Source organism: Sphaerodactylus townsendi, linkage group LG07, assembly GCF_021028975.2.
Source record: "Sphaerodactylus townsendi isolate TG3544 linkage group LG07, MPM_Stown_v2.3, whole genome shotgun sequence".
NCBI lineage: Eukaryota > Metazoa > Chordata > Lepidosauria > Squamata > Sphaerodactylidae > Sphaerodactylus > Sphaerodactylus townsendi.
The window spans coordinates 111130098-111272514 of NC_059431.1; the positions used below are offsets into that span (position 1 = coordinate 111130098).

Here is a 142417-nt window from a genome sequence, read left to right on the forward strand (position 1 = left end):
GGGGGGGGGTGGGGGGGGGGGGGGGTGGGGGGGGGGGGGGGTGGGGGGGGGGGGGGGTGGGGGGGGGGGGGGGTGGGGGGGGGGGGGGGTGGGGGGGGGGGGGGGTGGGGGGGGGGGGGGGTGGGGGGGGGGGGGGGTGGGGGGGGGGGGGGGTGGGGGGGGGGGGGGGTGGGGGGGGGGGGGGGTGGGGGGGGGGGGGGGTGGGGGGGGGGGGGGGTGGGGGGGGGGGGGGGTGGGGGGGGGGGGGGGTGGGGGGGGGGGGGGGTGGGGGGGGGGGGGGGTGGGGGGGGGGGGGGGTGGGGGGGGGGGGGGGTGGGGGGGGGGGGGGGTGGGGGGGGGGGGGGGTGGGGGGGGGGGGGGGTGGGGGGGGGGGGGGGTGGGGGGGGGGGGGGGTGGGGGGGGGGGGGGGTGGGGGGGGGGGGGGGTGGGGGGGGGGGGGGGTGGGGGGGGGGGGGGGTGGGGGGGGGGGGGGGTGGGGGGGGGGGGGGGTGGGGGGGGGGGGGGGTGGGGGGGGGGGGGGGTGGGGGGGGGGGGGGGTGGGGGGGGGGGGGGGTGGGGGGGGGGGGGGGTGGGGGGGGGGGGGGGTGGGGGGGGGGGGGGGTGGGGGGGGGGGGGGGTGGGGGGGGGGGGGGGTGGGGGGGGGGGGGGGTGGGGGGGGGGGGGGGTGGGGGGGGGGGGGGGTGGGGGGGGGGGGGGGTGGGGGGGGGGGGGGGTGGGGGGGGGGGGGGGTGGGGGGGGGGGGGGGTGGGGGGGGGGGGGGGTGGGGGGGGGGGGGGGTGGGGGGGGGGGGGGGTGGGGGGGGGGGGGGGTGGGGGGGGGGGGGGGTGGGGGGGGGGGGGGGTGGGGGGGGGGGGGGGTGGGGGGGGGGGGGGGTGGGGGGGGGGGGGGGTGGGGGGGGGGGGGGGTGGGGGGGGGGGGGGGTGGGGGGGGGGGGGGGTGGGGGGGGGGGGGGGTGGGGGGGGGGGGGGGTGGGGGGGGGGGGGGGTGGGGGGGGGGGGGGGTGGGGGGGGGGGGGGGTGGGGGGGGGGGGGGGTGGGGGGGGGGGGGGGTGGGGGGGGGGGGGGGTGGGGGGGGGGGGGGGTGGGGGGGGGGGGGGGTGGGGGGGGGGGGGGGTGGGGGGGGGGGGGGGTGGGGGGGGGGGGGGGTGGGGGGGGGGGGGGGTGGGGGGGGGGGGGGGTGGGGGGGGGGGGGGGTGGGGGGGGGGGGGGGTGGGGGGGGGGGGGGGTGGGGGGGGGGGGGGGTGGGGGGGGGGGGGGGTGGGGGGGGGGGGGGGTGGGGGGGGGGGGGGGTGGGGGGGGGGGGGGGTGGGGGGGGGGGGGGGTGGGGGGGGGGGGGGGTGGGGGGGGGGGGGGGTGGGGGGGGGGGGGGGTGGGGGGGGGGGGGGGTGGGGGGGGGGGGGGGTGGGGGGGGGGGGGGGTGGGGGGGGGGGGGGGTGGGGGGGGGGGGGGGTGGGGGGGGGGGGGGGTGGGGGGGGGGGGGGGTGGGGGGGGGGGGGGGTGGGGGGGGGGGGGGGTGGGGGGGGGGGGGGGTGGGGGGGGGGGGGGGTGGGGGGGGGGGGGGGTGGGGGGGGGGGGGGGTGGGGGGGGGGGGGGGTGGGGGGGGGGGGGGGTGGGGGGGGGGGGGGGTGGGGGGGGGGGGGGGTGGGGGGGGGGGGGGGTGGGGGGGGGGGGGGGTGGGGGGGGGGGGGGGTGGGGGGGGGGGGGGGTGGGGGGGGGGGGGGGTGGGGGGGGGGGGGGGTGGGGGGGGGGGGGGGTGGGGGGGGGGGGGGGTGGGGGGGGGGGGGGGTGGGGGGGGGGGGGGGTGGGGGGGGGGGGGGGTGGGGGGGGGGGGGGGTGGGGGGGGGGGGGGGTGGGGGGGGGGGGGGGTGGGGGGGGGGGGGGGTGGGGGGGGGGGGGGGTGGGGGGGGGGGGGGGTGGGGGGGGGGGGGGGTGGGGGGGGGGGGGGGTGGGGGGGGGGGGGGGTGGGGGGGGGGGGGGGTGGGGGGGGGGGGGGGTGGGGGGGGGGGGGGGTGGGGGGGGGGGGGGGTGGGGGGGGGGGGGGGTGGGGGGGGGGGGGGGTGGGGGGGGGGGGGGGTGGGGGGGGGGGGGGGTGGGGGGGGGGGGGGGTGGGGGGGGGGGGGGGTGGGGGGGGGGGGGGGTGGGGGGGGGGGGGGGTGGGGGGGGGGGGGGGTGGGGGGGGGGGGGGGTGGGGGGGGGGGGGGGTGGGGGGGGGGGGGGGTGGGGGGGGGGGGGGGTGGGGGGGGGGGGGGGTGGGGGGGGGGGGGGGTGGGGGGGGGGGGGGGTGGGGGGGGGGGGGGGTGGGGGGGGGGGGGGGTGGGGGGGGGGGGGGGTGGGGGGGGGGGGGGGTGGGGGGGGGGGGGGGTGGGGGGGGGGGGGGGTGGGGGGGGGGGGGGGTGGGGGGGGGGGGGGGTGGGGGGGGGGGGGGGTGGGGGGGGGGGGGGGTGGGGGGGGGGGGGGGTGGGGGGGGGGGGGGGTGGGGGGGGGGGGGGGTGGGGGGGGGGGGGGGTGGGGGGGGGGGGGGGTGGGGGGGGGGGGGGGTGGGGGGGGGGGGGGGTGGGGGGGGGGGGGGGTGGGGGGGGGGGGGGGTGGGGGGGGGGGGGGGTGGGGGGGGGGGGGGGTGGGGGGGGGGGGGGGTGGGGGGGGGGGGGGGTGGGGGGGGGGGGGGGTGGGGGGGGGGGGGGGTGGGGGGGGGGGGGGGTGGGGGGGGGGGGGGGTGGGGGGGGGGGGGGGTGGGGGGGGGGGGGGGTGGGGGGGGGGGGGGGTGGGGGGGGGGGGGGGTGGGGGGGGGGGGGGGTGGGGGGGGGGGGGGGTGGGGGGGGGGGGGGGTGGGGGGGGGGGGGGGTGGGGGGGGGGGGGGGTGGGGGGGGGGGGGGGTGGGGGGGGGGGGGGGTGGGGGGGGGGGGGGGTGGGGGGGGGGGGGGGTGGGGGGGGGGGGGGGTGGGGGGGGGGGGGGGTGGGGGGGGGGGGGGGTGGGGGGGGGGGGGGGTGGGGGGGGGGGGGGGTGGGGGGGGGGGGGGGTGGGGGGGGGGGGGGGTGGGGGGGGGGGGGGGTGGGGGGGGGGGGGGGTGGGGGGGGGGGGGGGTGGGGGGGGGGGGGGGTGGGGGGGGGGGGGGGTGGGGGGGGGGGGGGGTGGGGGGGGGGGGGGGTGGGGGGGGGGGGGGGTGGGGGGGGGGGGGGGTGGGGGGGGGGGGGGGTGGGGGGGGGGGGGGGTGGGGGGGGGGGGGGGTGGGGGGGGGGGGGGGTGGGGGGGGGGGGGGGTGGGGGGGGGGGGGGGTGGGGGGGGGGGGGGGTGGGGGGGGGGGGGGGTGGGGGGGGGGGGGGGTGGGGGGGGGGGGGGGTGGGGGGGGGGGGGGGTGGGGGGGGGGGGGGGTGGGGGGGGGGGGGGGTGGGGGGGGGGGGGGGTGGGGGGGGGGGGGGGTGGGGGGGGGGGGGGGTGGGGGGGGGGGGGGGTGGGGGGGGGGGGGGGTGGGGGGGGGGGGGGGTGGGGGGGGGGGGGGGTGGGGGGGGGGGGGGGTGGGGGGGGGGGGGGGTGGGGGGGGGGGGGGGTGGGGGGGGGGGGGGGTGGGGGGGGGGGGGGGTGGGGGGGGGGGGGGGTGGGGGGGGGGGGGGGTGGGGGGGGGGGGGGGTGGGGGGGGGGGGGGGTGGGGGGGGGGGGGGGTGGGGGGGGGGGGGGGTGGGGGGGGGGGGGGGTGGGGGGGGGGGGGGGTGGGGGGGGGGGGGGGTGGGGGGGGGGGGGGGTGGGGGGGGGGGGGGGTGGGGGGGGGGGGGGGTGGGGGGGGGGGGGGGTGGGGGGGGGGGGGGGTGGGGGGGGGGGGGGGTGGGGGGGGGGGGGGGTGGGGGGGGGGGGGGGTGGGGGGGGGGGGGGGTGGGGGGGGGGGGGGGTGGGGGGGGGGGGGGGTGGGGGGGGGGGGGGGTGGGGGGGGGGGGGGGTGGGGGGGGGGGGGGGTGGGGGGGGGGGGGGGTGGGGGGGGGGGGGGGTGGGGGGGGGGGGGGGTGGGGGGGGGGGGGGGTGGGGGGGGGGGGGGGTGGGGGGGGGGGGGGGTGGGGGGGGGGGGGGGTGGGGGGGGGGGGGGGTGGGGGGGGGGGGGGGTGGGGGGGGGGGGGGGTGGGGGGGGGGGGGGGTGGGGGGGGGGGGGGGTGGGGGGGGGGGGGGGTGGGGGGGGGGGGGGGTGGGGGGGGGGGGGGGTGGGGGGGGGGGGGGGTGGGGGGGGGGGGGGGTGGGGGGGGGGGGGGGTGGGGGGGGGGGGGGGTGGGGGGGGGGGGGGGTGGGGGGGGGGGGGGGTGGGGGGGGGGGGGGGTGGGGGGGGGGGGGGGTGGGGGGGGGGGGGGGTGGGGGGGGGGGGGGGTGGGGGGGGGGGGGGGTGGGGGGGGGGGGGGGTGGGGGGGGGGGGGGGTGGGGGGGGGGGGGGGTGGGGGGGGGGGGGGGTGGGGGGGGGGGGGGGTGGGGGGGGGGGGGGGTGGGGGGGGGGGGGGGTGGGGGGGGGGGGGGGTGGGGGGGGGGGGGGGTGGGGGGGGGGGGGGGTGGGGGGGGGGGGGGGTGGGGGGGGGGGGGGGTGGGGGGGGGGGGGGGTGGGGGGGGGGGGGGGTGGGGGGGGGGGGGGGTGGGGGGGGGGGGGGGTGGGGGGGGGGGGGGGTGGGGGGGGGGGGGGGTGGGGGGGGGGGGGGGTGGGGGGGGGGGGGGGTGGGGGGGGGGGGGGGTGGGGGGGGGGGGGGGTGGGGGGGGGGGGGGGTGGGGGGGGGGGGGGGTGGGGGGGGGGGGGGGTGGGGGGGGGGGGGGGTGGGGGGGGGGGGGGGTGGGGGGGGGGGGGGGTGGGGGGGGGGGGGGGTGGGGGGGGGGGGGGGTGGGGGGGGGGGGGGGTGGGGGGGGGGGGGGGTGGGGGGGGGGGGGGGTGGGGGGGGGGGGGGGTGGGGGGGGGGGGGGGTGGGGGGGGGGGGGGGTGGGGGGGGGGGGGGGTGGGGGGGGGGGGGGGTGGGGGGGGGGGGGGGTGGGGGGGGGGGGGGGTGGGGGGGGGGGGGGGTGGGGGGGGGGGGGGGTGGGGGGGGGGGGGGGTGGGGGGGGGGGGGGGTGGGGGGGGGGGGGGGTGGGGGGGGGGGGGGGTGGGGGGGGGGGGGGGTGGGGGGGGGGGGGGGTGGGGGGGGGGGGGGGTGGGGGGGGGGGGGGGTGGGGGGGGGGGGGGGTGGGGGGGGGGGGGGGTGGGGGGGGGGGGGGGTGGGGGGGGGGGGGGGTGGGGGGGGGGGGGGGTGGGGGGGGGGGGGGGTGGGGGGGGGGGGGGGTGGGGGGGGGGGGGGGTGGGGGGGGGGGGGGGTGGGGGGGGGGGGGGGTGGGGGGGGGGGGGGGTGGGGGGGGGGGGGGGTGGGGGGGGGGGGGGGTGGGGGGGGGGGGGGGTGGGGGGGGGGGGGGGTGGGGGGGGGGGGGGGTGGGGGGGGGGGGGGGTGGGGGGGGGGGGGGGTGGGGGGGGGGGGGGGTGGGGGGGGGGGGGGGTGGGGGGGGGGGGGGGTGGGGGGGGGGGGGGGTGGGGGGGGGGGGGGGTGGGGGGGGGGGGGGGTGGGGGGGGGGGGGGGTGGGGGGGGGGGGGGGTGGGGGGGGGGGGGGGTGGGGGGGGGGGGGGGTGGGGGGGGGGGGGGGTGGGGGGGGGGGGGGGTGGGGGGGGGGGGGGGTGGGGGGGGGGGGGGGTGGGGGGGGGGGGGGGTGGGGGGGGGGGGGGGTGGGGGGGGGGGGGGGTGGGGGGGGGGGGGGGTGGGGGGGGGGGGGGGTGGGGGGGGGGGGGGGTGGGGGGGGGGGGGGGTGGGGGGGGGGGGGGGTGGGGGGGGGGGGGGGTGGGGGGGGGGGGGGGTGGGGGGGGGGGGGGGTGGGGGGGGGGGGGGGTGGGGGGGGGGGGGGGTGGGGGGGGGGGGGGGTGGGGGGGGGGGGGGGTGGGGGGGGGGGGGGGTGGGGGGGGGGGGGGGTGGGGGGGGGGGGGGGTGGGGGGGGGGGGGGGTGGGGGGGGGGGGGGGTGGGGGGGGGGGGGGGTGGGGGGGGGGGGGGGTGGGGGGGGGGGGGGGTGGGGGGGGGGGGGGGTGGGGGGGGGGGGGGGTGGGGGGGGGGGGGGGTGGGGGGGGGGGGGGGTGGGGGGGGGGGGGGGTGGGGGGGGGGGGGGGTGGGGGGGGGGGGGGGTGGGGGGGGGGGGGGGTGGGGGGGGGGGGGGGTGGGGGGGGGGGGGGGTGGGGGGGGGGGGGGGTGGGGGGGGGGGGGGGTGGGGGGGGGGGGGGGTGGGGGGGGGGGGGGGTGGGGGGGGGGGGGGGTGGGGGGGGGGGGGGGTGGGGGGGGGGGGGGGTGGGGGGGGGGGGGGGTGGGGGGGGGGGGGGGTGGGGGGGGGGGGGGGTGGGGGGGGGGGGGGGTGGGGGGGGGGGGGGGTGGGGGGGGGGGGGGGTGGGGGGGGGGGGGGGTGGGGGGGGGGGGGGGTGGGGGGGGGGGGGGGTGGGGGGGGGGGGGGGTGGGGGGGGGGGGGGGTGGGGGGGGGGGGGGGTGGGGGGGGGGGGGGGTGGGGGGGGGGGGGGGTGGGGGGGGGGGGGGGTGGGGGGGGGGGGGGGTGGGGGGGGGGGGGGGTGGGGGGGGGGGGGGGTGGGGGGGGGGGGGGGTGGGGGGGGGGGGGGGTGGGGGGGGGGGGGGGTGGGGGGGGGGGGGGGTGGGGGGGGGGGGGGGTGGGGGGGGGGGGGGGTGGGGGGGGGGGGGGGTGGGGGGGGGGGGGGGTGGGGGGGGGGGGGGGTGGGGGGGGGGGGGGGTGGGGGGGGGGGGGGGTGGGGGGGGGGGGGGGTGGGGGGGGGGGGGGGTGGGGGGGGGGGGGGGTGGGGGGGGGGGGGGGTGGGGGGGGGGGGGGGTGGGGGGGGGGGGGGGTGGGGGGGGGGGGGGGTGGGGGGGGGGGGGGGTGGGGGGGGGGGGGGGTGGGGGGGGGGGGGGGTGGGGGGGGGGGGGGGTGGGGGGGGGGGGGGGTGGGGGGGGGGGGGGGTGGGGGGGGGGGGGGGTGGGGGGGGGGGGGGGTGGGGGGGGGGGGGGGTGGGGGGGGGGGGGGGTGGGGGGGGGGGGGGGTGGGGGGGGGGGGGGGTGGGGGGGGGGGGGGGTGGGGGGGGGGGGGGGTGGGGGGGGGGGGGGGTGGGGGGGGGGGGGGGTGGGGGGGGGGGGGGGTGGGGGGGGGGGGGGGTGGGGGGGGGGGGGGGTGGGGGGGGGGGGGGGTGGGGGGGGGGGGGGGTGGGGGGGGGGGGGGGTGGGGGGGGGGGGGGGTGGGGGGGGGGGGGGGTGGGGGGGGGGGGGGGTGGGGGGGGGGGGGGGTGGGGGGGGGGGGGGGTGGGGGGGGGGGGGGGTGGGGGGGGGGGGGGGTGGGGGGGGGGGGGGGTGGGGGGGGGGGGGGGTGGGGGGGGGGGGGGGTGGGGGGGGGGGGGGGTGGGGGGGGGGGGGGGTGGGGGGGGGGGGGGGTGGGGGGGGGGGGGGGTGGGGGGGGGGGGGGGTGGGGGGGGGGGGGGGTGGGGGGGGGGGGGGGTGGGGGGGGGGGGGGGTGGGGGGGGGGGGGGGTGGGGGGGGGGGGGGGTGGGGGGGGGGGGGGGTGGGGGGGGGGGGGGGTGGGGGGGGGGGGGGGTGGGGGGGGGGGGGGGTGGGGGGGGGGGGGGGTGGGGGGGGGGGGGGGTGGGGGGGGGGGGGGGTGGGGGGGGGGGGGGGTGGGGGGGGGGGGGGGTGGGGGGGGGGGGGGGTGGGGGGGGGGGGGGGTGGGGGGGGGGGGGGGTGGGGGGGGGGGGGGGTGGGGGGGGGGGGGGGTGGGGGGGGGGGGGGGTGGGGGGGGGGGGGGGTGGGGGGGGGGGGGGGTGGGGGGGGGGGGGGGTGGGGGGGGGGGGGGGTGGGGGGGGGGGGGGGTGGGGGGGGGGGGGGGTGGGGGGGGGGGGGGGTGGGGGGGGGGGGGGGTGGGGGGGGGGGGGGGTGGGGGGGGGGGGGGGTGGGGGGGGGGGGGGGTGGGGGGGGGGGGGGGTGGGGGGGGGGGGGGGTGGGGGGGGGGGGGGGTGGGGGGGGGGGGGGGTGGGGGGGGGGGGGGGTGGGGGGGGGGGGGGGTGGGGGGGGGGGGGGGTGGGGGGGGGGGGGGGTGGGGGGGGGGGGGGGTGGGGGGGGGGGGGGGTGGGGGGGGGGGGGGGTGGGGGGGGGGGGGGGTGGGGGGGGGGGGGGGTGGGGGGGGGGGGGGGTGGGGGGGGGGGGGGGTGGGGGGGGGGGGGGGTGGGGGGGGGGGGGGGTGGGGGGGGGGGGGGGTGGGGGGGGGGGGGGGTGGGGGGGGGGGGGGGTGGGGGGGGGGGGGGGTGGGGGGGGGGGGGGGTGGGGGGGGGGGGGGGTGGGGGGGGGGGGGGGTGGGGGGGGGGGGGGGTGGGGGGGGGGGGGGGTGGGGGGGGGGGGGGGTGGGGGGGGGGGGGGGTGGGGGGGGGGGGGGGTGGGGGGGGGGGGGGGTGGGGGGGGGGGGGGGTGGGGGGGGGGGGGGGTGGGGGGGGGGGGGGGTGGGGGGGGGGGGGGGTGGGGGGGGGGGGGGGTGGGGGGGGGGGGGGGTGGGGGGGGGGGGGGGTGGGGGGGGGGGGGGGTGGGGGGGGGGGGGGGTGGGGGGGGGGGGGGGTGGGGGGGGGGGGGGGTGGGGGGGGGGGGGGGTGGGGGGGGGGGGGGGTGGGGGGGGGGGGGGGTGGGGGGGGGGGGGGGTGGGGGGGGGGGGGGGTGGGGGGGGGGGGGGGTGGGGGGGGGGGGGGGTGGGGGGGGGGGGGGGTGGGGGGGGGGGGGGGTGGGGGGGGGGGGGGGTGGGGGGGGGGGGGGGTGGGGGGGGGGGGGGGTGGGGGGGGGGGGGGGTGGGGGGGGGGGGGGGTGGGGGGGGGGGGGGGTGGGGGGGGGGGGGGGTGGGGGGGGGGGGGGGTGGGGGGGGGGGGGGGTGGGGGGGGGGGGGGGTGGGGGGGGGGGGGGGTGGGGGGGGGGGGGGGTGGGGGGGGGGGGGGGTGGGGGGGGGGGGGGGTGGGGGGGGGGGGGGGTGGGGGGGGGGGGGGGTGGGGGGGGGGGGGGGTGGGGGGGGGGGGGGGTGGGGGGGGGGGGGGGTGGGGGGGGGGGGGGGTGGGGGGGGGGGGGGGTGGGGGGGGGGGGGGGTGGGGGGGGGGGGGGGTGGGGGGGGGGGGGGGTGGGGGGGGGGGGGGGTGGGGGGGGGGGGGGGTGGGGGGGGGGGGGGGTGGGGGGGGGGGGGGGTGGGGGGGGGGGGGGGTGGGGGGGGGGGGGGGTGGGGGGGGGGGGGGGTGGGGGGGGGGGGGGGTGGGGGGGGGGGGGGGTGGGGGGGGGGGGGGGTGGGGGGGGGGGGGGGTGGGGGGGGGGGGGGGTGGGGGGGGGGGGGGGTGGGGGGGGGGGGGGGTGGGGGGGGGGGGGGGTGGGGGGGGGGGGGGGTGGGGGGGGGGGGGGGTGGGGGGGGGGGGGGGTGGGGGGGGGGGGGGGTGGGGGGGGGGGGGGGTGGGGGGGGGGGGGGGTGGGGGGGGGGGGGGGTGGGGGGGGGGGGGGGTGGGGGGGGGGGGGGGTGGGGGGGGGGGGGGGTGGGGGGGGGGGGGGGTGGGGGGGGGGGGGGGTGGGGGGGGGGGGGGGTGGGGGGGGGGGGGGGTGGGGGGGGGGGGGGGTGGGGGGGGGGGGGGGTGGGGGGGGGGGGGGGTGGGGGGGGGGGGGGGTGGGGGGGGGGGGGGGTGGGGGGGGGGGGGGGTGGGGGGGGGGGGGGGTGGGGGGGGGGGGGGGTGGGGGGGGGGGGGGGTGGGGGGGGGGGGGGGTGGGGGGGGGGGGGGGTGGGGGGGGGGGGGGGTGGGGGGGGGGGGGGGTGGGGGGGGGGGGGGGTGGGGGGGGGGGGGGGTGGGGGGGGGGGGGGGTGGGGGGGGGGGGGGGTGGGGGGGGGGGGGGGTGGGGGGGGGGGGGGGTGGGGGGGGGGGGGGGTGGGGGGGGGGGGGGGTGGGGGGGGGGGGGGGTGGGGGGGGGGGGGGGTGGGGGGGGGGGGGGGTGGGGGGGGGGGGGGGTGGGGGGGGGGGGGGGTGGGGGGGGGGGGGGGTGGGGGGGGGGGGGGGTGGGGGGGGGGGGGGGTGGGGGGGGGGGGGGGTGGGGGGGGGGGGGGGTGGGGGGGGGGGGGGGTGGGGGGGGGGGGGGGTGGGGGGGGGGGGGGGTGGGGGGGGGGGGGGGTGGGGGGGGGGGGGGGTGGGGGGGGGGGGGGGTGGGGGGGGGGGGGGGTGGGGGGGGGGGGGGGTGGGGGGGGGGGGGGGTGGGGGGGGGGGGGGGTGGGGGGGGGGGGGGGTGGGGGGGGGGGGGGGTGGGGGGGGGGGGGGGTGGGGGGGGGGGGGGGTGGGGGGGGGGGGGGGTGGGGGGGGGGGGGGGTGGGGGGGGGGGGGGGTGGGGGGGGGGGGGGGTGGGGGGGGGGGGGGGTGGGGGGGGGGGGGGGTGGGGGGGGGGGGGGGTGGGGGGGGGGGGGGGTGGGGGGGGGGGGGGGTGGGGGGGGGGGGGGGTGGGGGGGGGGGGGGGTGGGGGGGGGGGGGGGTGGGGGGGGGGGGGGGTGGGGGGGGGGGGGGGTGGGGGGGGGGGGGGGTGGGGGGGGGGGGGGGTGGGGGGGGGGGGGGGTGGGGGGGGGGGGGGGTGGGGGGGGGGGGGGGTGGGGGGGGGGGGGGGTGGGGGGGGGGGGGGGTGGGGGGGGGGGGGGGTGGGGGGGGGGGGGGGTGGGGGGGGGGGGGGGTGGGGGGGGGGGGGGGTGGGGGGGGGGGGGGGTGGGGGGGGGGGGGGGTGGGGGGGGGGGGGGGTGGGGGGGGGGGGGGGTGGGGGGGGGGGGGGGTGGGGGGGGGGGGGGGTGGGGGGGGGGGGGGGTGGGGGGGGGGGGGGGTGGGGGGGGGGGGGGGTGGGGGGGGGGGGGGGTGGGGGGGGGGGGGGGTGGGGGGGGGGGGGGGTGGGGGGGGGGGGGGGTGGGGGGGGGGGGGGGTGGGGGGGGGGGGGGGTGGGGGGGGGGGGGGGTGGGGGGGGGGGGGGGTGGGGGGGGGGGGGGGTGGGGGGGGGGGGGGGTGGGGGGGGGGGGGGGTGGGGGGGGGGGGGGGTGGGGGGGGGGGGGGGTGGGGGGGGGGGGGGGTGGGGGGGGGGGGGGGTGGGGGGGGGGGGGGGTGGGGGGGGGGGGGGGTGGGGGGGGGGGGGGGTGGGGGGGGGGGGGGGTGGGGGGGGGGGGGGGTGGGGGGGGGGGGGGGTGGGGGGGGGGGGGGGTGGGGGGGGGGGGGGGTGGGGGGGGGGGGGGGTGGGGGGGGGGGGGGGTGGGGGGGGGGGGGGGTGGGGGGGGGGGGGGGTGGGGGGGGGGGGGGGTGGGGGGGGGGGGGGGTGGGGGGGGGGGGGGGTGGGGGGGGGGGGGGGTGGGGGGGGGGGGGGGTGGGGGGGGGGGGGGGTGGGGGGGGGGGGGGGTGGGGGGGGGGGGGGGTGGGGGGGGGGGGGGGTGGGGGGGGGGGGGGGTGGGGGGGGGGGGGGGTGGGGGGGGGGGGGGGTGGGGGGGGGGGGGGGTGGGGGGGGGGGGGGGTGGGGGGGGGGGGGGGTGGGGGGGGGGGGGGGTGGGGGGGGGGGGGGGTGGGGGGGGGGGGGGGTGGGGGGGGGGGGGGGTGGGGGGGGGGGGGGGTGGGGGGGGGGGGGGGTGGGGGGGGGGGGGGGTGGGGGGGGGGGGGGGTGGGGGGGGGGGGGGGTGGGGGGGGGGGGGGGTGGGGGGGGGGGGGGGTGGGGGGGGGGGGGGGTGGGGGGGGGGGGGGGTGGGGGGGGGGGGGGGTGGGGGGGGGGGGGGGTGGGGGGGGGGGGGGGTGGGGGGGGGGGGGGGTGGGGGGGGGGGGGGGTGGGGGGGGGGGGGGGTGGGGGGGGGGGGGGGTGGGGGGGGGGGGGGGTGGGGGGGGGGGGGGGTGGGGGGGGGGGGGGGTGGGGGGGGGGGGGGGTGGGGGGGGGGGGGGGTGGGGGGGGGGGGGGGTGGGGGGGGGGGGGGGTGGGGGGGGGGGGGGGTGGGGGGGGGGGGGGGTGGGGGGGGGGGGGGGTGGGGGGGGGGGGGGGTGGGGGGGGGGGGGGGTGGGGGGGGGGGGGGGTGGGGGGGGGGGGGGGTGGGGGGGGGGGGGGGTGGGGGGGGGGGGGGGTGGGGGGGGGGGGGGGTGGGGGGGGGGGGGGGTGGGGGGGGGGGGGGGTGGGGGGGGGGGGGGGTGGGGGGGGGGGGGGGTGGGGGGGGGGGGGGGTGGGGGGGGGGGGGGGTGGGGGGGGGGGGGGGTGGGGGGGGGGGGGGGTGGGGGGGGGGGGGGGTGGGGGGGGGGGGGGGTGGGGGGGGGGGGGGGTGGGGGGGGGGGGGGGTGGGGGGGGGGGGGGGTGGGGGGGGGGGGGGGTGGGGGGGGGGGGGGGTGGGGGGGGGGGGGGGTGGGGGGGGGGGGGGGTGGGGGGGGGGGGGGGTGGGGGGGGGGGGGGGTGGGGGGGGGGGGGGGTGGGGGGGGGGGGGGGTGGGGGGGGGGGGGGGTGGGGGGGGGGGGGGGTGGGGGGGGGGGGGGGTGGGGGGGGGGGGGGGTGGGGGGGGGGGGGGGTGGGGGGGGGGGGGGGTGGGGGGGGGGGGGGGTGGGGGGGGGGGGGGGTGGGGGGGGGGGGGGGTGGGGGGGGGGGGGGGTGGGGGGGGGGGGGGGTGGGGGGGGGGGGGGGTGGGGGGGGGGGGGGGTGGGGGGGGGGGGGGGTGGGGGGGGGGGGGGGTGGGGGGGGGGGGGGGTGGGGGGGGGGGGGGGTGGGGGGGCTGATGGGAATTGTAGTTCCTGAACATCTGGAGAGCCGCAGGTTCCCTACCCCTGGTCTACCCGAATGTGCTCCCTGTGAATGCTTTTGGCATCTGTGGCTCTAAGTCACAGGTGTCAAACTCGCGGCCCTCCAGATGTTCATGAACTGCAATTCCCATCAGCCCTTGCCAGTATAGCCAATGCTTATGTTGGGAGGGACTGATGGGAATTGTAGTTCATGAACATCTGGAGGGCTGCGAGTTTGACACCACTGCTCTAAGTGCTTAATGAGAAATTTAGATTTTTTTTTCAGAAGCACCTAATAATTGATGGCTTCGGTTGTCATTCAAGCAATCATCCTTGGGCATTCTTTCCTATAAAAACAGTTCACCCTGCAAACGGTGGTCACATCAGCACTCAGAGGAGGGTTAAGCCGAATTAAATATTTTAAATACTTCAGTAATTTCAATGGATAGAGCCCTGGTCATATGCTGGAGGCAGAGGTTAATTTGTTTGTAACAAGAGTTCATCAGAGGCGTTGTGAAAAACAGGAAAGCAACCGCAGCTGACAAAAACCTTGGCTCTGTTTTTGTTTATAATTGGCTACTTTGCTTTCCGAAGCAAGTTTTTGAATGATTCCAAACTGTTTCAGCTGTAAGATAAATATTCTCCACTTAATTTGTTTCCCAATCTGAAGTCAGTCTCTCTCTCTCTCTCTCTCTCTTTCCTTATTCTGTGTGTACTAATGACAGTCTTTTCCCTTTCTACCAGTATACCTGTAAATTACTGTCTAACAAGGTTACTTCTGAGGTACTTTTCACACACTTCTCTTTGCTTAGTTTGTTTATTTTGCATGGGGATTTCAAATGCATGCTGCTGCAGTTTGCTTTTCATTGCTGCTTTGCGTAACCGTCGGAGCGGTGGTTGAAAGACAGAGGTTCAGTTTGAATCTGCACCCAGCTAGCCCTGGAGTACTCTTGACTAGGCAGCGTATCTGGGAAAAAAAGGGCAAAATTGCAGGTTCCGAGAATGCCTCAGGATTGGCTCCTGAAACTGCAGCTTTCCAGGGTTTCGGGCGGAGGTGTTTTACATCGTATCTACTACCTGATCATTTTAACTGACGATGCCAAGGACTGGACCTGGGATTTACTGCACGCAAATCTCTTCTACAGAGCCATAGCCCCCAGTCCTTTCTTCGCAGTAATGGCTCTCTAGGACTCTGATAGAAGTTGTATACTTCCCAATCATTTTTAAGTGCCGCTGCTGAGGATTGAATCTGGAACCTTCCACATGCAAAACAGATGCTGTACCACAGACCCATGGCCTTCCTTCTCACACCCCAATGGATACATTTGTGTTTCTGAGCTGAGAATTGGATTCTACTTTGACGAGGCAAAAAGAACATTCCATGTAAGGGCCAAACTACAAAAGATGGCGGCCATGAGTCCACCGATGACATTTGAGAAGCATTTGTAGTCGTGTCCTCCGCTCTGCGGAGGCGAATCTACTGGTGGTCCCCGGCCCCTCCATGATGCAGCTGGCCTACACACAGGCCAGGGCGTTTACTGACCTGGCCCCTGCCTGGTGGAACGCTCTTCCCCCAGCAGTTAGGGCCCTGCGGGACCTTGAAGAGTTCCACAGGGCCTGCAAAACTGTGTTGTTCCACCGGGCTTTGGGGGGGGCGCTGAGCCCGCCCCTTGTGTTGTCCTGCGCACTGGCTATCTATTGGACCTCCCCTCCCAGGGTTTGATCACTGGGGCTGGGTGCCAGACGTCTTCTACTATTAATTAATTATTTATTGAAGGCTGCTGCTATAGTTTTATAGTTTTAAGGTTTTGTATAATTTAATTGGGGCTATTCGATTTGTTTTATTGTATTCCTATTTATTGTACACCGCCCTGAGCCCTCTGGGGGTAGGGCGGTTTATCAAATCGAATAAATAAATAAATAAAACTAAATAAAAATTGCCACGAGACCCTGGTCCTAATAGGACACACAGTACATCAGTCCCAAGAGATGTTGTCTCTCACTTCCCCCATGTCTTTTCAGGTGAAGAAGATAGGGAGGTGAAAACAAAAGTTACCAATGCTTCTAAAATGGTGTCCAATAGACCCATGGCCGATATCATGTGGCCCTAAGGTTATTTGTACAGCTAGGCAACATATTTGATTTTATGACCATTGATGACAATCTAAACCTAAGCATAAGTGAACTGCACGCTTGATTCTGGACTGCCGCGACAGTCTAAAATAAGGTTTTCAAAACTATCAGCAGGAATAACTTTTCAGTTCTGAAACAGAAATGTCCCATTACTGATAGGTGTGCTTTCTAAAATTTATTTTTGTTAGCTTCATTTCCCCCCTGCTTTGTGGTGCCACCTGTTTACATTGTAATTAACGCCTAAAGAACTTTTTTTTTACAATTAACTTTTCATAACAAGAGAAAACCATGGAATATAGGGGAACATTGTGATGTTTAACATTCCAATAATCATGCCCAATTTTCAGGAAATTGACTGTCCTCTCTGGAGTTTGTTAGCTTCATCATTTCAGCCATTTTCCAGATTGTAAGAATAAATCCACAAGGGTACAGTTTGTTTGCTCTTCCAGTTAGCTGCTGTAGCCATCTTGGGCCAATCACACACTCCCATCCCAAGTTACCTCACAGGTTGTTGCAAGGATAAAACAAGCAGAAGGGAACAACGTAAGCCACTTTCGATCCCCATTGAAGAGAAAGGTGGAACATAAATGAAATGGCTACATCAATGTCTGACCAAGCCCACAGTGGATTTTCAATTAAGATGGCAGCACAGTGCTCAAATTCCCCCTTTAAGCACAAAAATTGCTCCAGGATCTTCTGGGGGTTTCCTTGTTGAGTTTTTAACCGACATGCAGTCTTTCTCTCCAACGGCGTAATCTAGTCTCGCAGCTAGAAAACTTTACTGCCCTAAAGATTTCTTCAGGAGCGGCAGGAGCACATTTTGCTGATTGTTCCTTGCCACTGATGGCCCATAAATCCCTGGAATCTTGTCCTGGGAAATCAGTGGACCTTGAGGAAATATTGCAAGTCATATCAAAATTCCACTGATGGGATCCTTTGGAATTTCTTTAGTGTCTCATCTGAGGCAGAATATCTAAATTTGCATTGGATTTTTTATTTGGAAGAAAGTTTGGCAGTGGTGCTAAATCATGCCTCGTTTCCCTTAATGCATTTTCAGCTGGTTTTTTTTTTTTTAAAAAAGGAAGTGATTAGGATGAATATTTTATTATGGCTCCTTCCGCACATGCAGAATAATGCACTTTCAAACTGCTTTCAGTGCTCTTTGAAGCTGTGCGGAATAGCAAAATCCACTTGCAAACAGTTGTGAAAGTGGTTTGAAAACGCATTATTCTGCATGTGCGGAAGGGGCCTGTGTTCCTAGGAGAGAGGGGTATTTCAGGCTAATGTGGAAGGGAAGAGGCAGGAAAATCAACTCCATGGACAGAAGTTCTGCAGCCAAAGAAAAGTATTTTCTGTATCTAGCCCACTATGTTTTTATATCAGAACAGCAATTCTTATAGTGCCTTGAAGTGCTTAAAGCATGGTGTAGTAGTTAAGAGCGGTGGACTCTAATCTGGAGAACCAGGGTTGGTTCTCTACTCCTCCACACAAGTAGAGGACCCTGATCTGGTGAACCATGTTTGTTTCCCCACTTCTGCCTGCTAGGTGACCTTGGGCTAGTCACAGTTCTGTCAGAACTCTCAGCCCCACCACCCTCAAAGGGTATCCGTTGTGGGGATGGAAAAGGAAGGAGTCTGTAACCTGCTTTGAGACTTCATACAGTTGAAAAAAATGGGGTATAAATCTAAACACTACTTCTTCCTCAAGAATTCTCTCAATGGCTCATTCCGCACATGCAAAATAATGCACTTTCAAACTGCTTTCAGTGCTCTTTGAAGCTATGCGGAATAGCAAAACCCACTTGCAAACAGTTGTGAAAGTGGTTTGAAAACGCATTATTTTGCGTATGCGGAAGGGGCAATGTCTCTGAAAAGGAGCTCAGTGTTGTTCTCCCCCTATTGCAGATGAGAGTTAGGGAGAGAGAAATCAGTGGCGTGTCAAATACACCCTGCAAATTTGTGGCTGAGTGAAGGCTTGAACAAGAGACTTTCCAACTTCTAATGCAATATGGTACCAAGTCTCAACCAAACAGTGTACATATGGAGAATTCTTTGCCTGCTTCCTTACTTGATTTTTTTTTTTGGGGGGGGGGGGGGGGCCAAATCTTGGGTTTTTGGTTGTAAAGCAAAAGTGTGAGCATTAAAAAATTACTGGAAAGCCATTATGATCCTGTCAAGCATTTCCAAAGGGTAAAAGGCACAAGGCTTAGAATGAACCTGTGGAAGACAAGAAAAGCCTTCTGTGATCTCAGGGTGAGACTTCTCGTTCTCCTCAGATGAAACATGTCCTTGTGTCAGAAGGCCATAGCAACTGGCTGGGTCCATCTGGCTGGCACTGCTTGTGTTTTGTGTTTTGTGTTTTTTTTGCACTAAGATTACATTTTCATCAAGATCCTGCTGTGTTTTTCCAGTGCATGTGTTGGCTTTTTCACAGACATGATTAAATTCACAGCTTGGAAGTTTAAAAATTATTACTGCTTTGCTAACTTATTCAAATGAATTTTTGACTAGAGCTGTACTATGTCCCCTCAGTGAGTAAGAAATGCAGAATGAGGAAAGGTAGGTAAGGTTTTTTTTTTTTTTGGTCAACTGACCACCTCTTTACAGAGTTTCAAACTACACAGGCTCTTCATTTATTTATTTTTATTTATTTATTTATTTATTTATTGGTTTTTTATACCGCCCTATCCCTAAGGGGCTCTGGGCAGTTTACAACATAAAATCTAATATGCTATTAACGAGGAGCAAACAATAAAAACAATTTACATAGGCTCCAACAATTTAAATTACTAAAATAAGTGATAAAATCCCATTTAAAACAGCGGTAATATAGTAAAAGTAGAAGGTGCCCAATAAACCTAATATCAAACCCTTCCCTCAGAACAGAATATCAAACCCTTCCCTCAGAACAGAATATCAAACCCTTCCCTCAGAACAGTTTGGCTACATTGTCCGTCTGTTTGTATTGGGGAACAGGCCACCAAACTAATTATTTTCTCTCTCTCTCTCTCTCTTTGTTTCTTTCAGGTTCTTGAAGCTACCAGGGTCAATCGCCGGAAGAGTGCCCTGGCCCTGCGCTGGGAGGCTGGCATTTATGCTAACCGGGAAGAAAATGAGTAGTATTCTTGGCAAATAATGCAAGCGCTTTTTTTATTACTATTATTACTATTATTGCAAAGACCAAGAAACCAAATAGAAGAACTAAGTTTTAATTTTTCTGAAAAAAGCTACATCATTTTAATCTGATATTTATTGCAAATGCACCAGTCTCTGTGATCCATGTTCAAACAGGCGCACGATCCATTTTGTGGGTGTGCGTGCGTGCGAGCGAGCGAGTGTGTGTTTACATATATACGCACAAACACACAGGACAGTTAAACAAAGAAAAGCATCTTCTATTCTCCCCCACCCACCCCTCAAAAAACTCCGAGGCAGCCAGCTGAACTTTGAAGTCAGAGCCATGGCTCTGATAAGAAATAGCAGCACTCAACAGCAATTTCAGAGCGGACAAAATGAGCACGTTATTGCTTCCTTTAACTATCTTCACAGCTTTGCATTGGGAATAGGAAGAGTTTGGCCTGTATAGGATCGTACCAGAAGATGACAACTCATGAGGAAAAACAAACCATTGTTCAAGCTTTATCTAGATCCATCTGTGGCTCATCATTCCATACGTGGCTTTAAAAAGAGGGCTGTTACTCTGATATATTCTTGATAGCCATAATAAATTCAAGATAATTTTGTTTTTAATGTTAACCTCTAGCAGCAAGGTTTTTCTTTTAAAAAATCTCTTGCTTTGAATTAATTGACTTCTTAAGAAATAAAAGAAAGATAAAGAGGGGGCTGTTAATTTTCCAAATGTGAGTGTACAATCCATATGTTAGCCATAAAACACACTGTAATAGTATTTTTGCTGTTTTGAACAGGTGTTTATTGTGGGGGAGGACTGGGCAAACAAAGCTTTCTGTTAATTTATCACCGGTGGTTTTAGTTGCAAATTTCCCCGCACTTCATTTCATAATTGATGTGCTTAACCTCTTCGATAATCTAGAAGAGAGACACAGCGGAATGCCAAAGCAGAACGTCACAATTTTAACCACCTGTGCACTTTTGGTTATCAGGTTAATCTCTTGTTTCTCAGCACACGTTTGCATTATCATCTATTTGTATTTAATGGGCACTTGGTGGTTGCACCAAGTAGAAATGGGCAGTGGTAGTTGCAATAATGTGAGAAAGGACACACAATGAGATTTATAAAGAGCAGCAAAGCCGAGTCAGAAAGAAACAGGGGAGAATGAGAAACGTTTAAATATTTTTTGATGTGGCCATTGTTGACCCTCCGATCAGATTGTGTCGCAGAGAAAGTCTGAAAGAAGAGTAGATATATCTTTTAGCTATATTTATGCTACATCTCGGTATTAGAGTGTAAGAAGTATGTTTTAACAAAAAATGAAAAAGTTGAGAGAGACAGTGATGGACTAAGAGGAGAGAAGAACCAAAGGATTATTTCTGCTGCTCAGCCACTGTTTCCAGTTGTAGAAGAAAACCCGGAGGATCCTTTGGACAGCGTGTAAGCTGGGAATTCATGGCAAAGAATGATCTATATGTGTGTATTTGCTTGTGTGCACGCGAAGTTGCATTTATAACGGAAAGATAAAGAGACGAGGGTGTACAGATTATTTTCTCCAAAGCTGTTTGCTGGCTGCAGGGGTATAAACATTTTTTTTAAAGAAAAGGAATATAAAAAGGCACTAAACTGATGCAGTATTCATAATAACAGAGCTGATGTGAAATGGTATTTGCATGAGTTAACGTTTTCAAAAGTATCAAACAGTTTTATAATCTGACATTTAGCAAGAAAAGCGGTATTTATTCTTGAGGTTTGTATTCTGGCACGGTAGTAGAATCTACCTACTGGTTTAGTCTTTTATTTGTCTGGGCGATACAGTAGAATATTTAATGATCAACATCCATAATTTATGGACCGGAATTGACACACTTTGAAGATCTGCAAAAAAAAAAGTGATATGTGTATATTTTAAAAAATCAACATTACTTTTGACTTTTTTTAAGGGAATCAAAAACTAGGGATCACCCCACCCCATTCATAAATTTCTGTGTTACCTATTACAGCAGGAATCTAGTATACTGGTATTTTAATTAAACAAGTAAGGGACTTGCAATCTGGAAAAGATCTTATTTTCCTCATAGTAAATACCAACATTCAACATGAATACACAGCCTTGGAGAGGATGCTCTCTGTTGTACACAGAATAATTGGACATAAGGAGGCCATTTGCATGGATAACGTATATATGAAGTTTTTCCTAATAGCTGAGCAGACAGAACTGTGCATTCAGAGGGGGGTGGCCACAGGAAAGTCCCATTTGTGTGCACGGGTTTCTTGTTGCTGTTCTCGCAGGATTGCAGCCCAGGCACTTTGCAAATTTTGTAACCAGGGAAAAATACAAACTATTGTGACTAGAATCTATTTTGCATATAAGAGCTTTATATTTGTGGTTTTCACGCTGTTCTGGTTGAAATTGTTTGTAAGAACAGAGCAGTACAATCCAGCCAAAAATATTGACTTATGAATTGTTGACCTATTAATTTCAATAGACGCCTATGTTAAATCTTGCCTGTGAAAATAAGTGGGATTGAGAATCGCTTGATTTTTTTTTCTGTGATCGTGTCGTATGCTGAGCAAATACCACATAGGAAAGAATAACTGCTTCAAGAGCAGAAGACAAAAAAGCACATCCATAGAGAGACAGAGAGATGAGGATGATAGGGAAAGCTGTTAAACTGTTCACAGTGAAGAACTTCTGTCACGAACTCCTGAAGGCCCACTGACACTTGTCTACATTTTCTGAGCCTTTAGCCTAAATTGCCTGGACAATCAAGATTTTTTGTCCTCCTGGGGGCTATTTTCTTCAAAGCAAGCTGAAAATTCTCAGGATTAAGATGAAGCAGTTGGGATTGTTCGCTGTGCATGGACTATGTTCTCTGACAGATCTTAAGTATGAGGAAGGCAGTTCCTTTTTATACTACATGTTACTCTTACTGAAAAATAGTGGTTTTATAAGGGGGAAAATAAAACCAGTGACTATCGATTTACTTGGAATTGGATTTTGTCCCCCTGTGACTAGATTGTAATCCAACTCAACGTGAAGAAGGCATTCCCATTTCTAAATATGAAAATAAAAAGACACCAAAAATCAAATTTTGTTTGTCAGATCATCTCATTCTGGGTTACCAATCCTCCCCCAAGTCCCCAGCAGCAACAATGAGATAATTCTCTGGCACCTTGCGATGACTTTTCAAGGTGGGATTAGAAGCTTAATTTATCATGCCTTTCCTCCTTAAAATAGATGTGTGAACGGCCATCAACGGGCAGTTTCTTTCAGAAATTATGGGATCTTGACTACTGTTGTTCAGCAGTACTTGGCTTAGTGCAGCGGTGGCAAACCTTTGGAACTCCAGATGTTATGGACTACAATTCCCATCAGCCCCGGCCAGCATGGCCAATGGCCGTAACATCTGGAGTTCCAAAGGTTCACCACCACGGGCTTAGTGTGTTGATAATTCAGCAGTTGATTTCCATGTCCCCATTACCATGGCTTAAATGTTTATAAATAAATATATGCCAATGATCACAAATTATTGCAGAATTAGCTTTATTTCTCCTCCATGCATACAAAGAGATGAGAATATATCTTGCAGAAAATTCTGGTTTAATTAAATTGTACATTGTCATAGTTAAGCGTTATAATTTGTGACTGTATCCAGGGTTCTTTGGTTCTTTTCGGGTTGGGGTTTATTTTTAATTGCAGAATAGGACAGTGAAGCTGTTACTGCTTTTAACAGTGCTCATTCGGGCGCCATTTTGCTTTCCATCCCCAAAGATTCCAAGGAGAAAACCACAACAGTCATTTCCACCATCTCTATACATTACCAACCAAATGCGGTCATGAAACCCACAGCTTACTGTATGTTTTAACCACTTCATTGTTGTACCATGCTTCTGTTTTATAGTGACTGTGAGACATACAAGTATATAATTATTTTCTCATTAAAGTGAAATGTGTCTTGTGTTTCTTACCTGAAAAACAGGGTGCGATGAAGCTTTAGGATGGTCAATACAATATTATTCTGGGGATAATTAGGAAAGGAATTGAGAATAAAACTGCAAAGATTGTCATGCCCTTATATAAAGCCGTGGTGCGACCGCACTTGGAGTACTGTGTCCAGTTCTAGTCGCCACATCTCAAAAAGGATGTCGAAGAGATAGAAAAAGTGCAGAGAAGGGCAACGAGGATGATTGAGGGACTGGAGCACCTTCCCTATGAGGAGAGGCTGCAGCGTTTGGGACTCTTTAGTTTGGAGAGGAGACATCTGAGGGGGGATATGATTGAAGTCTATAAAATTATGCATGGGGTAGAAAATGTTGACAGGGAGAAATTTTTCTCTCTTACAATACTAGAACCAGGGGGCATTCATTGAAAATGCTGGGGGGGAAGAATTAGGACTAATAAAAGGAAACACTTCTTCACGCAACGTGTGATTGGTGTTTGGAATATGCTGCCACAGGAGGTGGTGATGGCCACTAACCTGGATAGCTTTAAAAGGGGCTTGGACAGATTTATGGAGGAGAAGTCGATTTATGGCTACCAATCTTGATCCTCTTTGATCTGAGATTGCAAATGCCTTAACAGTCCAGGTGCTCGGGAGCAACAGCCGCAGAAGGCCATTGCTTTCACATCCTGCAGGTGAGCTCCCAAAGGCACCTGGTGGGCCACTGCGAGTAGCAGAGAGCTGGACTAGATGGACTCTGGTCTGATCCAGCTGGCTTGTTCTTGTGTTCTTATGTCAAAGACCAAGCCAGCATACCATGACATGGGGCAGCTGCTGGGGTCCAGGGTTTCTTTTTTGTTTGTTTGTTTAAATAAATTTTATTTTCATATAATACAAGAGCAACATGGAAAGTAATACACATGACCGGTTTTAGTCTTCCATAATAAACAAGGAAAGAAAAAGAAAAAAGAGGGGAAAAAGATTTCAATATTGTCCGTCTTATTACTATCTTTCGTAACTTAGTCACATAATTTTCAAAAAAGGTTCTGCTAACTGTCAGAATCTAATTAGGTTTCTTTAAAGGAGGAAATTTCATTATTAATTCTAAGCATCAAAATTCCTTGTATTTAACAATCCGGTCAGAAGAAAAGAAGGGAGAAAAAGGGACTAAAAATAGAGTCAGGTAAAGCTACTAGATAGGAAGTAAAAGGTTGTTAAAAGAGATTTTGGTGCTCCTTGACTGAGTACCATCTATAGTATTAAATCATGTCTAGATGTGAGTGCCCACATTGCAACCCATAACTCTGACTGTTTTATCGCAAAGTGCCAACTGGTCCTTTATAACCCGAATACTGAGGTTTTAGTTGATAAATTAAACGGTTGACATAATCAAATGCATGCGTTATCTTACTACTTGCTTTTTCGTGAGTCCGTGGCTTTGCTTTGAAGCAATCGTACAACTCTTCCAACGGGTGAATCACAACCCTAGGAGGGTTTACTCAGAAGCAAGCCCCATTGCCAGCAACCGAGCTTACTCCCAGGTAAAGGATCACGCTTTAGTTCTTCGCATGAAAATCAGTGGGGTTTAATAGTGCTTAACGGGGTTACCTACACTGCTTCCCCAAAACTAGGTCTTAGGTTTAATGCGGCCCAGGCCAGCCTAGATGTGGGGGGGGGGGGCTCTGTTTGCGCGTGCCCACAGAGAGGGCTCTGAGTGCCACCTCTGGCACCCGTGCCATAGGTTCGCCACCACTGATCTATAGTATTAAATCATGTCTAGATGTATGAGCTTCCTCCTGGCACCCCGGACTGCTTTTGCAGTCTGGTCCTTTATAACAAGATTTTATGATAAATTAAAACAAAACATATACCAACTAGTTCTATCCTATACTAGCACATAAAACTTACTCATAAATTATAAGTTCCCAACTAATTCCTTGGTAACAACAAAAATCTATCCAATACATTGCGCTAGCAGCTTACAAATAAAATTAATAGTCCACCAGGTATGGGGTCCAGGGTTCTGGCAGGGCCCACTGCTTCAGAGCCCCCCAATCACATGACGCCAGGGAAGAAATTGTGGTATTCCTGGTCGGCACAATAGTAGTGTACTTGTCTGCACACATCACCCAGCACCATCAAGGAAATGACATTAATAGGCAAGAGAAGAAAGGAAGGACTGACAGGTGGGGATGTGCATAGGCTGTGAGAAAAGCAGAAGAGGGGATCCTGATGGTGGTTTGAGGGGTAGGCTTGACCAGGTTCATGTAGTAATTTTATTCATGAGGCCTTGCCAAATTTCAATTAAGGTGTTTTGTTTGGAAGAAAAGTATGTTTGAGTAACTTAAGGCTCATTCCGCACATGCAGAATAATGCACTTTCAAACTGCTTTCAGTGCTCTTTGAAGCTGTGCGGAATGGCAAAATCCACTTGCAAACAGTTGTGACAGTGGTTTGAAAACGCATTATTTTGCGTGTGCGGAAGGGGCCTAACAGAGAGAGCCTGTATTTTATTACTGGATCTCTTTTGGGTTTGTGTAAAAGTCCATGTCCAAGTGCAGACACTAAAACCCTTATTATTCAGTGGGGCTTTTCCTGTGAACCCAAACCTACCATGAAGGGGTCACGCTGTATGGGCAAAGAATTCTGACCCCCAAAGACAGAATTCGGCTCTGCCTGAGCTTGGCCTTGAATAGAATTTTGAATGGTGTGGGGTCTCATTTAAAAAGCCTTTTCTGCTAGTTTTCGGGATACCGCGAGTAGATATAAACTTGTAGTAGATACATAAGAACTAGCCTGGTGGATCAGACCAGAGTCCATCTGGTCCAGCACTCTGCTACTCGCAGTGGCCCACCAGGTGCCTTTGGGAGCTCACATGCAGGAGGTGAAAGCAATGGCCTGCTGCTGCTGCTCCCGAGCACCTGGTCTGCTAAGGCATTTGCAATCTCAGATCAAGGAGGATCAAGATTGGTAGCCATAAATCAACTTCTCCTCCATAAATCTGTCCAAGCCCCTTTTAAAGCTATCCAGGTTAGTGGCCATCACCACCTCCTGTGGCAGCAGATTCCAAACACCAATCACACGTTGCGTGAAGAAGTGTTTCCTTTTATTAGTCCTAATTCTTCCCCCCCAGCATTTTCCATGAATGCCCCCTGGTTCTAGTATTGTGAGAAAGAGAGAAAAATTCCTCTCTGTCAACATTTTCTACCCCATGCATAATTTTATAGACTTCAATCATATCCCCCCTCATACGTCTCCTCTCCAAACTAAAGAGTCCCAAACCCTGCAGCCTCTCATAAGGAAGGTATTCCAATCCTTCAATCATCTTTGTTGCCCTTCACTGCACTTTTTCTATCTCCTCAATATCCTTTTTGAGATGTGGTGACCAGAACTGAACAAAGTACTCCAAGTGCGGTCGCACCACGGCTTTATATAAGGGCATGACAATCCTTGCAGTTTTATTCTCAATTCCTTTCCTAATGATCCCCAGCATAGAGTTTGCCTTTTTCACAGCTGCCATGCATTGAGTTGACATTCCCGTGGAACTATCAACTAAGACGCCCAAATCCCTTTCCTGGTCTGTGACTGACAGCACTGACCCTTGTAGTGTGTATGTGAAGTTTGGATTTTTTGTTCCTATGTACATCACTTTGCATTTTGCTACATTGAATTGCATTTGCCATTTCTTAGCCCACTCATCTATTTTATCAAGGTCCGCTTGGAGCTCTTCGCAATCCTTTGTGGTTCTCACCACCCTAGATAATTTGGTATCATCTGCAAACTTGGCCATCACGCTACCCACCCCTACTTATAATACAGACTTGCCTCCTCTGTGCAATGGCTGAATCAAAGCTATCGAGAGGATTTGTATGCTGCAATACTGCCACCTTGTGCACCATTTAAGTAATTCTGAACTTTATTTCTGATCAACGGTTTCTATTAATGCCCTCCATCAAGATCTTGGCAATTCCAAAAATGGCAGGGTACAAAAATAACAGTACTGTAAAATGCTTGCTAAAATGCTGTGATAGTTAATTAATCCAATTTTCCTATAGACGGAAACACAAAGAATCTGCTGCTGCGTCTGTTCTCCCTGCCATCTTGTCCTATCTATAATTAATTCTGTCCCATCAAACATGATTTAACTAATCAGATGCTTCCAACAGGTGAATACGTTATAAGGTTATCAACTCTGGATTGGGAAATTTGGAGGTGGAATCTGAGAAGAACAGAATTTGAGGAGGTGATGGAGCAGCAGTGGCATAGGAGGTTATGAGCTCACGTATCTAATCTGGAGGAACCGAATTTGATTCCCAGCTCTGCCGCCTGAGCTGTGGAGGCTTATCTGGGGAATTCAGATTAACCTGTACACTCCCACACACGCCAGCTGGGTGACCTTCGGCTACTCACAGCTTCTCGGAGCTCTCTCAGCCCCACCTACCTCACAGGGTGTTTGTTGTGAGGGGGGGAGGGCAAGGAGGTTGTAAGCCCCTTTGAGTCTCCTGCAGGAGAGAAAGGGGGGATATAAATCCAAACTCTTCTTCTTCTTCTTCTATAACATTATGGACTCCACCTTCCAATGTTGCCATTTCTCCTGGGGAACTGATCCGGAGATGAGTTGTAATTTTGGGAGAGTTGCAGGCCCCACCAGGTGGTTAGCAGCCCCAGGTTACAACCGTGTTGGCCATCTTCCAATGAACTCATCACCTGTGCTGCAAAAAGCTCTCTTTATTAATTTGAACAGGAATACATAGCATGCTTCTGAGTTGTTTAGTTAAAAGGAGTTTATCCTGAGTCAAATACCTCAATGTGGGTTTATTTTCATGGGAAAGGAATCCTAATAATCTATCAGTAGTAATCCTTTTCCTCTTGATATTTTTCCAGAAGAAGCAAGAGCTTCATCCTCCTTTTTAAAAAACTGTTATAACAATGAATACCAAAAAAACCCCCCAAAAAGGTACGTATAAAGCAAGACTGAGGAGTTTAAGAAGAGCAAGAACTTTGAATTATTTATTTGGTCATCTTTCTTGCTGACCTTCCTGAATAGGTCAAGACATCCTGTTCCTGTTTCAGAAGCAAGCATTTATTGGCATAGACAGCAGTACAACAATAATAAAAACAGATTAAAAAGCATATACAATACAGGATATACATGTTAGGATGAAGGAAATCTACTGGCATTTAGTAATTTCCAGGAGAAAGTCTGCCACTATCATACAGAGAGGAGGATCAGGGTTGTCCAACAAGTAGTGTAATCTAATTAAATCGGGGAGATGGGGTAAATGTAAAGGAGTGAGATTCACATACTTGGATCTGATTTCCTTGAATCTGAGACAGTGAAGTAATTGGTGGGCCAGAGATTCAACTGAGCCATCGTTACATGGGCACAATCTTTTAGCCTTTTCTTGCTTATTAAATCTGCCATGTAACAAGGCAGAAGGCATAACATTAAACCTGGCGTAGACATCCTGTACCTGTTTCAGAAGCAAGCCTTTATTGGCATAGACAGCAGTACAACAATAATAAAAACAGATTAAAAAGCATATACAATACAGGATATACATGTTAGGATGAAGGAAATCTACTGGCATTTGTGGCTGGGAGAAGATCTGCCACTATCATACAGAGAGAGGAGGATCAGGGTTGTGGTAGTGTAATCCTAGTGTCCCGGGGAGATGGGGTAAATGTAAAGGAGTGAGATTCACATACTTGGATCTGATTTCCTTGAATCTGAGACAGTGAAGTAATTGGTGGGCCAGAGATTCAACTGAGCCATCGTTACATGGGCACAATCTTTTAGCCTTTTTTTGCTTATTAAATCTGCCATGTAACAAGGCAGAAGGCATAACATTAAACCTGGCGAGCATTATGGATATTCCTGTTTCAAAATCAGAGCGCCTACCTGCCCCAAAGCACCTTAGCAAAACTACAGAAACAACAGCCCTGCTAACACTTAATCCCAATAATATTTTGACATATGCCAGCCAAATTCTAAGGACACCAAATATGCTTGATGAAATCTCACTAGTATTTGGCTCTAATGCACTGCTTAATTCCTTCCTGAACATTGTGACCAGTCTGACCAAAATAATCAAAACAGTCAAAACTGCAGTATAAGCATTGCAAAATAGGGAAAGCTTTGCAACTGTACACTATTTGCATAATTTGTCGAAAGCACAGAAGTCTCCCTAAACCTGTTAAGCCTGTTTAAGCTTTGTCCCCATTAATTGAATTTGTATGTGTATACAGGTCAAGGCCAGTACTTCTGCCTCTAGAGACCTTTTCTCCCTAAGAAACAGGAAGAGAGCATTTGGGGAAGGAAGTCCTGAAATCTGTTGTCAGCAGAATACCAAATATTCAGAACAGCTCTGGAGAATATTCAAATGAACAATTTTCACTCCTCCAGTTTCCTTGCCCCAGTAACTGGGTAGCAGCCGCCCCCACACACCACTGGAGCTCTTCCATTAAAAAAAAATAGCAACTGGATATCTTTATAACATTACAACAATATGTGCACCAGGTTCTCTGAATCCTCCGCTTGCTGGCTTTCATTGCAGGGGCAAGCTTTTCCCCTTGTATCTCCACAACAGAAGGGGCTAGCTTCTTCTGTGGGTGTAACGACCCAACAAGTCACAGCTGACACCTGGCAGGAGACTAACAGAGGTGGTTTGTCATTTCTTGGGGCTGTAGAACAACCCTGTCATTCCTTGGTGGTCTCCACCCAAGAACTAGCCAGGACTGACTAACCCTGCACAACTTCTGAGATCTGACATGACTCGGGCACTGCCAGCCTGCTGCTGCTGCGGTGCCCATTCAAGCCAGCCCCACCCCTGAGCCCCGCCTCTGAGCAGGGGGGGCGCAGGGGGCACCCAGAGGACATGTTGTCCCTGGGTGCCATTTCTCCCCGAGGTCACAAGCCATGAACTTGGCCAGTGGTCCCCAACTTTTTAAAGCCTGTGGGCACCTTTGGATTTTTGACACAGGGTATTAGGCCAACCACGAAACGGTTGCCAGTGGGCAGAACCAACCCCGAAACGTCACGGAGTGAGGTTGTCACTATACTACACTCTTCAACATTTCAGGCAATCAGTGTGAATAAAAGTGTGAATAAGAATGCCTTTTAATATGTCCACTTTTTGCTCCTGACAAAAAAACTAGCAAACACACGCACAAACACAGAGCTTAGATCAGTGGTGGCGAACCTATGGCACGCATGCCAGAGGTGGCACTCAGAGCCCTCTTTGTGGGCACGCATGCTGTCACACTAGTTTGGCCACTCGACAGTGGCATAGCGCCAAGGGAGTGAGGGGTATACAATGACACTGGGCAACGCCCCTATGGGTCATGGCAAGGGCATTCCAGGAGTGTAACGGGGGTGTTTTAGAGTGTTCCAGGGACATTCCAGAGAAGGACGGGGGCCTGGCAGGGGCACAGGGCGCACACGTGCCCCGGACAGAGTTTCCCCTTGCTCCATCCCCGGCACTCGGTCTCTAAAAGGTTCGCCATCACTGGCTTAGATGTAACAGCCAGCAACAATTGTCCTCCCAACCTGCCCTCCTGGCTTCTTTTCCCATTGTGATATATTAAAAGAAGAGGAGGAGTTGGGTTTTGTACCCTGCTTTTCTCTACTTTGAGGAGCCTCAAAGCGACTTGCCATTGCCTTTTCTTCCTTTCCCCCCAACAGACACTTTGTTAGGTAGGTGGGGCTGTGAAAGTTTGGAGCAGTGATGGCAAACCTTTTAGAGACCGAGTGCCTAGATTGCAACCCAAAACCCACTTATTTATCGCAAAGTGCCAACACGGTAATTTAACCTGAATACTGAGGTTTTAGTTTAGAAAAAATGGTTGGCTCCGGGGGGCGCGTTACTCTGGAGTAAGCTTGGTGAAGCAACCGTGCAACGCTTTGAACGGGTGACTCACAACCCTACGAGGGTTTACTCAGAAGCAAGCCCCATTGCCAGCAACCAAGCTTATTCCCAGAAGAAGGAGGAGGAGGAGTTTGGATTTATATCCCCCCTTTCTCTCCTGCAGGAGACTCAAAGGGGCTTACAACTTCCTTATTGCCTTCCCCCTCTGCTCACAAACACCCTGTGAGGGAACAGGTGGGGCTGAGAGAGCTCCGAGGAGGCTGTGACTAGCCCACGGTCACCCAGCTGGCATGTGTGGAGTGTACAGGCTAATCTAGAATTCACCAGAGCTAAGCCTCCACAGCTCAGGAGAGGCAGAGCTGGGAATCAAACTATTCCTTCCAGATCAGAGTGCACCTGCTCTTAACCTCCCATGCCACTGCTCCCAGAAGAAGGAGGAGGAGGAGCTTGATTTATATCCCCCCCCCTCTCCTGCAGGAGACTCAAAGGGGCTTACAACTTCCTTGCCCTTCCCCCCTCACAACAAACACCCTGTGAGGTAGGTGGGGCTGAGAGAGCTCCGAGAGGCTGTGACTAGCCCACGGTCACCCAGCTGGCATGTGTGGGAGTGTACAGGCTAATCTGAATTCCCCAGATAAGCCTCCACAGCTCAGGAGGCAGAGCTGGGAATCAAACCCGGTTCCTCCAGATCAGAGTGCACCTGCTCTTAACCTCCCATGCCACTGCTGCTCCCAGGTAAAAGATCGTGCCCAGGCCAGCCTAGATGTGTGTGGGGGGGTGATTTTACACCCCTCCACATGATGGACTCTGTGCTCGCGTGCCCACAGAGAGGGCTCTGAGTGCCACCTCTGGAACCCGTGCCATAGGTTCGCCAACGCTGGTTTGGAGAGAACTATGACTGGTCCAAGGCCACCCAGCAGGCTTCTTGCAATGGAGTGGGAAATCAAACCCAGTTCGGAGCCCTCCGGGGATCGGGCGGTATAAAAGCCGAAATAATAAATAAATAAATAAATAAAATATTGGAGATTACCATCTGGAGAAACAGTGTGGTGTAGTGGTTAGACATTCAGACTGGAATCTGGGAGACCCCGGTTCCAGTTCTGATGCAGCCGATGGAGGCTTGCTGGATGACCTCGGACCAGTCACTCATTCAACTTAACCTGCCCCCAAGGACTCTTGTGAGAATAAAACAGAAGGGAGAAGACCACTGTAAACTGCGTTGGGTCCACACCAAGGAGAAAAGCAAGGTATAAATGAAGCGAGTCGAAATAGCTTTCCAGACGTTACCTCCCTTGTCTGCGTACCTTCCACTCATCTATTTGGTATGTAACCACAGCTCATCATATCACAACTGGCTTATGGATACACACAAACAGGGCTGGGCCTCTGTAATCATAGGCTTTTGACGTAGTTGCAGAGCCAACTATTAGTTAGTTGTGCAAGAACCCAACTGGAAAAAGTAGTTCCAGAGACAACTTCATCGTTACGTATTTTCAAGTGTTTTTCCACTTTGCTACGGAAGGATGAGTCAAGAAAGAAGCCATCTTAAAGGAAATTTCCAGTTGATTCCAGTTAAGCTCACTGTTCTCTGATTCTCTGCGCATGTCAGCCACACATACCTCACACACACAGTGGCAGTTATTTCTCAAGGTCATCTACTCAGACCTGTTACTTAGCTCACACAGTTCAGTTGTGAATCTGGTATGTGAGGGAGAACTCACTTTCACCCTGGAAAGTTCCATGAATACCGCCCAGTGATTGGTTGAAGAGATCAGGAGGTTATAACCAGCATTTAAAAAATAGAGAGAGAGAAGAGTCCTTTACCCTCTCTTCTTTGCTGCCAAGAAGATACTTATATTATCCTCTGGAATTCTTAGCTTTAAGAACCAACTATGCGGTGTTAGTACTCCAGTAAGCTAGTTGGTTAGTTTTGTTATTCTGTGTATTTCACTGCCACTGAACTGTCATGCCTAGAGACATCCTCACCGTTTTCTTTATTTAAGCCTCAGTTGTACCTTTAGATAGAATGGGCTTAATTGTTTTTGTACAGTATTCTGAGGGAGGGAACCTTAGTTAGACCCTGTCCGAAGAAGAAGAAGAAGAAGAAGAAGAAGAAGAAGAAGAAGAAGAAGAAGAAGAAGAAGAAGAAGAAGAAGAAGAAGAAGAAGAAGAAGAGTTGGATTTATATCCCCCCTTTCTCTCCTGTAAGGACACTCAAAGGGGCTTACAAACTCCTTTCCCTTCCCCCCTCACAACGAACAGCCTGCGAGGTAGGTGGGGCTGAGAGAACTCAGAAGAGCTGAGACTAGCACAAGTTCACCCAGCTGCACAGGCTAATCTGAATTCCCCAGATAAGCCTCCACAGGTCAGGTGGCAGAGTGGGGAATCAAACCCGGTTCCTCCAGATTAGAGTACACCTGCTCTTAACCACTATGCCACTGCTGCTCCTTGGCCCAGTGTCCAGCTGAGCCTGTGTCCAGCACCACCCAGGAAGGAAGGAAGGAAGGAAGGAAGGAAGGAAGGAAGGAAGGAAGGAAGGAAGGAAGGAAGGAAGGAAGGAAGGAAGGAAGGAAGGAAGGAAGGAAGGAAGGAAGGATGCAGCAACAATACAGATTTTGCAATGCATAGAGCTCTCTGTATTATTCATGCTCTCACAAACGCCTCTCACCTTAACTATGGGTCAAAACAGGTGTCGATTTGTAGTTTATGCTGTACATATAACTGCTTGACAAGGCCAGCCGTCTGCCACGTATTTGCATGAGATATCAAGGTGATAAAATTTGACTAATTGACAAGATGGTCCAGATTTGCCTTGTTCAAATACTTATGTATATGCTGCATTATGAATGCAGACACACCCTGTTCACATGTTACAGTGACCATATGAATGTATTTTTGTTGAGCATGAGCTAATGCACAACTGAAACCAGGGACGAGGACCTGGATAAATGTGGCGTTTAAATCACACATTAAGCTCTACATGTGCTGAGTGCAAACTGAGACGCGTGTATTTTAAAGGAACACACAGATTTCATGCGCAGTCACTAAGCTTGTGAGCAGGGCTGGAAATAATGTTTTAAGAACAGCGGCGGCTAGTTTACAAGTATCTTGCCACACTCAATGTAAACGTTTTAATCCAGGACAGTGTTTCAGGTTTGTTACATGAGACACTGTATTACAAAGTGTGATGTCATCAAGACTTTTTGCTCCCTTCTGTAATCCCTGGAGTAAGTTTGCAGTTTTAAAAACAGTTTCTTTTCTATTATGAATAAGGTGATGAATGGACGAAACAGGTAAACACACAGGCTCAGTTGTTATTTTGACAGAGCTCATGTTTGATTCGCTGCCTCTCTGTCATTTCTGTCGCACAGTTCAGCGGCCACTAGTTGCTGAGGGACCTCTAGCAAACTTTTTTTGGTTCACAGCGGGTTCGTGCTCAGTTACTTCGGAAACGGCTCTCTGTATTCAACACTCTGCCCCTCCCGCCTTTTTTTTCCTCACACACAAATTATATCTGTTCTGTCTCCAGCAGCAGCTGCGTAGGAGGTTAAGAGCTCGTGTATCTAATCTGGAGGAACCGAGTTTGATTCCCAGCTCTGTCGCCTGAGCTGTGGAGGCTTATCTGGGGAATTCAGATTAGCCTGTACACTCCCACACACGCCAGCTGGGTGACCTTGGGCTAGTCACAGCTTCTCGGAGCTCTCTCAGCCCCACCTACCTCACAGGGTGTTTGTTGTGAGGGGGGGAAGGGCAAGGAGATTGTAAGCCCCTTTGAGTCTCCTGCAGGAGAGAAAGGGGGGATATAAATCCAAACTCCAAAACACCACGGTCTGGTACACTTGTACGCTGAGATGACCATTATGAGTACCTGAGCTTTATATGCAAACAACTGTAGATAGCAGTAGAACGGGAGTGAACACTTGGGGCCCATATGTGCTCAAGAAGGGTGGCTTGCCATTTAATAGTGAAAACAAAACCACAATGCTATGTCCACAAACTGTGTGTGGGTGTGTTGCCTCTGTCCCCATGTTCAGGGACATTTCCTAAATGGGGGTGGAACTTATACAGTACACCTCGACAGCCAGCGTGGTGGTGTGGTTAAGAGCAGGTGCACTCTAAACTGGAGAACTGGAGAATTTATCTGGTGAACTAGATTAGCTTGTGCACTCCCACACATGCCAGCTGGGTGATCTTGGGCTAGTCACAGTTCTTTAGAGCTCTCTCAGCCCCACCTACCTCACAGGGTGTTTGTTGTGAGGGGGGAAGGGCAAGGAGGTTGTAAGCCCCTTTGAGTCTCCTGCAGGAGAGAAAGGGGGGATATAAATCCAAACTCTTCTTCTTCTTCTTCTTCTTCTCCAAGGGACTGCTATTTCCTTATTTTCCTTGACCTCTTCTCCTCATATGCAGACATGAGTTGCAAACAATGCACTGCAACCTCAGAATTGCCCAAGCCCACCCACTCTGGCTGATTCTTTTCTGCTCTGGTTCAATCTTGTACCAGGCAGCGTTGTCTCACCCACACAACCCAGGGCAGGCCCCCCAGGGGAACCTCTCCGGACTTGGTGCATAACTAACTGGGGGAAAACTGACCAGACTACTTTCAATTCCTAAAAAAATGAGGTTGGGAAATTCCCCCATCAAGGCCACGTGACTTCTGAAAGGCAAACCAGGAAGAGCAATAACACCTAGGTGTGGCTTCAGGCACAGACAGAAAAGCAGCCTTCGAAGGCGAAGGAGACAGAGAGGTTTCAGCGAATGGCCCTTCCACTTGTTCAAAGGAAGCAAAGCAGACTTTGCTTGTGCATTGAATGAAGCCAGTCTAGATTTTATGACTGAAATAAACAAAGCCTGGCCTTAACCAACAGCCTCCCTTCCTGGCCTGACCAAGCGGCTGAACAAACGCCAGCTCCTCGCTAGCAAGGTTGGAAACGATGGAGGTGAGAACCTGGATAGAGCCCGTGGTTGCTGCGGCCCAGCTTGCTAGTTCTTTCTACGACACCGGGCTGTTGCTGGTCGCGAAGAACTACTACAACCACACTGCCGCTGCCTCTGAAACCAACAGCGAAAACGCCCAACAGAAAGCCATCTCCAACTTCTACATCATCTACAACCTCCTCCAAGGCCTGACCCCGCTGCTGTCGGCTTACGCTCTGGCTCGGCTGGGCGATGAGAAGAACAGGAAGATCTCCATTTGCGTGCCCCTCCTTGGCTATTTACTCTCCCGGACCCTTCTGCTCCTGGTGATCCTGGTGCCGTGGCCGATCGAAGTGATGTTCGGGGCCACCGTCTTGCATGGTCTGAGCGGAGGGTTCACCACCTACTGGGCCAGCGTCATGGCTGTGGGATCTCAGCACTCCTCAGAGAGCAGGAGATCGCTGCGTCTCATCATTATTGAGCTCATCTATGGCTTAGCTGGCTTCCTGGGGAGCGTAGCATCTGGGCACCTCTTTGTCACTTTCCACCTTGGGTACCAGCAGGGCACAGTGCTGGTTTCTTCCAGCATTGCCTTATATGCTTTTTGTCTTTTCTACAGTCTATTTGTCCTGAAAGTCCCCAAGCCCGCTGGTTCTTGCCCACCTGCTTCCAGGGACATCGACCACCCCAACAGCAAGCTGGCTGATGACGAAGGAGATTTGGCCTTCCAAAAAACTGAGCATCAGCACACTCTGGTACCTTCCAAGCTCATCGTCGCCATGCTGTTTGTAGGGGCCATCATGTACGACTTAGCGGTGGCCGGAGCCATCGATGTGTTGCCGCTCTTTTTGCTCAAAGAGCCCCTCAGCTGGGGACCAGAATATATTGGCTATTCCTATGCTGCTGGCTACGTGATCTTTATCACCAGCTTCCTGGGCGTCTTTGTGTTCTCCAAGTTTTTAAGGGACACCTCAATGATCATGATCGGGATCGTGTCCTTTGCTGCTGGCATCTTCATCATGGCCTTCGTGCGGTGGACGTACCTGTTTTACATTGGTAAGTCAGAGCTCTCGTCCTCCTCTCACTCCATAAGCGTTTGTTTATAGCCTGCCTGTCCTGATCTTCCATTGGAAAACTGAGGACGTCTTACGATGGGTTCAGGGGTGGGATCCAAAAATTTTAGTAACAGGTTCCCTCGCCAGCCACCCCCCCCCCTCAGCAAAGGGGGCAGAGGCATACCTAGGCAAACCTGACCCCTGGGCAAACCCTGAGTTGGATGCCCCCCCCAATGGGCAGCAACCCCACCACAACCCAAAAAATTTTTTTTGCACCAGGTCATTTCTAAATCATCATCACATTATAGAAAATGCCCCAACTCACAAATCTGAACACAGCAATGGTGAAACACACAGGTTCTTTGATAGAGGCTGGTGAGATAAAAGGCACGAAAGGCTGAGAATCCATGAATTGCAGTACCTGGAAGGGATTAACCCAGTCCAGGGAGTTACATTATTAGTCGCAATTGCTATACGGAACCTTCGTGTTCAAAGGCAGTATGCCTCTTGGGGAGGCAAGGGCATGGCGATGGAAAAGTGGACCCAATTAGTAACCCCCTCTCGGCACACACAAATAATTAGTAACCCACTCTCGGGAACTGGTGAGAACCTGTGGGTTCCCACCTCTGGATGGGTTCCTGAGCATTTGGGGTGCTTAGCTTCACAAGCCCTCTAAAACCAGGGACATGCATCCTCTCGTCAAGATGACATAAAGCAAGCTAAGATTCTGCCCTGACGTGGATAGCTAAGGATAGCCCGATCCCGTCAGACCTCAGAAGGTAAGCAGGGTCAGCCATGATTAGTATTTGAAATTGCAGGGTCATTATGCAGAGGCAGTTAATGACAAACCACCTCTGGACATCTCTCAAAGAGCGTGCTCCACTCAATTCTTTGCCTTTCGAGCCAAACCCGTTTCCTTCCAGTCACACCAAACTGTGCGCCTACTCAGCCATTCTCTGCTACACCAGGAAAAGACTATTAATAACCTTTCCAAAAGTGGTGCTTAATACCTAAAGGAACTTTCTTTTTATACCTATGCTTACTTAACCTGCATTGATCCCATTTTATTGCTCAACTGTTTGACTGCAATCAATGGACTATTGTTCCCTGAATAGAAAGGTGTCTCAGTTAGGGGTAATTTAGCAGCAGTAGGCAAGTTTGCAAAAATTGCAGATGGCAAATGACAGTGTAATTTCATTTACAAAGAATGTTTCTGTTTAAAAATGCAGCATCAGGGATGAAACTACTCAGCTTAAAAAACAAGCAGCACTTTGATCCAAGACGTTGTCAAATGCCAGCAGTGGCATAGTGGTTAAGAGCAGGTGTACTCTAATCTGGAGGAACTGGGTTTGAATCCCCGCTCTGCCGCTTGAGCTGTGGAGGCTTATCTGGGGAATTCAGATTAGCCTGTGCACTCCCACACACGCCAGCTGGGTGACCTTGGGCTAGTCACAGTTCTCCTGAGCTCTCTCAGCCCTTCCTACCTTCCCTCGGGGTGTTTCTTGTGAGGGGGGAAGGGCAAGGAGATTGTAAGCCCCTTTGAGTCTCCTGCAGGAGAGAAAGGGGGTTATAAATCCAACTCTTCTTCTTCTTCACACATGCAAAGGGATTCTAGCTACAGGTTGGGGAATACCTGAATATTGGGGGGGATGGAGGGGGGATTGTGGGGGGGATGGAGCCTGGGGAGGGTGGGTTTGAGGAGGGGAGGAGCTTCAGCAGGGAATAATGCCACAGAGTCCACCTTCCACAGCAGCCATCTTCTGCAGGTGACTTGATCTCTGTTACCTGCAGATCAGTTGTAATTCCAGGAGATCTCCAGCCAACACCTGGAAGTTGGCAACTCTACATGGGCATCATTTGACACCTTTTCAACATAAGGGATAGTTAGCATGTAACAAACAACCATTACAGAGAATCCACCATGCGCAAGGCCACCATCTCATCAGAGGCGACCCTAAATATGTGTTTTTAATGGGTGTCCATCAAGGAATTCTTTATATTATTTGCTTCATTTATACTTTGCCATTGTTGGCAATCCAAAGTGGCTTACCTCACTCTCCTCTCATTCATTTTATCCTCATGGGAACCCTCTGACAGTGTGATTGACACAAAGTCCCCCAGCAAACTCACATGATAGAATAGGGATTTTCCTGTAGGACTGATGGATAGCATGTATTGGGTGAGGACAAAGACCCCTAACCTGGATAGTCCAGGCTAGCCTTATCTTATCAGACCTCAGAAGCTAAGCAGGGTCAATACTAGCAAGTATTTGGATGAGAGCTCTCCAAGGAATACCAGGTCATGTCAGAGGAGGGCAATGGTAGACCACCTCTGAATGTATCTGGCCTTGAAACCCCCACTAGTGGTTGCTGGTACATCTGGCCAGTTGCACATCACGCTGGTCCTCAAGGAACAGCACCTGCCCTGGCACTGAGGTCACGGGGAGGCTCTCATTGTGGCACCCACCCCTGCCAAAATACAGGGGCAGGGGCACATGGTAAGAAGATCTGAGCAAGCCCTCCAAAGTTCAAGGTCCAGAGATAAGAAGCAAGGCAAGCTCAGGGGGCCAAGAGTCAAAGAAAGTTGTCCAAAGTAGGGGTGAGCACAATCTTTTTTTTGTTAAATTTCAAGATCAGGTTTTAAAAACTCAGAATTTTTCGGTAAAGCCAAAAAAGCTGATACCCATTGGCTTTACAGTTTTACCCTTTTTTTGGTTTTTAAAAACCCAAACCTGAAATTTACTGGTTTTCCCTGCCACGGCTTCTCAAGTCCACATGGAGAAACCATGGCTGGGAGAGCCCAACTGGGAGTTCTCTTCCTCCTCTGCCACTTCTCAGGTCCATGAGAACTTGTGAAGCAGTGGTGATGGGGAGAACTGAATGCTCAACTTGGCCACACCGAGCTGAGTATTCAGTTCTCCCCCACCCCCCATGACCCCCACCAGGTTTCCCAAGACCACAAGCTGGCAAGGGTAGAGAAGCATTTGAACTGAATGCTGAAGAGTAGCATTCATTTCCAGGTCTCCTCTGCTCCGCCACTGTTTAGTGGACTTGGGAAACCCTGGCAAGGGAGGGAGCTGCTCCAAGAACGGAAAAAGCCAAATCTTATTTGGCTTATTCGGCAACAGGCTTATTCGGCTCTGCCGAATAACCTGACGGTTTCTTTCAGTAAAACAAAAACCTGAAAAAAGCCCTTATAACCGAATCACCGCCCCTAGTCAAAAGTGCAGGAGCCAGAGGTGAAAAAAAATAAGGCAAGGCAGGCAGGGTGAAGTTCTAAGACTCCATTTCCACATGACAACGTCTTTGCGATTGCCAGGGAACAAAACAAGAATTGGTATCAACACATAAAATAGGAGTTTTAACCTCCCAGACCTACACTGGCTCTTTATTGTTTGCAACACCAACAACACAAGACAAGGGAGCTTCAGACTGTCCCACCCACTGTTCTGGGGTCTGCACATCACCATATGATGCTGTCTTTGGCCCCTTCCGCAGCTGCAGAATAATGCACTTTCAATTCACTTCCACAATGGTTTGAGAGTGGATTTTGCTATTCCGCACCGTAAAATCCAGCCACAAAGTGCGTTGAAAGTGGATTGAAAGTGTATTATTCTGCATGTGCGGAAGGGGTCATTGGCTTCATTCTGAAACTTGCATATAGCCACATGACTAGTTTGTTGTTTGTTTACTCAACTTAAGGTAGTTTATACAAGGAAAAGAACCGGCAACCAAGGCTTCGTATGGGTCTTCACTTGCCGACAAGATCTCCATACAGAGAAGGAAGACTGAAAGCTAGGGTTACCAGGCTGTGCTTGAGGAGCAGGTGGGGGGTACAGGTGTCATCTACACCAGACTCCACTTCTCAGAAAAATTAGATGTCTCATTGCTCCAGGAATTGGCAACTTCATTGTTTCTAGGACAGGGGTCTGCAACCTGCTGCTCTCCAGATGTTCATGGACTGCAAATCCCACCAACCCCTGCCAGCATGGCCACTTGGCCATGCTGGCAGGGGCTGATGGGAATTGTAGTCCATGAACATCTGGAGAGCCACAGGTTGCAGACCCCTGTTCTAGGAGTTCCTAGAGGTAGTGACATCACTTGCATTTTTCCAGGAAGTGACCTCACATTGCAAATGCAGCATTTGCAGCATTTGCAATGCAGCAAAGGGTGCCAACAGAGCCTCTTTACGTAGCTACATCTGCACCATGGAACCATATGAAACATTTTTCGGCAGGAGGTGCAATACCTACAAATCAGCGTTTAGTAATTAATGCCATCTTGATGTTACGGGTGTGAAGGAGAAGCAGACAGCAGGAGCAGCATATAACTTATCCAAGAGGACTATGAGTTGCCCAGAGCAACCAGAGCCAAATGCCAACAACAATCAGTGCCAGCTTACCTGTGTAACTCAGTACCTGTGTTACCTGTGTAACTCAACTCAGTACTGTAGAGACTGCTCCACTTGGTTTGTTCGTGGGCCATTGAGAGTCAGCATGATGTAGTGGTTAAGAGCATAGACTCTAATCTGGAGAACCAGGTATGATTCCCCACTCCATGAGCAGCAGTGGCGTAGTAGTTAAGAGCAGGTGCATTCTAAGCTGGAGTAACCAGGTTTGATTCCCCACTCTGCCACTTGAGCTGTGGAGGCTTATCTGGGGAATTCAGATTAGCCTGTGCACTCCCACACACGCCAGCTGGGTGACCTTGGGCTAGTCACAGCTTTTTGGAGCTCTCTCAGCCCCACCTATCTCACAGGGTGTTTGTTGTGAGGGGGGAAGGGCAAGGAGGTTGTCAGCCCCTTTGAGTCTACCTACAGGAGAGAAAGGGGGAATATAAATCCAAACTCTTCTTCTTCTCCTCCACATGAGTAGCAGACTCTTACCTGGTGAATTGGATTTGTTTCCCTGCTCCTACGCATAAAGCCTGCTAGGTGACCTTGGGCTAGTCATAGTTCTCTCAGAACTCTCTCAGCCTCGTGTACCTCACAAGGTGTCTGTTCTAGGGAGAGGAAGGGAAAGTGTTTGTAAGCCACTTTAGGACTCCTTACTGTTGAGAAAAGTGGGGTATAAATCCAATTTCATTTGAAATTCCCAGTCTGCCCCTCAGTAAGAGCCACTTGTCTGAAGTCTCCCAAGTTCCCAGCAGTATCAAGATTTGATGTGGGGGCCTCAAATATATAGCTTACGCTTTCAGTCACACATTACAGTGGACGGTTGGTGAATAGAATCTGTTATCCTTTGTTGCAGCTCGAGGAGTTATGCTGTTTGCCCTCATCCCATTGCCAACCATCAGATCTGCGTTATCCAAACATGTAGAAGGTTCCTCTTATGGTAAGTAAGTGGCTGTTTTTAAGGGTATCAACAGGGAGATTTACTAAAACTCCTTACCGCCAAAGGCTATGCATATGCAACGGGAATTGTGTTGACTCTATAGACCATATTTTACTTTATTGTCCATTTTACACAGGACCCAGAGTCATATACTTGTCACCTCTGCTACTCAAAAAAGAGTATGCATCTGACTTGCAAAAGATTACCTTTCTGTTGGACAGCCCCAGTAGTGATGCAAACGATGCAGTCACCAAATTTTTGGATTTGTATATAAAACAGCGCTTTAGGAGCAAATCCTGAACATCAGCCTTCTCTACCTGTACATTTATTTTAGTTTCCCTCTACTTGGTTAAGTGGATCTGTGTATATAATGTTGTTATGCCAATAAAGGTTCTTTGTTGTTAAAAAAAAAAGGAGAGAGAGAGAGAGAGAGAGAGAGAGAGAGAGAGAGAGAGAGGAGTTCAGAATGAGTCCTTTTTTGTAGACTCCTTTCTATCCTTTCAGTCTGTGGAACCCTACAACAAGCAACACAAGAGACGGTTTGGCTAATTTTGGTTTAATTCCTGACTTACTTGTACAGATGCTCCAAAGAGTAAACCTCCTAGACCTGGTTCATACAATCACCACTCTCTGGCATGAGTTTTGATGTCATTATTATTCTTTGCATAAGCCTTTCCACACCACCTTTCAACTCCTTCCCCCCTCCAAAAGAAGTCTACAAAATATGATAGAATTAAACTGCTGCTAATAATTCAATCTACAGTATAACGCAACGGTGACGAACCTATGGCAAGGGTGCCAGAGGTGGCACTCAGAGCCCTTTCTGTGGGCACGCGTGCACAGAGTTCATCATGTGTGGGGGGGTGGAAAATTCCCCCCCCCACACACACCCAGGCTGGCCTGGGCATGACCTGGGAGTAAGCTCGGTTGCTGGCAATGGGGCTTGCTTCTGAGTAAACTCTCCTAGGGTCATGATTCACCCATTTGAAGCGTTGCATGGTTGCTTCACCAAGCTTACTCCCGAGTAACGTGCGCCTCGGAACCAACTGTTTTTTCTAAACTAAAACCTCAATATTCAGGTTAAATTGCCGTGTTGGCTCTTTGCAATAAATAAGTGGGTTTTGGGTTGCAATTTGGGCACTCAGTCTCGAAAAGGTTCGCCATCACTGGTATAATGAATGCATTGTCCTTATGTGGTTTCTTTTTGTTGTGTTAATTTCGTTCAGTATAACATTCATAGATGGAGATACACTTATAATTTCAAGAGGTCTGTATTGTGGTTCACATTCATTAAATTTACATATATTAAACACCACATTAGTTCCTAGTAGCAGACCGTTGTTCTAGTGGTGCACTTTTGTTTGCTATAGCAAACAATCAAAGCAGAAATCATCCTTTTTTCAAGGGCACATAATATGAACCTCACTGCTTCCCCATACAATATCAGCAGCCTGATTTTACAATTAGCATTTCTGTCTTAAAGTTACAGGTGATTCTGTTGCTTTTATGATAAGCTTTCAGCTCCTGAGCTGTGATACTTCTTCGCCATGCTCATCAGGTGAAATGCAGCAAGGGCTTTCCAGTACTTTTTTGTTAACTGTGCTAATTACAGTAATGAAATATATGGACCTCAGTGACTCCCCCAAGTTTACAGTTTACAGAATGACTAAACCCAAAACAAGATAAGTAATTGCTTCAGCGCTAATTGCATAAATTTGTTGGAAATTTTAGTAGACACTACTATTTTTGTGCGGCAGTAAATCCAGAATTCCTCCCAGCTCTACGTAACGGAGGCAATAAAATCTCAAATATTTATAGGAGCACTTTCCACAATTCAAAATAGGGCCGAGAGAAGAGGCCACCTGATTATCTAGAGCAGCGATGGCGAACCTATGGCATGGGTGCCAGGGGTGGCACTCGGAGCCCTCTCTGTGGGCACGCGCACACAGAGTTCGTCATGTGGGGGGCGGAAAGTCCCCCCCACACACACACACATCTAGGCTGGCCTGGGCCAATGAGCACGATGTGCGCGCACCACAGCGAGCAGGGAGGACTCGGCTGGCGGACCTGGTGCCTGTGCTCTGGGTGGCTGCTGCCTGAGGGGGGGCATGCAGAGGGGGCAGAAATGCTACAGAGGGCCAGAGCAGTGTGCACGGGACTTGCTGGAGGCTAGAGCGGGCTGGCCCCTGCTCAAGCTTGTGGGGCAGAGGAAGAGGAAGCCAACCGGTTTTTTCTAAACTAAAACATCAGCATTCAGGTTAAATTGTCGGGTTGGCACTTTGTGATAAATAAGTGGGGTTTGGGTTGCAATTTGGGCACTCGGTCTCAACCAGGTTCGCCATCACTGATCTAGAGGCTCTTTTGCTTGCTTTTAACAAGCACTCAGTCTCTTCCTATGACCCTTGGTCATTTCAACCAATCAGAGCTTAAGGCAATAAGTGGTTAATGGTAGTTCTAAGGTTTGTTTTACAATATTTTCCCCTCCTTTCTTGTTTCTAGGAAAAGTGTTTGTTCTACTGCAGCTGGCACTCGTGGTGACGGGAGTTGTGACATCAACCGTCTTTAATAAAATCTATCAAAGCACATTGGACTGGTTTGGTGGGTTCAGCTTCCTCTTGTCCAGTGGCATAAGCTGCTTAAGCCTCATCCCTATCAGGTAAGCAAGAATAAGGGGAAACTATTACTCTGAGATTCTAGTCCTGTACATTGGAGAGACACATGAACTGAGCCTTCACGGGCAGGAAACTTTGGCCAGACTGCCACCTGAAACCCAACAAGCTATTCCTAACCCCTATCAAGCACATTTGCCCAAAGATGGGCAGAGCACATGCATGTGCACAAGAAGAAGAGTTGGATTTATATCCCCCCCTTTCTCTCCTGTAAGGAGACTCAAAGGGGCTAACAAACTCCTTACCCTTCCCCTCTCACAAGAAACACCCTGTGAGGTAGGTGTGGCTGAGAGAGCTCCAAAGAACTGAGACTAGCCCAAGATCACCCAGCTGGCATGTGTGGGAGTGCACAAGCTGATCTAGTTCACCAGCTAAGCCTCCACAGCTCAAGTTCTCCAGTTCTCCAGATGACAGTGCACCTGCTCTTAACCACAACACCATGCTGGCTGTCGAGGTGTACTGTATAAGTTCCACCCCCATTTAGGAAGTGTCCCTGAACATGGGGACAGAGGCAACACACCCACACACAGTTTGTGGACATAGCACTGTGGTTTTGTTTTCACTATCAAATGGCAAGCCACCCTCCTTGAGCACATGTGGGCCCCAAGTGTTCACTCCCATTCTACTGCTATCTACTGCTATCTCCCATTCTATATGCTATCTGCATATAGGGCTCAGGTACTTGAAATGGTCGTCTCTCAGTGTACACGTGTACCTATCCACCAGACCCTACGACTACTTCTTGCCAAACGCCCACAAGAGAGGAAGTTATTATTAATCCAGCACACTGTGAACTCCCAGACAGCTGGATTGGGCCACTTTCAGCCCTTAATGCCATAAGACAGTTAAGAGTACAGTGGAACCTCGGTTTTCATTGGCAATCCGTCCGAAAAGAATCGATGAAAACCGAAACCAATGAAAACTGAGGCAAAATTTTCCACAGGAATCAATGTAAATCCAATTAATCTGTTCTAGGCACTCCAAAAAACATACCAAAAACACATTTTTGGTGAATAAACATAGTGTTTAATGCAGAAAACAGTAACAAGCAATAACACTAGGACCAGCTTCAGAGCCAGTGGACCAATGTCGCACCAGAAAGCTGTCCAAAGAGGTCTGTTTCTGACGCCTCTTTAAGATTTGTCTGAAATGGGGCAAGACATCGTCATTAAACAAGTTGCAGACACGGCTTGCAGCAGCTTTGTTCGGGTGATTTTTCTCCCCAAACCCCTGCACCTTACTGCAAATCAATGAAAACCGAGACAAATTTTTCACTGAAAAATATCGATGAAAACCGAAGGCAATGAAAACCGAAGGCAATGAAAACCGAGGTTCCATTGTTTATCATGGATTCCCCAAGATATTAAGTGCATCAGTAAACCTTGGCACAGCAAAGGTTTTGGATGCCTCCACGTACATCTCTGTAGGTTCCACAAAATGACAACAGTTATTCAGTATTATAATTCAAGTTGCTTGCATTCACACCATCCTTTGGCCTTTATTAGGACTGTCCTTGGAGATTGGCTGTTCTGGAGATTTTGGCCTACAACCCTGGAGCTCACAAATCAAATTATTTGCCCATGTGCTTTCATTTCATGTATTAGACTTTTAGTCTGCCCTTTCCAGCAAGCAAGCTCAGGGCAGCTTATGATAACAACCTGCATGTTAAAAACAATAATCACAATATAAAATCCCAGGGGCTTAATGCCTAGCAAAGCAACCAAGGAGACCAATTAACAATTAATTGATACAACCAGGCACGGGCTTATTTACAAGTCTGCTTTGGTACTCTCTTAAAATGTTAATCTAAACATAGATTACGAGATGATGAGAGATTTTCCAAACCTTAAAAAGTAGACTTCTAGAACAGGAATATCATATCCTGTTGGGGCAAGCAAATAAATCATGCTCACCCCTCTCTATCGGAATAATACCGGAGCAGGGGCACATAGCCAAATATCTTGAATTATTAACTGAACCCCAACAGAGATGGATTATCACAAGGGCCAGATCCAATACCTTCCCATCAGCCATTACAAGGGTCGTTACTTATCCATCCCTCTCCAGGATCGGGTTTGTCCACTCTGTAAAAATCAAGTGGAGACTCTTGCTCACATTATTCTTGACTGTCCGAGATATGTGGGCATTAGGAATTTCTCTCCCAGGCTGGCCCTAGACAAATCTGAAAGTGACTCTGACTGTTCTGTTGTGGAGCTTCTGTTAAACAACACAGATGTCATGCTCTTGGAAAAAGTAGCAAAATTTCTTTTACAAGTGACAGAACTTTCTAAGTAATGTATACTGCTATATACAGTCTTCCTGTTTGCGCTTTGAATGTACTCTTGATTTGTATTTCAAAAATGTCTGGCAATGCTTTAGAACCTATTTTTAAATGCCAAATAAAGGTGGTGGTTGTTGTTGAATAAAAACATAGATTACAGTGTAGCTTTGGGGTTGGAGTTGGGGATCAGTAGGCCAAGAGGCAGCCAACGTTTAACCTTCACGGGTTTCTGAGACATCAGCTCCTCATATTGCTACTTCTGCAGATACAATTTTGCCGTCCAACAATTGCATACTGGTCAGTCTCAGTTAAGGAACATGTTCATTTAAAAATAAGGTGTTTGTCTGCTTTGCCTTTCAAGTTCAAATTCATTCTATGTTCTTTCTTTTTTTTCCCCCCCTTACCCTTGGCAGCATCATAGCATACAAGCAACGCACCTCATCCGGTTCACTTGAGATTTTAACTGACTGAGCACAAACGCATGTGGATTTCCTTCAGAAATGGACATTTGGGCCAGAACCTGTTCCAAGGTTGGGTAGCCCAGAGGACCTACTGCTTAAGAAAATTCACTTTTGGACTTCCAGTTAGTTGAATTAGATGTCAAATTCAATCTCGGTGCTTTCATGTGTGTCATGGTGGATGGAATAAAGTTTATACTGAGGAGAATTGGGTGTTGTTTGCTCAGGACAGCCTTGCTGAGGCGTTTTATCCATCAGTTCATTCCCTCACTTCCTTCTCAGTGCCCCCAAAGCAGATATGTGGCACAAAGGAAAGATATTGCTAAAGGAAGGGCCTTGCCCTCCTCTTTTGCATAGAACTAGTTGTTACTAATTCATGGGTTACAGTACTTTGGTTTCGAACCATTGGTTGGGACAGTCAGTCAGACCACAGCTTCATGCGACTGAGTTCTTCGAATATTCAGTAAGCAGAATCTACAACCAAGAAGGGAATACAAACACCAGTGGACAAGAAGATTTCCAAATCGGCCTGGTAGTAGTGACAGCAACATGCAATAGAACTGCACCCATATCTGAACATATTCTTATGAAAGTTGTACCACTTTAAAATAATCAGGTAGTCTTCAGTCACAAATAAGCAAACCGGTATCACAAGCTCTGACAACGCATTTGAATTGTGCTGTGTTCTGCAACGAAACAAGACTGGATCTTGAAAGTCACAGAATATGCAGAGATGGCAAGGCTGACCGCGGTTGTTAGAGACAAGAACACAGACAATTTTCCGAAAGACTGGAAATCCTTTGCGGACTACTAACTGAAAACATATTCAAACAGAGAAACAGCGGCAGGATTCGAGACTGAAATGAACAGAGCACATTGGATTAAGACAACTTTATAAGAAAGACTACAAGTGAAAAAATGTAGATATTAATTGTAAGTACAGAGTCAGAATTATGCTTGGATCCTTAGTGAGGTAGCTGGAAGTCACCATATATGTGCGTAGGGTTCGTGTATGTATGTTCCCACCCCCCTTTTCTACCCTTTAGCATTGCTATTGTGGGGGGAGGGAAACTAGATCGGGTTTCTTCTTTGTCTTTCTGTATATGTGTTGTTCAGATGTGTGCAATAAATAAAAATTCTCAAGAAGAATTGTGCCATATTCTCTCTGGGTCTTACAGCGGAACACAGCAATGTTAGTATTTATAAGGTTGCACCCATCTCCACCAAGTCCGCCTTCTGGACTTGGATGCCCTCCTACATGGTGCCTTTACTCAGTGAGTAGTACCACTACCCAAAAAGCCCTAGTGCACAAGAGTCAGTCCGCTCGCTCTCCCCTTTGATTGTATTTACAGCCCTGGATACAACAACTGATGGTACAAAGAATTTATACCCCATAAGTAGTGAAGTGCTCCAAGCTGCTTTTACTGTGGCTACCATACTTCTGAGTAGCAATATTGGGACAGTAATGGGGTATAAGAAGCCTGGTGGTTAAGCCTCCATCTTTTAGAGTGCAAGGAAAGGATCAGAATGTGCATGGAGTGGTTTTAGCCAGGGCAATTGGCGCACATCGTGTAGCAAACACAGCTGGATTGGCATCTGAGTGTACACTTGACCGTCTTAACATGAACCTGAAGCCACCAGTTCAGCCCTCTCTCGGACTGGCTATTGCAATTATTAGAATATGCGGCATATGACAAATTATCCAATATAATTAATAATAATACTATGGACAAATTTCTAGAAATATGGCAACCTTTAATGAAGTTTCTACAATTGAAGGAAGAATATAAGAGGTTATATAAATATTCGCAATGTTGACTTGATGAAAATAAGACTGGAAGAAATTGTATAAAGGAAATAATATTATTCAATGTAATGTACATAGAATTAATGAATAAGAGCTTAAGAATTAAGGAAAATATTAATAACAATAACGGGAAAGCTAAGTGGAGGTCTTTTCTTGGTCTTCTCTTCTATCTTCTTTAATCAAACTTTCTTCTTTCATCTCCTTCTGCTTCTATGCCGCTATGTCTGATTCTTAATATACAGTTAGTAACTCTCAATTTGTATCTTTTCCCCCTCTTTTTCACTTTTCTCTTTTACTCTAGCAATCATGATATTGGATTAGTATTATACATGGTTTCTGCATTATATGGTATATATGAAAGATAACCTAAAAGCAATCGTAAATGTACAGTGAATAATGTGGAAAATTGGATTGTGAATTTTAATTAGGTGAAATAAATACAAACTATTTTCAAAAATAAAAAAAATCCACCAGCCCTCTTTCATTTGACTTGTACAGACACACATTTAAATCTCTCTCCTATAAATCAATCCAGACCTGGATAGCCCAGATAAGCCCAATCTCGTCAGGCTTGGAGGCCAAGCAGCATTGTCCATGGTTAGCATTTGGTTGGGAGACCACCAGGCCTGCTGTACAGAGGACAGCAATGGCAAACCACCTCTGAACATCTCTTGCCATGAAAACCCTATAGAGGTAAATTTCGTTGTGCGTGCACAATGACAATAAAATGCTTATGCTTATAAGTTGGTTGTGACTTGATGGCACTTTCTACCACCAGTAGGCTATCAAAGTCTTTGAGAGAAATTGCCCTCTTCTGCAGCTCAGTAGACTTGCTTGACATTTTCAGTAAGCTTTTTGAAAGTGTTCCCCAAGGTCTAAAACTTGGTCTGTACTTAAAAACTTGGTCTCCAAGATCTGTACTTAAAGGTCTGTAAAAAAGGTCTCCAAGGTCTGTACTTAAAAACATGAGAAAGGGCCTGCTGGATCAGACCAGAGTCTATCTAGTCCAGCACTCTGCTACTCGCAGTGGCCCACCAGGTGCCTTTGGGAGCTCACGTGCAGGATGTGAAAGCAATGGCCTGCTGCTGCTGCTGCTGCTGCTGCTCCTGAGCACCTGGTCTGCTAAGGCATTTGCAATCTCAGATCAAGGAGGATCAAGATTGGTAGCCATAGATCCTCCATAAATCTGTCCAAGCCCCTTTGAAAACTATCCAGCTTAGTGGCCATCACCACCTCCTGTGGCAACATGTTCCAAACACCAATCACACGTTGCGTGAAGAAATGTTTCCTTTTATTAGTCCTAACTCTTCCCCCCAGCATTTTCAATGTATGTACTTAAGGCATCATACAGGATAAAAGAATAGTTAGACAACATGGCAATTGGTAAAGAAATGTAATACATTTATTGGTCCATTCCTTTTAGTAAATGAGAAAAGAAACAGTATTCAAAAATGTACACATGTAAGTTTAATCAAGCATTACAAATTAGTTCCCCCATTCAAAAAGTTTCAATTACATAATTAACACAATACTTTTATATACACACACGCATATATGAAAAGGTGAGCACACCATTACTAGCACCTGGCTAGACACTTGGGGCACAATCCACTGGGAAATTCTCCCGCACAAGCCCCACTGTGCTCATTCTTTTCAAGGGGACCTGTGCTGAACTTCCCGGTTAGTTGTGGCCTTACATTCCAAGCGTTTATACCGGTTTAAAATGCTCAATTTCCAAGGTGTATTCAACCATATATCCCTGGATGTGAACAGAGAACCAACATGTACAGTATCTACTACCTGGAAATTCATAGCTTTAATTTTGGCGACAAATTCTTTTATTGTAAATATAGTACCTTTCAGCTTGTTGGGACGTTCTGTGTACAGCCATCATTTTAATCTTTTCATCATTGTTAGCTAAGAATTTTATTTTTTTTCACTATTACAATATTGTGGCTTTGAGTTTGACTTCTAAGACGGGAATGAAAGACCAAACAATAAAGTTCACTAAATAGATTTCACAAGCTCAGAAGTCGTGTTGTTTTGTTGAAACAGGTACTACCAAAACTCTATGGTTTTTCTCAGATACATTAAGTCAGTTCCTTGCATAGAGTTTTCTAGCCATTGAAAGGCAGAATAGATTCCACAGCAGACGTGGGCTGTCTGCGCATCTGTCAAAGAATTCTTGAATGGCAGGAGGCCAAGTCACTCTACCGAGCAAGATTTTGTACACTGGTGTCTATAACACTAACTACGATGAAGAATCAAGGGAAGATGCACATTTTCAGAAGTTTGTGGAAGGTACATGCAAGAGAGTAAAGATTTTCACCATCAGACCGCCACAGATTGTGCACCAGCGTACAAACAGAGGCCTAAAATGTTGGATCTGCTCACCACTGTAGAGTGATACTCAATGGCTGCCCAATGGATTCTCTCAGGCTACGGTTACTACCGAAGGCTTTTCTCAAGTCAAAAATACATTTGAGAGAAAACCTGAAGGAGGGGGCCGACTTCAGCCATGCATTAATTGAACTGGAAAGATCTCTGCAGCATTGCTGAGTGGCTGGGGGAGGGGGTATCAATGTTCTGCTCATCTCCTCAGAAGCAGCCACGCTCTAGAACAGCTGTTCCTCAGTGTTGTGCCCACAGGTGTGCTACCTGGCACCCACTCCTTTGTTGTCCCGAACTTCTCTTTCTCAAAGCTAAAACACAAATCCTGGCTTTCCTTCACCTCACTGACGCAAAAGGTACCTCAGAAAAAGCCATGGGGGCATCCTTTTTGTGCTTGTATGTGGTAGGTGCTGGGTGCCACATTTTGTGGTTGGTCGTGCCTTTTCCATAGCAGCCATTCTGTGATGTGGCCCACCAACTTCCTCAAAATCCCCAGGCTCAAGAGTCTAAGGAAAGTGCTTAGCTTGATGCTGCCCTGATGGGGAAAGTGAGACACTCCCTTATCTTCAGTGGTGGGATTCAAATAATTTAACAACCGGTTCCGGTGGCGGGATTCAAATAATTTAACTGGTTGTTTACAAGCACCATTTTAACAACCAGTTCTGCTGGTGAGAACCTGCTGGATCCCACCACTTATCTTGCATAGCAGAATTCCCATTTCTCAACTGCCATACAGAAGTTAGCCAGCTAGCAGCATGCCTTCTCTTTCTCTCCTGAGACAGAACCAGAACTCAAACCCGGAACTTTTAATTTCCCTTTTTCAGCCAGCCTCTCAATTACACTGCTGTACCTATTCTGTAAGTCACTTGGAATGCTGGGTTCACAAGAGACACTTAAACCACCCTCTTCCTGGCTGCTTTCTTTGCAAATGCAACTCAACTGTGGCATCCACACAAGAGTTTTCTGTGCTCAGCCACAACTTTCCCAACATTTTTCCTTGCCATACCACTGGAGTGACTTGATTTTCAGTGATTTTCAGAGAGCCAGCATGGTGTGCTGGTTAAGAGCAGGTGCGCTCTAATCTGGAGAACCAGGTTTGATTCCCCGCTCTGCCACTTGAGCAGTGGAGGCTTATCTGGTGAACCAGATTAGCTTGTGCACTCCAACACGTACCAGCTGGGTGACCTTGGGCTAGTCACAGTTCTTTGGAGCTCTCTCAGCCTCACCCACCTCACAGGGTGTTTGTTGGGGGAGGGGGAAAAGAAAGATTGTAAGCCCCTTTGAGTCTCCTTACAGGAGAGAAAGGGAGGATATAAATCCAAACTTCTCTTCTACTACTTCTTTGTTGCTATAGTGCAGTGGTGGCAAACCTTTGGCACTCCAGATGTTATGGACTACAATTCCCATCAGCCTCTTCCAGCATGTCCAATTGGCCATGCTTGGCAGGGGCTGATGGGAATTGTAGTCCATAACATCTGGAGTGCCAAAGGTTCGCCATCACTGCTACAGTGCACTGGGAACAACTGATTTTCCAGAAAACAGAAACAAAAATCCCTCCAATGATGCAATGAGGAAAACGACGGCCACAAGGGACTGACAGTAGGAAAATACTGCCATTGTGGGTGGGACCTTTGAAAAGGCACACCTTCCCATTCAGATGGTGCACTGGAGCTCTTAAGACTGCCTTCCTTCCTGAAGAGATCATAGTAAAAGAGGTTTGTGCCAAAGTTGGGGAAAACCTAAAACATGGAAGATTAGAAGGCAACAAATGTGTCAATATACTCTGAAAGTAAAATAACCAGAATAATGACCCAATACACCTTTGTTTATTTTTGGACATCCCCTGTAAGTTGAGTGGGAAACTTAAATGCCACCAACTTAAGAGTAGACGTTAAGAGCAAAATGGGTTATTCAAAGCATGCTCTGTAGCTAAAACTTGGAAAGGAGGTGGAATGTAGATCAACATCAATATGATGTTCACGTAAACACTTATACTACAAAGTATCAGGGAGAAAAAAAACTAAACATTTTCATCTTTGTAACTATATGTAAAAGCCCCCATTTTACATCTGTCAAAAAATATTTGGTAAAAGAAACAACAGTTTTAATCTGGCCCTGTTTAGAAATGATTGACTTTTTAAAAAGAGCTTCAAAGTAAGAAAAACTTGGTCAAAATAAGAAAGGAAAATGTATTTGGACAGTAACCTCGCCAGTCTCGCTTGTTGGAACGAAAGCACCGTAGCTACCCTATTAAGCATGTGTTCATTCATTGTGTTCATTCATTGTGAATGAAACTTATTCCCTCTGGCTCAAGCTTAGCACACCAATTTTGGAAATATCTTGGGGCATCTAAAAAATTCTTGGGTGCTGTGTGGTTTCCGGGCTGTCTGGCCGTGTTCTAGCAGCATTCTCTCCTGACGTTTCTCCTGCATCTGTGGCTGGCACCTTCAGAGGATCTGATAGTAGGAATGGAAAGCAAGTGGAGTATATATACTGTGAGATCCTCTGAAGATGCCAGCCACAGATGCAGGCGAAACGTCAGGAGAGAATGCTGCTAGAACACGGCCATACAGCCCGCAAACCACAGCACCCAAGTGATTCAGGCCGTGAAAGCCTTTGACAATACATTAAAAAATTCTTCCTCAAACTATCAAAGTTCTGGGTTTTCCGGGCTGTGTGGCCAATGGTCTGGTAGATCTTGTTCCTAATGTTTCGCCTGCATCTGTGGCTGGTGAAGATGCCAGCCACAGATGCAGGTGAAATGTTAGGAACAAGATCTACCAGACCATGGCCGCACAGCCCAGAAAACCCACAACTATTTGAATCCGGCTGTGAAAGTCTTCGACAATATATCAACGTTCCATGCAGCACCAGCCTACATCTCTTGTTTCCTGTCAGAGTACCACCAATCATTGCAATTGATGCACAATTGGATACTTTGATCCTACACATTGTGACACAAGCTCAGGGTTATTTCTGGATGCTTTAACCACCAGCCGCTGCATCAAACTTCTTTGCTTGATCAGTCATCAAATGAGAAAATGTGGTTATGTTCCAGACTGTAGAAACCCTTCTGAATTATTTGTTGCTAGGAAAAATGTCTTCACTAAAACATATTTCTGGAAAAGAACCTCAAGTCCATGAAGGCGTCACACAGAACAGATGATGGACGCCATGATGTAAGAACATACAGAACTTCTTTGGGGATTACATGAGAATTGCTCACGCGAAAAGTTAAAGCTAATTCTTAACGACCAAAACACACGTGTAGCCATGGAGCCACTAAGTCCAACTTTTCTGTCTTCCCACATCCAAGTCTCAAGAGAGCTAGCATTTACACAGTGCTTCAAATATTCCGGAACGCTTCAAATATACAATGGCTTTGATCCATCCCACTGTTTCCATGGACAGAAGGTTTCCGACCTAGAGAGTATGACTTTTATATCTTCCCCCTCCTGAGGACCCATGTAAGGGGGAACCATTTGGGGCTGCAGTAGGAGGGAGAAGCTGAGAAAAATCATCCCCTCGAGACATAAGTCTTTCCATCCATGGATTTGTTCATCTGGATCCAAGCCATTACACCCCAGGAATCATTACAAATCACCCTATAAGGCAAATCAGTATCTTCATCCATTTCACACTCCCCAATTCTGTCACGTAGGAACGACAGAAGTTGTTAGCTAGAAGCTACCTAGTGAATTCATCTGTGAGGTAAAGGATGAACTGAACATACCCAATGCTTAGCCTGGATATCAAGTCCCGAAAACACAATTAATATAAATCGTTCAAACAGTGAAATAACTTGGAAGAAGGACAAATTAAGATAGATGGGTGCTGGGGAAAATGTCTACAGCTGGTCATTCCTCCAAAGTATTTATTCTATTAAGAGGGAGGAGAAAGGAGAAATGAAAGTATATGAGGTCAAAAGGACTAAAACTATGTAGTTCCTCCCATCCCTATAAAATAACTGGTCTGCAATAATAAATAAAATGGGACCTCAGTGACATTGGAAAAGCTAAACCTGGCCTAATGATTGAGGGTTTGAGAAACCCTCCAAGTTCATTGAGACTTGCTTCTACAGTGTTCTTAACACAGCAATTGTAGAAATCACTAAGTTTCGAATCCCTTTGGGAGATGTGTAACTTAAACCCAATGGGAGCGATTACTGTCACCCAAGGCACCATATTCATCACAAACAGAATTTCCACTTCATAAAATGAAGTCTTAAGTTTACACTTGAGCAGATGAGGACTGGAAAAAAACCACCATTGCTCCAAATCCCAACAGACAAAAAAGATATTACTGATTAATTGAGACTCCCCACCCCCATCCCATTGTGAGTTCTCACCAAAAGTGCCTGTAATGGGCGCCATCTTGGGGCCAACCAAAATATTACATAGACAAAACGAAGAGCTTATCAAAGAAAAATTGCCGCTTGTAGCCGACTAGTTTGAGTGGAGACAGGAAGGGGATCTACTTAACTTCCTCCCTCCTTCCAGTTCCCATTTTACTGCTTTCCCCAATCTGCTTTTTTTTTAAATCCTGTATTTTATCTCACATATGGGAATCTGGAAGGGCAGAGAGTGGATTTAAGTAAAGAAACAGTCCCCATCCACATATATAACTGGTCAGTTTTTAAAAAACCCATTGTGAGATGGTTCATGTATCTTCTGAGTAATCTTTAAGTTAGTCTTGAGACATTTCCTCTTCTTGCACACACAGATGTGAATGCTTCATCTATATATGTGCCTCTACAATCAAGTATACCTTTCTCTTTATTTGGACTCACGTGCCAATTGAAACCAGCTACAAATTGTGTGACTGGTATTTCTTCACGTGGCGATGCCATTATTTACATCCCTGCCCACTCCACCCACCAACTCTTTTAGGAATACAGTGATAAAGATGGGCTTCTATGAAGTCATGAGCAGGTGACCTTCCTGACGAATCCACATTTTGTCTCAAGAGCTGACAGTTAAAAGTGGATTAGGACACACACAAAAATATCAGGCCCGCCAAACTTCTTTTCAAATGTGTGTGTTAAACATTTGGGAGGGTGGCATAAGAAATACTAGAAAGGATCAGAAGGGGAGAGGAAATCATGGGATATATGTATGCTATTGTATAAAAATAAAATGAAAGGATGAGAGGGGGTGACCGCCATGTTTATATCTGATCTCTGAACCGTCTAAACACTCTTGCCAAAACAATGAACGGAAGTGAGCACTTAAAAGAAGTGGGGGTGATGGAAGATAAACAGACAATTGCACGAATAGGGTGGTACAGTTGTGGTGTGACAGTTCAGCACAATATTAGTTTCGAGCATCAGGCATACACATCGACATAAAAGGCAATTTCTGCAGGATCTCCTTGGCTTCGTGATTGTGAGAAAAGATAAGCAAAGCAGATGTTCTGGATCTGCCGTCTGTCTGGCAAGTTTTCTTCCTTAAGCTAACAATGGGACATTAAAGACCATGAAAGAAACATCGCTGCGGTAGTGCTTGCAATGTTCAGCCCAAAAAATGTTAGCTTGAGCATTTTGTCCCTTCTGCTATCACTACTAACATGTCATATGAAACATGACGGCAGCGTACATGTAAACCGGATTGGTCCTCTCTCCTCCTCCACACACTGAACTCTCCCCTCACCTATGTCAATTTTTACAGCTACGTTTGAAGTGAAATTGTGTTACATGTTTAACAAGATTTGGGCCCCACAAGAGGAGCTTTATCGAAAGACAAAAATGCCAGCAGACCTAGAGGGAGGAAAACAATCAAGCTGGATTTTTAAAAACCTTCTGTATTCTTTGGATAATCATCTGACATCTTCCCCTTCTTTCAGCTCCCCAAAATGGCTAGCAATGCTGTGGAAAATGGATTACCTGAAGGTCAAACTACAGAGGTTTCTTCATGAACATGTGGCTAAGTTTCTAGTACATTCTATCAGGCTATTTAATTCCTTCCCCCAGTCTTGCTCAGCCAATCAAAAAAACACAAGATGATCCAAAAACTGTATAGAATCCAGCAGTTACCTTCACTATTCATAATCGCACATGAAAAAGTTTTAACAAAGGGTTTTGAAGGGGAGGAAAACTATTTCTCTTGCACAATCAACCGCTCCTCAACTCGGCTAGAAAGAAAAAGGGAGGGCAATAAAGATGTATTGGCACCTTGCATTTAAGAGGTTTTTATTATTATTTTAGTGTTCCACTGAGCAGCTTCATTCAATATAAACTGGTCCAAGAGAAGAATAAATCCCTGTGTAGCCATCTGCCCATCAGCCAAGGAAGGGATCACCTCATAGGCCAACTCAGGTGGTTTGATAAAAAGGTGGGCAAAAACGTGGACCTGAAAGCTACCACAAGTTAGTCTGTCCCAAGATTCAGCACAGGCAACGATTCATCTGGAAGTTGGGAAGGGGAAGAGAAAAATCACACAAAATCGTGCAAAGGTGTGTCTCCAGTGGTACTGTGCACTTGGTCAGAGGTCCATCGTGTGCGGGGGAGGGGGGGAGAGAAGGGCGGCTTCTTATTTGGTCTCAGGTTTCTCTTGCAAGAGTGGTATAATAGATTCCCACGCCGTAAGGCACTAGCGGGACAAAAAGAAAGGAAAAAAAGCAGGTCAAATAAATCCAACAATCAATACTTCAGTCACTCGAAAAGGCTTCCAGGACTTGCTCTCCTTTAGCTCTAGGTATCACCTACATTGGTAATAAGGGGGCTCAATATCTGCACCAGATAACCGTGCCCAGGCTCCTTAGAGCAATGATGTTGGCCCGTTGCAATGCCCTTCCATCAGCCGTATCAGCAGGGAGATTTACTAAAGCCCCTTACCGCCAAAGGCTATGCATATGCAACGGGAATTGTGTTGACTCTATAGACCATATTTTACTTTATTGTCCACTTTACACAGGACCCAGAGTCAAATACTTGTCACCTCTGCTACTCAAAAAAGAGTATGCATCTGACTTGCAAAAGATTACCTTTCTGTTGGACAGCCCCAGTAGTGATGCAAACGATGCAGTCACCAAATTTTTGGATTTGTATATAAAACAGCGCTTTAGGAGCAAATCCTGAACATCAGCCTTCTCTACCTGTACATTTATTTTAGTTTCCCTCTACTTGGTTAAGTGGATCTGTGTATATAATGTTGTTATGCCAATAAAGGTTCTTTGTTGTTGTTACTTCAGTCTTTCTCTGCCCCAGCTGGCACTCAGTGAACCCCGAGTGTTAACGTGCTCTCTCAGCCAACAAAGAAATACCTGTGTTCACAATAGGGCAGCTGTAAGTATCTTCTCTGTCATCACAAACGTGCAGGGTAAGTTCTGCAAGCCCAAAATGTTTTGTGTGAACAGGTGCAGCCTGGGCATCTTGGGCAATGCCGCTGCATTTTTAGGACTACACCTGCCACAAGGGCACTTTTATTAAATAAGGACAAGGCAAAGTTTGCCCCAAAATGTGCAGTACTGCAGTCGCACCCCGGGCAAAAAAGTATCAGCAAGGTAGAAGCTACTTGTATGGATGGATATTTATACACACGTATAGGCCTCGAACAGAGAAGCAGCTGTCAAATTACCAACTGCCAAATTACCGGTACGTAAATCTCATATGTGCAGGGCAGAGGCATACCTAGGCAAACTGGAGCCCTGGGCAAAACCTGAGTTTGATTTCCCCCTCCCCCCTTGGGCGGCCACCCTCCCCCACCGTGACCAAACAATGATTTTTTCCACCAGGTCGTTTCAAAGTCAGCATCACATTATAGAACATGCCCCAACTCACAAATCTGAACACAGCAATGGGCCATGCCACACAGCAGGCCAAAAACAGAAAAACACTGAAAATACAAACTCTCCCACAAACGAACCTGCAATTTTGTCGCCCACCACAAGGTGGGGCCCTGGGCAGCTGCCCACTTTGCCCAATGGGAGGAACGCCTCTGGTGCAGGGTTTCCTGCACCCCAGCAGGAACCATGAGGGCATGCCAGCAATGCATCAAAAGGAGCTGGTTACATTTTAAAACAAGATGCTAGACTACCTAAAACTCTGTACCTTTTCGGTCCTGGCCTCTACCTGGTGAAACAAGCTCCCGCCGGAGATCAGGGCCCTGCAGAATTTAAATGAGTTCCACAGAGCCCGCAAGATGGAGCTGTTTTGCCAGGCTTTTCCATCTGGCCAGCTGGGCCCTGTTACATCTAAGCCTCCTGTGGGTCAGTGTAGGGAAGTCGCCATCTTTGCTACTGAGTTTTACTGTTCTGAATTGTTGGTTATGATTTAATTGCTTTAAACTGTATTTATTTTGAGTGTTTATTGATTGTACGCCGCCCTGAGCCCTTTCCGGGAATGGGCGGCCTAGAAATCCAAAAATAAATAAGTAACAAATCTGATGAGACGGTGAATTCTGGCTTGTTGATTCCTTAAATTATTTTACTCGTTAAGATGATGTTAGCAGTTTGCAAAACTGGTACACTTTGGGAAAAGGGTGAGTCTGAAAACACATCTAAGGTCTGAAAACACATCTAAGGTACTGATCCATCTTTCATCCAAAAAAGAATTAGATCAATGAACCAGCCTGCTCAACACTGCCTCTATGGCGTCCCATGAGGGACCAACTACGCATTCTCTTGTGGAGGCCCTGCTCAGTAAACACATTTTCAGATTGTTACATCAGTATTTCTGGGTAGCCTGAAACTGCACAAAACCAGTCCTCAACAGTCACCAAATGCTTTGCCTACCACCTCAACTGAGCAGCTTTCAGACCACATAAGTAGAAGCAGTGCAGAAAAAGGTAACTGGGTTACGCTACATATTAATGCAGCAATTCTGAAGTGCTCCATTTCACTTTGGGGGTGGGAACTGAAAGGGTTTGTTACCCCAGTCAATAACAAGTCTCAAGAACGGCTCAAGAGCTTTATTAGAATTGTGTCAGCCCAATGGCCAGATAGCTGAAACTGGGGTTTGGCTCTCTGGCCCCTGGTATATACCTGGAGGTTACAGTTTGACTCAACCCAGTATCCCCTCACCCTCGGATACAGTGGTACCTCGGTGTTCGCCGGTAATCCATCCAGCAATGGTTGGTGAACATCAAAAACGGCGAACACCGAGGTACGCTATTTGTGCACGTGCAAACACTGTTTGTGCACGTGCAACGCCATTTGCATTGGCGCAGCACCATTTGTGTTCACGCAACGCCATTTGAGTAGCCTCGGAAGTCGGCGGAAACCGAGGCTACCAACGACGCCCGAGTGCGGAAGACAGTGGCCGGCAATTGGTGAACACCGAAATCGGCAATTACTGAAGGCACCGATTACCAAGATACCACTGTATCAGCATGTGAAAGGACAGTGAGAAAGAGACATTGTTTTTGGGACAGGAAGTTACTCCCTCAATAAGGCAGATAAGGAAAAACAGCTTAAGCACTATTGCTAGTTACTTGCGAGCAAAGGAAAGAGGCCCCATGGACTTGAGTGATGATAATAGCTGGGCCATCTACATCCAGGCTGCCTACATGCGAACTGCCAAGCCAAGTATGGCACAGTAGTGGAGCGCTTGATTGGTGTGCAGAAGACCCCTCGTTCAATCACTCCAGTTAAAGGGATCAAGTCGCGGTGTGATCTGAAACATCTCCACCAGCACCCCTGGAAAGATACTGCCAGTCGAAGGAGACAATATCGTCCTTGGTTTGACTCAGTCTAAAGCAGCTTTAAAATGTAGAAAGCCTTTACTGGCATAGACAACAGTACAACAATAGTAAAAAACTGATTAAAAAACATATTAGTAATTTCCAGGAGAAAGTCTGCCACTATCATACAGAGAGAAGGATCAGGATTGTCCAGCAAGTAGTGTAATGTAAATAAATCGGGGAGACCGGGTAAATGTAAAGGAGTATGATTCACATACTTGGATCTGATTTCCTTGAATCTGAAACAGTGTAATAATTGGTGGGCCCGAGATTCAACTGAGCCATCATTACATGGGCACAATCTTTTAGCCTTTTCTTGCTTGTTAAATCTGCCGTGTAGCAAGGTAGAAGGCATAACATTAAACCTGGCGAGCATTATGGCTCTCCTTTGAGCAGGGTTTATTAAGCAATACAGGTAGTGTGCCAAGTGGTCCTGTTGTCTAAAGCAGCTTGATGTCATCATGGTCAAACTAAACTGAGTTATGATACAGGAGCTTCAGTTATCCCGTGAACGATTCTCAACTATGGTCTTACCTTCTCATAATATTGGATGTTTTTATCTGCCATCCCCATCAGTAGCTGCCTGAAGTCTTGACGTTTGTTGTTTTGCCATCTTTCCATATCAGCCTTCAAGTCCGCATTGAAGCATTCTACTCGGTCCTGGCACTTTTCAACATCTGTGGGCACCTGAAGAGAGAGAGAATCTGTTAGCATGGCTGGGCAAAAAACAACCACCCCAGCCTGTCTTCTGCAACGAAGACCAACCAGAAGTCACCGCTTCACTCCAAGTCTCAACTAATTCCATTAAAAAGAGATTGCTGCCTTGGAGTGGGACGACCACAAATTTTGACCTGTGATGGTTCCTCATCTGTCCAAACACACAAATCGCCCATCTGAGTGAGGTGGGTGGTGGCAGTGGCGCAACTGCACCGCCCTGCCGCTCCCAGGGAGGCTTCTCGGTGGCGTGGCGAGGCTTACAAAACAAAACAGCCGTCAAGAAGCCTCTTTGGAGCTGGATAGACTTATGCAGACCAAAAAGATCGCGTAAGTCCGAATCCCCCGCCAACAGCATTAATGGGTGAATGGCTGGGAAGAATCCAACTAATGTCGGCTCCTCCCCCGGCCACGCCCCCAGAGCAAGGGGAGGCACAGCACCCTGAGCCACTTCCTGGAGCCAGGGGAGACCAGCAGCAGCCACACACCAGCAGTGTCACCCCTCCGCCAAGGTAATCCCTCAATTACTTCAACATGTGTGACCCACCCCTTGTCAAGCTGTTGCCCCCTTCTCTGCCATCAAAGAATCTTAAGTTCCCCAACAGCACACTGGCTACACTATTGTTTGGGCTGGCTAAGGGTCACTGGGATTCCAGTGGCGGGGTGCTTGATTGAACCTGACTTGCTAACTTGGATGAACTGGATGAGGACCAAAAAACTGAGGCTGAATCCAGATAAGATGGAGGTGGGTAGCGGGTCCCCAAGTCCAGGAGATCAGAGGGCACCCAGTGCTGGATGGAGCGGCATTGCCCCTGAAGGATCGAGTGCGAGATCTGGGGGTGCTCTTGGTTTCTGCCCAGTCCCTGGAATTACAGGTGGCAACGGTGGCCTGGAGTACCTATCAGCAGCTCCAGCTGTTTTCCAGCTTCACCGTTATCTGGACAGAAGGGACCTGGCCACAGCACTGCATGCCCTGGTAACCTCCCATCTTGATTACTGCAATGCGCTTTACAAGGAGCTTCCCTTGAAGATGGTTCAAAAGCTGGAGCTGGTGCAAAATGGGTCAACCTGGCTGGCTGCATATAACACCTGCCTTGAAATAACTGCACTGGCTCCCCATTCACTATTGGGCCCAATTCAAGGTATTGACAATCATATTTAAAGCCCTAAATGGCTTGGGTCCCACCTATCTAAAGGAGCGCCTACATAATATGAGCCGGCTGGTGCACTGAGGTCAAGTGGGGAGGCCCACCTGGTGATCCCTTCTGCTGCCGAGTTTGGATTTATATCCCCCCTTTCTCTCCTGCAGGAGACTCAAAGGGGATTACAATCTCCTTGCCCTTCCCCTCTCACAACAAACACCCTGTGAGGTGGGTGGGATTGAGAGAGGCCCCAAGCTGTGGAACAGCCTCCCTGCAGAAATTCGCCAGCCCCGACACTTAGGGGTTTCAGCGCCTGGTTATACCTTCCCCTTTACCCAGGCCTTCAATGTGTGACCCCCACAGGGTCCCCCGCATCGATGGCAGCTGAGAGGGAGGGGGAGGGTGGGGTGGGAATTTTTAATGATGATGTAATTGACTGTTTTTAAAGGATGTTTTACAGTGGGCTTTAATGTTAATGTTTTATGTTTTTAAGATCGTATCTTTTAACGGGGCTTTCAACTCCATTATGTTAGCCATCCTGGAACTTCGGTGGGCGGCGGGGCACAAATGGAATAAACAAACAAACAAAGCTTGGTTTGCCACTAACTTTTCAGTCTAACCTACTTCACAGGATTGTTGTAAGGATAAAATTGAATCATGCATCTAACATCATGTTGAATCCTTTAGATACTGGAAGTGACCAGTACAGAATTTAAGCCACAGTGTCCTTTTTAATTTACCAAAGGAAAACCAAAGCAAAAAACCAAGAGAATTCTATTTCTATTGCGTTCAAGCAAGTGGCAGTAGTTAAAGAGCCGTACACATTAATCTTTAAAATTAATAGCCGTGATAATATCTCAGTTTGAAGTTAATGAAGACTTAAAGCTTTTTCACTTCAGTGGCTTGATGGACAAGCATCCACAATTAAATATTCATTCAAGCACAACCACTGAGGTAACTACTCTTGAGAAAGTGAGTCAAGAGACACCGCTAATGAGACCCAAATGACTCAGTTCCTTTAGTGAATGTGGAATCTTAGAAGCAGATTAAGAAGAAGAAGAGTTTGGATTTATATCCCCCCTTTCTCTCCTGTAGGAGACTCAAAGGGGCTTACAATCTCCTTGCCCTTCCCCTCTCACAACAAACACCCTGTGAGGTAGGTGGGGCTCAGAGAGCTCCAAAAAGCTGTGACTAGCCCGAGGTCACCCAGCTGGCGTGTGTGGGAGTGCACAGGCTAATCTGAATTCCCCAGATAAGCCTCCACAGCTCAAGCGGCAGAGCGGGGAATCAAACCCGGTTCTTCCAGATTAGAATGCAGCTGCTCTTAACCGCTGCGCCACTGCTCCTCCTTATTGTAAGCTGAGAATCTAAGTAGCAGATAACTTCCTTACCATTCCCCACCCTTCCCTGGGCCAGTACTAACTTCTCAGCATTTGAACATGTATTTGTGTCGACACACACTTGCATACTAATCTGGCTCATGGGACAGTACAAAAGTGAAAATGCTAATGAGTCGTTACTAAGCCCTGGCCCAAAAGTCAAATTTCCCCGAAGCCCTCTAACACCACCCATATGGCGTTAAGTCATCCCTAGATTATGGACAGTTCCCCAGGATTTGCACTATATCTTTCCTATGGTGATGAAGCCTGGAACACTGACTGGCCCAGTTGTTATGATGTCACGAATTGCTCAGATGACCCCCGAACAAAAGCAGTTTGCAGCCAGCTTCCACACAAGAAGCGGAACATTGCCCCGATGCCTTAAGATTTCAGTTTCTAGAAGTGAATGACCAAAAAGAATGAGAAGCAAAAATGAGGGGAATCTGAGGGGCTGAACGAAGGGTGCAGAACAGGCAACCAACCAAGAAAAGGGAGCCTAAAGGAAGTGATGATTTGAAACTTAAGGGCAGGCAGGGGAGCCTGAGAGATGAGATAAGAAGGAACCGAGGCTCTAAAGCAGGGGTCTGCAACCTGCGGCTCTCCAGATGTTCATGGACTACAAATCCCATCAGCCCCTGCCAGTCCATGAACATCTGGAGAGCCGCAGGTTGCAGACCTCTGCTCTAAAGCAAGATCCCAGTGCATACAATGAAGAAGGGAAATGTGCTATCTGGTGGAGCGAGAAGTGTTAAGGAGGCAAGTTTAGAGAGGCCCATAACTCATGGAACACTCAGCTCAGGCCTTTTAGCTGCCCAGTGGGGCTGAAGCGTGGTCTCCTTGCGGTTCTCTGTTTACACGCGAGGAGGCAGCCGAGTCCTCCCTGAACTAGTCTCAAGCGTCTGTTTCCTGGTTCTCTTAACTCCACCCCACTTAAAGGCAGAGATCTGATAAAACTCAGAAGTCCCAATACAATAGAGCTGATATTCTCCCTGCCTTCCCCTCCATTTTCTCTCTCTCTGCAGCTGCAGCTGCTGTGGCTAAGGGAGAGAGGCTTATTTTTTAAAAGAGGCTTGTCTAGAAAAAAAGCTTTTAAAAGCCCTCCCAATCATTAGGGATGACAGATGCAGAGGAGGAGGTAGACTGGACCCAGAAAGAGACCCTGCTTGTGCTCTTCTTTGCAAAAACCAAACTCTGTTATATCGATACTTTGATATGTCAATGTGAGCATTTAGAGAAGGAAGGAGCCGACAGAACGGAGGGAGGGGCAAGGGAGAAGGCATGGATGGCAGTGCGAAGAGTGGGAAGAGGGGAGCTAGGCAGGCTGGCGGCGGGTAGAGGAAAGAGGTCCAGGGCAAAACTGTGCTCACTGGAAAATCTCCCCCCTCTGGTGGTAAGGCAAAATTAAATTTCTGCTAGACGTGGTTTCGTTTGCTGTGGCGAGACTAGAAAGTGAAAGTGGGGCTTGAGAAAATACATCTGTACAAGAAATCTTGCTGTGACAGACATTTGCCCCCATTGCGCAGCAGGTGCCTTGCGCATAATCGGCCAGGGTGTGGCGAAAGGAAAGCTCCATTTGAGAATGGAAATTTTACAGTGCTACAGACATTCGCTTGGAAAGAACTCTGAGCAACTGTGTACCGTGCCCATGTGTGCAGACTTTGAATTCAGGCTGCAATCCAAAAGAAACATACTTGGGAGGACCCCCCCGCCCCAAATCGGCTGGCTTCAAACTGTATTCACAGTTCCTAAGAGGCTGATGTCATGATCCTACAGATGTCTGCTTGCGAATAAGCGTCACCTTTCAAGCTACTGCTAATTGACGAATGGAAGGAAAGCTTTAAAATTCCTGATGCGCTGACAAAGTAGTCATTGCTTTGTTAGATCCCACCAGATCTAATCCAATATTCTGTTGTCAACAGTGAAAAGCCAAATACTTCTGGAAAGCAGTCTTCATCACCTGAAATTTATCCCCAAACATCTGGAATTCAGATGTGGACCGCTTCTGTACAATATAAGAGTTGCCTCGAGTCTAATACAACAGCTGTAAGTCATTGAAGTAAAATGGAAATACATCCTTCCCTTCGTCCCATGACTCGATCTGTTTGGTTCTGCCTTCCATGAATGAAAGATTCTGCCATGCGCGAAAGAGCGTGTTTTAATTAGAGCAGCAGTGGCGTAGGAGGTTAAGAGCTCGTGTATCTAATCTGGAGGAACCGGGTTTGATTCCCAGCTCTGCCGCCTGAGCCATGGAGGCTTATCTGGGGAATTCAGATTAGCCTGTACACTCCCACACACGCCAGCTGGGTGACCTTGGGCTAGTCACAGCTTCTCGGAGCTCTCTCAGCCCCACCTACCTCACAGGGTGTTTGTTGTGAGGGGGGAAGGGCAAGGAGATTGTAAGCCCCTTTGAGTCTCCTGCAGGAGAGAAAGGGGGGATATAAATCCAAGCTCTTCTTCTTCTTAATCCAATCCGGTGATGGAAGTGGTCTAAATCCTTCTTTTTAAAGCCACCCAAACTCAGCAACCCCATAACTTGTGATAGAATAATCTAAAAATACAAATTACACATCTGTTCAATATTGGGGGCCCCTACATTTTGTAATGAGAAATTAACTTTGAAACATAGCTAGCTATTGGTTGTGGTGCGTTTTCCAGGCTGTGTGGCTGTGGTCTGGTGGATCTTGTTCCTAACATTTCGCCTGCATCTATGGCTGGCATCTTCAGAGGTGTATCACAGAGGGAAGTCTGTCACACACTGTGTCCAGTGAGAATGAGAATGTTTCAGTCCTGTGAGAATGGGAATGTTTTACTGGACTGTGTCCAGTGAGAATGAGAATCCAGTACGAATGGGAAGCCTTCGACAATACATGGCTAGCTATGTCACTTATCACCCAAGGATGGATTTTTCCTGGCATTAGAGAACTTCCATAAGAAACAGAAGACATTTAATGTATTGTCGAAGGCTTTCACAGCCAGATTCAACTGGTTCTGGTGGGTTCTCCGGACTGTGTGCATAACAAGTTCCACCCAAACACTTACTGATTGGTTCCCCACCCTGGAACATGGACAATATATACCCAAAACATTTCTTTCTCTCTGGACACAGTGTGTAACAGACTTCCCTCTGTGATACACCTCTGAAGATGCCAGCCACAGATGCAGGCGAAATGTTAGGAACAAGATCCACCAGACCACGGCCACACAGCCCAGAAAACCCAACAGAACCAGAAGACATTTAGTTCGGGTTTTGTTTTCCAGAAGACAGGTTTTTTAAAAAATTATTATTACAAAACAATTACCTTGGGTCGGTCTTCCCTTTTCAGAGCAACTGCTTCTAGTTTGGCTTCGTATTCTGCTTGAACCTGATCTCTTTTCTTCAAGACATTCTAAAAGGGAAAAGAAATAAATATGCTGTAATTAAAGGAAAGGCTAAGAGTCACATTTATTCAAGGCCTTTTCACTAAGTTATAAACTAGTTGCAATGTTTGTTTCATTTAGTTGTGTGTTTATCACTGCTTATATAGCCGTGTGTTTGAGATCAAGTTGAAATCAGTGCCAATGGGGAGGGGGAGAACTAGAACAGGAAAAAAGACAGAGGTTTCTTCTTAAATGGAGTTCTTGTGTTCAAGCAATCAATTTTGTAAAAGGCTTGGGTAATAAGATTTGACAGGTACAACAGCAAGTTGCTCAACAACTTGGAATGCCTTTCTTCACACTCTCATGAACGGTCCCTCGTCCAGCCAAAAGATTCTATCAAATAAAGAAATGTATGGGGGAGGAATAGAAGCTAAACTAAAATATGCTAGGATTTCAAAAAATATTTCAAAAAAATACTCAGATATGCACCAGGAAAGCAACCAACCACAGATTAATGTATAATAAACAGTAAATCAATAATAAAAACAATCAATCACTTAGCACTCAAAGGTCAGATGAGCATCTCGGGCGGTATATAAATTAAAGTACCAATACAAGGAGGGAACTTAATACACAGAATACCAAGAAAAAGGTTCTATTTCTCATTGCTGAAAGCAGACAGAGATCCCAACTCCTCTTAACAATTGTACAGATTCTTTCCAGAGAAGGCAGGACTTTATGAAATGCTATCAAAATGGACTCAGGAGACAACTATCTTTCCTTTATCTTCTGAACAGTCAACTTCAAGTATCGTGGAACGTGATCAGCACAGAGCGGCTCAACATATCAATCTCATAACCTATGGACTATCAAGGTCAACTTGAGACCATCCATGAAGGTTTCATCTACTAATAGAAACCGTGTCCCTACAGTACACAACTGATCGATATCTAGCACGCTGTGCCTATAATACACAATTGATCAGTATCTGCGACCTAGAATTTGAGCAGAAGTGTATAAGTTAGTGTAGAGTAATTCCATTTGTGAAAAGTAATTCCCCAGTAGGCACTCCAGAAAGCTTGAACAGGAGAAATGTTCTCCCATTTCTGAGAGATTCCTACATCCTCCGTCCAGTTCGAGCTTGAAGAGTGGGCCCTGGCCACAAGCTGCAAGTCCACTGCTAGGCAAAAGGCCTTTTTTCCTCAATGATGCGGCTGGCCTCCACGTGGGCCAGGACCTTTACAGCTCTGGCCCCGGCCTGGTGGAACACCCTTCCTCCAGCTGTCCGGGCCCTGTGGGATCTTGATGAGTTTTGCAGGGCCTGTAAGACTGTGTTGTTCCACAGGGCCTTTGGAGTGCCCAGCCGCTGATGGTGATGCCCCTCTTTGCTCCCTGTGCTGTTTTACATCAGGGTAACCCTCATATTGAGGGGCCCGCTGTTCTCCCTCTTTGGGGAAGGTTTTAAATGTGGGTTTTCTGGACGCCTCTTATTTAATTATTTAACTGTATTAACCGCTGTTTACATGGAGTTTTAGTGAGTTTTATTGATTAGTAGTAGTTCTTTTATCTGATGCTGTATGGATTTTATGTTGTACACCGCCCAGAGCCCTTCGGGGATGGGGTGGTATAAAAATCCAAGAAATAAACAAATAAATAAATAAATATCAGGCTGGCCTCCACGTGGGCCAGGACCTTTACAGCTCTGGCCCCGGCCTGGTGGAACACCCTTCCTCCAGCTGTCCGGGCCCTGTGGGATCTTGATGAGTTTTGCAGGGCCTGTAAGACTGTGTTGTTCCACAGGGCCTTTGGAGTGCCCAGCCGCTGATGGTGATGCCCCTCTTTGCTCCCTGTGCTGTTTTACATCAGGGTAACCCTCATATTGAGGGGCCCGCTGTTCTCCCTCTTTGGGGAAGGTTTTAAATGTGGGTTTTCTGGACGCCTCTTATTTAATTATTTAACTGTATTAACCGCTGTTTACATGGAGTTTTAGTGAGTTTTATTGATTAGTAGTAGTTCTTTTATCTGATGCTGTATGGATTTTATGTTGTACACCGCCCAGAGCCCTTCGGGGATGGGGTGGTATAAAAATCCAAGAAATAAACAAATAAATAAATAAATATCAGGAAGCTCTTCTGTCAGCAACCAATGCACACAACTGTTCTTCATGGCCCCAGCCTCCAGGTTAGAGTATCCACAGATGAGACCACGTTGAGAATTGGATATTGATTTACTTACTGATACAAAGACACCATTTTAAAGACCCAGCCTTACAAAAGATTCTAACAAGAGCATGATCCAGCTAATCTGAAGACATCGTGTCCAGCTCCACAATACAACAAATTCATTAGATTCTGCTATCCTTTGAGAAACCAACAACGCTATAAACCAAGAATTCATTTTAAGTAAGGCACAATAGTATTAACAACCTCACTTCAACACAACTTCTAAATTATAGGATTCCGGCACTACGCAAGTCAAGCAAAGTACTGGCATGTGCTATTCTATTCAACACTACCGATCGAAAACAGATGCTCCAACTCAAAAGCATAAATACAGCTTTCAGCAGTGGCGTAGGAGGTTAAGAGCTCGTGTATCTAATCTGGAGGAACCGGGTTTGATTCCCAGCTCTGCCTCCTGAGCTGTGGAGGCTTATCTGGGGAATTCAGATTAGCCTGTACACTTCCACACACGCCAGTTGGGTGACCTTGGGCAAGTCACAGCTTCTCGGAGCTCTCTCAGCCCCACCTACCTCACAGGGTGTTTGTTGTGAGGGGGGAAGGGCAAGGAGATAGTCAGCCCCTTTGAGTCTCCTACAGGAGAGAAAGGGGGGATATAAATCCAAACTCTTCTTCAAAACTTTTCTAGGGGATCACTACGGAAATACTTTGTCAACAATGCATTGCGTTTATGGTGCCTCAGAAGTTAGACCATACTGTACCAGACACTGGAGCAAACCCTACCATTTCGTTTCACATAACTGATTTCAAGGTAATTGCTCAAAGAGATGCGTTTATCATCGAAGGATTTCAGCTGGCTACAAAGATTATATTTTGCTGCCAGCTTAAAAACAGCACTTTATAATTTGGTCTAAAAGACACCCGTGCACCACAGTCGCTTTGTGGCATTTTGACTGTAGCTATTAGATCTTAAGGGCCTGCTGATTCAAGTTTTACAGGTATTTCTACTTGGGTACAAGAACGTCAGCAGTTTGCAAACAAGCAGCCCTTGACTAATAAAATGGTCCACAGAATACTGAAGTACATTAAGAGAGGCCAATTATTAACGGAGAAGTTACACTAGAAAGAACACACTGGAAGTCCGGAACAAGTCAAAGACTTTTCCACAGAAGATGGAGGCAAGAGTCTCGGTTATCGCTGTTTTAAGAAGGAGGAGGAGGAGGAGGAGGAGGAGGAGTTTGGATTTATATCCCCCTTTCTCTCCTGCAGGAGACTCAAAGGGGCTTACAATCTCCTTGCCCTTCCCCCCTCACAACAAACACCCTGTGAGGTAGGTGGGCTGAGAGAGCTCCGAGAAGCTGTGACTAGCCCAAGGTCACCCAGCTGGCAGGTGTTGGAGTGCACAGGCTAATCTGAATTCCCCAGATAAGCCTCCACAGCTCAGGCGGCAGAGCTGGGACTCAAACCCGGTTCCTCCAGATTAGATACACGAGCCCTGCACGGCATGGGGGCCACCTATTAGAGTATCCCCTCTAATGGCGTCTGCTTGGGGAATCCACCAAAATGGTGGAGGGATGGGAGCGGGGAGTGAACGCCTGGGTTCTGGCCACTAATCCAGATTAGCAGTATTTTGGCGGCGAGTTCTATATATCCATGGGAACTCGCCCCCGAAATGCTCGACCCGTTTTAATTTGCCCATACAGAATCAGCCCAAAAGGCACAAAACAGGAAGGAGGAGGAGGAAAGGAGGAGGAAAAATTAACCATAAAAATGACTATATTTATTTTGCTGGGGACAATGTTTTGAGCTTAAAGGGTGAGAACCGAGAGCCTTGGAAAGAGGGCTTGTGACCCACACACATACACCCCAAACCTTTCTATGGACTACAAGACAGAATTGAAATGAAGATTATATCCCACTTATTGCATACAAAGTGTCAAAGACAATAAAACACCACCAAGATTGAGAACTTGATAAAAAAGCCACACATAAAATTCTTTTAAGATTGTGCTCTGTGTGTGTGCGTGCGTGCGTGCGTGCGTGCGTGAGTGCGTGCGTGCGTGGTGTGCCCATCTGAAAACCATTTAACATACTTTAGGCCTCACATGAAAAATGCATATAAATATTTACAGCTTACTCCATCTGCCTAATATCAAAAAGCTCTGCTAGGGGGCTTGAACTAATTGCAAGCAATATATTCTGCCTCTTCTCAATGGTTCCTTTTCCATTTCCTGAAACAGTGCATAACAGGCATACTGGTCTTTCCACAACTTATATATAACGGGTAAATTACAGCAGCTAGATTTCAGTTGAGAAGCATTTCAAAAGCTCATGCCCTGAAATTATTGTTTGGTCTCTTAGGTTCTACTCAACTGAAATTCAACTGCTCTACTGCCGATCAAGACAGCTACAGCTATCTTCTGGTAAACTAGAAGAGAAGTGCGAGGCCCTCAAACAGGCAGAACTCTCAACAGTGAAGACCAATTAAAGTTAAAAACTAGTTTCAAGACTGTTAAATAGATTAAATGCAAGAGGATGCACAACAGTTTACAAAGATACTTACCTCCACTGCTAACTTTCTACCTAAAAATGACATGTCATTAAATTTGACGGCTACAGGTACCAGTCAGCTTTAGGGCACTGATGCAAAGGGTACAGACTTGGTCTTTGGGTTCCTATGATAACCTACTCACAGATATTTAGAAGATTAGGATTGTAAAATGCTTTATATGCTGAACACAGCAGAGTTCCCATACACTTGCAAGCCTAGCCATATAGCAAGAAGGCCTTCGAACAGGCACCTTGGAAATTTTTGACACACGGCAGCGGGTGCGGCCACAAAATGGCTTCCAAAGGAGCAAACACAACCACAAAATGTCAGTGAGTGAGTTTATGCATAACTCTAATAGAGACTCTACAACACTTGAAGTAAACGCTCACTTTAACATGATACATGATACTTTAAAATGAGCATTGTTTAAAAGTAATTTCTTCTTTACTCTCCACTTACCTTCCATCACATAATGTAGATACTTGTGCTGCAGTGGCCCAAGCAATGTTTTAACCTGCACTTCAAATCAGATCTCCAACAGCCAATCACGGTCCATCCCAGGTAAAAAAAATCCAGCCCCATTTGAAAAACACTTGGCAAACCCAGGCAAGGTACCAGCTGGCACCATGTTGGATATACCATCTAGATTTTTTTTTAAGGTGCAATTCTCAGAAAACTTCCCTCTATATTCTGAATCACTTTTGGAAAGGCAACTCCTTTTCCTTCTAGATAGCACTTGCTGGCAACGGTTAAGGCTACCCACTTACCAGAGCAGTGCTAAGAGATTGCACCATAGATGTTATCTGACCTGTATGACTCACAGAGGCAAGGGACACACAGTTTTTATAGCACCTAAGTAAACATTGCATTCAACTCTTTCAAAATTATTAGGAATCAAATAAGTAAAGGGGTTCAAGGGGAGATTAGAAATCCCCTGTCAACGTCTGCTTCCCCAACTTGAAGAAGAAGAAGAAGAGTTTGGGTTTACACCCCACCTTTCTCTCCTGAAAGGAGATTCAAGGTGGCTTACAAGCTCCTTTCCTTTCCTCTCCCCACAACAGACACCTTGTGAGGCAGGTGGGGTTGAGAGAGTTCTGAAGAAGTGTGACTAGCGGCTAGCCCAAGGTCACCCAGCAGGAATGTAGGAGTGCGGAAACACATCTGGTTTACCAGATAAGCCTCTGGCACTCAGGTGGGGGGAGTGGGGAATCAAACCTGGTTCTCCAGATTAGAATCCACCTGTTCTTGACCACTATGCCACGCTGGCTCTAGAAAGTGATCCAGAATACAGAAGGACCTATTGCCAGGCATGCACACATTGAATGGGGGATTAAACCAATCCCCAAACCATTCAAACACCAGCAGAGCTTTAAAATGAACCCTAAGAGTGCACACTTCGTCACACAAAAAAATACACCTTACCTTCATGGACTCTGCGTAAAGAATGTACTCTCTGAGAACAGGTAGGAAATCCTCTGTCATATCTTCACTCAGTTCCTCAAGAGCCGTACAGCAGTTCCCAATGCAGGCGGACACCCCCTCCAGAGGTTCGGACAGTTCTCTTTCTAACCCACTCCAGGTTGAGTAAACAGGTCCATACTCCCGAAGTTCCACCAGATATTCTGCAAGAGAGCCATCCATGAGAGCAGCCCCAGTCCAGTTCCAGTTTCCGGGTTTTGAGAGTGCACCAGAAGAGCGTCAGGTGAGACAGTTCTTATGCTTGACAAAATCCTACATCGAGTCATTTATGTGTTTAATTGAGTGTTATATTTTAACTGTCTTGTTTAACTGTTTAAAAGGATTCATGCTTTTATGATTGTTGCCACGTGTACCCAGACTGGGCGGAAAGGTGGCATAAAAGGGTTTTTAATAAAGAAAAAAAATGAATGAACTCATAATATAGAAGAAGAAGAAGACTTTGGATTTATATCCCCCCTTTCTCTCTTGTAGGAGACTCAAAGGGGCTTACAATCTCCTTGCCCTTCCCCCCTCACAACAAACACCCTGTGAGGTGGGTGGGGCTGAGAGAGCTCCGAGAAGCTGTGACTAGCCCAAGGTCACCCAGCTGGCGTGTGTGGAAGTGTACAGGCTAATCTGAATTCCCCAGATAAGCCTCCACAGCTCAGGTGGCAGAGCTGGGAATCAAACCCGGTTCCTCCAGATTAGATACATGAGCTCTTAACCTCCTAAGCCACTGCTGCTCCTAGGCCGTCGAGAGTGAGCAGCTATGGCATACTTTTGGCCAGTTCGCAACACAATAAACTCACCACAAAGGGAATTCCCTCAGAAGGATTTACCCCGCCCCCCAAAAAACCCTTCAGTATTCAGTGTTCAGTATTCCAGTATTCCAAAGAAAAGCAAAGAATAGATTACAGAGGGAATAGATTCCAGAGTCTTTAGTGGGTTTCAGCAAAGAGACTTGCAGGACCCCTAGAAAGAGGAACAAATTTGTATTGTTGAACGCTTTCATGGTTGAACATTGAACGTTGTGGATGACAGCACTAGGCATTCTCTCCTGACGCTTCAGATCCTCTGAAGATGCCAGCCACAGATGCAGGCTTAAATGTCAGGGAGAGAATGCTGCTAGAACACGGCCATACAGCCCGGAAACCACACAGCAACCCAGGAACAATCTTGATCCTCCTTGATCTCAGATTGCAAATGCCTTAGCAGACCAGGTGCTCAGGAGCAGCAGCAGCAGCAGAAGGCCATTGCTTTCACATCCTGCACATGAGCTCCCAAAGGCACCTCGTGGGCCACTGTGAGTAGCAGAGTGCTGGACTAGATGGACTCTGGTCTGATCCAGCAGGCTAGTTCTTATGTTCTTAACTTTATTTTGACAACTTTGCAGCTGTCAGAAGCTTTTGTGACATAATGCCCTCTTTGGGCATACACTGCAATAAATCTTGAATGTGTTCTAAGGTTCTGTGTGCTTTACAGGAACAGAATATTTGCAGGAGGCTGGGTATAGCCAACTCTTTCCCCTAAAGTGTCTAAGGAACACAGACAAAGTTTGGCTTTACTACAGATGACAATTTACACACCAAAGTGTCGGGGGTTTGTTCTCTTCCTTATGCTCTTTCCCATTTGAAGTTCAAAGCAAACCTCTCAAAGTGATAGAGAATACTGGCAAACTAGAGGGGAAGAACTTGAAGCCAGCAAACGGCAAGGGAACCTTCCACAAACACCGATACTCTAGCACAGGGGTGTCAAACTTGCGGCCCTCCAGATGTTCATGAACTACAATTCCCATCAGTCCCTCCCAACAAGAGCTTTGGCTATACTGGCAAGGGCTGATGGGAATTGTAGTTCATGAACATCTGGAGGGCCGCGAGTTTGACACCTGTGCTCTAGCAAGCAGCTCAGAGTTTTTAAACCACGTCCAGAAGTCACATTTAGAAGGGAAACATATGAGCATTACTCACCCACTTCTTCCTTAATGATCCGCTGTGCTATTCTATCAATGGTCCCCAGCTTCATAGAAAAGGTATCTAAATAGTCTCCGATGGCGGCAAACTCCAACGGCCGACTTCTTAGTTTATAGCTTCCTGTGACGTATTTCACCGATTCGCCCATCTTGGAAAGCAGAGCCATCCCTTGCTTTTTGTAAGCGTTAAGATCCTGATGATGACAAAGCCGTTAATTAGGTTTTTTTGCTAGTTGCAAGTTAAATTTATCTGGAGAAAAAAAATCTTTTATCAGTCATCCTGAAGCAACTGCTGAAAGTTCGTCATCAGTCAGATAAAGCGATGTAGATGTTTGGCTGTTGTATCGCTATGACTTCAAAATGAAAAAGAGATCCTGTTTCAAGTTCAAAACACCTTCCTGCCATTTGAAGAAGACCCAGAATTCTGAAGCATTGCTTCAATTAAAGTTGCTTCTCATAATGTGTTGGTTGATTCCAGAATAACCTTCTTGTTCACTGCATTAAGAACATAAGAACTAGCCTGCTGGATCAGACCAGAGTCCATCTAGTCCAGCACTCTGCTACTCGCAGTGGCCCACCAGGTGCCTTTGGGAGCTCACATGCAGGATGTGAAAGCAATGGCTTTCTGCTGCTGCTCCTGAGCACCTGGTCTGCTAAGGCATTTGCAATCTGAGATCAAGGAGGATCAAGATTGGTAGCCATAGATCGACTTCTCCTCCATAAATCTGTCCAAGCCCTTTGTAAAGCTATCCAGGTTAGAGGCCATCACCCCCTCCTGTGGCAGCATATTCCAAACACCAGTCACACATTGTGTGAAGAAGTGTTTCCTTTTATTAGTCCTAATTCTTCCCCCCAGCATTTTCAATGAATGCCCCCTGGTTCTAGTATTGTGAGAAAGAGAGAAAAATTCCTCTCTGTCAACATGTCATGTCATTCTACAGTAAATTTGTACTTGAGGGGCCACAGTGCTACAGCTATACCTCTCAAAGATAATGGCTTGGAAGGTAACAATACTCCTTGTGGCTTTCACTGCCCCTGCGAATGCAGAGGCATTTGCTCGGCAATGGGCACCTCTACACAATAGTTCCCCCTGTATTTTCCTTGCTCCAGACTTTTACAACTGCCGTTTCCTCTAACACATTTTCCCTTACACAATCGAAAGCTTTTTTAAAAAAGTGATTGACAGGTTGATATAGTACAACACTATTATTATTATTATCATCATCATCATCATTATTTAAACTTATAGGCCGCCTCATCCCCGAAGGGCTTGAGGCGGCTCACAGTATGGCTGTTCTCCAGGACAGCAAATCAAAACAACATCAAACTTAAACCCATTAAAACTTAAGCAGCAGTTACTCAACAAATATAGATTAAAACAACAGAAGTTTTTAACAAAAGTTGTTTAAAACAGGCACCTGATCGAAAGGCCAAAAAGAAAGGGAGGGAGTAGGCAGGGCCCGTGATGGAATCAAGGAATCAGGCCCAACCAAGATGACAAAAGAAGGAGAACAGGCAGCCTCAGTTTCAGTTTCAGTGGGGGGGAGTAGAACCGCGGCCAGCCCCTCCGAAAGCCCGGTGGAATAGCTCCGTCTTACAGGCCCTGCGGAACTCACCAAGGTCCCGCAGGGTCCAGACAGTTGGAGGTAGAGCATTCCACCAGGCATCTACTGATCTACTGCCACAACCTACAGGTTTCCAACTTAAAAAAAAACACCTTTGGCTTTTTTTCATTTGGGGCTATGAGGGAAAATTTTTATTTAGTTAGTTCGATTTGTACACCGCTCTCTCTGCAAGGGCTCAGAGCGGCTCATAGCAATAAACACGTAAAATCTGCTAAAACAAACAAGTAAATAATTAAAACAGAAAAACAGTTATAATAATTAAAATCCAATCTGATCTAATTAAAAAATATTTAAATTAAAATCGAGTAAAAGCTAATTTCAGATCAGAGCTAAAATAAGACTGGCAACAGATGCCGTTTAGAGCAGATAGGGAATTAAGACTTGGGCAAGCAACAAATGCAATTAAGAATGGAATTACAATTTTGATTTCAGTTTCTCATTTTCGGCCTCAACCCAAAGAATTGCATCAAATCCCACAGGGCCTTGATGTTAGGTGGCAGAGCGTTCCACCAGGTGGGAGTCAGGGCTGAAAAAGTCATGGTTGAGGCCAGTTTGAGAGTAGTAGGACCAGGGACCACCAGGAGATTCGCAATTGCTGACCTCAAGTTTGCTTGGGAGAAGGAGGAGGAGGAGGAGGAGGAGGAGGAGGAGGAGGAGGAGGAGGAGGAGGAGGAGGACGAGGACGAGGACAAGGACAAGGACAAGGAGGAGGAGAAGGAGGAGAAGGAGAAGGAGGAGGAGGAGGAAGAAGGAGGAGGAGGAGGAGGAGGAGGAGGAAGGAGAAGGAGGAGGAGAAGGAGGAGGGGGGAGGAGGAGAAGAAGGAGAAGAGTTGGATTTATATCCCCCCTTTCTGTCCTGTAGGAGATTCAAAGGAGCTTACAAACTCCTTTCCCTTCCCCCCTCACAACAAACACCCTGTGAGGTAGGTGGGGTTGAGAGAGCTCCAAAAAGCTGTGACTAGCCCAAGGTCACTCAGTTGACATGTGTTGGGAGTGCACAGGCTAATCTGAATTCCCCAAATAAGCCTCCACAGCTCAGGCGGCAGAGCGGGGAATCAAACCCGGTTCCTCCAGAATAGAGTACACCTGCTCTTAGCCACTACGCCACTGCTGCTCCTACCCCATTAGATGGGGTAATGAGGTGTTGAGGATTGATAACTATTATTATATGAAGATTGATAATTATTACTTAACAAACACTGGCAAATAACAGTTGCATTTTTAATTAGTTTTGTTTATCTAGCAAGATAGATCACTTTTAAACTCTACAGACCATCTCTTCAGTGATTCTCTCATCATTTATTTTATCTACTTCATTTATTCCCCCATTTTTCTCCTCATTGGGGACCCCACGCTGCTTACATTTTCTGCGCTCCTCTGTTCTATTCTCACAACAACCCTTTGAGGTATGCTAGGCTGAGTGTGTATGACTGTCCCAAAGTCACCCAGCAAGCTTCCATGGTAGAGTAAGTATTCAAAACCCGGGTCTCTTAATCAAGCAACCTATCCACTATACCAGTGGTGACGAACCTTTGGCACTCCAGATGTTACGGACTACAATTCCCATCAGCCCCTGCCAGCATGGCCAACTGGCCATGCTGACAGGGGCTGATGGGAATTGTAGTCCATAACATCTGGAGTGCCAAAGGTTCGCCACCACGGCACTATACTAGTTGATTCTGAACACATTTATTTTAAAAAAGCATTGACCTGTCCATGCTTAAATAGGTCATTTGAAAAAGCTGTGTCGATGCAGCCGTACTTACTTTGGCAGTAAGAAACACATGAAAATGTTCATTGAAAGAGAGCACCGGATGATCAGCAATCCTTTTCAAAAATTTATCTAAGGCTTTCCTCCGTGTTTCAACAAATTCTTCTGAAAAGCGGTCAACGACTCCTTTAACCACAAACTTCTCTGGAAGGGGCTGGAGGGAAGGAGAGGGAGAGAGAACATTCGAATGTGCATCTTTTAAGTGGAGTACAGATCAACAGCCACTCTTACATCAGATCCAAAATGGCTGCCAGTGCCAGATTTACCTATAGGCAGACGCATAGTGGCAATGGGGACATCTGGGGTCGATTCCGCACTTGCGTTATCGGCCTAAGTTCGAGCTGCATTCGACCTAAGTGCTCCACACAACCACTGGGATCGATGTGGTTTTGTACCAGCTTCGCCCCATGTAATGGTCAAATTTCCGACTCCAGTTGGGAACTACTACTTTTTCAGGGAACCACGCTCGAACTCAGCTCCATTCCAGTAAAGTGCTGAATCTCTGGTGCCAGGAGTCCCCCATTCAGCCAATCACAGCTGAGTGTTTCGGGCATGCGTACAGCTGGCCAATCAAAAAAACACCACCTTCGTCCCTCCATTCCTGTGGCAGTTTTTTTTTATAAAGTGTGTGGGGATAGACGGAACATGGCCGTAGAACAGTAGCCAATCGAAACGGAGCGGCGAAGAGGCACAGGATGATTCCGCCCTCCAAGTTGGGATCAAGCTGGTTGCAGTGGGGAACAACAATGGCTTCGACCTAGGTTAGTACCCTTCTCATGGAACTGGATCAAACCTATTTTACTCATGTGCGGAATCGCCCTGGGAGGGCTTGTTCCGGGCACCGCCATTGCCGTCATGTGTCAGGGGCGGGACAAGGGGCGTGCGGGCAGCCCATGCCCCAGCCGCAGTTCCCCCTCCCTTTGTCACTGTCTGTAGGGTTGGCAAGATGAAGCTTAGGGCCTTCGGGGGGGGGGGGGGGGGGCTCCAGCCAAGGTGTATAATATTCTCAACACTGCCATAGGTCTTTCTTTCATCATGCACCGTAATCGCTAAAAAAAACCTTCAGTAATTTTCCTTCAGTCATCTCTACTTTTGTTTAAAACACTCTTCCATCTGCCTCTAGTCATGAGAGTGGGGGATCGGGAGGGGCCTCACAAATGGAATAGGCCAGACCCCTCTTCATCTAAATCCAGCAGTGTCGGCTGCACTGGAGGATGGATTGTATGACATTATGCCCCGCTGAGATCCCACCTCTCCCCAAACCACTCTCTCCTCGGACTCTACGCCCCAAATCATTAAGCCTTTCCCAACCCAGTGCCAGCAACCCTACCCCTTCTGAACAGTTCCCAATCTGCAAATCTGTTTATAATACGAATTTACACTACAAAGACTCTGCAAACATGAATTATGGCAACTTTCAGGATGGCTCATTTTTAGTCCGTGGTTAACATTGTCTTTTGATTCAACCCAAAGGGCAGTTTTTACCCCTAAAGCCCCAAGTGACCGGCGTATCTAAGGAACTGCCTTCTCCCCACAGGAATTCCCCACCACTTTGGTCTCTGAGGCCTTTCTCTGCAGAAATCAGCCAAGCGTCTACTGCAGACAGAACTGTTTCTGTGGTGGTGTGAAGACTACAGATCTCTCTAGGCATGCACTTTTTAAGCAGAACAGTGAGTGTTCGATAATTGGAGACCATGACTTACTACCTACGGGAATGAGATGAGTTGGCTGAGACTCCTCAAGTTTATTTCTCAGCCAATCAAAATCCTGGTATCTTCTGCGCATGGAATACTCTGGCAAATCAAATTCTGCTCGCGTGGTCTAGGAACACAGAGAAAGAGAAGAGCAAAAGAAAAATTATTCAGGGTTAAGACATCTCGGTTTTTGAATTACATTGCATGGACCGTCTTGTTTGCTTGCTCATAGACATGTTACAAGCTGAAGAATCCTGATCGTTACTGCACAGAGGATTATCGGCTGCCCTCTCCCCTCCTTGGAAGAACTCTATAATTCCCGAAGCCTAAAGAAAGCCCAAAATATTCCGAGAGACCCGTCTCATCCAGCACTTGAAATGTTACCATCCGACAGATGATACAGGTCTATCAAAACTAGGACAAAGAGGCTTAGAGACAGCTTCAACTCTAGAGCTGTGGCTATGCTGAACTCCGCGGCTTCATGTTGATGTGTTTGGGGCTGTGTAGGGATGGGTGGAGGAAGGGGAAAGTGAGGATGGGGTCTGAGTCTGAATTTGTGTGCATCGAGGAATGCTGCTGTAAATTTCATTGTGCGTGCACAATGACAATAAAATGCTTATGCTTATAACCTGGGAACTGTTTCAATATTGTAACTGGGAAAGCATTTGATTAAATTCTGCTTTCAATTCTTTCACTGGAACATTTTCCTTGAGAAGGAGAAAAGGGAAAGAACACAAAGCTATGCCGGAGATATGTTTATATATTCTAACAATTGAGCTATCATTCTGGACAGGTTTAAAGGAAATGTTGACTGACCAATACTTAAGCTGCTTCCATGAAGAGGTTTCCTTCTCCCTTGACTTCTAAACTGTAAAATTAAAAGCAGATAGGAGCTTCCACATGACAGCCTGCACTATCTTTCCCAAATTTAATTTTCTCAATTGTTTTGAGGAAGAAGGGAGGGAACACAGTCCAAATAAGTTGCATGGAAGAAATGGTATACACCAGTGATGGCGAACCTTTTTGAGACCGAGTGCCCAAAATGCAACTGAAACCCCACTTAATTATCGCAAAGTGCCAACCTGGCAATTTAACCTGAATGCTGAGGTTTAGTTTAGAAAAAAACGGTTGGCTCCCTCTTCCTCCGCCCCACCTGCTTGAGAAGGGACCAGCCTGCTCTAGCCTCCAGCAAGTCCCGTGCACACTGCTCTGTGCCTCTCTAGCATCTTTGCCTCCTTTGCCCCCCACCCCCCCACCCCAGGCAGCAGCCATCCGGAGCGCAGGCACCAGGCCCACCAGCCGAGTTCTCCCTGCTCACCGCGGTGCGCACACGTCGGGCTCAGTGGCCCAGGCCAGCCTAAATATGTGTGTGTGGGGGGAGGTGATTTTCCACTCCTCACATGACAAACTCTGTGCGTGTGCCCACAGAGAAGGCTCCGAGTGCCACCTCTGGCACCCGTGCCATAGGTTCGCCATCATTGGTATACACTTTCCTACTGCAAATGCCCCACCACCCATATCAACAATATTATCAGCCTCCTGCAGTTGTCATTTTCACCAGTTTTTTAAAAAGGTAATTGCTATTGTGCTACAGTGATATATTGATATTTACATATCTCTGTTTCAAATTTCAGATTCTCTGGATTCTGAATTTTCATGGGGGGATTCCACGTTTTTGTGGCAGACATATAAGGGGAAAGGTGGAGGCAGTTTTGTGCTGATTGCTGCAAAGGAACTGGGAAGCTGGAATATGACTGAACATATGTCAACACCAGTGGTGGGATCCAAAAATTTTAGTAACAGGTTCCCATGGTAGTGGGATTCAAACAGTGGCGTAGTGCCAATGGGGCTGGGCAGGGAACAACGGGGGCGTGGCCGGGCATTCCAGGGGCGGGGCATTAATAATTTCTCTGTTACTGTAAAAAACTCTTACTGTGAAAAAAAGTTCCTAATTTCCAGCTGGTATCTTTCTGTCCACATAGCAAGTCCTATTGACTACTTCCAACAGAAACAACTACTTCTCCTCTAATTGACTGCCTGGCAAATACTTAATACTTTCAAATACTTAATTTTGTTTCTAGAAATCAAAAGAAGGATACTTTCCTTAAACAAGGAACTTTACCATATTTCTAAAACATGTTTTTAAAACAGCCCAACAGGGAGAATTATCCCGTTTTCTACCTTCGCTAACCAGCCACGTAGAAACCAACAGGACTTTATGATTTTGGGACCGAATGGAATTTCTAACGGAAAAGCAGACCCAATTAGTAACCCCCTCTCGGCACACACAGATAATTAGTAACCCACTCTCGGGAACTGGTGAGAACCTGCTGGATCCCACCTCTGGTCAACGCTGAGCTGTAAAGAGTCTCCCCGGCAGCCATGACGACAACGCACCCAAGAGCCAATGTGGATTCAACGCAGACCACGAATGAAAGAGGAGAGTTGCAGGGAGGGGGAGAGAAAACTACACAGCCATGTGTGGAAGCCATATTGCCAGCACTCACATTTCTATATTCACAGTCACAACGAAGGCAACCTGAAGAATCTTTGTCATGTGAAAGTAACTTTAGAAAATGTCTGTACTGGATCTTGAGCCCTGCTATGACATCTGGCACATTCCAACCTCCTTTTCACCACAATCTTAGCATAAGAATTTTGCTAAACTGACCGCCATTGTCTTACTTGGTGCTTGTCAAGGAGGGGGCGGGGCGGGGGGGGGTTGAAAACAGCAACTTTCCACTTTGGAATACCATTACACTAACCACAATCCTACAGCAACTGTTAGAGGAAAACAGGCAAGTATGCATTGCTATATTTATTTTCTGCTCCAAGATCCTTAAAGCAGGGTAGTTATGTATGATTCCTCCATTTTATCCTCAGGGCAATCTTTTAAGGTAGGCTAAAAAAACGACCAACAAAAGCTAAATAGCAGTCTGAACCCATGTCTCTATTGTCCTAGTCCAGCCCTACCGCCACAAACACATCGGCTATTATGCTCTTCTGTGCAAAAGCATCAGAGACAGAAAGCCTTCTTTGAACACCCTACTTAAGAACATAAGAACAAGCCTGCTGGATCAGACCAGAGTCCATCTAGTCCAGCACTCTGCTACTCGCAGTGGCCCACCAGGTGCCTTTGGGAGCTCACATGCAGGATGTGAAAGCAATGGCCTTCTGCGGCTGTTGCTCCCGAGCACCTGGACTGTTAAGGCATCTGCCATCTCAGATCAAAGAGGATCAAGATTGGGAGCCATAAATCGACTTCTCCTCCATTAATCTGTCCAAGCCCTTTTTAAAGCTATCCAGGTTCGTGGCCATCACCACCCCCTGTGGCAGCATATTCCAAACACCAATTACACGTTGCGTGAAGAAGTGTTTCCTTTTATTAGTCCTAATTCTTCCCCCCAGCATTTTCAATGAATGCCCTCTGGTTCTAGTATTGTGAGAAAGAGAGAAAAATATCTCTCTGTCAACATTTTCTACCCCATGCGTAATTTTATAGACTTCAATCATATCCCCCCTCAGATGTCTCCTCTCCAAACTAAAGAGTCCCAAACGCTGCAGCCTCTCCTCATAAGGAAGGTGCTCCAGTCCCTCAATCATCCTCGTTGCCGTTCTCTGCACTTTTTCTATCCCTTCGATATCCTTCAATATTCAATATACTTCAACACAAAAACACTGGTCAACAGATGGGGGAAAGACCTGTGCCTTGCCATCCATGGCTTCCCAGGTACTAGCCAATAAAGGCACTTCCATACCCATTTTAACACAGAAGAGGTTAAAGAACAGCAGCACAACCTGAGGGACACGTCTATATTCCCGCATGGACAATCAGTGGGCCACCTCCTCTTTAGAGGATACAGCAGTGTGCTAAGTGTGCTAAGCACATCAGCAAAATGAAGCATAGCCAAAAATGTTGAGCAACTGCAGTACAAAGTTCCCGGAAATACGCTGGTGCCCAGAACAGTGGAGTTTCCTGAATCAAGATGTGCTGAAAGCCTGCAGCATGTGAACATCCGAGGTAGAATCTTACCCCAAAACACAAGTGTTCTACAAAATTCAGAACACTGTAGATATATCAAAAGGTATAAAACTGGCCTGTCAGAAACCCACAGAATCCTGGGAAGTGTGAGGGAAAACTAGTAATCTAATTCTTAAACTTAAACAGGATTCTTTGCAAGATGGTATAACAATATGAGTCATATAACTCCTTTTCTGGAGCAACAAGAACACTGGCTTAAGTTGTGTAGGGTATATACCAACTGCATAGAACTGTTAACACAAGGACGAACAAACTTCACATAGAAGTACTCACACCTTTATTAATGCCACTAAAGTGCATTTATGTGATTTAACAGATGATATTTGTATGCACCTAGGAGGCAACCCCTATTCCACCAGAATGTGAATTTCACAATACGGCAAAAGAAAAAGAGCAAAGAACCACCTGTTTGAACACATCTTTCAGTCAGGCACCTAGGTTACAACCACTAGAGACATTCATGAAATACAAAGTTTAATAATGCTGCCAAAAAGACACAATACTACTTGTTTGGAATTCATACTCCACAAAGCAAAACTGCTTTGGTGGCAATATTTAGGAAAGTGACCAGAGGAGAAATCACTTGGCTTATAATATTAACTGGGCATTTGAACACTGAAGACAGGGGGCAAAGAAAAATACTCCTGCATGACAGAATGCCTGCAGATGGGCTTCCAGGATTCAAAAGTTATTTGATTCATGGACAGGCAGATTGTATGGTACGAAAGCCAGGGGCCTTGAGAATAGGTGGCTTTTAGACACTACGTTATCCAACAAACCCCATGGACCGATTCACATGCACATTACTAGACAGCTGGATTCTCAACCCATGCTCTGTATGAATGCAAGACCCCTACTTCTAGTTTGGAATTCACAGGGAAGCTAAAATAAGAAAGCCCTCGGCTTAAAACAAGGAGGCACAGAAAATAGGTTGCAAATGAGTACCTTGGTCGTGACCCTGTACGTGATGTAAGTTTCCATAGTGCAGACATGCTTTTTTGGATCATCAACAGTGACGAAGAGGTCTCTCATTTCCCCATCCAAGTCATCGTCCAATTGCAATCTGTTGAGGAGAGAGGAGGAGGAAGCTGGGCTAGACGTGTCTACAGGAGTACCGTTGGGCAAACTGAGATCCTGGGGAACAGAAACCAGCAGAGGGGAAACGGTTAGTGAATTTGAAAAGCACAGTCACACAACTTGATTAGATGGGAGATAAAGAAACGTTGGATCTCCTGAACCCATATCCAGTGGTGGGATCCAAAAATTTTAGTAACAGGTTCCCATGGTGATGAGAAACTGTGGCGTAGCGCCAATGGGGATGGATGGGGCACGATGGGGGCGTGGCCAGGCATTCCGGAGGCGGGGCATTCCTGGGCGGGGCTGTGGCAAGGACGCGGCCGCTGCGCCGGTCCTTGGGCGGAAAACGAATGCACGCAGGTGCAGGCTGCCAGACATGCCGGTGCACCTCCTGCTAGACTGCTTCAAGTTCTGCGCACTACTGCTAAGGAGCGGAGGAGGGGCGTAACCAAGGCAAAAATCACGTGGCAAAATCACCAATTAGTAACCCCCTCTCAGCACACACAAATAATTAGTAACCTACTCTCGGGAACCTGTGAGAACCTGCTGGATCCCACCTCTGTCCATATCTCTAGGCTAGCAATGATACCCGACAATCAATTATGCAGCATATCCAAATGTATATTTTAAATAAAAAGACATTAAGCTTAATCCTTTTGACAGCCTTTTAAGGGGAGGTCAGTATTGTTCCAATAGGTGGGAGGCCGAGAAAGGAAAGGCTGAGATCACTGGTCTAGCTACAGGGTAGGATATAAGAAGCCGAACACTAACAAAGTTTCATCAGAGCAACACAGCAAAATTCTTGACACAGAAAGATTCGAGCTTCAAAACAGCCGACAGGGAATAAATATGCAGGGGTGTTAGGGAGGAGGATTCTCTAACCTAGCCGAGAAATCCCAGTTTGCATAGTGCAGGATTTTTCTTTTTCATGGAGGAACACTGAATTGCGAGAACCCTAACAGAAGCTTAAAATGGCATATTCCACAAGCAGATTTATTGAAATTGTTGAAAGAACAACTCCCAAGATGGATGGGCCACTCTGCTACCTCTCGGCCATTTATTCAGCTAGACATCAAAGATGCTTAGGGATTCCATGAAGGAAGTACACCAGACTACAACTCACTGAATTATCCATAGGCAGCAAAGCAGTAGCCAACCGTTCAAGCTTCTAGCTGCCGTGGGAGAGTTGTTCAAACACGCAAAATTTTCCAGACCCTGATGAGTTTGTCTGACCCTGTTAGATTTTGTACCAGCTCATTGAAAATGCTGGGGGGAAGAATTAGGACTAATAAAAAGAAACACTTCTTCACACAACGTGTGATTGGTGTTTGGAATATGCTGCCACAGGAGGTGGTGATGGCCACTAACCTGGATAGCTTTAAAAGGGGCTTGGACAGATTTATGGAGGAGAAGTCGATCTATGGCTACCAATCTTGATCCTCCTTGATCTCAGATTGCAAATGCCTTAGCAGACCAGGTGCTCAGGAGCAGCAGCAGCAGCAGCAGAAGGCCATTGCTTTCACCTCCTGCATGTGAGCTCCCAAAGGCACCTGGTGGGCCACTGCGAGTAGCAGAGTGCTGGACTAGATGGACTCTGGTCTGATCCAACAAGCTCGTTCTTATGTTCTTATGTTCTTACTCCGCCAGGGTCACAGCCTAGTTTAAGCAAATCCCAGTCTCTGTTCAGAAGTACTTGATTCCCTGACCTTGAGCCAAAATATAAGTGCACCAATAACTCTTAAACCAGTTTTAGTGGATAGGAAATTGTTCCAAAACCATTCTGAGACAGAGAGCCTCCAGGACAAATAGAAATCAGCTACTGCACTGTCATTAAATGTTGTGCGAGAGTGTTTCTACACGGTTGCCTAGTCAAGCATTCTTTTATTACCCTTTGCTGCAGGTTAGGAAGTGAATGTATACAGGCAATTCCTTCTCTGAAGCCACAGATGTGTTCAGAAGGGCTACAGCAAGTTAAAAAATCTCTTGCTTCAGCAGCCATTCATTAGTGCTTCATCCAGCCGTAAGCACAGCAATCGGGAGGGAAAGCAAAGAGAATCCTCAAGTTCGCAGGGTATTAAAAGATTTCTTATTTGTGCAGCAGCCTCCTTAGCAACCACCCAACAGCCCAGCACAGTTACGCAGCAACTGCATTTTAAATCATGTCGACACGGCTTTCTAACACAAACATACCGCAAGGCAAATCTTCAGACCGAGATACGCAGGCCCTGGAATGAAACAGGAAAGTGACCAAAGCTAGCTAAGCACTTGGTGCAATAACTCTGACCAGGTTCAGACGAGGCTGGCTGACAAGAGAAACCACACTTTCTCTCGGGACACAAAATTGGCCTCCGCTGAAAGACAGACCACAAGAGAAACTCTGAGTAGGAGAGAAGTCTGTCCTCAATGTATTTATAGCCTACAGTTGCACTCTTGATTCCATCCCTATTAAGTTTTTGCCATGAACCATTCCACATTCAGCCGTCCTGGGAGGAAGCTATAACCTGAATTTGTGGGGTCTGCCCCATTTTAGGTGGGGGAATTAGAAGGGAAAGACCTTACACTGCAAGAGACAGGGAAACTGGGATCTGTTCCACCTTTGTTTTATGAGGGTTTCCCTTTAGAAAACCGCAGGAAACCAGAATTTAAGCAAAGTTGAACGATTTTATTAAAGAACAAAAATGATAAAAACTACGCATGCTGTTTGACAAAACACACAGGCACAAATAAATACAGAGTTTAAGGAGCCTAGGATATAGACCGAAGAATCAATGGAAATAACAGAGGTTGTTGCAGGGAGAGTGATATTTACCAGTTCCAGAATAAAGGTCTTGGGAGGCAAGAGGTCGGATGCAGAGGGAGGTGGGGATGGCCACTAACCTGGATAGCTTTAAGAAGGGCTTGGACAGATTTATGGAGGAGAAGTCGATCTATGGCTGCCAATCTTGATCCTCCTTGATCTCAGATTGCAAATGCCTTAGCAGACCAGGTGCTCAGGAGCAACAGCAGCAGCAGAAGGCCATTGCTTTCACATCCTGCATGTGAGCTCCCAAAGGCACCTGGTGGGCCACTGCGAGTAGCAGAGTGCTGGACTAGATGGACTCTGGTCTGATCCAGCTGGCTTGTACTTATGTTCTTAGGGAGAGGGGCGACGTTGGGCACAGTGGAACTGAACTAAAGGCATTCGGGGACCAAAGGGCCAGGGGTTCTTGTCTGGGAGACCTAGTCATGAGGAAATGTGGCCCTCTGGCAATGCTAAGAAAGGCAATCTTCCTGGACACAACAAAGTTCTGTTCTCAGGAGAGAACTATACTGTGGAAAATGGCTTGAATGAGTCAGAGCTAGGGAGAGTCCAGTTCCTGATTAAGTTTTAGGCAGGGATGATGAATGTACAACTCAGGGCATTTCAATTCAAAGTAAGGTTTGATGGTCCTCCAGTAGAAGGACAGGAAAAATTATGATTGGATTGGCTAGGGAAGAAAGGACTCAGGAAAGCTGATGGTATTGAGCCATACCCTTTATGAACTAGAGCACCAGAGGTGCAACTTTTGTCATCCAGATTGCAATGGCAGAGGTTTCAGGAAAGGTGTTGTTCACTGCCAAGCATACTTGACATACGGAACAGGATGGCTCCACCCCGTTCTGTATGATGCTTGGCAGTGAACAACATCTTTCCTGAAGCCTCTGCCACTGCAATCTGGGTAACAAAAGTTGCACCTCTAGTGCTCTAGTTCACAAAGAGCATGCCTCGATACAATCGGCTTTTTGTTATATCCTAAATTAAGATTTGGCATCCATCTTAGTCTGAATCGTTTATGACACTAATGGAGATGTGACAGGTAGGGAATATCTCAGAAACTGGCTCTCTGTCTTGCCACGGGCTTGCGTGCCAACAATGCAGCCCGGATAAAGAGATGCTGCCATTATTTTGAACCGGTATTAAAATCTTGACTGCTTTGAAGCCAGCGGACCAAATATCAAGACTGACAGACCGATCAAGTTTTTCACTGCGTGCATTTAAAGAAAATATTTCTAACACTGAAATTTGGAACTACCTTTTGAAACCCACCAGGTCAACGATGCAGAACATGGATTTAAATTCAACTTGAAGATCCTATATTTCAATAAATGAATATTACACATTTTTCCATACTAAGGGGCTTTCCCCACTGACAGAGTTGAACTGGTTTCTACCTAGGTTTGCCTCAGTGAATCCCCACTGCCCCCGAGCTCAACATTATTTTGTCTCAGTTCCCCCCCACCTCAGAACTGCGACATCCTTGCTCCCGTTTCCCACCATAACACAAGCGCCAATCACGATCGAGGAGTGAAACAGGCACCAAGATGATCCCACCACTTAGCTCCTCGTCTCCAGGGGGCTAACCCAGTTGCATGTTCTGAATCAATTCTCCACTGAAGGGAACTGAGTCGACCTTAGCTCCCTTCTGTAGTGGGGAAAGCCTCTAAGTTTATTATATGTCCATTTGCAACTCTGGGGAAGGGATAAGAACATAAGAACAAGCCAGCTGGATCAGACCAGAGTCCATCTAGTCCAGCTCTCTAATTAGTGCTTCCAATAACAAGCACCGGCCCACCAGGTGATCCTTGGTGTGAGCTCACAGTGGCAGGAGGAAAGCAATGGCCTAATCTGAGGAACTGTTGATTCCCGAGCTCTGCCTGGTCTGTGGAGGGTTGCATTTGGGGAATCTCAGATCAAAGAGGTTCAAGATTGGTAGCCATTATTTTGTCTCAGTTCCCCCCCCACCTCAGAATCAGGGTGTTCCTTGGATGAAAAAGGGGGAACCCAGGCAAGGGAGATTGTAAGTCCCTTTGAGTCTTCTACAGGAGAGAAAGGGGAATATAAATCCAAACTCTTCTTCTTCTCCTTAAGAAGCTTACGCGCAATGTTACTAAACATTCAGCGCATTACTTAGCATCTTGTATGGCCCATTCCAACACTGTTCACCAGAAACAGCAGGAGAAAAGCACACACTGCATCTTCATTGGCCAAGTCGATCAGTCTCCGCTGCAGTGACCATTGCAGGGGAACCATACTCTTGGCCATATTCCAAGACGGATAGCTAATTTTATACCTTAGAATAGGGATTCCCCAACCTTTCTGTGCACCCCTTTGGAATTCTGACAGAAAATAGTGGGCATAATCACAAAATGGCGGCCGTGGGATACAGACCAACCTCAAGATGTCACAGAATTAGGTTATCCATAACTGATAGTAACTCTTCGGCATTTTAGGCAGACTCTGTTTAACAGGATGCCTCTATAAATGAACATATCATTGCAAAGTGAAATCTTTGTGCTGTGGGGCAACTGCTGCTGAAGCGACTTTTTAAAAATATGCACAACCAATCAAATTTCCAGAGGTCTGTCTGAAGCCCTGCTGAGCAAAACCTCCAAAGGGCCCACGCGTTTTCTAAAAGCACTTGGTGGGTGCCATAGTGTGGACCGCTGCCTGGTCATCTCTAGAGAAATTTGTTTTAAATTTTAATATGAAAGACTCGGTGCTGAAAGACAGCAACTTACACAAATCCTGACTTCACTGTGTGAAGTCATGTGTAGTTCTCACCTCTCACTAGCAGTAACCAAAGACAAAGAACAGGGAAACACATTTTACAATACTTGTATACTACTTTTCCTTGCTAAGCATTTCACAGTAAAACATACAGATGAGGTGCACCTTTTGACTGTAAAATGCAACACACACACTTAAACTATATTGCTTTTCTTCCCCACTTCCATGCCTAATATCAGATTGGGAGAGGACAGTAGGAGAAGGAAGAAAACATTGTCTTCTGTGCCACAGAAGGAGAGGCATGGAGCTTGAGCGGCCATGAATCTTTGGAAGTGGCCATGTATTTACTATAATGCACATTTCTAGCATTAGAGATAGTCAAGATACTTGTGGCATGGCCAAAGGAGTACGGGCAGCGCAGCAGCCTTGCACCGGTCCACAAAGGATGCAGAATTTGAAGTTTATGAGATTAAAGAACTTTCCTGGTTTGTAAAAAAAAAAAGTAATTCAAGAAGTATTGGATAGAAGTACATATGAAAATGCAAAAAAAACATTTAAACTAAAATTTCCTTTTATTGCTAAAATTATGCTATTAGGCATTTTGTCTGAAAATCTTTCAAGGAAGCTTAATGAACTAAGTTGGCACTTATTAACAGTTGCAAAGGTAACAGTTGGATCCCGTTGGAAAACTGAAAAAGATCTTAACACAGAACTCTGGGAAGATAGTTGGAGAATATGCTACAATGGCCAAATTGACAAATTTTGTAAACAGACAGTCAAAACAGAAGTCTGATGAGAAACTGGAACTGTATTTCTTATACGAAGCTGAATTGATTATATAAGAATAACAATAATATTAAGAATATTAATTTGTTCTTAAGATATAAATAACTGCTTACTAGATACTTGTTATATCGGAACTAAAGGTTAGACAGTAACAAATTTTAAAACTATGTAATGTTCTTTCTAAATGATATTACTGTTGTCATTCTACGATCTAATGTGTTAGAGCTAATATATACATATAAGCCCCTTCCGCACATGGAGAATAATGCACTTTCAATCCACTTACTAGGGTTTGATTCCCAGCTCTGCCTCCAGAGCTGTGAAGACTTATCTGGGGAATTCAGAATTCCCATCATCTCACACCTACGCCAGCACCTTGGGCTAATCCCACAGGGGATGATGGGAACTGTCTCAGTCCATAACATCTGAGGGTCAGTTTGTTGTGACACCTGTGTGTTAGAGCTAATATATGAACATATAAGCCCTTTCCTGTGATATGAGGAATATAAATGCAAACTCTTCAACTAATCTTCAATTGTTTGAAAGTGGATTTTGCTATTCCGCACAGTGAAATCTAGCTTTGAAAGTGGATTAAAAGTGCATTATTCTGCCAGTGTGGAAGGGGTCATAGTTTATGAGTAACTGAATTTTCTTTTTCCTCTTTCTATATTTTCTTATCCGTTTTTAAACCATATTTGAGAAAATTAATTAAAATATTATAAAAAAGAACCCTGCTGATTTTGTGCAACTCCTCTGAGAGTTAGCAAGGAAAGGGCAACTACTACTAACCAACTGCTGAAGATGCAAAAATCTTATGTTAAATTAGCACATTCTCTGCGTTCACAAGCCTACTACCTCGGAGCAAGCATTCTCCAATGCAGGCCTCTCCGCAGCCTATGAATCTTGCTTAAAAGGACCTCTCTAGGATCCCTGTTGAGTTCAGGTGCTTCTCAAGTAGCAAATGGCAGAAATATCTGATGGCACAGGAAGGGACGTGGAGGGAAAGATGGTGCTTTGAGCTTATCTTTGCAAGCACACAAAAATGCAAGATAATCTACTAAAAGGAACATAATGTTTACAGAAAATAACACAAAACTGTATTTATCGTTACTACATGTAGTATTTTGGGAGTATTTGGGAGTATTTGGGGAGTAAACAGACTAGAAAGCATCAAAACAGACGCTCTCTCTCTATATTCTCTCTCTTTTTAAATAAGAGATCATTTCTGTAGGGGTGTCGCCATGGCAAGGATCGGGTTAGGGCAGACCTTAGTACGATATCGCCCGGGACCACGGCCCGGCCGGATGACCCTGACTGGCTCCATATGACAGACTCACGGCCCTGCCTAAGAGGGACCTGTTTAGAACCGCTGCTGCTCATTCTTACGCTTAACCCTCCCTTTCCCTCACCCTTGCCATTAATTGGGTAGCCGAAATGCTCATGTGAGAAAGGCCACTCAGGGTCTTGTAGTTCGATGTCCCTCTTAGGAAAGCCCCACAGAAGCCGGTTGCCTTGGTTGCCGGCTTCTGCGGGGCTTTCAAAAGTGCCTCTCAAAGCCGCCTCCCTGCCTTGTTAGCAGCAGGCAGAGTTCCCGCAGAAGCCGGGCAACCAAGGCAACCGACTTTCAAGTGGGCTTTCAAAGCACCAGTCGACATGAAAAGTAGGTCAAGGGACTTAAGTCTCCCCACTTGCTTGATTGTCACAGTGGACAACTATGCAGGTATATTAAGCCTGTGATTCTTTGTGCCAAATAGTGTCGTATGCAGAACTGTTGCCACTGATTCCAAGTTGATCTGTGCACCTGTCTGTCACTTATCAGCCCCTATTATGCAGAACTGAGTTCAGCCTTTTGGCCCAGCCCTCCACAATATTTTCTGTTTCTTATGCGGCCCCATGGAAAAAATAATTGCCCACCCCTGGGTTAAGGGATACCTACTACACTTTGATTGCAGCTTCGCCATTCAGATCACCCACCCGCACCCCATTTTTGTTATGTTCACGTGTAACCCACCTGATAAAAAAAACCAAATGCTGATACTTTACTTCCAAAGGCCTTCCTATTTGGTCACTGGAAGGCAGCCAATCCTACTTGCAGTGGGCGAGTCTGAAGTCTACGAGGTCATCAACTTGATAGTACAGACATGCTCAGTCTATATTCTTTGAAATGCAAAGTGAGATTTTTGTTATGCTGATATGATAACTAGAGGACTTGCCATTTGTGCCTTTATAAATCTTTATAAATCTTCGTTTCAACTTTGGTAACAACACCATCAACCAGATAATGTGATTCCGCGTTCTTCTCTGTGCTTTTGGAACGTTCAGTCCCTCTGTTATCTAGAAATTCCACTCAACACCAAGTACTTGCATCACAACATTTTTGGGATATGACGGTACAAAATTCACACACTCACCAATGTGTCAGTTGCTTTCCACCATCTGTTACACTAAAAACATGAACTGTTTGGCTCAATACCTTTCCTGGCATAGAGACGTGAACAGTTGATTATATACCCTGTATGCCAAGGAAACTCAGGGGGTTAGAGTCATAAAAACAGGAAAAAGAGTTGCTTACTGGTTGTTGGTGTTGTTTTCTAAACAGTAAAATGGAGAAGGGGAGAACCCACTGAGGGGAAAGTGGGGCACAAATGAAGTAAAATTAAGAATACTATTTTTAGGAAGAACCAATAGCCGAATAAAACAGGAGTAGCCCGCATGTTTTTGTTGGTCAATGTTACCCTCTCTGCTTCCCTCGTTGAAAAGGATGCATCTATTGCCGTGGTGGCGAACCTTTGGCACTCCAGATGTTATGGACTACAATTCCCATCAGCCCCTGCCAGCATGGCCAATTGGTCCAGAACATCTGGGGTGCCAAAGGTTCGCCACCACTGATTGCATCAACTGTGATTTCTGCATTTGAACGTCAGAAGAAATCAGAGATAAATAAATGAGGTACATACTGGGGCTACAAATCTCAGTGTATCATCCAAACAGCTCTCTCTTGAGTGGCAGGCATTTAGAAACTACCCTAAAGCTGAATAAAGCCATGCATAAGCTATTTGATTATGGATGCAAGTACTGACTCCTATCTTGTTCTCCACCTCTTAATTTTAGCTCCCTTTCAAATAACCCTCTTTACGCAAGTTGTCATTCATGTGAGCTTTGCCTTCTTCCTCACTTGCTCATATGCAGGATTTAGAAGAAAGTCGACAGTCCTCAAATTATATAACTTATCCCTGAGGCTAACACACTGATCCATGTTGCCCATTCTCACAAGTAAGCATGAGGGCTGTTTTCAGGAGAGAAAAAAAGTAGTGTTGTCATTAACACCTTCCATTAGCCCAAAGAAAACTGCTTTGCAGTCTTAAATCCTTGGGTCACCCCCAAAAAATAAGCCTGCAATGACTCCCTGTATTCCCTGAATATAGAACATAAATTGCCAATTTCATGTCTGTTTGTGTGTGCCATACAGTCACAGCTGACTTAGAAGAAGAGAGTTTGGATTTATATCCCCCCTTTCTCTCCTGCAAGAGACTCAAAGGGGCTTACAATCTCCTTGCCCTTCCCCGCTCACAACAAACACCCTATGAGGTAGGTGGGGCTGAGAGAGCTCCGAGAAGCTGTGACTAGCCCAAGGTCACCCAGCTGGTGTGTGGGGGAGTGCACAGGCTAATCTGAATTCCCCAGATAAGCCTCCACAGCTCAGGCGGCAGAGCTGGGAATCAAACCCGGTTCCTCGAGATTAGATACATGAGCTCTTAACCTCCTACGCCACTGCTGCTTACAACAACCTCGCAGGGTTTGCAAGATGAGAGACAGTCAGAGGTGGTTTGCCATTCATTGCCTGCCTCTACGTTGCCTAGAATATTATATTTTCTCAGATAGCTAGAAAGCCATTCGTCACAATATGCAATTTCTTTCACTGGACCTACTTCTATATTAGCATGCATCCTTGGGTATTGTAAAGCTAGTATATAAGAGTCTGGGCATTTTCTGCTTCCAGTATATGCTGACACACAAAATATTTCAGGTTCACTCTGACTGAAAATATGGGTAGATTTTCCACACACACACACACACAGTGAAGGGACTTGGTATTAACACACAAGACTCCTAATTCCAAAGCCTTCCACCTTTTCCTGCGCAGAGAGACACCTCCTGCCTCTGATTGTCAAGAGGGCAGGTCACATGGCCCCATCAGAGTGCTGTTCAGTTCCTATGAAGTTCTTCCCTTGCATTAGGCGACTACACTTGTTCTTCTGGCTGCACTTCCAAACCTCACTTGCTGGTGCAGCCCATCACAGCATCGTCTCTGGAAGACTCTCAAAAAAGCCCACAAGGCCACACCTGACAACTGTGTCATGGCCATTTGAAGAAGAAGAGTTTGGATTTATACCTCACCTTTCCCTCCTGTAAGGAGACTCAAGATGGCTTAAAAGCTCCTTTCCCTTCCTCTCCCTACAACAGACACCTTGTGAGGCAGGTGGGGCTGAGAGAATTCCGAAGAACTGTGACTAGCCCAAGGTCACCCAGCAGGAATGTAGGAGGGCAGAAACACATCTGGTTCACCAGAGAAGCCTGAGTGGCAGAGGAGTGGGGAATCAAACCCAAATCTCCAGATTAGAATCCACCTGCTCTTAACCACGACACCATGCTGGCTCTTTTGGAAGCTGGTAAATTCATTTTGGTCTGCTATTGCAATGACAAGTAAAAGGCTTAAATTGGAACCGGGTTTGATTCCCAGCTCTGCCGCCTGAGCTGTGGAGGCTTATCTGGGGAATTCAGATTAGCCTGTGCACTCTCACACACACCAGCTGGGTGACCAGAATGATCAAGGTCAAAGAAACCTGCTGGCTCTCCAGATGTTCAGGAATCTAGCAATTCCCTCATCAGCCCCTACCAGCATGGCCAATTAGCCATGCTGAGACAGGAAAACTGATGGGAATTGTAGTTCCCTGAACATCTGGAGAGCAGCAGGTTCCTAAATTCCCTGGCTAGTCACAGCTTCTCCGGAGCTCCTCTTAGCCCCACCTACCTCACAGGGTGTTTGTTGTGAGGGGAAGGGGCAAGGAGGATTATCAGCCTTTGAGTCTCCTGCAGGAGAGAAAGGGGGATATAAATCAAACTCTTCAAACTCTACTTTAAAATGAAAGCTAGAATCAAATTCACTGGCTGGCTTGCAGCTTCTGGCATCTGGAAGATTCCATACCACCCTGGAAAATCCCTTCTAAACACAAGGTTGCACATGAACAGCATATTCAAGAGTTCTCTCTCTGCCTTCTACCCCACAACAAACCACGAAGCTAGAGCCACAGCCAACATAAAAGCAGCCCTATCAGACCAAATTACCAGTGCAATTCCTAGGTGGGAGGGAAAGGAGGCCCTTCCGAGGGGATGAAGTAGGTATAAAAGTTCAAAGAGAAAATGTACAAAATAAAATAAAATAAAATAAATATTTACCGCTTCCCTCCCCAAAGGGACTCATGGCTGCTTGCAACAGAAGAAATACAATTTAAGCACATTCATAAATTATCTCGGATTGGGCTTGAATGCAAAGAGCCACTCACACAAAAGCTGTAAGCTATACAGCTCCTGCCTTTTGTCATTCCTCAGATTTATATATAGAAACAGAAAGGAAAAACAAAAGCACAACTCAGAGAGTTGGCAGCAGCATTCCCCCCATTTTTACCACCAAAATCAATTGCCGGGAGCAACTCTGCATTGCACTGTAACAGTATCCTGGGTCTCCTGTTTCCAGATGTGGGCAACCACAGGGAAACCCAAACCTATAGGAACAGCTTACATGGACAACAATGCCTCTCATGATCCCTCCTTACTGCATCTAGCTATTAGGGCTAAGAGGCAACAGTCATTGATAAACCTGCTCCATGTAAGTACAGTGGAAGCTCAGTTTTCGTTGGTAATCTGTCCGAAAAGAATCAATGAAAACCGAACCCGATGAAAACCAGGGAAAACTTTTCCATAGGAATCCCATGTAAATCCAATTAATCCATTCTAGGCACTCCAAAAGGCATACCAAAAACACATTTCTGGTGAATAAACATAGTGTTTAATGCAGAAAACAGTAACAAACAATAACAGTAACAAACAATAACACTTTCCTTTCACAGCCAATGGATCAATGTCGCACCAGAAAGCTGTTCAAAGAGGTCAGTTTCTGGCGCTTACTCTTTAAAGATTTGTCTGAAATGGGGCAAGACATTTGTCATTAAACTAAAGTTACAGACACAGGCCTGCAAGCAGTTTTGTCCGAGGTGATTTTTCTCCTGAAACCCCCTGCACCTTTTACTGCAAATCGGTAAAAGCAAGAGTCAATTGGGTAAAGAAAACCGAGACAAAATTTTCACTGAAAAAATCGATGAAAACCAAAACCGATAAAAACCGAAGGCAATTAAAACCGAGGTTCCACTGTATCTCAGTGCTGTTTTTACTACTGCCCATAATGTATTTCATAAGTCAACTGTTCAAGATTACACTATCACAAACTGCTGATCCACGTTCTAGCAGCCTAAGAGGGGTAAAAAAAACATGTTGTCCTTAAAAACAATTAAAAAGCATACTCTGTTGCATTCCGTGGGGATTCTAATCCAATTATGTGAGGATTTAAATGCAAAGTTTAACATGCCTCAGCTGGGGGGGAGGATGTGTGTGAAGCCAATTAACATTTAACGCGCTAAATGGGGTGCATAATGCCACCATGAAAATTAAGCCTGCGTGGTTCTAATAAAGCTACAAAACAATTTTGACTATTCGCGAAGGAAAATGTTTGTCTTACAAAGTATACACAAGCTCTGGGTTCTTGGTAGAGCAAAAGCCAGCTTCGAGCCATCAATATTTGGGACAAGGGCGTTTTTTTAGATCTACGTGCAAACAGCAGTTCTGGACGAGGATACCATGCGGGCTTAGTGATGGAGAAAGGAAAGTCTGTATTCTGATTAAATTGACAATGGAAAAGAGTGGTAACAGCCATCAGGAATATCTCCATATGATCTGAGCTAGATTGGAGTCCAGTAGCACCTTTCGATTTGTGAGGCATGAGCTTTCAAGTCTCAAAGCTCCCTCTGATAGATATGAACTATGGCTTTCAAAGACTCACATCCTGATATGACCAGATTTGAATCATATGGGATGCAGAATCTTGTTCTTCTACAGCAGAACAACATGGCTACTCCCAGAAACTATCCACAGAATTTGATCCACAGTAAGTGTTGCTCTGTCTAGAAGAAGAAGAAGAGTTTGGATTTATATCCCCCCTTTCTCTCCTGCAGGAGACTCAAAGGGGCTTACAATCTCCTTGCCCTTCCCCCCTCACAACAAACACCCTGTGAGGTAGGTGGGGCTGAGAGAGCTCTAAAGAACTGTGACTAGCCCAAGGTCACCCAGCTGGCGTGTGTGGGAGTGCACAGGCTAATCTGAATTTGAATAAGCCTCCACTGCTTGGAGCAGCAGAGCTAGAGAATCAAACCAGTTCCTCCCAGATTAGATACATGGAGCTCTTAACCTCTCGCCTGCTGCTCAGTAGGGTTAGTAAAGGGCTGAACAAGCAGTTTCTCTTAAGGCATAGGTGTCAAACTCGCGGCTCTCCAGGTGTTATGGACTGGTTATCATCCCCTGCCAGCATCATGCACAGCGGGGATGATAAGTGTCCTATCAAATTCCGGCCCTGGGGAACAACAAAACCAGATTTATAAAAAGTCAATACAAGCCTCACTTTCCACATTTCCTACATTCATACTCATCTTCAACTATATATTGGGGATGTGAGGATACCAAAAGAGGGTCTGAAGACCATAAACAATTAAGCCAACACACTGGATGCATCAATTACTCTACATCTGAACATATGAAATGGGCTGGTACAGTATCAGACCATAGATCCATCGAGGCTGGTACTGACTACTCCAGACCTGGGCATTGCCTCTGACCCTTGGGCACATCCGGATAACCCTGACCGACCCACTGCCGTGCTGGGGAAGCGCCTTTAAGAAAGCCGCAGAGGCGGTTGCCTTGGCTGCCCATTTCTCGCGGAGACTCGCCTGGCCCGACCCTCCCATATAACCTGAGCTTGCTTATGCGGCCCCATGGAAAAAATAATTGCCCACCCCTGGACTACTCAGATAGCAGAAGCTCTCTGGGATCTCCAAAAGAAGTCCCTCTGATCACCTGATGTTTTTAAATGGAGATGCCAGGGATCGAACCTGCAGCTTTAAGCCTGTCAAGCGGATGCTCTTCCACTGAGTCGCAGCCCACATCTTCTCTCTGCCAGGATACAGGAAGTAACATTAACCTGCAAAAAGCAGGCAGGAGCAAAGGGGAGGCAGGTTGATACGGAAAAATCGACATAACCCAGAAAGCACCATCACAGTACGACTGGGAATGATGAAAGGGAATGATGGGATGCCATATTATCTAGGTTATTTGCTTGCAAGGAGGCTCCCTATCCATCATTCTGGGCAGACATCCAAGAAAAGAGGCACGGTTCAGATTCAAGAGCAACTCACAGATTGTCACTCGGCAAACAAGACTTCAAGGTGTTTTGATACCGTCACAGAAACTGCGACTCTTAACAGCAACCTATAGCTTGTCCTTATACCAAAACAGAGAATCGGAATTAGCTAATTAGGCTGTGCACAAGACAAGGAGATGGGTAAGGAAGAAAAATTGTGTATACAAGTTTGAAGGGAGGTTCACTCTTGCAGCAGGCAAAACACAGCTTGCTGTTGCCAAGTGAACTATGCCACAGAGGCCTCGCTGCTGCATAGGGTTCCTCTTCCATCCAAAAGAAAAATAATGTGCCCCGAGAGCAAAAAAAAAAGCAGATATATACTAACTAGTCCTGCCAGATGCTAACTGCACTTATTAAACATGACCTCACACCCCCAATTTGTGGCTGGATTTAGACTTTCAGTAGTTGCACTCTGGATCTGAAACCACACACAAGAGGGAAGGAAACCATCATTGGCAAAACCTTTTTCACTGGATGTCTCTTTAAAGTGTTTTAAACTGAGTGGTGGCTATTTTTATTGGAAAGTTTAGACATCACAATTCTTGCCCCGTTCCAACAGGTATTTCCTGGATATTACATTTGTCATCCATTTCTTTAGCAACCCTGAGTCCAGGAAAGGCAGGGTACAATTCTGTTGAACCATCAGCCAGCTAGTTCCCCATCCTTCCAGGTCATTTCAGCAACAGTGGGACACCAAATGAAATCAAGTCTGAAGAAATCTCCCTTCCCCACTATGATCACATTCTGAAGTTGTCTCAGTAGATAACACAATTCCTGCGAAGGAGGAAATCAGACAATCTTGCAAACATGAAATATGGCGTCTGATGAAAAGAGAGGTTGTCAATATTTTAAAAATTAAATCATGGAAATACTAGAAAAATTAAACTGTGGAAATTGCATGAATTTTGTATCTTGCCCAGTAAAATTTTTGTTTTGAAAGATAGTGAAAGAAGAAGAAGAAGTAGAAGAAGAATAAGTAGAAGAAGAAGAAGAAGAGTTTGGATTTATATCCCCCCTTTCTCTCCTGTAGGAGACTCAAAGGGGCTTACAATCTCCTTGCCCTTCCCCCCCTCACAACAAACACCCTGTGAGGTGGGTGGGGCTGGGAGAGCTCCAAAGAACTGTGACCAGCCCAAGGTCACCCTGCTGGCATGTGTGGGAGTGCGCAGGCTAATCTGAATTCCCCAGATGAGCCTCCACAGCTCAGACGGCAGAGCGGGGAATCAAACCCGGTTCCTCCAGATTAGATACACAAGCTCTTAACCTCCTACGCCAGTAGTAGTAGTAGTAGTAGTAGTGGTAGTAGTGGTGGTAGTAGTGGTAGTGGTGGTAGTGGTGGTAGTGGTGGTAGTAGTAGTAGTAGTGGTAGTAGTAGTAGTAGTAGTAGTAGTAGAAGAAGAAGAAGAAGAAGAAGAAGAAGAAGAAGAAGAAGAAGAAGAAGAAGTAGAAGTAGAAGTAGAAGTAGAAGAAGAAGAAGAAGAAGTAGGAGGAGGAGGAGGAGGAGGAGTTTGGATTTATATTCCCCCCCCCCCTTTCTCTCCTGCAGAAGACTAAGATATCCCTGGTGGTTTAAAGCATATAGATTTGTCTCTGGACTGAATTCAGCAACAGTTAATCAACCTAATACTCTTCAGCCAATATCAATATGGAGAACATACTGTTAAACATTGAAGGGATAAGGAATAATTCAGCTTGATAAAGGATAAGGAGCAGTCCAAATTAACCCCGAAGTGAAGAAGGAGCACTTTCCCCATCGACCAAGCCAGGTGAGGCTTTGCATCTGCTCTTATAAGGATCAACTGTGCTCTGTAAGGAGGTTATGAGAAAATCTTTCAGCTGCTCATCAACATGCCTAGTGAATAAGGAGATAAGACTGGCTGGCCTGATTTTAAGAGAAAAAGGAAGGGATGGGGTTTCAGAAGGCAGCTGAATTGAATTGGCAGGAACAATTATTCTCTTGCATATAATGGCTCTGTAAAAATGTCCCACCGGGATCCTGCACATAAGGGAGTCTACACTTAAGAAATGCCCTTCCTCTTTCAGCGCTCTGAAGGCGATCTTGAAATACAAAAGGACAAGGCAAACCACCAAAGCAAAAAGATTGCACAAACAGCACTTTCACCTGCTCTCGCTGGAACTGGAAAACTCATGCTGCGGTTGCAAGGAAATTCCTATAGTCTGTCTCAGAAAAAGCTGTTAGTAGGGTTGTATATTACTCTGCCACAAAACTCAACATGCCGGACTTTCTTTGCTATAGAATGCTCTGCCTGGGTCCTAGTGCCCACCTAGCCCCACTCCCCCCCCCCCAATCCCTTTGACAGTTTGAAAGTAAAAATACAATTTTGCATAAATGCTCTTGTATCGAAGTACCAAGTTCAACAATGCACAAGATAATGGTTTCGACAAAGGCAGAGTGTAAGAATGAATAATTCTTATATTTGTTCGGCACTATATTCTAATGTGGACACATGCAATTTTCTCAACCAATGCACCTCAACTGGCTGTCCTACCGCGTTTCCCCGAAAATAAGACAGTGTCTTATATTAATTTTTGCTCCCAAAGATGCGCTATGTTTTATTTTCAGGGGATGTCTTATTTTTCTGTGTTCTGTTCGTCGGGCATGCTTCCAAACAAAAACTTTGCTACGTCTTACTTTCGGGGGATGCCTTATATTTCGCATTTCAGCAAAACCTCTACTACGTCTTATTTTCAGGGGGCGTCTTATATTCGGGGAAACAGGGTAGCATCTTTTTCTGAGACAGAAGTGATTGCGCCTTGAGCAGTTTCTCATGGAACTGACTCGGCCAAAAGACACTGTCCTGGATCCCAGGAAGTGTTGAGGGCTTGTTGAAAGGTCTAACTGTTGTACCAGGTTAACCAACCAACATTGAGAGTGTGTGCGCCACCCGGTCCCCCAACACATACAAGACAACTCTACCACACAGCAGTGGCCACTGTACTAGCATTTTACGTGGCTGCTTAACATTGATTATAAGGTCCGTGACTTTATTTTTTCTGGGCCTTAAAACCCACTTATCAAGAAAACCCCACGGTGGGGAAAATAAACTAGACAAAGAACTACCGGTACCAACAGTTCACAACCTTTATTTCCAATCGGCAAATCATTAACCAGCTGGAAATGCATCCACTGGAGCCAGAAATAGCCGTTAACTGGAAAAAACCAGGTGGCTTACTGCTCTTCCTTAGCAACAGCTCAAATCTTGAGACTCTAGAAACACCACAATCAGAGTCTAATTTGGGGGGAAGAAAATTTAGATGAGGGATGCAACTGAATTGTGAAGACCCAATGTACACAGGTGGTACCTTTGGCAGGCTACAGTTTTGCTACCTGTCTCTGGTTTCAGTGATCTAGAAGTCTCCTCTTCAGTTCAGGTGCATAAGAATTCAGATTTCCACACTCCTGCTACAAAAGCAAAAAAAAAAAATTGGAGAATAGGGGGAGCGTTCCAGCCAGGGATTGTGTGGCGGGAAGTTGTGATCAAGAAACACAGGAAGCCTGACAGTTTTTTTTTTCATAGACTGGCAAGAACAGGATGGAAGAACACACTGTGCAAAGTATAGGCGCACAACACGTCACTGGATAACCGATGGGTATTGTTCACACATTGCTTTGAGAATAGGATTCTTCAGACAGCAGTGACCTCAGCAAGACACAGGGACGGCAAGATCTTCGAGGCTGCTACGCCGCCAAATTCCGCAGCAGTACTGAGTTGCTGTTAGCAAGGGCTTACATGCTTAGGAAGCATTTAAGTCCACATGTCGACCAAGAGAAGCCTGGCTGTAGAGACATGTCGAAGAGTTCTGGAGAAACCATCCAGAAAAGCAAGACAGCTTCTGAAATCTCAAGACCCCACACTCACTGAATACAAAGCTACCTGCTTCAGTTCCAGGCAGAAGCCACGGGATACAAAAAGGACACAGAAACACCAAGGCGACAAGGTATGTTTCCACAAGGATGCCTCACTGCCCCGGAACTCCTGAACAAGACCAAGCATAGCATCTTAATCCAGACACGGAGCCTAGAAGAATGCCTACATAAACCTTTTGGTGACTAGAAGGCCTAGATCAGTGATGGCGAACTTAAGGCACGGCTGCCAGAGGTGGCACTCGGAGCCCTCTCTCTGGGCACGCACACATGGAGTTCGTCATGTGGGGGGCAGAAAATCACACACACACACACACACACCTCGGCTGGCCTGGGCCACTGAGCACGACATGCGTGCACCGTGGTGAGCAGGGAGGACTCGGCTGGAGGGCCTGGTGCCTGTGCTCCAGGTGGCTGCTGCCCGAGGGGGGTGGGGGAGCGCAGAAGAGGCAGAGATGCTAGAGAGGCAGAGAGCAGTGTGTGTGGGACTTGCTGGAGGCTAGAGCAGGCTGGCCCCTGCTCGAGCGGGTGGGGCGGAGGAAGAGGGAGCCAACCATTTTTTTCTAAACTAAAACCTCAGCATTCAGGTTCAATTGCCGTGTTGGCACTTTGCGATAAATAAGTGGGGTTTGGGTTGCAATTTGGGCACTCGGTCTCAAAAAGGTTCGCCATCACTGGCCTAGATAAACCTTCTCAAATAGTCCACAAGCTACTCCACTGGACGGTTTCCAAACAACCAACATTTATGTCAGTTGTTTTCTTGGAAAACCACCAAGACTTTTACACTTTTTTTTTTAGAAACAACCAAAACTTTTGGGATGACTTTTAGACTTCAAACTTTTTTTGAGTGCAGCCCTGGAACCTGTGAATATAGCAAGCCACACAACATGTGCAAATAACCACAGCATCTCTCGCATATCTGGGTGAGACAGACATGAGTTTTCCAGCGTCACCTCTGAAACAGGAGGGCTAGAGCATAGCGAGGCTGTAGCGCTGGTAACCCAAAAGATACCATAACTTCTTTCAACTAACACTAGAACAGAGGTCTGCAACCTGCGGCTCTCCAGATGTTCATGGACTGCAAACCCCATCAGCCCCTGCCAGCATGGCCGATTGGGCCGATGGGAATTGTAGTCCATGAACATCTGGAGAGCTGCAGGTTGCAGACCCCTGCACTAGAAGGAGTCACATCGACAGCTCTTTCCACGGGAAGTAAAACTGGTTGCCTTAGCAGACTAGCAAAAGATAGTTGGTGCTACAAAGGTCCCATGCCGCAATAATTCTGCTAGTCGAGACCCTAAATCTTCTATTCTTTACTTTAAAACAGACTATTTATTGATTTTATTCATTACACTTGTATCTTCTTAATCTCCCACAGGACTCAGGGTGGCTCACAATAAAAGCATACAAAACAATCAACAGTATACAAATAGACATTTCAACATTATAAATAGCAGTGATATTCAGAATACCTCCTAGGAACGCTGGTAATGTTCTCTGACTGCCGCAGGTACATCAGAGGCAAAAGCGCTGGTTAATTCAATACCATGAGAAGTCAGTGGCTCAGGTGTAAGGAATGGAAACAGATTATTTGTTCACACACCTGGTGCCCCTCATGGGAAGCTCGTGACAGGATCTCCTAGGATGTAGAACTGTAGCTTGTGTGAAATTCTAAGTGCTTCATTACTACACCTTCCCTGCTAGTTAACCAGAACAAATGTGAAAGGCCTCGAGCAGCTGATCTAGATACATATTCACATGTATCTCCACTATCTCTGCTGCAACCAAATTTGACAGCTGGACTTCTGAGACAGATACCACATGTGCCCATCCCACACAACTCCTGGGAAACAGCTCTGCTTTGCTGCTCTAATAGATGCAACAGTCAGATACAGCCATCCATAACTCATATTATGGAAGACTGTCCCCAATAAGAAGAGCAGCAGTGGCATAGGAGGTTAAGAGCTCGTGTATCTAATCTGGAGGAACCGGGTTGGATTCCCAGCTCTGCCGCCTGAGCTGTGGAGGCTTATCTGGGGAATTCAGATTAGCCTGTACACTCCCACACACGCCAGCTGGGTGAGCTTGGGCTAGTCACAGCTTCTCGGAGCTCTCTCAGCCCCACCTACCTCACAGAGTGTTTGTTGTGAGGGGGGAAGGGCAAGGAGATTGTAAGCCCCTTTGAGTCTCCTACAGGAGAGAAAGGGGGGATATAAATCCAAACTCTGCTTCTTCTTCTTCTTACCGGCTGAAGCTCAGATTGACACTTGCAAAACTTGTAAAGCATAAGAACATAAGAACATAAGAACAAGCCAGCTGGATCAGACCAGAGTCCATCTAGTCCAGCTCTCTGCTACTCGCAGTGGCCCACCAGGTGCCTTGGGAGCTCACATGTAGGATGTGAACGCAATGGCCTTCTGCGGCTGTTGCTCCCGATCACCTGGACTGTTAAGGCATTTGCAATCTCAGATCAAAGAGGATCAAGATTGGTAGCCATAAATCGACTTCTCCTCCATAAATCTGTCCAAGCCCCTTTTAAAGCTATCCAGATTAGCGGCCATCACCACCTCCTGTGGCAGCATATTCCAAACACCAATCACACGTTGCGTGAAGAAGTGTTTCCTTTTATTAGTCCTAATTCTTCCCCCCAGCATTTTCAATGAATGCCCCCTGGTTCTAGTATTGTGAGAAAGAGAGAAAAATTTCTCTCTGTCAACATTTTCTACCCCATGCATAATTTTGTAGACTTCAATCATATCCCCTTCAAGACAATCATATCCCCTTCATATCCCCTTCAAGACTTCAAGCAATGAACCTTGAGCTTGTTTGGAGGTTCTAGCAGGGGAGCGCAGCTATCGTATACCCTTGACCGAAGAACGGTACACTCCTTCTATCTGGGATGGTCGTCCTCTTCCACCGAGCGCGCAGCTTCGGGAGGGACGCACATGGAGCGGTGAGGGAGGTAGGGGACACCCGCCTAGCCAGCCAGATCAGCCGAATCAACCCTGGCGATCAATGGGGTGACAGATGTCGCAGCCAGATCGCCCTCATATCCCCTTCAAGACAATCATATCCCCTTCATATCCCCTTCAAGACTTCAATGAACACTTTTAAGAGGTACTGGCCTTTGTTTTTATTATGCATTTTAAGGACAAGAAAAGTGAAGGAGGAAAGGGGGATGCATCATGGGAGAGCATTAGGCCCGTATCTTTCTTCACTTATATTTCCAAATGTGGATTATAACTTTCATCATTGTCTTGGGGCAGCTCAAGTGATGCTCAGAGCAAGACATGGTCCCAGCCAGGCCTACGAGGCTGATCAACTTCTGTCCCATATCTAAAAAGTGTGACATAGGAAGCTGAAAACTACAATTGGGCAGGCTGAACCAGACAAACACAGCCATCCGCAGCTGGGTATAGTCCTGAAAAATGCTAACGGGGATTAGCAAGATGGGCATTAGACTTTTCCATGCCTTTGGCTTACGAAGGCAGAAAGATGCTCGAGGATACAGGGAAGCATAGATTTGGAACAAAGCATCAGATCAAGCAAAGAGAAGGAGATACTTCCCACTGCCAGCTCCGTGAACTTTCAGTACGAAAATAAGCATCTGTCACTGGCACTAACTGGGTGGTAAACGCCTTATGCTCACGCCCCCATAACCAAGAGGAACCAGGAGTTGGCACTGATCCCTAGACATTTTGGCACTGATCCCTAGACACTTTCACCATGCTCACCAGCAGTGTAACACAGCGTTCAAACCTGCCAGCCCGCGCAACCCTACACATGCTCCCTCTCCATAGGCACATTTAGCAAGCTTTTGCGCAACTCCCAGCCCTGATATCCCATTGCACGTGTGAACACTCCTCAGTTTCCAGCTTTGCAGAGCACCATCAGGGCACACAATACAAAACAGGTGCCCCAAGACACACTCCACCTAAATCAATTAGAAAGAGGGAGGAGGCAAAGGGGGACAAGCATGGGGCCAATAGTAACTACTATTATTAATAACAATAATTAACAATATCATTACTAATTATTGTTAGCGCACATTGTCACAACTCCTAAGGGTGGTTAGGAAATGGTGCCAAGGACTAGTTAATTGTAGCAAAACAATAGCCTCATTGTTACCGACAGGAGCTTGGCCCAATCAGTAGGAAGGAGCCGAGGTCGAGGGAAGAAGGGACGAGGGGGGAGAAACACCGACCAGGAGTAACTCCTTAGGAAAGGAGCTCCGCTTTCCTGCGCAGCCCACGCCGCGCCCCCTCCCCGGCGCACCCCCGGGGCTACCTTGTCGGCGATGCTGCGCGGCAGCTGCAAGTCCGGGCTGGGCGTGAGGTCGGCGCCGGCCTCGTCGCTGCTGGAGGCGGCCAGCGGGTGCGGCATCTCCCGCAGGGACTTGGGGCCGGAGGAAGGCAGCGCCTTGGGGGTCCCCGCCCCGCCGCCCCCGGCTGCAGCCATGGCGGAGGCGGAGCAGCGGGGAGCCCCGGCCGAGCAGGAGGAAGCAGCCCCGGACACCCCGCCCAGGCCGCGCGGGCGCCTCTCCTGCCGCGGCCTCGAACCGGCGGCTCCCCCGGGACACGCGCCTTCGCCCCGCCGACAGCGGCGACCAGCTGCAGCTCCCCCGCGCCGGCCAGCCGGAGACGCGGAGAACTCGCGGCGGCGGCACCCAGCGCAATTTCCCGCAGAGAGAGAGAGGACGCGCCCAGGCTCCGCCCTCTCCGAGCACGGCCGGCAGCCATTGGCCGGGAGACCCGCGGCGTCTCTTTCTCGCTCATTGAGCCCTGTCTCGCCAGGGGCCGTCGCTATTTTCTCTTTTCTGACGCTTTCATTCATCCTCCCTTGCTAGGGGCCGTCTCCATCGTCCAATCGTCCCTCTCATTTGTCCTCCTTTACTAGGGGCTGTTTCTATCCTCCTCTCTTTTCCGTCCTTCTGTTTCATTCCCCTTTACTAGGGACCGTCTCTATTTCATTCATCCTCCTTTGCTAGGGGCCGTCTCCATCCTCCTCTTTTCCGTCCCTCTCATTCGTCCTCTTTTACTAGGGGCTGTTTCTATCCTCCTCTCTTTTCCATCTTTCTCTTTCGTACTCCTTTACTAGGGGCCGTCTCTATCCTCTTATCTTTTCCGTACTTCTCTTTCATCCTCCTTTACTAGGGGCTGTCTCTATCCTCCTCTCTTTTCCGTTCTTCTCTTTCATCCTCCTTTACAAGGGGCTGTCTCTATCCTCCTCTCTTTTCCGTTCTTCTCTTTCATCCTCCTTTACTAGGGGCCGTCTCTATCCTCCCCTCTTTTCCGTCCTTCTCTTTCATTCTCCTTTACTAGGGGACCGGCTCTATCCTCTTTCTCTGCCCCTTTCATTCATCCTCCTTTACTAGGGGCCGTCTCTATCCTCCTCTCTTTTCTAACGTTTTCATTCATCCTCCTTTGCTAGGGGCCATCTCTCTCTCCTCTTTTCTGACCCTTTCATTCAACCTCCTATACTAGGGACCGTCTCTATTTTCTGGCCCTGCTGTTCATTCTTTATCACTAGGGGCCATCGCTATTTCCTTGAATCTACCCTTTCTGTCTTACTCAGCATTATTTACCATGATAGGCAGACTTTGTTTTCTTTGTAATGTAATTAGTCTGTAGGTAGTAGAATTACTAGCGTTTTTGGCATGCTTTGTTGTGTTCACATACATTTGTGTAACATAAATATAAATGAATGTATAAATGTGTCTGGAGGGACATTTGTCCCGACTGCAGACGCAAGACCTTGGAAAATTCAGAGTAGGGATTGTCTGTACTAAATGCACAGGTGTGGGAGAATGACTTAGTTCATGCAATCTGTGTACTGAATGCATGCACATGGAATGTATAAAAAGGAGTTACTATTTTTCCCTCCCAAGCTGTATCAGTTCTTTGCTGGATCTGTTATTTAGGGTTGCCAGGTGCCTGCTGGGAAATATCAGGAGATTTTTGAGGTAAAGTCAGAGGAGGGTGAGGTTTAGGTAAGGAAGGGACTTATGTGGCTGCCATTGTGTTCACTTTCGACACTGGCCATTTTCTTCAGGGGAATGACTATGTTGCCTGGAGATCAGCTGTAATAGGAGATCTCCAGCCACTACCTGGACTCTAGCAACTACCTGGAGCCACTACCTGGAGGCTGCTGTTCTTGCTTTCATGCCAAAATGGCCTGTCCATTTATTCAGATATTTATGCCTCCGTTTTCTCCCCAGTGGGGACCCAAAGTGACTTACAATATAAATTTTCCCCGCCTTGATTTTATCATCACAACAGTCCTCAGAGGTAGGTTAGCTGAAAGAGTATGACTGGCCCCAAGGTCACCCAGGAAGCACCCATAACAGCAGAGTAGAAAGAGCCAAATTTGAATTTGAAAGCTTGTTCAGTGGCAATCTGTGAAGAAAGTGTATATAGAGATAATTTATCTTGTATACTGGGTCTATAGGAGGCAGCCATTTGATTTTGCTAGGTCATTTACAGTGCAACAATTTAGCCCTCGTGAAAGTTGTAAATGGTGTTTGTGTTAGTTTAGGTAGTGTTATTCTTTAGATAACAGAATTGACTTTTCCAAGGCCACATTCTAAACTGGACAGATAGGCAGTGGTGGGATCCAAAAATTTTAGGAACAGGTTCCCATGGTGGTGGGATTCAAACAGTGGCATAGCGCCAATGGGGCTGGGCAGGGCACGACGGGGGCGTGGCTGCGCATTCCGGGGGCGGGGCATTGCTGGGCAGGGCTGTGGCAAGGGCGCAGCCGCTGCGCCAGTCCTTGGGCGGGAAATGAATGCACGCAGGTGCAGGCTGCCACGCACACCGGTGCACCTCCTGCTAGACTCCTTCAAGTTCTGCGCGCTACTGCTGAGAGGAGGGCGTAACTAAGGCAAAAATCACGTGGCAAAATCACCAATTAGTAACCCCCTCTCGGCACACACAAATAATTAGTAACCTACTCTCGGGAACCTGTGAGAACCTGCTGGATCCCACCTCTGCAGATAGGTCTTAATTGCCAAGAATGCCCAGGTGGGGGTCATCTCCCTCATCAACTCTATTCACACCCCACTGGTTAGTTTCTGATCAAACGATCTAGATCAGCCAATTCTATTTTTAAAAAAACCTTGACACCATTTAAGGGAGATTCATTCATAAAAGATTCTTCTTGAGATTTTCTCATGGTTGTTCTTCTGCCTTAGGTTGAATAGACTTGTACTGTGTTGTTTTTATACTTGGAACTGTCTAGAACTGAGAGAGAGCTGATTTCATCATTTCTTTTTCTTCTTAATAAAATTTTAAAAACTCAGCTGATTGAGAGTATCTGGATAAAGAACCCTGGTTTCGGTACGTTACTGGTAGGACACTTGGCTTTGGGTAACCTTTTCACACAGCCATAGCACAAAAATGTGGTTCATCAAAAACAGAAGTGAACCCCAATGTAACCATGTGTAAAGAACAGCTGATATTGTTGCTATATGTAACTTAGAATGTAGGGTGTAAATTCTTGGTATCGTATATATTTTCAGGTTATTGTGGACTAATGTGGACAATGCAATTTCTCATTCAGTAGTGTGTTTAAAAAAAAGGGATCAGAGTAGATGAATGCTACCAAATTTATCCAGCAATGATGAAGACATGTTCCGATAAGATAAATAAATGATACTAAATATTAGGGCTATTATATTTTAGAATAACACAATGATAATTAATTGTATTTTCTCTGTTCACTTTTTGTATTTCAGTTAAACTATTATTATCAAGAGGTTTTAAGATAAGAGTATTACTTCATATGTGTAATTGCATTGTATGCAATTATTAAAAGTTATGTTTTTAATCAATAAAATCTATTTTTTTAAAAAAAAGACATGTTCCCACAAAGATTCTGTGGTTTGTAGGGATTCCTTGTAAGCTAGCCTCCACAGCTATTGATTGTGACTCTGCTAACATCAACTGTAATGAAAATTCCTGTTGGCTCATCAAAAGCGAACAACTGGGTTTCACTAGATTTAAAAATGGTATAACTCTGCTTAGAATTGCACTGTATTTATTTAGGATATTTCTGTGCTGCCTCTTCAGAGTCCTGTGTAATGCTTAACAGTTTAAGCACTGTGATATAAAAGGAGCCATTAAGGTTATACTACCTAGATCAAACTAAGTTTTCTTTTCATGATAGTATATCAGGTACACATTGACATGGAGGCCCTGTTCACAATGAACACTTGTTCAATCCATGTACAGTGTACACCTGGTTTTTCTTTATCTCTGAATTGAGCAATTTGCATGTTACATTCATCACATATGATTTCAACCCACATTTAGCTGTATGTTTATCCAGGTATTGGTCCCTGGTTTCATTTGTGAAGTGAACACATGTTTGCTTTTTCTTACAAACAGGTGTATGTGTGTTCACTATAATTTGTGAACAGGCCTGGAGAAATCCAGCAGTGTAAACACCTAAAGGAGTAATTTTCTCTGCTATAACCACTTACACCATTAGCATTGTCGTTTCTTTATCACGGACAAGTTTTGATTCAGCCTAGCAGGCCAGCTACTTTTGTAGCGGTAGGTCTGCCAATTCAAATCCTCTTGTGCCCAAGAGAAAATCTAGGGTGTTTATTTCTGATAATACTTGCTGAGGAAACTGTGGCTCAGTGGCTAAGGTGTGCGAATCTGTCCACTTTGTGACTATTTAAGAACATAAGAAAGAGCCTGCTGGATCAGACCAGAGTCCATCTCATCCAGCACTCTGCTACTCGCAGTGGCCCACCAGGTGCTTTTGGGAGCTCACGTGCAGGATGGGAAAGCAATGGCCTTCTGCTGCTGCTGTTCCCGAGCACCTGGACTGTTAAGGCATTTGCAATCTCGGATCAAGGAGGATCAAGATTGGTAGCCTTATATTTGAATTAGCTTCTATCAAGGATCCCTGGGAAGGGATCTAGTTCAGGGGTCTTCAAACTATGGCCCTCCAGATGTTCATGGGCTACAATTCCCATCCGCCCCTGCCAGCATGGCCAAGTGGTAGGACTTGTGGGAATTGTAGTCTATGAACATCTGGAGGGCCATAGTTTGAAGACCCCTGATCTAGTTTAATATCAGAGCACATGCTCTGCATTCAGAAAGCACCCATTTCCATCCCTGGTGCCTCCAATTCAGATGGCATAGCTCCGTGGTGGCGAACCTTTGGCCCTCCAGATGTTCATGGGCTACAATTCCCATCCGCCCCTGCCAGCATGGCCAAGTGGTAGGACTTGTGGGAATTGTAGTCTATGAACATCTGGAGGGCCATAGTTTGAAGACCCCTGATCTAGTTTAATATCAGAGCACATGCTCTGCATTCAGAAAGCACCTATTTCCATCCCTGGTGCCTCCAATTCAGATGGCATAGCTCCGTGGTGGCGAACCTTTGGCACTCCAGATGCTACGGACTACAATTCCCATCAGCCCCTGCCAGCATGGCCAATTGGCCATGCTGGCAGGGGCTGATGGGAATTGTAGTCCATAGCATCTGGAGTGCCAAAGGTTCGCCACCACTGAATAGCTGAAGCCTGCTGCATAGAGCTTTCTAGAGGTACACCAAGGTGATCTAGATGGCCTTAGCTCAGTGTGAAGCCTGTGTTCACATATTTTTTTTCAGTCGAATTAAATCCATTCGGCACTGACCAAAAGTGACCACTATTTGCCTTTAAAATAAACCTTAGAATCCCCTTCAAAATAGTAGTCAAAATCCCCCCTAACATGCTTCCTATTCCACAGTGTAGAGGTGCCTACAGTAATACTTAAAGTAGGGCTTGGATTGGCTATTTAAAAAAAAAAAATAAGCAGTGTAATGCAGTTGAGTAGAGCCGTGAATATATCAATGGAAATCCTTGCTGGGATGCAGAATCTCCTCTTCACTACATAGGAAGATTTTTCTCAGCCAATCATTCCAAACCAGCACTCTGCCTTTACAAGCCGCAATTCAGCACCCGGGTGAAAGCAGTTAATTCTTTCGAAAATGCATACACACACTCACTTTCACCGGGAATTCATTTAGTGGGGGGAAATGAGTAACACACCACGGTGTCTTTGTAAGTGCCGGCGTCAGCTGCTTTGTCCCTCTCCTATCTGCTGACAAAATGCAGGAGTCATAATTTTCTTCAGCGCAAAGTGAAAGCAACCCATCCATTAACTGTGATTTACTGCTCCTTGTGAATGGAGTAGATTTGGAGCAGCAGTATTTTTCACTCTCTCTGTCTCTGTTTTTCTGCTTGCTAATCTGTTCTGGCTTTCATTTGCCTCAAATCATCCCCACTGAACTAGGCTCTGATACCCTTTATATTTATGTTTGACACCAAAAGAGCTTCAGATTTCTGGGTTCCCAAAACTGAGACAGTGAGATGTATATTCTGGTCAGGACAGATTGGCTAATATGTTGATGGGGAATCTGAACACAGGCTTTAGATCAGGGGTCCCCAAACTTTTTAAACCGGGGGCCAGTTCACTGTCCCTCAGACTGTTGGAGGGCCGGACTAAAAAAAAACTATGAACCAATTCCTATGCACAAATGATTGTAAAATGTTTGATTTCACCTTTCAGCCTTTCTGTCATGGTCTATTTTTAGAACAGTGACCAAAGTATGTCAAGTACAGGGTGGGCTCCAAATATTGTTGGGGAGGCTGTGGAATACCTGCCCCTGTAAACAAAAAAAAAAAAGCAGAACTTTCCCAATGAAGCATTCCATCTAACCCAGGATCAGGTATCTTCCTGGGTTCTTTCCTCCCTAGCAGCCAGCGAGCGATTCGCCAGCCTGGCTGATGCCAATGGGAGTGAGGCGGAACAGAAAGCCTGAGAGCAACACATGGAGTAGCTGAGAGGGAAGGGCGGAGCAGGCATTGCCACATGTAAGGTTTCCAACTCTGGGTCAGAAAATTCATGGAGATTTGGGGGTGCCATCATGTAATTGCAATCAACAGCCGTTGGGGCCGGTTCCTCCTCTCCCTCAAGCCCCCACTGCATATGAATGGAGCCATCTCTGCCATGCCTGGCGGGCCGGATAAATGCCTTCAGGGGGCCACATTTGGCCCCCGGGCCGTAGTTTGGGGACCCCTGCTTTAGATTGACAAGTGCACATCAAAAGCAATCTTCCATCAGACAGTGCTGGAGAAGTGCCAGTATTTTAACAGTAAAATTGTATTCTAGGATCTGAAAATCCACATACCCTGTTTCCCCAAACATAAGACATCCCCTGAAAATAAGACATAGTAGGGGTTTTGCTGAAGTGCGAAATATAAGGCATCCCCCGAAAGTAAGACATGGCAAAGTTTTTGTTTGGAAGCATGTCCAACGAACAGAACACAGAAAAATAAGACATCCCCTGAAAATAAGACATAGCACATCTTTGGGAACAAAAATTAATATAAGATGCTGTCTTATTTTCGGGGAAACACGGTACTTGAGATTTCACCAGACTCTAGATATGGCCCATTTCTAGCTCCATCCCTGGCCCATTGGCTTCCTCCCTTTGGTTTCCATTCTGACATTGGTGCTGTTGACCCCAGTATCTGGTTCCACCCTAGATCTAGCCCTCAACTGCCAATGCTCTGCCAGTATGGTCTTTTCCCCTAATCATGTTCAAGGGGCCGGTAATGTTGAGATGAATGGCCAAGAGCCCAGACTTACAAGAACTGTAATTAGCATACCTGCACTGAGAAAGTAGAATGTGACCCACAATCCTAGTTGGATGTGGTTCAGGCAGTCCTCAAGTTCTATTTTGGTCACGGACAGATTGATTGTGGGACCTTTGGAAAGTCATTCTCCTTCAGCCTCACTAAGTAATCGCAGAAGTGGAAATAAGGCTGCCTAATTCATACAGGGTGTCCTGACCTGGATGACCCAACTAGCCTGATCTTGTCAGATCTCAGAAGCTAAGCAGCAGCATCCCTGATTAGTACTTGGATGGGAGATCCCCTCTGGTTAGTCTCTTGCCTTGAAAACTCTAGTGGGTGGCCATAAGTCAGCTGCAATTTGATGGCACTTTACACACACTTCATATGGCTGGTGAGAGAGGTCGGTAGGCTTGGAAGGGTGTAACTCTGCTTAGGATAGTGCTGCAAAACAAAGACTGCTACAGAAATTCCAGATGAAAACAGAAGCAGCAAACAGCCCTCTAGTGACTCAGCCCTGACATAAATCTACCTCAGAAGCAGCTAAGCTATAAGCTTCTAGGCCAAAGGTTTATGCTAGGTGACCTCGGGCCGGTCACACACTCTCAACCTAATTTACCTTACAGAGTTTTTGCGAGCATTAAACGTAAGGAGGAAAGCAACGTAAGCCACTTTGGGTACCAGCAGACAGGCCCAATGTAAATAATGTTATGTATACATACACTAGTCAACTATTGTTTATTGTACCAAGGAACAACTGCCAACATTTATCACTGGGTAGCTACAAACCTATTTGTAAAGAACGGATAGACATGGTTCAATAGAGGCTGGATACTAATTTCACTTCATGAAGACAACCTGTAATCTTGCCAGGATAAACATGAATTTATCTGGTTCTAAAAACACAATGTGAGCACAGATATTGACACTGTAGGGTTTTGTCTAGCTTACTACTCAAGGAAGGAATAAAGTTAGGATGCAGCGTCTCTTCAAGAATCATCAACATAACTAAAGATGTTTGCAAACCAATTTACTATAAAGTTACATGTATTGTCAAAGGCTTTCACGGCCAGAATCACTGAGGTGTTGTCAGAGGTGGGATCCAACCAGTTCTCACCACTTCTCTAGAAGTGGTTACTAATTTTTTCTGAGTGCCAAGAAGGGATTACTAAAGCAACCTCCCTGCCCAATAGGGACTGGAGGTGCGTGTGTGCGGTGGCAGCACTGTTTGAATCCCACCACCATCGGAACCTGTTATTAAAATTTTTGGATCCCGCCACTGGGTGTTGTGTTGTTTCCGGGCTGTATGGCCATGTTCTAGCAGCATTTTCTCCTGGTGTTTCACCTGCATCTGTGGCTGGCATCTTCAAAGGATCTATAAAATTACATTTGAAAGTACACATTTGCCATTGGCCAGAAACAGTACCAACATGCCAGAGGGATATCATACCACTCATGTAAAAATATTTTATATTCAGCAGATAGGTGAGTTGCCAGCAATCTTTCACAGTAACACAGCAATATCTCCAGAGAACCTTATTTCCATACTGTGGATAGGCACCATTAGTTAGCACTGATATAAAATGGTTGTTGATTTGCTTAGTTAGAGGATCTCACTTAGTTTGCTGTAAGCTTCTTCAGTTCCAGATCTTTAATTTTTCTTTCTTGAATAAATGGTGCTTATATATGATCACAAAGGGAGAACATTTGGAAGAACAGCTTGAGGTTCGATTTTTTTCAAAATACCCCCCTCTCACACACACACACACACACACACACACACACACACACACACACACACACACACACAAAGATTTCACAGCTTTACTGTACTGCAAAGGAACACATTATTAATGCTGGCATTCAGCCTTTTAGATCGGCACTTAAAGCAGGTCTTTAATAAAACAGTTTTGCAATATGTATTCCAATTTTTTCTAGCCATCTTTTCTTGTGTGCCTCTCAGCAACTGGATACATAAATATTATTTTATTTATTTATTTATTTATTATTTGGATTTATAAACCGCCCAATCCCCGAGGGGCTCTGGGCGGTGTACAACACTATGTACGCAATATATAACAAGGGTCCCGATAAAGACCAAATACACTAAAATCCATTAAAACCATTTAAACAGCGGGCAGAAGTCGGAATAATCATGACTGCCCTATCGTGGATAGCCCAGACTAGCCTGATATCATTAGATTTTGGAAGGTAAACAGGCAGGGCACTGGTTAGTACTTAAAGACCACCTAGAGCAGACCTGGGCATTATACGGCCTGCGGGCCATATCCGGCCCGCTGGGGAGCAAGGCACCTTTGAAAGCCCTGCAGAAGCCGGTTGCCTTGGCTGCCGGCTTCTGCGGGGCTTTCAAAAGCGCCTCGCCCCCCTGCCTTTTGGCCCGGCCCTCCACAATATTTTCTGTTTCTTATGCGGCCCCATGGAAAAAATAATTGCCCACCCTGACCTAGAGCAGGGGTAGGGAACCTGCGGCTCAAGAGCCGCATGCGGCTCTTCTGCCCTTGAACTGCAGCTCCACGAGCCGAGCTGCCAGTTTCATCCTTGCCCGCCCTTCAGGCAGCAGGGCGGGAGCACCAATTGTCCGCCTGGTAGTCGGTAGCTGACGCTTCCCCTCTCGCCCGCCCGTTGGGCTGGGCGGGCTTTCCGGAAAAGGCCGGCAAGGCCGAGCCGCCGGCTTCATCCTTTCCCGCCCTGCAGGCAGCAGGGCGGGTGCATCCATGCGCTTCTCAGAATGAGTGGAGTAAAAGGTAAAAAAACCCCAATATATACAGTGTTATCTTTATTTTAAATGTCAAAAATTATTTGCGGCTCCAAGTGTTTTCTTTTCCCGTGGAAAACGGGTCCAAATGGCTCTTTGAGTGTTAAAGGTTCCCTACCCCTGACCTAGAGGATATTCAGGATTGCTTCACAGAGGCAGGTGATTACAAACCCTACAGGGTTGTTGTAAGTCGACTGCAACTTCATGACAAATCACAAATAATAGTGATTGTCTCTATAACTTTATTTATACTGTACCACACCTCTCAAACAAATTTTATATGAAAAGGTATCAAAGTATCATCCAGCACAGATCTTAAAAGGAATTATTGTAGCTAAACAGTCAACTTCTGCAGAACAGAATTAGAACGAATACAAAACCAACCCAAACACTTAGATGTGCAACAGCACCATGGATTCTGGATACGGTTGGTAGCGTTTTATTTCAACAATTCTGCATCTGTTGATTTTATGCCAGAGAATTTTTTTCCCCCACCAGTTTGTCTCCATTAAGGCAGAAGAGCCTGTCCTACATTTCCAGGGCGTTGTTAAAGACGACAAGCATTAATTCGATGTAGTTTTGAATTACCAGTGAACAATTACCAGTGAACAAAATCAGGGTTCACAAAGAGCCACACAATTGTAGACGCATTCTCTGTTTCAAAAAAGAACTCAAGAAGAGCAAGAAGCAGAACACTGAGGTAGATTTATTTACCACATTGTAATCCTGAGCTTCTGTCCAATAAGTTTTGCATAGAGTAAACCATGCTTCCCTTCTCCATCTTAGCCACACACCAACCCTGTGAGGTAGGTTGTTGTGGGTTTTCCGGGCTGTGTGGCCGTGGTCTGGCAAATCTGTGAGGTGGGTTCAGCTGAGTGTATGTGACTGCCTAAGGTCAACCAGCAAGCCTTCATGGCTTAGTGAATAACTGGAACGCAAGTCTCTTAAATAATCCAACCCTCTTAAACCCTACCCCAGAGCATTTATTACCAACAACAATGGAAAAACGATTAATGAATGAAAATATAAATAATAAAAGTGTTATATCTATTGTGGTTATTGTGGTTATTGTGGTTATTGTGTTATATCTATTGTGGTTATTCCCAGAGGGTTAGACTGGGAAATCAGGTTTCCTCAGTTCTTACTCTAAATATGGGAACGCCACAGGGCTGTGTGTTGAGTCCTTTACTGTTCACCCTTTATACATATGACTGTACTCCTGTCTATCATAGTAACACCATTATCAAATTTGCTGATGACGCAACGGTGGTGGGGCTCATCTCTGGAGGGGATGAGTCTGCCTATCGGAATGAAGTGGACCGACTGCTCTCATGGTGCAGGGAAAATAACCTGGTTCTTAACACTAACAAGACAAAGGAGCTCATAGTGGACTATAGAAGGAATAGCTCAGAAATTCAGCCCTTGACTATAAATGGAGATCAAGTGGAGCGGGTGGCTAGTTTTAAATTTCTGGGCGTTATGATTAAAGAGGATTTGACCTGGGGAGTACAGACTGCCGCGGTGGTTAAGAAAGCCCAGCAAAGACTGTACTATCTGAGACTTTTAAGGAAGCAGCAACTGGATGGAAAACTCCTGGTGTCCTTTTACCGCTGTGCTATAGAGAGTGTCCTAACCTACTGCATCTGTGTATGGTTCTCCAGTTGCACAGTGGGCTCCAGTTCTCCACAAAGCCGTGAAAGTTTGGTGGTTGATCTTGGCCCAATCACGCACACAGTCTAGCCTACCTCACCGGGTTGGTGTGTGGCTAAGATGGAGAAGGGAAGAATGAGGGGTGAGGAGGAGGAACTTAGAGACTGGAAAATAGGGCAGATATAGGAAAGAAGGAAGTAAAACAAGCTTCCCAAGAAGCATAAGCCATGGCCAGTTGCTTTATGCTCCCATTTCCTGTTTGTTTTGGGATCAAGGGTTCCAAGTGAGGACCTCTGAGTAACCCATTAGGGTCGGGGGATATCCCACTACCTCCTGTTGATCCCCAGTTTGCCCTGCAGCAGTTTTCTGCACGCTCCCCCTTTTCCCCACTGCCTCTGGTTCCATTTAAAATTTGGGTGTTTGTTCCTTAAAGGCCAACATCTATGAGATATTGAGGGAAGCTTTAGAGAACCGAACGTTTATAACGTAATAAGCAAAAGAAGCTTCTTTCATGGTTTGGAAGAAACTCAAGTTTTACATTTGTAAGAAAAGGAGTTTGGATTTATACCCACATTTCTCTCTTATAAAGAATCTCAAAGCGACTTGCAATCACCTTCCCGTCCCCTTCCCGCAACAGATACTTTGTGAGGCAGGTAGGGCTGAGAGAGTTCTGAGAGAACTGTGAGCTAAAGATTAAGCAACGGAGTTACGTGCAGGAGTCGGAAAACAAACCCAGTTCACTAGATGAGTGTCCGCCACTCTTGTGGAGTGGGAAATCAAGCCCAGTTCTCCAGATTAGAGGCCGCCATTTTTAATCGCTACACTACACTGGCTCTTGTGTGTGTGTTTGTCCCCTGTTGCAGTAGCTGGACTCAAAAATAGTCTATGGATACATCTGTTTTATCTGCATGTATTTTATCCAGTTTTTCATCCAAAACATAGCTGTTGAAATATTGCACAAATACCAGCTGAAATGCCATTTGCTTGAGCCCTTGGTCCAGGCATGCTTGAAGAGCTACAGCACCTTCTATGAGGGATCTGAGCAATGGTTGCAGGCATTAAGGGTGGGCAAGAAGTGTAAATTGCCATGTCGCTGGTTGGCTGATCTTCTGATTGTAGTATTTTGCACCTCTATTTTTAATAAAAAGTGGAAATGCTCCAGTTTGGGCTCCAGTTTTCCGGTATGACTAGCAATTTTAGGGCATGTTTACTGTATAAACTTAAGTTGGTTCTATAATGAGATTAATGATGGTAGTTTACCTCCAAGAATGGTAGTTTGTTAAGATAAGGAGAACTGTGATAGGAGAACCTACAGCTACAGAACCTAAATAGCTACAGTTCTCTGTGAGGAGAGAACAGGTTATATAGTCCATTTCGGTCAATTCCGCACTTGAGAATCGATCTAGGTTCGACTGAGTCCCTGAAAAGCACTGACCCTGAATTAGAGCTCGTTTACTCCCACAGCAGCCGAGGAGTGCGTTCATACGAGGCCAGACTCAGAGGCGGGATCACCTCACCGCATAGCCAGCGCCGTTCCCAGTGGCTGCTATTCTACAATTACAGGAAAATGAAGCGTGCATCCATTTTTGTTTTACATAACAGCAAGCGTAGCCACAAAGCAGTGCTCACGTGGCCTAAAAGCAGCGCGCATGTAAGCGTCGCTGTTTTATATGTATGGCTATTAAGCTTAAAATTATACAAGAAGGAAAATGTTTTTTAAAATTATACTTTCTGCCGCACGCGAGTCTCTGGTTCTGCGCATGCCCCAAACACTGAACTGTGATTGGCAGAACGGGAGAGTTGCAATGAGAACGATTCCCCACTTTACTGGCTTCGACCTGAATTCGACCTAGGTTTGCCAAAAAAATTGTACCTCCCTGGTAGAATCGGAAATTTGACAGCGGGGGTGAAGCTGAGGTGGACCCGCGTTGAACTCAGCGGCACAATAGGGAGTACCAAGATCAAGCCAGGTGAACCTGGAGTCCGATTCAGCAAGAGGGAGCGGATATAGAAATCCATTTAATGAAATCATTTTAGTAATCCATTTAGTATCTGAGACAGATTTAACAGAAAAAGTTTTTCCCAGTTGGTTATCATTCAAAGAAAACTTTCTGTTTTGTTCAGTCTCTGTCTCATAGTGTATTTCCTCAGGAGAGTTACCTTTTAGCAGAGTCATGGCTTGGAGGCTAACGGACATGGTAGAATTACTGGAGCAGAGCTAGTTTTAAAAAAATGGGGGACACTCTATTTGCATGTATCATTTCATTAGTAACATCCAAAAATTCTGGGAATCCAAATTACTAATCGGGAGAACTGAAACAAAGTTGGGCCATTTAAGAAGAGAGTTTGGATTTATATCCCCTTTCTCTCCTGCAGGGGTGGGGGCTTACAATCTCTTGCCCTTCCCCTCACAGCAAACACCCTGTGAGGTAGGTGTTAGGACTGGGGGGGGGAGCTCCAGTATGACTAGCTAAGGTCCTTGGCTAGGCGTGTGGGGAGTGTACAGGCTAATCTAGATTTGAATAAGCCTCCCACAGCTCAAGTGACAGGAGCTGGGAATCAAACAGTTCCTCCTTAAGCACTGAAGGTCTCGGATCCTTGACTTTTTTATTGGCTTAGATTTTTCAATTATACGAATTAGATTTTTTGACCATACTTCAGAAACCCCAACTTCTGAGGAATGCCCAGGGTTGGTAGAAGGAACTCCATGTTTCAAATTGGTTTGCCCCGGTTATCTATATTTGATTGAAAACAATTTTTGTAAACTCTCTTTGTAAACTGGCAGTCATTAAAGAAAGATATTAGCTCATTACAGCATATTTGGTGACTATACCTCACAGGGTGTTTGTTGTGAGGGAAGAGACAGGTATAAAGCCCCTTTGAGTCTCCTGCAGGAGAGAAGGGGAGATATAAATCAAACTCTTCTGCGCTGCTTCTATATGCTGTTTGGGTTCTTGTGGGTTTTTTTCTTAAAGCTCTTCTTTTAACAGCAAGTTGCGATTGTTGCTGTTATAATTAATTAAGACTGGCTGAATCCAAGATGGCTTCAAACCCTTCTGGACAAGGTAAATGGGGTGATCTTTCGTCTATCTTGTGGTTTAGTTTCTGAAGTGTGTGGAATTCTGTAAAATCTGTGCTTTTTTTCCTTCTAGGCCAAAAAAAAAATCCTAATGAATTTATTCAGCTCTTCTGAACTAGGAAAATTCTAGGAGGTTTTTTTTTAAGCCTTAGCAGTCTGTAATGCAGCAGTTCTAAATCCGAGGGATAACAAGCAGATTCAGCTCAAAAGAGTTGAAACCAAAGGAAAAGGCACTTACTCAGATCCATACTCTTGTTTCACATAAAGATGTTAGTTCGGTCAGTTGAGGCGCAGCGGCTGAGAAAATTGTGTACTTCCACATTAGTCCAAAATGAATAGGAGAATTATCATTCATTTTATATCCACCAAGCTCTGTCAAAACCATTATTTAGATGCATTGTGAACATGGTACTTTACGAATTTTTGAAACAGTTATGCACCAAAATAATATTTACTTTCAAAGGATTGGGGTGGGGGAGGAGGAAGAGCAGGGCTAGGCAGGCGCTGGGACTCTGGTGGAGCATTCTGCAACCAAGAAGGTCTGGCATGCTTTGTGGCAGAGGAATATAAAAACTACTAACATCTTTATGAAAAACAGGCAAATTTTGCTGTATTTACCTCTCCTTAGCAATGATCATCCAGTTTGAACTATCTGAATTTTGGTTTCTTAATGTGCATCGCCACCTGGGCGTCACTCATTGTTACCTGTAGTCGCACATGACTAGAGATAGATTAAGGCCAGTGAATTTTCTGCCTTAAAAAAATTGCAGGCAGCAGTGTTTTATGTAAATAGACATTCTGAACGCATTAATATGGTCTCTGGGTCCTTTCCAGCATCCCTGTCTTTGGAAATGCCTTCAACAGCAGTGCCCTTTGCAAGCAATCACACTGTCGCATTTAATTCTAATATTTTTAAAATTTATACAGCTCCGTGATTGGTGCCCAAGAGTGCTTTCATTAAAATAATAAACTGTCGTTGGCACAGTTGGTAGTTTACACGATGTAATAAAGTCTCATAAAAATCCAATTATCACATCTTTACCAAAGGGAGAGCAGGAAGGTAGGTGAAATAAAGAAACCAGCCCCTTGCCCGCACACACCCCAAATAAAAATCTAGGCTAAAAGGTTCTCACAGGTTCCCGAGAGTAGGTTACTAATTATTTGTGTGTGCCGAGAGGGGGTTACTAATGGGTGATTTTGCCACGTGATTTTTGCCTTAGTTACGCCCCTCCTCTCAGCAGTAGCGCACAGAACTTGAAGCAGTCTAGCAGGAGGTGCACCGGCGTGTATGGCAGCCTGCGCCTGCGTGCATTCGTTTCCCGCCCAAGGACCGGCGCAGCGGCTGCGTCCTTGCCACAGCCCCACCCAGGAATGCCCCACCCAGGAATGCCTGGCCACGCCCCCATCATGCCCCGCCCAGCCCCATTGGCGCTACGCCACAGTTTGAATCCCACCACCATGGGAACCTGTTACTAAAATTTTTGGATCCCACCACTGAGGCCAAGGATGCATAAAGTAGCCTGCCTGCTTCTCCACACTTTGGGAGGAATGTGGGACAGCACATCCATCCCTATGGGAGAGGATATGGAGCAAAGTATTCCCAACTCCTGTATTGTAGGCACCTTCTTGTAATATATTGCAGATTGTCAGATGGCAAGACGCCTTAGCAGCTGCAGCAATACAAGTCCCTTCTCCTCCTCCTCCATGATGAGGCTGGCCTGGGCTCCCCACACAAGCCACAGTGGAACCAGAGAAGTGGGGAGGGGGGGCAGCACTGTGTGGATGCAACCTGGCAAGCCTCTGGTTGGGGATGGGGCTGGCCGCTGAAGCAAGAGACAGCCCTGCAGACAGGTACTGTGGAAAGGCAGTATGGGGGCAGACACTGAGGCCTTTCCTCCAATCCCAGTACTTCCTAGTCACATGGGTGGGTGGAAATGGCCAAGAGGCCATGGCATTCCACTGGTTATTTAAAGGGAGCCCGGTACAGGCCAAGGAAGTTGCAGCTGAACCTGCTGAGAGTACTGGGGAGTAGTGGTGGGGAGACAGATCCTCTCTCCTCTTTTCACTGAAGCTTGGCGGTACGAGTAGTAGTGACAGAGGGGTGAACAGTGGACCAGGGGCAGGAAGAGCCCCTCTGAAATATTGCCCAGGCTGTTCTCTATGTCTAACAAACAGAAGCAATATTTCAATAGCCAGATGACCTTGGTGGTTCCCAGAATCCTTTGCTGGGCTCACCTGCTACAAGTGCTTTGTGCATCACCATAACACACTGTCTTGGTGAAAACCACACGTCTCTGTAGTTGAATAGTGGACAGTTTCTTGAGCCAGTAAGATTTTAGTATAACATGTGCGAACAACGCTAATTTTTAAATGGAAGGAATTTAAATCCCCAAAGTGTATGTTTAGGGGTATCAATTTTTTTTCTGCAAAGTTGGAGAGCATCTTTAGTTTGCAGAAGAATCTGTTTAGCATCAGTATGGTTCCAAACCACAGATGCAGGTATCCAGAGGTGGCGGGGTGGGAGTGGGGGGTGGTCACATGTCACTATTAGATATATAGATACATACCAGAATTTTACATCACAATTGAGACTGCTGATGAGTATTTAAAAGGCAAACTCAGTCCTAAACAAATTTTTCTTTAACAGTCTCCTGAAGGTTGAACGTGAGGGGCCAGACACACCTCCCTGAGGAGGTTGTTCTATAATTGTGGGGCTACCACCGAGAAGGCCCTCTCATGTACCCATCTCTTCGATAGGATAGGCCCATTAACTTAATTCCCACGCAGAAACATATGCCTACCCTTTTAGTTTAAGTGATTTATGAACAAGCAGCTATTTTTATATGACCCGGTCTTTGTTTTTAGGCCCAAATTAAAATCACGCCCTCATGTCTTGCAGGGTGCAATGAAGAAAATGCCACTGGCTGCTGCCTGGTGTGTAAGAATGCACAAGATAAACAACAAAATGGGAATAGTGTGCGTTCAGACAACAACCAGAACAAAGCCACTATGCCCAGGCTATTTAAAAAATGGCATAGGAGCATAGCATTGGGCCCCTGTTATCTTAGCCCAATTGGAAGGGACACATCAATGAAGTTAATTCTAGCATTTTATGGCATATAATATGATAGTGATCCCAGAATATAGGCAAGACTAAAGGTCATTGATGAAATGGACAAGATTTCCACAAAACAAGTGTATACCAGGGAGCTCATCTGTGGACATTTGTTTGCTATTCACACAATGTTGGTTGAGACTAGCATTTTGGCAGCATATTCTCATACAGAACTTTGATCCTTGCATTTTGTTTCTGTTCACTGTTGGAATAAACCTGCACATTTGCTAGCAGCCTTTTGCTTATTTTTCTATCTTGGGCATAGTGACTTTGTTCTGGTGGTTGTTTGCATAAGAACGTACAAGCATCTTTTTAAAAGACTGCTTGCTTTGAAACACCAAATTAAAAACATCATCCTGCTGTTTAACAAAATCATCATGTGTTCAGACACCTACCAACAGTATAGATCTCTTATCCTTAGAGAGGCACTCAAAACTGTCCACACACACACACACAATAATATTTCGGAATCAGTTTCAGGTTAAATGTGTATGCTGAATTATATCCACTGGAGCCTGTGTTTTCCTAGACGTTGCATAATTACCCTGTCTGAAGTGGCGTATGTGATGGATGCACAAATTACCCTCAAATGTGACAGACTGGAAGCAACCCTCGAAAAATCTTAAAATATAGTCTGAGAAAGAATGTATTGAATCCTGCTACGCTTCTCAGCTAAGCATCTGGCTTCCCCCTAGCCCAGTGGTGGTGAACCTATGGCACGCTTGCCAGAGGTGGCACTCAGAGCCCTCTCTGTGGTCATGCACGCACAGAGTTCATCATGTGGGAGGGGCAGAAAATCACCCTCCCACACACACACACATCTAGGCTTGTCTGGGCTGCTGGGCACAATGTGCACGCACCGCAGCGAGCAGAGAGGCCTCGACTGGCAGGCCTGGTGCCTGTTCTCTGGATGACTGTTGCCCGAAGTGGGGGCAGATGAGGCGGAGATGCTAGAGAGGTGCAGAGCAGAGCGAACCATTTTTTCTTAACTAAAACCTCAGTATTCAGGTTAAATTGCCGTGTTGGCACTTTGCAATAAATAAGTGGGTTTGGGGTTGCAGTTTGGGCACTCGGTCTCCGTAGCCCATGAAGCCGGGCCTCTGATGGGAGGCTCCACAGGTAATTGTGAGAGTCATAGGCCTAAGCCTAATCAGAGTTCAAAAACAATAGCTTGAACTTCTTAGCAGTGGCGTAGTGGTTAAGAGCAGCTGTACTCTGATCTGGAGGAACCGGGTTTGATTCCCTGCTCTGCCGCTTGAGCTGTGGAGGCTTATCTGGGGAATTCAGATTAGCCTGAACACTCCCACACACACCAGCTGGGTGACCTTGGGCCAGTCACAGCTTCTCGGAGCTCTCTCAGCCCCACCTACCTCACACGGTGTTTGTTGTGGGGGGGGGAAGGGCAAGGAAATTGTCAGCCCCTTTGAGTCTCCTACAGGAGAGAAAGGGGGGATATAAATCCAAACTCTTCTTCTTCTTACAATCCTGCTGTCTGATTCTGACAATGTCTTGCTCTGTTTTTCCCCCATTACATTCCAAAACTTGTCTATAGGGACAGAAGTTTGTTCTGTTTTTAAAATCTGTAATTCTCAGGATCCGAGCTAGTCCCTGTAGGTGGCACAAGAGCATGCGTACAAAAGAACTTTTATTTTTAATGCTGATAATGTAGTTTTCAGCCAAAACTTGCTATACTCTTTTCCACCGAAAGATCGAAGCACAGTTGTAAATTCATCTGCCGCTACTTTCACGACCTTATTTGTAGTAGAATGTTCCACGGGGGGTCCTAGTGCCTGTCTTGTCCCACTGAGCCCTTTCAAATGAGAGAGAAAAAATCACCCTCACCATGTTATAGGAGTTAGGCCACGGTCTGCGATTTGATTTGAAATAAAGCAAGGAGAGTTCTCTGCAGAGTTTGAAAAGCCTGCTCCTGCTCCATCGGCTGTTCTTTCAACAGAACGTAATGTCTCTATTTGAAAGAGGCAACTCTTGCTGATAGTTCAAGGCATTTTGAATGCTCCTTTATCAAACTACCATGTTTTATAGTGCACCAGGGGGTGCATATTTGGCCAGCTGCCCCCCTCCCCCCCCCCCCGGTGCTCCGCTCCACTGTTCCCTGCCTCAAGCTGCTGTTGCCAGGCCACCCGCCTATTTTCTAAATATTCAGCTGAGAATGGGCTAGGTGGCAGGCTCAGGAGTGTGTATCTGGCCCAACCGGGGAATATGCTACACCCGGCAGCTAACCAGGGGCTGGCAAACATGGCCACTTCAACTCTCCACCTGTTTTGACATCCTGCATGGCTTCCTCACCTCTCCCCCATTTGGCTGCTTTGGCTCCCTGCGTCCCTCTGGGTGACGATGGCGAAGGGGAAGAGGTGCCCCTCAGGGTCTCATTGGAGCTGCTTCTGCATTGCCAGTCTGAGGGATTTGCCTGCCGTGACTGTACCCGGTGTCTTACGTCTCCTCCTCTCCCTTGGTGAGTGGGGAACCAGAGGGCAGGTGCTTGCCGGCCAGCCAGGGTGGAAATGGGGCTTTTGCAGCTCAGGAGGCTGTGCAAAGAGCAACACCCGCACGTAGGTGTTCTCCTTGTGTGTGGATGGAGTGAGCGTGCGAGCATGTGTGTGGGGAGACAGCAGGAATGTATCAAGGAGAACCAGTTTGGCACAAAGTGTCTGGCCAAGGAATCCAGCCCAAGGTGGGAGCAGAAGCAGGAACGAGGTGCCGGGTTTTCCCTTTATTAGATTCTCACAGTGGGCACCAAGCCTCCTCCTCGCATGGAAAGCTGAGCTGGAAGCAGGGGAGAGCGGGAGACCGTCTTTTGTTGCAATCCAGCAGCTGATGAAGAAGAAGGAGAAGAGTTTGGATTTATATCCCCCCTTTCTCTCCTGCAGGAGACTCAAAGGGGCTTGCAATCTCCTTGCCCTTTCCCCTCACAACAAACACCCTATGAGGTAGGTGGGGCTGAGAGAGCTCCGAGAAGCTGTGACTAGCCCAAGGTCACCCAGCTGGCGTGTGTGGGAGTGTACAGGCTAATCTGAATTCTCCAGATAAGCCTCCACAGCTCAGGCGGCAGAGCGGGGAATCAAACCCGGTTCCTCCAGATTAGATACCTGAGCTCTTAACCTCCTACGCCACTGCTGACACCCATTTGGGACTTTTCACCTGCTGAAACACGCTGCTTTTACTTCCGCCGCACCACGACTAACCACACTTGGATCTTTGGGTGGAAATGGGCATAGAAGGAAGGAAGAGTGCCGTGTCCCCTCTGAACAGTGGCTCCCGGTCTGTAGCGTATACAGTATTTATAATGCAGAAACCTACCAATGGCAGGGAAAGGAAATGTGGCTGTTGCAAACGGAACGCTCCGTTTGCTCTCTTTAAATCGGGTAACCCCAAAGCAAGCTTGCTCAAGATGAAAGACTTCTTCCAATAGTTAGCATTCACAGTACTGTTAGGAAGCCAGCGCAGATTATAAATGAAGAGTGGAGAGAGGGGTGTGTGCGTTAATAGACTTCAAGGATGGAGTTCATCTACTTTGAAGATTAATATAGTCCTCATTTATATGCATCCCGATGTACCAGGGAGAGGTTTTAAGCCAGCGAGGTTATGGGGCGGGATGAAGAAATAAAGCACATCGCCGACATTTGCATTTTTCTCATTCTTGGCAGGCTTTCAGAATAAAAACAGGGTTGCAATCTTGGCTGAGCTAGACAAGGAAAAGAGGAAGCTGCTGATGCAAAACCAGTGTTCCGCAAATCACCCTGGAGCCAGGTACTGTGCTTTCTGTGCCCCGTGTATTTATTTCGGTGGTGTTGTCTGATCAAAGCGAAAAATTTAATGTTGCTTTTTTCATAGGATACATAAATCCACAGGGGTGGGGAGGGGATGGGGCCCGGGGCAACACCTACTCTGGCCGCCCCATCCCCGCACCCCCCCGCACCCCTCTCCTCATGCCTCACTTGGGCACCACTGGGCACCCCTTTGTCCCGCCCCATCAGGCTGCTTCTCCGGCTGGCGGAGCCTCCACCGACCGAAGGAGCAGCCTGGTGGGGCAGGTCCAAGGGGCGCCTGGCGGCAGCCCAGCCAAACTTCTCCTTCGGCCAGCAGAGGAGCAGCCTGGCGGGGCGAGTCCAAGGGAAGGGGTGTGGGGGCAATTCTCCGGGGGCCCCACATGACCAGCTGGCGTGCGCCCAGGGATATGTGACCCTACATGTCCCTGTGAGAGCTCCACCTCTGCATAAATCTAATTGCATGACTTCATTTCTCAAGAGTTGCACGTTGATTGTTCCCGGCAGCCACCTTCAGAGGGACAACCAGCACCCATTCCGTATGTTGAGTCTTCAAACGTTTCCCTTCCCCTCTGGAAACGGAAGCTTGGGCACAGGGGTACCCTTGACCTCACTTTTATATCTCACGGTACCTCTGTCACACCTCCACCTCTCCCACAGTTCCCCCTCTGCTTGCTGACACACTCCCACCTTCCCTCCCAGGGTGAAGGGTAGCACTGGGGTGGTGGTGACTGGTTGATCTTGTGGCAGGGCCCTGCCCTGGGCCAGCTCCATGTCCTTGGTTGGCTGGTGGGGACACCATGAAATGGGGTAGTGGCCTGCTGCACCTGGGACATGTCATGCACCCCCAGGGTACGAGGGAACCCTGGTTGAGAATGGCTGGTCTAATATTTCACCCTGCTTCTCAAATCAAGATCCATGCCTAATTCTGCCTACAGTCTGGAAGCCATAGGAACATAGTCGGTGAAATGTAATAAAAAATTAAAATCTTAAAACTAAGCACATCTTCCAGGCAACATCAAAAGGGCTTGAAACTGAGCATGTAAATGAATCCTGCTGAAACGAATTTCAGCAGTGGCAGACTAGATCCCATAGGACAGGGGTGGGCAATTATTTTTTCCATGGGGCCGCATAAGAAACAGAAAATATTGTGGAGGCCATTAAAGCAGTAGGGTGAGGGTACTGAAGCCCCGCAGAAGCCTGCAGCCACAACCGGCTTCAAGTGGGCTTCTCTAAAGGCACCTCAGCCCCCAGCACGGCAGGGTGGGCTAGTCAGGGTCATCCCATGGTTTGGATGCACCCTTTCATACCGTGAGTAATGCCTGTGGTCTGCTATATAGGAGTTGTAAACGATCCCTTTGTGGTGATCAGTCTAGTGGAAATGTGTTCAGTTTTCAGAACAGGAGCCATGTTGTTCTCTTGCAGCAAAAACACCAGTGCTCTCCATTAAAGGAAGGCAGGAATCGCAAAGCTGACCAAATTCTTGCACTGTGTTGTTTTAATTTAGACAGGAGTTGAGATAATTAAGAACATAAGAAAGAGCCTGCTGGATCAGACCAGAGTCCATCTTGTCCAGCACTCTGCTTACTCGCAGTGGCCCACCAGGTGCCTTTGGACATTGTATGAGAACATTGTAATTGTATGAGAACTGCGCACATTCTCTCACACGCACACATCTCTATATCATCGTCACCAAATGCGTGTGTTGCATTCCTCACAGGAGTATTTGCTTCTGCACGTGTTCATGAGATCTTGATCCTAGCAGCCTAACGAAGCATCCAATTTTCAAAGTAGGAGGGAATGCCTAGAGATGGGATCATGGCAGTTCAGCTATTCAAATATGTAGCTCTTCAGAAGTCTTGGTGACCTTGGGCCGGTCACAGTTCTCTCAGAACTCTCTCATGCCCCACCTACCTCACAAGGTGTCTGTTGTGGGCAGTGGAAGGGAAAAGAGCTTGTAAGCCACTTGGAGACTCCCTACTGTTGAGAAAAGCAGGGTATACAAAAAACTAAACTCTTCTTCTTGGTTTTGACGCGGCTTGTCTCAACTCCCGAAGAAAATGCCCAGCCATTAACTTTGGGTGCTTTTTGAAGAACGTAGAGGCAGGTTTCTGGTCCTCAATACTTTGCCTTACCCATCCTCTCTTTTTTTCCTAGCTGCAAACATTTTAATAGTTTCACATGACCATCTGTGATTTAACAAAAATCTCTGAGATTTCACAGGTGCTCTGATTTTAAAAGTGCAAAAATGCCTGACTGTGTATTATTTCTTTTCCTCAAGTCTTTAGTCTAGAGCAGGGGTCCACAATTTGGCACCTGTGGACAACCGTGGTGCCGGCTGACACATTTCCTTGTGCCCACCAGTTGTTTTCAGAAAGTGGGTAGGCTGCTGCCCAGCAGGGTTTCTTCATGCCACTGGCGATCTGACTGGCTATGCCAGGGGTAGGGAACCTGTGGCTCTCCAGATGTTCAGGAACTACAATTCCCATCAGCCCCTACCAGCATGGCCAATTGGCCATGCTGACGAAACTGATAGGGTGCTCAATTCTGGGCTGGATTCCCCAGACTACTCTGAATAATAAAATAACATTCAGATCCTCTGAAGATGCCAGCCACAGATGCAGGCGAAACGTCAGGAGAGAATGCTGCTAGAACACGGCCAGACAGGCCGGAAACCACACAGCACCCCAGTGATTCTGGCCGTGAAAGCCTTCGACAATACATTAAAATAACGTTGTTTCTGCAGCAGCTGCCACCACAAAATCAGCTTGACTCTCTCTCTTGTCCCACTTCCCCAGAGTATTCTTAGAAACTATTCCTATTGTTCCTTGCACTGGGATTTCCTCTGTGTATCCATTTTGTGGTTGGCCCTTTTACGCACTCCACGGTATTTAGCCGTCTTGTGCTGCTGCCCTGGCCTCCAGGGGAGGCTGTTTTGTTAAGGCGTGCTCCCAACCCTGTGTCAGAATCCCAAAGGTGGTCATAAGCTCAAAATGTTTGGGGACCCCTGCTCTGGAGCTTTTATCTTATTGCCCGCAGCGGTGCAGGCGCTCTTTTGAATGTACCATGTAAATATGTTGGCTACGAACGACGTCTGTTTGGGATGGATCTCAATGGGAAACTCTTTTCACGCATACAGAGTTCTGCAGTCACTCCACCAAACATATGAACTCCCCATCATGAAAACTATCGAACCCTGGTTAGTAGTATTTTATTCAGGTATCGCTCAGGCAGGTCACTGGGTAGCACTGGTAAGAGACACAAATGAGCTCGGGGGATCAAGTGTCATTCTACAGCAGCGGTTCTCAACCTGGGGGTCGCGACCCCTTTCACAGGGGTCGCCTAAGACTCTCTGCATCAGTGTTCTCCATCTGTAAAATGGATCAATATTAGGATTGGGGGTCACCACAACATGAGGAACTGTATTAAAGGGTCACGGCATTAGGAAGGTTGAGAACCACTGCCTAAGACTCTGCATCAGTGTTCTCCATCTGTAAAATGGATAAATATTAGGATTGGGGGTCACCACAACATGAGGAACTGTATTAAAGGGTCGCGGCATTAGGGGCTAGCTGACAGAACCACTAGCCCTAAGACTCTCTGCATCAGTGTTCTCCATCTGTAAAATGGATCAATATTAGGATTGGGGGTCACCACAACATGAGGAACTGTATTAAAGGGTCACGGCATTAGGAAGGTTGAGAACCACTGTTCTACTGCATGCCTTCCAGTTGATTTTCCTTTGATTGACACTGGGGCTCAGGCATCCTTCCTGTTTGACCCTAACTTGCCACCGCTGGAGCGATGTTCCTGAGCAGAACTTGTCCGTCTGGTGCTTGCCCACCATCTTGCATGTCAGGTGTCCTAAACATCCAAGCCTTGTATCAAAGCAGACGTTCTTGGCTCTGCAGCGCCCACCCTGGCCGTGGTCCTGTGGCGGTGCTCGATTTTGTTGCATTTGTATGACGTGGGTTCTTTTCTCCCCGTTGCCTGCAGCATCTCGCTCACTAGGTCCTCCCTCAATAAGGATTTTCGTGATCACGCGGAGCAACAGCACATAGCAGCACAGCAGAAGGCTGCCTTGCAGGTGAGTGGTCCTCGCTGAAGCCGTCCCAAACCAGGTGCGGGTGGCAGGTTTCCCTGGGACCTTGCTCTAGTGCAGGGGTAGGGAACCTGCGGCTCGAGAGCCGCATGCGGCTCTTCTGCCCTTGCACTTCAGCTCCACGAGCCGAGCCACTGGCCCCATCCTTGCCCGCCCTGCAGGCAGCAAGGCGGGCGCACCAACTGCCCACGGCCGGCTGGGCCGCGCCATGGGCTTCCCCTCTCGCCTGCCCCATTAGAGCGGGGCGGGCGCTTTCTCGGCAGCCAGCGAGGCCGAGCCGCTGGCCCCATCCTTGCCCGCCCTGCAGGCAGCAGGGCGGACACATCCATGCACTTCTCAGAATGGGCGGAGTAAAAGGTAAAAAAAACCCAATATATACAGTGTTATCTTTATTTTAAATGTCAAAAATTATTTGCGGCTCCAAGTGTTTTCTTTTCCCATGGAAAACGGGTCCAAATGGCTCTTTGAGTGTTAAAGGTTCCCTACCCCTGCTCTAGTGCATTCCAAGCAGCAGCTCCCAGAGTACCTTTTTCATGTGTGGAGAGCAAGACTAACATATCTCACAAAAACATAGAAACTCTGCATGGATGACATTGCTTGCTAATCATAGAATCATAGCGTTGGAAGAGACCCCAAGGGCCATCAAGTCCAACCCCCTGCAACGCAGGAACACACAATCAAAGCACTCTTGACAGATGGCCGTCCAGCCTCTGTTTAAAAACCTCCAAAGAAGGAGACTCCACCACACTCCGAGGCAGTGAATTCCACTGTCAAACAGCCCTTATTGTCAGGAAGTGCCTTAGCAGACCAGGTGCTTGGGAGCAGCAGCAGCAGCAGAAGGCCATTGCTTTCACATCCTGCATGTGAGTCCCCAAAGGCACTTGGTGGGCCACTGCGAGTAGCAGAGTGCTGGACTAGATGGACTCTGGTCTGATCCAGCAGGCTCGTTCTTATGTTCTTATGAAGTTTTTCCTGATGTTTAGGTGAAATCTCTTTTCCTTCACCTTGAACTCATTACTCCTGGTCCTAGTCTCTGGAGCAGCAGAAAACAAGCTTGCTCCCTCACTCACATGATATCCCTTCAGATATCTAAATATGGCTATCTAAATATGGCTATTAACCTTCTCTTCACCAAACTAAACATACCCAGCTCCCTGAGTCTCCTCATAGTGCATCATCACAGACTGATGTGATGTGTGTGAAGTCTGGACTACAAGCTGTGTCTGTTTCTTGTGCCATGTTGTAGGTGCAGAGTGTTCTTCACGGCTCTCTCCTCTATATACCGTCATGCTGGAGTTCCGGCAGCAGAGGGTGCTGTGATAACCTGAAACCCTATAAATAGATTAGGATTTCAGTTTATCCCGCACCGCTGTTCACCTCCTGCTCTGAACTATAGATCCTGCAGTCAAGTATACTGTCAGTCTGCTTAAATAACACAGGAGGCCGATGGGATTTAAATACCCTAATTGAGTGGAGGACAGCCCCCTTTCTCGTTAGACAAAAGCTGCCTGAATTTGCATTTTCCTTAAGTACACATTTCCAGGACTGACAGTGGGCATATTCAGAACAAATTCAAATTCAAAGACCCTTATTAGGCATCAAGAGAAAATACAGATAAAACTGTGCGGTAATATGATCCTGAGTTTGATAGGGTAAAACAACTGCTCATAGTTCATACAGTACAAACTTCAAGAAAATAAGTAAATAAAAGGAGAGCCAGAAACTTATTATACAATATCGAGCAGGAACTTGGCCACCATTTTCAACTGCCTGGGATCCTCATTGTTCAAGAGGTGGTTCAATTTGGAATATGGAGGGCACAAGTAAGTCGGTGTTGAAAAAAACAAGCTAGGTCTGAGATCTATGAATTTCGGGCAGACTAATAGAACATGCTCCAAAGATTTCTATCCCGCCTTCTATCCAAATGCAGTGAATACTGTGTTAACAATCTGTTGTCAATTAACTCTCTCAAGTCTAAGATCCTGGTCTTTTCAAGCACCTTCACGATCTCCAACTGGTACTTAGATAGTGAAACTATTGAACAGGTCAAGTTCTATAAATACCTGGGCATTCAGAACAACAAACATTTGCATTTGCCATTTTTAAAAACACACGCCTTTTTTTTCCCTCCTTCTCCAGCATGCTCATGCACATTCTTCAGGATACTTCATCACCCAGGACTCTGCGTTTGGCAATCTCATTCTTCCTGTGTTGCCACGGCTTGATGTAGAGTGAGAACCTGATTTAGCATCCTCGGAATGATGACCGTTGAAGGGCGTCAAGACCGGCCTGCTGCCTAAGCCATTGGGAGTGATCTGTGAAAATAACCAAGGACTCAGAACGGAACAAACTTTCCTTTACGGTCTGCCTTTCATTTTGGAGCCGAACTCTTAATTCGAAGTGGGGGAGGACATTGAACGGTTTCAAGAGTTCTGATCTACCTTATTGTTTGAAAATTGCAAAACACCGATATATGCTTGAGTTTGCTACCTCGGTTCTTTCTTCTTGCTCTTTCTCTTCACCTGAATTCATCACATGTCCAAGAAGCAATGTGATAACGTTTACCGTTGACTCGGCATGTGAGGACGTTCCTAGTAAACATCTGCCATCTCACTGATTTGTATAACAACCTGATAAAGTTGGTCAGTGTTATCCCCATATTCCACAGGGGAGTCCCAAGTTTGAGAAGCGAGTCATTTTTCCTTTTACAATGTTGTTGGTAGGAGTAGTTGGATCTAAATGATCTCTGCATACAAGAGGCCTACACAAATAGCAAAGGAACTTCTATTAGATTTTAACAAAAGTTTGGACATGATCGTCATTTAAAGGCAGTTTTATTACTTTGTAAAACTTAAAAGCAAAGCTGGGGGGAGGGGTTAAATTTTTCTGGATGTGTAGAGTATTCAGTGAGGGGAAAGGGGAAAGTCGCTGTAACAGAAGCAGTCTGAAAATGACCAGATGCTATTGAACAAATCATGGTCTTCCCTTTTTGTTTTTAGGTATGGAGACAGGAAGGTGAGCAGTGGTGGGATTCAAATAATTTAACAACCGGTTCCGGTGGTGGGATTCAAATAATTTAACAACTGGTTGTTTACAAGCACCATTTTAACAACCGGTTCTGCCGAAGTGGTGCGAACCGGCTGAATCCCATCACTGAAGGTGGGATATACTGGGGATATTTCTTGTGACCTGTATTCCCTATTTACTAGTGAGGCTGCCTGCTTTGCTTTGCCCAGTTTTTCTCTTCAACACGTATCTTCCAAGTCAACATGTAAAACTGCAAATGACCGCTAGCATCATTTATAAATTATTCAAAAGCACGGGAAAGCAAGGCAGAGTCGACAGGGTGCCCAAAACTTGCTAGCAAAGCCAGCAGACAAACTTGATGAGAGACGGGAGCGCCGATGCTCAAGTTCCTCTTTTCTCCAGCACTGAAACATCAAACATCTGAAGGAGGCAGTTTGGATAAAGATCTCTAAAACAGATCTCAAGTGACAGGCAGCTCCTTAGGAGAACATATATGTGGCGAAGAGGAAATTGGGAGCCCTTCCTTTCCCCGAACATATGTTCCTAAAGCATCCGATTTCAGGCTTTTGAGGTCAATTTGATATTACAGAGATGGGTCCTCACGTTCTTTCGTTTCTCCCTCCTTCATTTTCCTTGCGCATTTTCTGTTATCCCTTCCTGCTTTCTGGCTGTTTTGCAACCCTGGTGACAAATCCAGCTGTGGCAACTGAGATGTATTTCAGCAGTAAATGAGATGTGTTGTAGTTGTCACAAGACATCGTACAGACGCGATAAGAAGAAGAAATGTCCTTTCGGCAACATTAGTGCCGGCTCAGCTAAGGAAATATTTTATGACACAAGTCAGTCGAACAGCTTCACAATCTCTGGATGACAGAGTTTGTAGGCCTTGAAAGCATATTGCACTAAGACAAGTGTTACCGTTTTGAGCTCTTGCTTAACCTAGCAGTTGCCGGTGAACAGTAAGTACTAAGGAGGCAGTTTGGATGAAGATCTCGAAAACGGCAGCTCCGTAGAAGTAAGGACTCATCAGACTAACTCTTCTCTAAAACCCATCATGGAAAATACTTGAAGCCAAAACTGCTGGGAAACTGGGATAGAAGAGGCCCCCCTTCTAATTTTTTGTCCTGTGAATTAAGCAAGAGTAGGAGGTTTACAACCTATGGCTTCAGAGTCAAAAGTGGCTCTTAAAAAAAAGAAAATTAAGGTGTTTTGAAAGGGGTACGTCGGATGCTAGAATAACCAGCCGATGAAGGGAATGGCAGGCAAAGGTTTTTAAGGGATTAAATTAATTCTTCACGGAAAGGGAAGTCCCGAGGTGTCAGCAGCTGCCAATAATCCAAATGAGAACTCTGATAGATTTATGCCAGTGTGTTCAAACAACATTGGAGTATGCTGTGTGTAGTAATTATCATGTCCTCATGTGTGCCGCTTTTTAATACTCATGCGTTTGGGCTGCATAAACTTTATGGATGATTTATTTTAGTCACCATGTCAATTATTAGTAACTAGCACTAAAGCCCAATTTAAATGAAAATAAAATGAGCTCAAGAAGATGGGGGGGAGCCCCTCCTCTTCCCTCCAGGATAGCAGGGATAACAGAGTTCTGTACACCCATTGGCTGGGGTGGGGGAGGGCATTTGGGTGGGTTGTTTTAGGGTTTTTCAGACTGTTTTATATGATGATGGTTTCATTGTTGCTTTTAATTTTGTCATCCACCCAGAGACTTTGGTATAGGGTGAGATATACATTCCACAAATAAAAAAGGTTTCCACCCTTGGAAGATACTCTTGCATCAGGGAAGGCATTATGCTTTAAAAGGGGCTTGGATAGATTTATGGAGGAGAAGTCGATTTATGGCTACCAGTCTTGATCCTCTGTGATCTGAGATTGCAAATGCCTTAACAGACCAGGTGATCGTGAGCAACAGCCGCAGAAGGCCATTGCTTTCACCTCCTGCATGTAAGCTCCCAAAGGCACCTGGTGGGCCACTGCGAGTAGCAGAGAGCTGGACTAGATGGACTCTGGTCTGATCCAGCTGGCTTGTTCTTATGTTCTTATGCACTTGAGGAAGGTGCTGCAGTAAGCAGGACAAGTCCATATCATCCACCTTTACACTGGTAGATGCATCGCATAGGTACCACAAGTCTGTAGTGAAACATCCCGGGCTGTCCCATCATCCTCTGTGGTTCAGTTCATGTGATTACCTGTTTTGAACCAAACCACCCATTCCATGTGCACCAGTAGACTATGAAAAACGGGTCTCATCTTTTGGATGCCTTGGTCTGAATAGCCCAGGTCGGGTCAACTTGGAAACTGAGCAGGGTTGGCCTTGTTCAGTGTTTGCATGGGAAACCAATCAAGGAACAGGGTCACTATACCAAGGCAAGCAATGGCAAAACACCGCTGAACATCTCTTGCTCTGAAACTACAGTGCTGTTGTAAGCGGACTTCAACTTGATGGCCAAAACTCCCCCAAAAAACTTTTGGGTATCAGAGAAAGGCCAAATCCCATTGCAATATAACAAACAGAGTTACTCCGAGCGATGTATTGGGAGACCAGACCTCACGATGCTGCTGACACCATCCAAAGCAAATGAGGCCATTGCCTGGATTACCACAGTATCATTGCTGGACAGGCGGATAAAATGGCTGCTGTCCCCCAGATTCATTGCACAACTGTATTTTTCTTCTAGCCAAGCTAGTCCCATGGCTGGAGTCGGCTACACAAATCACGCAGCAGTTGCTAGATGAGTCAGCTGAGCTGGGCTCCGGAGCCGGCTAGCTGGCCCTGGGTGAGGTTTGGGAAGAAGCTGACCAATGAGATCATTTGCCCACCAGGGCTTTTCTCAATTGCCATAACGGCCAATCTGCCCCGAGGACTCCCTAATCTGAACGGATAACATCACTGTTGTTCTGAATTGTATTTATTTTGGGGCGCTGTGTGGTTTCCGGGCTGTATGGCCGTGTTCTAGCAGCATTCTCTCCTGACGTTTCGCCTGCATCTGTGGCTGGCGTATGTATTGCACCCCGGCCACAGCACCCCAGTGATTCCAGCCGTGAAAGCCTTTGACAATACATTGTATTTATTTTATTGTTATAGCACCGTGGTGGCGAACCTTTGGCACTCCAGATGTTAAGGACTACATTCCCCATCAGCCCCTGCCAGCATGGTCAATTGGCCATGCTGGCAGGGGCTGATGGGAATTGTAGTCCATAACATCTGGAGTGCCAAAGGTTCACCACTACTGTTATAGCAGATATCTTTAGTCCTAATGTCAGGGGAAATGACTTGACAAGATTCCTTGGGCAAACAGAGTTACAGAGGAGAGGGAGTCTCCTGTTCGACAATGATCAAATCCCAGACACTGGCGTCACCGTCAAGGAATTTTGTGAGGATTTGACAAGTGACAAGGAACAAGGTTGGCCAACCCCCCCAAAGAACTTGCCACACAACAGGGATTGCACAAGGAAGTGTTAATAACAATGACTAAAGTGCATATATGCAATATTCACAAAATAACATAATCAAGAATGAAATCATTCCGTGAGCCCGTAAGGTTCTCCCGACCGTAATTCTATAAATATTTCATTCACAGTCCAATGGAGAAAAAGGCAGAATCTGGTGGAATCACGGTCCACTCACCACACCGCCAAATGGCACCGGTACAAGAAACAGCCAACTGCCGCCAAATTGTACAAGTTCAAAGGAGCAGCAAGGTTCAAAGCAGCAGCAGCAAAACGCCTGCGCACTGAAGTGTGTTTTCGCTAATCTTCTTCCATGCATGTGCGTCCTCTTCAGTGCATATGTATTGTATTAGTACTTATTTCCATCATTCAGAAATTGCTATATGCTACCAAAGTATGTTGCAAATCATTCACTAGGTCAGTGATGGCGAACCTATGGCACGGGTGCCAGAGGTGGCACTCAGAGCCCTCTACAAAATCATGCACAGGTAGAAAATGTTGACATGAGGGGTCGAAAATCACCCACCCACACACACATCTAGGCTGGCCTGGAGCCACTGGAGCTGGGGGAAGCGATCTCGTGCACCGTGGTGAGCAGAGAGAACTCAGCTGGTGGGCCTTGTCCCTGTGTTCCAGGTGGCTGCTGCCGGGGCGGGGGGGGTTGCAGAGGAGACAGAGATGCTAGAGAGGCACAGAGCGGTGCGCGTGGGACTTGCTGGAGGCTAGAGCAGGCTGGCCCCTGCTCAGCCCGGGTAGGAAGCCCGGATTGGAAGAGAGGAGCCAACCATTTTTTCTAAGCGAAAACCTCAGTATTCCAGGTTCAGAATTGCTGGGTTGGCACTTTGCAATAAATAAGTGGCGTTTGGGTTGTAATTTGGGCACTCGGTCTCAAAAAGGTTCGCCATCACCGCACTAGGTGTTCTTTCTAGGATTTTTAGTAAAGTAATGTCCTAGAAAGTAATGTCCTAGAAAAATCCTAGATTCTACCAGATTCTGCATTTTTTCCATTGGACTGTGAATGAAATATTTATAGAATTACGGTCGGGAGAACCTCATGGGCTCATGGAATGATTGACAGGAGGTAGGTTAATCAAGCTTGAGGATAGACGGTCGCGTTACCAGATAAGTGCAGTTGAAGGCGGCTTGGCACAGCAAGGCAGAATAACTCCACACCACACAGTAGCTTCACTTCAAAGGAAGTTTTACTTTCAGGTGCAAAGCTATATACGAGTGTGAACATCAAGGGAACAAACCCGGCAGCATGCCTGCGCCAGTAAACAAAGTCCTAACAGGGACAATGCTAATGCACTGATAGTGCTCTACTAATATACAAACACTGCCCAATCACTGAGAAGGTCACAGCACCGGATCAGACTGGTTTGGTTCAGTTGCATCAGGCTTTTGCCAACTGACCCTGGATGACAGGTGCTGTCATTTAGATCACCAAGATCTGTGCACAAGATGCACACCATATTTACTTTGCTTCCCTGACAATGATTTCATTCTTGATTATGCTATTTTGTGAATATTGCATATATGCACTTTAGTCATTGTTATTAACACTTCCTTGTGCACTTCCTGTTGTATGGCAAGTTTTTTGGGGTTTGGCCAACCTTGTTCCTTGTCTCTTGGTTTAGTCTTGCCCTCATTCTTCCTTTCCAGGATTTTACA

The 142417-nt window shown here is 49.4% G+C and overlaps 4 protein-coding genes across 6 annotated transcripts in view; 3 read left to right on the top strand and 1 right to left on the bottom strand.

Moving 5' to 3' along the window:
- Positions 1–21985, top strand: part of LOC125436749 (A-kinase anchor protein 2-like) — a 480182-nt gene extending 458197 nt beyond the window's left edge. Inside the window, exons 4-5 of one of the 3 annotated variants that reach the window (XM_048504003.1) lie at positions 13521–13559; positions 17936–21985. In XM_048504003.1, coding sequence (XP_048359960.1) covers positions 13521–13559; positions 17936–18028 — 132 coding nt within the window. In that variant the 3' untranslated portion in view covers positions 18029–21985. The remainder of the gene's footprint in view (positions 1–13520; positions 13560–17935) is intronic. The other 2 variants (XM_048504004.1, XM_048504006.1) reach the window with 2 other exon arrangements.
- Positions 21986–34527: 12542 nt separating this feature from the next.
- Positions 34528–47692, top strand: SLC46A2 (solute carrier family 46 member 2). The gene is made up of 4 exons (XM_048504239.1): positions 34528–35819; positions 41067–41150; positions 43650–43806; positions 46514–47692. Exons 1-4 carry the CDS (start codon positions 34781–34783, stop codon positions 46569–46571), a joined length of 1338 nt encoding a protein of 445 aa, XP_048360196.1. The 5' UTR covers positions 34528–34780; the 3' UTR covers positions 46572–47692.
- Positions 47693–56926: 9234 nt separating this feature from the next.
- On the bottom strand, positions 56927–108960 carry SNX30 (sorting nexin family member 30). The gene is made up of 9 exons (XM_048503992.1): positions 108400–108960; positions 85258–85446; positions 80287–80397; positions 78572–78730; positions 75179–75374; positions 73176–73375; positions 66968–67054; positions 60968–61120; positions 56927–57343 (listed from the first exon to the last, which is right to left on the bottom strand). Exons 1-9 carry the CDS (start codon positions 108943–108945, stop codon positions 57284–57286), a joined length of 1701 nt encoding a protein of 566 aa, XP_048359949.1. The 5' UTR covers positions 108946–108960; the 3' UTR covers positions 56927–57283.
- A 14187-nt stretch (positions 108961–123147) lies between these two features.
- LOC125437231 (INTS3 and NABP interacting protein) lies at positions 123148–138756 on the top strand. The gene is made up of 4 exons (XM_048504676.1): positions 123148–123238; positions 130033–130135; positions 134149–134239; positions 136394–138756. The coding sequence occupies exons 1-4, from the start codon at positions 123214–123216 to the stop codon at positions 136487–136489; spliced, it is 315 nt and encodes a 104-aa protein (XP_048360633.1). The 5' UTR covers positions 123148–123213; the 3' UTR covers positions 136490–138756.
- Positions 138757–142417: the final 3661 nt, after the last annotated feature.

What these genes read in the sequence shown, in the direction of transcription:
- LOC125437231 (XM_048504676.1), top strand. Translation starts at nt 123,214, where the DNA reads ATGGCTTCAAACCCTTCTGGACAAG. An exon ending in TTCAAACCCTTCTGGACAAG is followed by an intron (nt 123,239 to 130,032) that starts GTAAATGGGGTG and finishes CATTCTTGGCAG; the next exon opens with GCTTTCAGAATAAAAACAGG. An exon ending in AGCAGAAGGCTGCCTTGCAG is followed by an intron (nt 134,240 to 136,393) that starts GTGAGTGGTCCT and finishes CTCCTTCTCCAG; the next exon opens with CATGCTCATGCACATTCTTC.
- SLC46A2 (XM_048504239.1), top strand. Translation starts at nt 34,781, where the DNA reads ATGGAGGTGAGAACCTGGATAGAGCCCGTGGTTGCTGCGGCCCAGCTT. An exon ending in GACGTACCTGTTTTACATTG is followed by an intron (nt 35,820 to 41,066) that starts GTAAGTCAGAGC and finishes CCTTTGTTGCAG; the next exon opens with CTCGAGGAGTTATGCTGTTT. An exon ending in TGTAGAAGGTTCCTCTTATG is followed by an intron (nt 41,151 to 43,649) that starts GTAAGTAAGTGG and finishes TCTTGTTTCTAG; the next exon opens with GAAAAGTGTTTGTTCTACTG.
- SNX30 (XM_048503992.1), bottom strand. Translation starts at nt 108,945, where the DNA reads ATGAATGAAAGCGTCAGAAAAGAGAAAATAGCGACGGCCCCTGGCGAG. An exon ending in CGCGCAGCATCGCCGACAAG is followed by an intron (nt 85,447 to 108,399) that starts GTAGCCCCGGGG and finishes TCTGTTCCCCAG; the next exon opens with GATCTCAGTTTGCCCAACGG. An exon ending in TTTACGCAGAGTCCATGAAG is followed by an intron (nt 67,055 to 73,175) that starts GTAAGGTGTATT and finishes TTTCCCTTTTAG; the next exon opens with AATGTCTTGAAGAAAAGAGA.